A 130063-nucleotide genomic window follows, 5' to 3' on the forward strand; every position below is an offset into this window, starting at 1 on the left:
GAAGCCCGGAGAGGCCCCACAAAAAGATGGAAAAGGCAGAAGCTTAATCGCAAACTCAGGATACGGATAGCTCAGCTAGCACAGGAAGCTAAGGAGGAAGCGCAAAAGGTAAGCGACAGCAATTGGCGTCAGTTCAGTGACTCGCTTCAGGGCACGTTGACTACAAAGAAAGCATGGCGCATACTTCGGAGTATGACTGACCCGGGAGGAACAAGAACAGTCGCGAATCGCACACTAAAGCTGCTGGAAAACGAGTTTGAAGGTCGGGACACCTACGTGATAGACAAAATTAAACAGATATATGTAGGAACTGTTCCAACTGGGAAATCCACCAAACCCGTTTACGAATGTCAGGACCAACCGAAACTGGACGCCCCCATAACCTTTAATGAGATTTATGCAGCGGCACATTCCTTCAGGAAAAACTAGACCCCAGGGGTAGATCAGGCCACGAACGCGATGATTTGCAATCTAAGTGACGACACGCTAAAGAGCTTGACCAAATTCTGTAACGACATGATCTGGACAGAGGACGGCGTCTTTCCAAAAGAAGGGAAGGAAACCAAAGTTATTCTCATTCAGAAACCGGGCGAGACCCGTAATATCAACAGCCGTTGACCCATCTCCCTAACGTCGTGCACGGGGAAATTCTTTGAAAATGTTCTGCAGGTCCGGCTCTCGAACCACATAGAACTAAACAACATGTTCCCCTCCAACATGTTCGGTTTCCGACCCAACATGTCGGCGCAGGACGTTTTTCTACTACTAAAGTACCAGGTCCTGCACCCCACCAGAGGGTCAGACGATAAATTTGTACTGGCATTGGATATCAAAAAGGCCTTCGACATCATCTCCCACTACACTATGGAAGGCACTAGAAGCGATGAGCTGCGGAACACGAATTTATAAATACGTGCGCTCGTTCCTCAGTGACCGCACGGCCACAATCGGATTAGACTCCACGAGATCCGGTACCTTCAACTGTCTCGACAGAGGCACCCCTCAGGCAGCTATATATACTCCCTCCATTGTTATTTAATGTGGGATGAGAAAGCTAGTCCTGGAGCTAGATAAAAACTCAAATCTCGGCTCAACGATATATACCGATGACATCATGCTCTGGGCTCACAAGGGGTCCATGGGAACAAGCAAGAACCTCTTGAAAAGGCTATAGACGCCGTCGTGGAATACGCGAGGGCGGCGGACACGGCGTGCGCAGCCGAAAAATCGGAATTCATTCGGTTCGTGAGACACTCAGAATATTAGGGATGGGGATACAGCGGAACGCTGGAACATTTCGCACCCTTCAGAAACTAAACGGGGTCACAGGAAACGTGGCCAGAATGATACGGAGAGTGGTAAGAAGCAGAGACGGCCCAACTGATGAAGAGGCCATCAGGCTGGGGTGCTATAACGTAAAACTATTCCAAACTTTTCTATTCCAATTCTCCAATCAGCCCTCTGAGATTTGTCAAAAGCTTTTTTGGACCACCCCCACTTCACCTGTCTGTCACTCGACGTCACAAAATTCGCGATAGCTCCCCATCTGATATGACGTGTACACACTGATTATGCATGATTTGACTGAACAAAAAAAATGTTATTTCTGTTTCGACGCTTTTTCGCCATTAGCCCTCAGCTATTGGTCAAAAGTGTTTTGGGCTGCACCCACTTCATTTGTCAGCCACCTGACGTCAAAAAACCGAAAAAATTCACTGAGTCAAAGTGACATGTACGCGTTAAAGGTGCATTAATATGCCGAACAAAACTGAGTTTTCTTCTGAATAGCCCCAGGCTGCCCCGTTCCGAAAGGAATAAAAGATGGCTGCCGCCGACCGCTCAGGCACTGGCTATTCGCACCTGCCGAAAGCACAGGTTTATTTGCGTATCATAAAACGTTTTGCGTGGCCGCGTAACGTTTTAGAGCGCTTTCGGCATGTTTACGACCTCGGGCTGCCAAGTCTTCTTTGCTGAGGATCCATTTTAGCGTCATTCTTAATCTTCCGTTGCATGCCGCCCCGATTTTCGACCAGCCACCGCAAGTTAAATGAGGGAAAGCAGACCAATCGCAGACGCCGGCGCCAGGTGCTTATTTATTTATTTATTTATTTATTTATTTATTTATTTATTTATTCATTCATTCATTCATTCATTCATTCATTCATTCATTCATTCATTCAGAATACCCCTAAAGGCCCTATCGCAGGAGCGGACCTCGTACATAGGGGGGGAGGGGTGCAGTCACGCAGAAAAAAAAACGGGAACTGATAAACTGCAATCACAAAAAAATAATAATAATAATACAAGGCCAATAAGGTTGTCGTAGCACTAATAATAATCAGAAGTGCACAAAAAGAGAATATGAACCACAAGCACACAAAAATGGAGGGTAAAATGGTTCATAGAAAGCACACACGCCATTAATGTATAACAAATCAGAAAACAACACAACACGTGAACTTAAAAGGAAAAGGCCAATCATCGCAATAACAATAGGAACAATGACCATGAAAATATGCATGTTACACAGAAGCGAAAGCATTTTTAACACCATTTATAGTGTAAAACAAAGGGGGGAGACATGAAACATGAAAGGCTTACGCACTTTCATTCATGATTAGAAGTTTCTGAAACTCATTTATGTCGGCGTCGGTTGCCATGTCTGATGGCAAGTTATTCTACTCGGTTATTGTGCGCGGTATGAACGATGTGGCATAAGTTAGTGTGTGACACTTGAAGCGTTCGACTTTAAAAGAATGATCACAGCGGGTAAAGATGGCATTGGGTGGCCTAAAGAAGTCCTCGCGAAGTGATTCCTGATGGTAGAGCTTATGAAGAATTGATAAGTGAGCGATTTTACGGCAACATGATAACACTTGCAGTTCAGCACGATTCTGCAATGAAGAGACGCTAGTGTGACGTGAGAAATTCGAAAAAATTAAACGCACATCATGGTGCTGCAGGGCTTCGATGTTTTTTATAGTGTAGTCTTGATCGGGATCCCAAATGGCCGAGGCCTATTCTATTTTAGGACGGATTAAAGTGATATAAGCCAGTTTACGTAAGTGCGTTGGAGTGTGTTTCAAGTTACGTTTAAGAAACCCAAGTAAGCGGTTTGCTGAAGCAAGGGTGACATTAATATGGCAATGCCAGGACAGATCAGACTGAAATTTAACTCCAAGATATTTGTACGTGGTCGTAAGTTCCACTGAAGTATTATTTAGCAAGTAGGACGTTGGAATGCGAGAATCTTTTTTTAGTGAAAGACAACTTAGTTATTAAAGGATTTAGTGTCATTATCCACGTTGTGCACCACGAAGTTAAGGAGTGAATGTCAGATTGCAGAGATTGGCGGTCAGCTTCAGAAAAGATGTTACGCTAAATAACACAATCTTCAGCGAATAGCCGAACTCTAGATTTGACGGAGGAGGGTAAGTCATTAATATAAATTAAAAAAAGGAAATGGAGCAAACACACTTCCTTGAGGAACACCGGATGAGACTGGGACGAAAGGAGAGTTAAAGTTATTGACCCACATGAACTGTTGTCGACTGGAGAGGAAGGCTTGCACCCACGCCAGAACAAGTGGGTGAATATTAAGCTAAGTTTTAGTAAGAAAATTGAAATAAATATGGGTTTTTTCGTGCCAAAACTACTTTCTGATTATGAGGCACGCCGTAGTGGAGGACTCCGGAAATTTCGACCACTTGGGGTTCTTTAACGTGCACCTAAATCTAAGTACACGGGTGCTTTCGCATTTCGCCCCCATCGAAATGCGGTCGCCGTGGCCGGGATTCGATCCCGCGACCTCGTGCTCAGCAGCCCAACACCATAGCCATTGAGCAACCCGGCGGGTTAGGTTTTAGTAAGAACCGGTGGTGAAGAACCCCATCGAACGCTTTTGAGAAGTCAAGGAATATGGCGTCAATTTGGATGCCGGCGTCCAATGGTGAGTGTAAATCCTGAATAAATCCTGCAAGTTGTGTTTCGCATGAGAAGCCCTTGCAAAAACCGTGCTGGTATTTGAAGATGATATTGTGTTCCTTTAAATATGTAATTACTTGTGAGTGTAGAATGTGTTCCAAGAGGTTACAGATGGTACTAGAGTTACTCCTCTTCATCCGGTTATCGGCTGTCAGTGCAGTGGCTCGGCCCCATCAAATCCTTCTCCACTTGAGCGTGCTCCTCGCCTCTTGTCAGCCAATGAAATAAGACAAGCCGCTCAGCGTAGGCAATGCTGTTCGTTTTTTAAGCAAACAAAAGTGACATCCTATGAACGAGGAGAGCGTTTGATTGGTCTGTTCAGAAAACCCTGTGGGTGACCGCCCGATGCTTGCGTTGGCGGTTGCGCAAATTTGACGTCAGGATATTGGAATAAAAACAAATTGGAATAGTTCTACGTTATAGCACCCCTGGTTCACGCATTCGTAATTAGCCGCATCACATGCGCCTTTCCGTATCAGGCCTTGACAAACCAAGAGATCACAATGGCAAACACAATAAGAAGAAAAGCCTTCAAAGCCGCCCTTGGTTTTCCCGAATGCGCTAGCACAGAGAGATTCGAAGGACTGGGCCTGCACAATACTTTTTACGAGTACGCAGTTGCGACGTTATATGCTCAAAAAAAACGACTGTGTTCTTCAACTCAGGCAGGGAAGTATCGGCGAGGTTAGGCTTTCCCCATGAGACCCCAGTATTGTGATGAGGAAACGGTGCAGATAGACCGCAACGTTCGGTCGCACATCGCGGTGGTCACAATTCCCAAAAACATGCACCCCAAGTACCGTCCCGGACGATGCAGAGCAAGGGTGAACACCCTTCCCAAACATTTTGGCATGGGACCGGGAGTGTATTATACGGATGCCAGTCGAACCAGCTCAGACACCTTCAGTATACTCTACATGTCAGAAAAAACTAACAGCGACAGCCTTCAGAACCACGTCGGCATGCGTGGCAGACGCTGCAGCCATCGCCTTGGCCATTCAGGACGCCGAGCACCAAACCAATTCGGCTGTCAAATTATCCGGCTTACAAGCGGCTTGCCGCCTGTTTCTAAATGGAATGGCACCCCAATCAATAATCAAAATTTTAGGCAATCGACCAGAACGGCAACACACTATCACATGGTTTCCTACACACGAAGGACTGGCAGGAAACGCGAGGGCAGACCATATTGCTCTAGGAATAAACGTCCGAGCAAAGGCATGGCCCAGCGACGACCTTCCATGGAATTCCCGTGGCTTCCTCTTCCAGCAAAGGCAGGAGCAGAGACGTTTTCGACATCCTCACTCCAATTCAAACAGCCAACAGGAGAGGGACTGGCGTCGTATTCAGACGAATACGTACCCCAACCTACACCACCTACACAGAATACACCCCACGAGGTTCACTGACGAGTGCCCGTGGTGCACAAACGCACCCAAACTAAAACACATCACATGGGAGTGTTCCAGGAGGCCTCCGCACATAGACAGCCCCGTAATACACCAACATCCAGTAATGATGAATAAGCCGCGGGAGGCATAGCTTGCGAACGAGGGTCGGGAGAGCCGATTGGCTCTTCTGGACCAAGCCCAGCGAGCCACTCGTGCCAGTGGAGCCCTGGAATAGGGGCGCCAACCATCGTGCCTTAGTTTATTTATTTTAATAAAGTTTTTACTCAGTCACGCTGGAGGGGTAGTTGGTTTGAATCCGTGACAGAGTGTGTAATTGCGACTGAACGAGGACGTAGAAGGAAAAGATACGCAGAGACAGCGCTACTTTCAACTATAGATTTTATTTTTGCCCGCATAGATAAATACCTGCCGTACGAGCGCAAACATTCGGCGCGTCCACCTTGTGCCACTTACTCGTCTGCTTTCATAGTGAAAACTCGCACTAGCTCTGAGACGCCGTGTTGACTGCACTATCTGCGAGACTGGCCCATTTTTCCGAATATGTACCTCGTAGCAGCAGTTAATGTACGCAGAATTCGCATGACGTTGTGCCGACTTCATGATCGCCCGAGCTAATCATACTCTAATATTTCTTCACCGGAGTGCAAATTCAATCGTCGTTTTAATGTACACCACACGACGTATAGCCATACGCGCGCACATTCGCGTAACGTGTAGTCGCTGATGGCGTCACAATATGTCTTTATGTCGCTTGCGCTCATCCACTACCTATGCGGAAACCAACAGTCGTCATGTCGTAAGCTCGCGTGCCGAACGGCCGGCGTAGAAATCATGACGTTGCCGCCATGCGACCGTCTTCAACTTGGTCGTCGACGTGCTGCTGTCGTCACAGACACGCTCACGACGCACAATTCGTCAATATACAGGAACACGTTCTTCCACCTGGTGTCGTTTTGCGGAACCCAAAAATACGCTAGATTAGCCAGGCACTTGTAAAATGCTTCGCATAACATCGATTCTAACAGTACGTGGGAGCTGCAAAAAAAAAAATCTGTCGGTAATGTACACCATTTAGTGTCTCACTGGTGGATCCGCACAACAGTAACAAGGTGTTATCGACATGTCGCACTGAGTAGAAAGACACAAAGGGCAACAAATCACGGAGAACTTTATCTTCGCGTGGGCCTGAATCTGCTTTGTCGAAACAAAAAAAAACGACGCAAAACATATTTTTAGGAATGCACCACAAGTAGCGATGTTCGAGACCCCAGAACTATTCACTACCATTGCGAGTTCTACATCGACGAGGCACACTGGAGTTCGAAAGCCGCTTACCTTCTGTGGCAAGCCGTTGTGAGCGGCTTCGGAGAATTTTGCGTCGAGGCCAATTCTGTACCGTAACGCGTATACAGAATTTGCACCCGCGCCAGACTGCCTGTCGTTCTCTGTTGGGGTTCAAGTTGATTGAAAGCACTTTCTTCCGAGGGTACGTTAGAACAGAACAAATGACTGTCAATAAACATAAGGCATTTGTAACGGGGTGGAAGATCTCTGTCAACGTTTTGTGTGTATTGATGTCTAGTCATTATTAAAAGTTTATTTGGAATTTGCACGAGCAATATTCATGTAAGAAACTGTCCAAGCCGCTCGCTTGAAGCCTTAAAAGGTAGTGCGCAGCACCAGGGCTCAACATAGCATACATTAATCATGACAATGTAGCTATGTATTTGTATGATTTCGGTGCAAAAGAAGCCGCTACAAAAAGGACTAGGGGTGTATGAATGATCGAAACTTTCGAATAAAAATTACAATAATGCATTATTCGATTTGGGGTTCGAATCCAACAGTCACACTTCGTAAGTGCCAATAGCTTTAGAATACTTTTTGAATATTTCAGAACGTCAACTGCACCCAATTAGCATAAAATTGGAGCAAAAATACGGTAAATTTTTACCCCCGCGGTCATGATGTAAACATAAAACAAAGAACTTGCGTAGTCGAGTAGGCTACGTCACTACGTCGCACTATTCAATTCGCATTAGATTCGGTGTCAAATATCATTATTCGCACCCCTCTAAAAAAGACACAAGAAATTTGTTGCCACCCTCTCAACCAGCAGTTGGAAAATTATCCGACATCCAACACCTGAGGTTCTGTTCCTCTGTTTCGTTCTGGAAGAGCGTTCTCTGAAAAGGGCATTCTTGCGTCATGATAACCAATTCCCGCTCTAGCGCCGGCACGTTCGAAGCGCACACGGCGGAACGAAGTAGAAGAAGGAAGAAGCTATGGCGGATGGTGCCAATCCACGCCCGGTGACAACGACGCTGACGGGACCCAGCGTTCCTGAAGCCGTCGGCACGACGCACGTGCCTTCCTCAACGCCACCTGCTACTTCCCGGCGAGTGATCTTCGTGGCCTGTGGCATACTGGTGTCTCTGGTCGTCGCTGCGGCAATTATCTTCACCCTCACGTACGTGAATGAGCACCGAAGAAACAACATGCAGCCTTCCGACGCAGAGTTCTGCTGTCCAGACGACGCCCGTGAAATTTTCATGTACGTCAACAGAAGCATAAGCCCGTGCAAAGATTTCTTCGCTTACGTCTGCTCAAGCGATATCAGTGAGGCGCTTTCAGTGGAAACCGCCGTGCGAGCCCAGCTCCGGGAAGCCATGATCACGGGTGTGATGCCGGGGAACGTGGCAATGCGCGAGGCCGGACGCTTCCTCAACGCCTACTACCAGACGTGCGTACACGCCCTTCTGGAGCACGAGTCGTTCGCCTCATCCCTGGCAAGAGCTTTATTGCGACGAACGGCCGGCCTTCTGAGAAAACCAGACTCCCGAAACGCTATGCTGTTCAACGCAGTCACGTCGCTGAGGTATTCTCTTTCATCAGTCCTCCGCATCGGCTACTATGAAGCGAGAACATTGTATTTAGCAACGTCACTCGTATGTCCTGTCGACCGTCGCTTCTTGGACGACCTCGTAACTACGGTGCAGGTTATAACTAGCAATATGGAGGAGTCCACGACAACAAAGCAGGTAATCGAAATGGCCGCACCGCTGTGCCACAAGTTTAATGGTAGATTTTCGTCGAAAACCTATGACGTCAGCAACAGCAGCGAAGCCTTCAGCCACGAGGTTTGGAACATCAAGGGCATGGGGGCAGCTGCAGAGGCATATGGTCTCGCGTTGCATGAAGTGGAAGTTATCGAGGTTCGAGGCGCCAAAATTATTCATCGCCTTTACGAGTTCTTCAACGACGACGCACATCCGAGCTCGAAAGCCGCTTATCTTCTGTGGCACGCCGTTGTGAGCGGCCTCAGAACATTCGACGTCGAGACCGGCGCTGTCTCATCACGCCTCTTCGGAATCTGCACTAACAGCATAATGAAACTGAGTGGACTATGGGGCTTGTTTCAGGCGGAACTCCTAACCAGCGTCGAGAAAGACGTCCAAGTAAGAATTATATTTTCCACCATAAAAGATGCCGCCTACGAACAATTCAAAAATAGTTCTTTTTTCGAACCCGAGGACACCGATGAATTGAAGAGGGTCCTCAAGAACGTGAGCCTACTGCCACCTCTGTTTATGAACAAAGCCTCAATACCGGTTCCAATTGCTACTTCAGACTTCACAGAGAACCTGCTGAGTGGCCGTGGTTATAACCTAGATTTAAGCAGAGCACGTTTGTCGATCTTGTCCGCAAAGAAAATGCTCAACTACCGACAAGTAAAGATCGTGGAAGAACGATATGTTCTCCTGATGGCTAATATATATAATTTCATCCGTACCGACTCTTCCATGTCGAAATTGCCGAACATGGCGGTTCTAGGACGGTTAATGGCCGAGAGCCTATGGGTCATGACTTTCTACAACACAAACTTGAAACCAACAACACAAGCAAACATCAAGAAATTCAAACGCTGCTTCGCGAAAACGTACCTTCACGACACCATAGATAATACCGTTGCTGTAAAGCCGCTTTTCAGTGCGCTCGGGTTGTCTACTGTTCTCAGGGCATTGAACTCGACCAACTGGCACACCGTCAAGACCGCCTGGGGTTTGTCGGAACTCTCTCATGCGCAATTTTTTTACATATTTAGCACTCACCACCGCTGTCCAAAGGTCTCATCCACAGCCGCGAGTACACAGATCAACGTCCCGCTGATGTATAACGAAGACTTCGCAAAGGCATACAAGTGCTCAAGCGATTCCCCGATGGTGAAAACACACCGATGTCTGATTCATGGCGTGTCTCCCACGTGAAAATTGGTGCCCGAGGTTTTGACGCTCAGGAGACTGTTTCGCATTTTGTGATCATATTTTGTCGCCTCGTTTACACCGGAAGTAAATCTTTTTACACGGTGACAATGCTCATTTTTGTTTAAGGCAGAGTTTGCTTGCTTACATCTCTTGGAGTGAGAGGCGTAACGTAAACTATAATTTTACTGGGAATCATAGGTGGGCAACATACGCTTGAAACTTACCGAGAGCTCTTTCCGATGCAGGCACATTTTCTAGTGCCTTTGGAACACAAACGCTATATTACCTGTCTTTCTGCTTCCTGTCTTCTGTAAAAAAAAACGTACGAATGCTGTAACGCGGCCTTGTTCACCAAATATGGCCATCTCAGTAACCACTTAGTGCTCGTTATTGTCAACGCTACTGGCGCCATAATTGAAAATACACCTTCGAATACAACGTGAGCTAAGATTTTCCATGCCATGTTTTGATTTGCTGCATCCAGCTAATGGGCCGGTTTGCTCGATTTGCAGCAAAACCACTCGTGTGCCTAGGAATTGGCTGCTGGCTAGAAAATTCTATGTGGTAGATATTAATTTGAAGCCCCCCGCCCCCTCTCCTACAGGGTATATGCATAGAGTTCCTTGCTTCGGAGCGACAAAGCTAACAACTTTATTAGATATTATGCTACCCGGTCATGTCAAGTGCTTGTTTGCAAGTTACACATGATGTATAATACGTAAACATAGAACAAGTTCAAGGCTTGTTTGGGTTAGTGTAATTTGTCATAAGCTATGTTGGCATTAGTTAACACTCACGCTAAAATGTTATTAATGCCAACGCTTCATCAGGAGAATCAAAGTGCTTATCTGGGCGAGTGGAAGTTGCGAATCCATGGTAGCTAGCATCGAAAAATATCCACACAAATGCAAGAAATGTGAACTACATCATTGTTTTTGTCCACGTGAGAATTCTTTGCAACGACACGTATTCTTATTTCAAAGCATGTCAGTAAACGAGCTTGTCTTGAGGGATAGCAGATTGCGATTAAATAAGATGTGGCGGTATCAGTGTGACTGTTCATAAATGCGAACTTTTTATTGAATTCAAAAGCCCTAGTTGACCTCCTTATTGGTTTTCGTTGCGGTAAGCAGGTAAGAAAGAGTCTGTGTCCGGATAACCATACAGCTGTAACATCAAGATTCTTACGGCGAATCTGCACTGACCCTTTTCGCGGAGTAGTTTGTTCTAAAGAAACGAAATAGCGCTTTCGGCGGCGCGCCGCACGGCGTTTGATTTAGGCACCAATGCACTCCTGGAAGCCCATTGGTTCAGCGAGAGCAGGGGAAAAGTAAAAACGTCCGCAGCAGCGATTAGTAAGAGTCGATTGAACGATTGGTGGAAGTAGGGAAACGACAAAGAACGGAGACGTACAAAAACAAAGTTCACAATAGGGGCTAAGAAAATTTGATTATGGGAATTCATCGTGCGTTTCATTTCTCTTTTTCTTTATCTACGTGGGGCATTAGGCAGTATAACAGCAAGAGCTTGGTGGAAGAACTGACCTCCCCGTTCCAAAGGGGACGCTCATAACATCCATCCATCCGCACGTAACCTAAGCGACAGCGCACGAATACGAAACCACTACCGCTTGCATCTTGCTCCTGTGTGATCAGCAGTCAGAAATACAACTGAGTTTTCGCTAACGCACTGTGCTCCAGTCTTTTGGATTGAAGACGTGTGCAGTAGTTGGTTGCAAGAGTAGTGACGGGCATACTAAAGAATGAAATGAATCTGTGTGGCCAAGTTCGCGAGCAGCTGCTGCAACTGTCCCTACGTGTTACCGACACTTTGAAATGTACGGCTTTCCTCGAGGATACAGAAATTTGCTCATCCACCACTGTTGTATCGCTAACCTTTGAAGAAAGGGCTTCGGCACCGGAATATCGACAAGTCCGAGTAGTGCTTGTTAAACAGCGACAAAGGAAGTGTAGTACCGCTTCCTGCCATAGTAAGTTTCGCCCGCAGTATCTGTACACAACTACCCCAACTGGCCCGGAAACTTACGCCCACTCTATCGCCAACGTGTCAAGAATAAGTGAATGGACGCACACTTGAATATATGTGCACTATATAGAAGAAGAAGAAACTTTATTAAAAAATAGCCCGGCAGTTCTTGCTGTGGTGGCCTCAGGTGACGGCTCGAAGTCCTTGGACTCGAGCGGCATTGTGCACTATATACGCACAATAAATTGACTACACTGATAGCGCATGAATGGTAGAAGCTCAATCGTGGCGTTCCACAAGAGTAAGCGAGTTACTAGCCATCTTTGCTACAAGGTATTACAATGTACAAAATAGCTACGTTCCAAGCCTTCTGCGCAGCAGTAACAAATTTATCGGAAGTGAGCCCACCCGCGAGCGTTTAGGCAGAAAATATTCACATAGTGACCTCAGGGAGAGACATTACTGAGCCAGAAACGTGACAAGCCACTGCTTCAAAATATTTTCGAAGTAAAAACGATGAGCAAACACACTATTCCTTATTCAATTTATGAACGGTAAGTATGGTTAGCTTGGAATACATATTTAGCCCCGCTTTTAGAACAAGCAGCATATACGCTGCTCGCGTCATTTGGACACTTTAATCAGCTCCGAAAGCTCTTCTGCACGTTCTCTGAAAGCTGTGGCCAAAGCATCGTGTCGTTCAACCGGTCACCGCCTACGACGTCTCCCGAAACAGAGGTTTGCCAAGCCGCACCGGTGTCGTACGCATACATTGTAAACGCATAGGCAATTGAGGCAAGCAATGAACGCGTCACCACGTGATCAAACATGCAGAGCCCACGGGATGCCCGCGAAAAGGGCCAATATGGCAAGCCGATTCCTCCGTCCGTCTGTCACCTGTACGCCGAAAACTCTCCCGGCGGAACCCCATGCGCATGCGCGAAAAAAAAGAAAGAGAAAGAGAGGCGCGCGACTGGCTGCACCAGTTGTGGCGTAGTTGCTCTCCGTCGTAGTGTTCCTTTATATGCTCCCGGGAGCATATACAGGAACACTACTCCGTCGCAGCCGCGCGCGCGCGCAGCGGACTTTTCTTTTTTTTTTTGTGGCTTCCAATGACGTAGGCCACGTGTCATACATACTCCTGAGGAGCGGGCTGCTTCCGATCACCCACGCCGCGAGCAGAACCAGGTACGAGCTCATCCACGCCGTGCCGATGCTGTAGCCTGGGGACAAAAACAGGCCCGTGCAACCGAGCGCAAGCAGCAACTGCGTACCGAGGATGCGACAGCGTACCAAGCCGTGGTTCAATGAAATGTCCGGATTAACCCAGTGATAAACACCGGGACGCACGTTTCAACTTCGCTGGTTAACTGTCTATACGGAGTGCTTGGGCGGTGATATTTCTTTTTTTCTTTGTAACGTCACGGCTGCTTGTAACATCACGAAAGAAGCATCGGAAACAAAAATCTGAAAAAAAAAGACTCTCCATCCCGGCACTGCGAAAGCGAATGTCCACAGAAGCTGCTGGAAACCACCAATACAAACACTGAGTGGCTATGCAATGCTTTATTAAGTCCAAAGCCTTATTAGTCAGCCTCATTAGTCAGTCGACCTTACGCGAAAACGCACCGGTGAAACGAAAGGTGCAAAAAGGCTACGAACTGTCGACGTTTGGTGGGAGACGTACATTGTGAACAAGGCTTCCGTACGGAAGCCGAAACGTATTGGCTTTTAATAAGTTTTACTTAGTTGGTGTAGGTCTTTCTTTGTCACACCTCATTCTTCTAGGCCTTCATAAACATGAATTCTGGACATTAGATCAGTTTCCTTTTTTCGCCGCCACGTGGCGTGTGGACGTTAATGAACTGAAATTCGCCCCATGACCTATGCCATGACGCCAACTAACAAAAATACAATAAAACGAAACACACCCTGAGATTGTTGCTTCACCTTGGTACTTGGGAGCGAGTGCGCCTATGTAAAAGCCTCATCTCGAAGACGACCAGCTACGGCTTCGCGGTAGCTAAATATTATGGGGTTTTACATGCCAAAACCACTTTCTGATTATGAGGCACGCCGTAGTGCAGGACTCCGGACATTTCGACCACCTGGGGTTCTTTAACGTGCACCTAAATCTAATCACACGGGCGTTTTCGCCCCCATCGAAATGTGGCCGCCGTAGCCGGGATTCGATACCGCGACCTCGTGCTCAACAGCCCAACACCATAGCCACTGAGCAACCATGGCGGGTGGCTTCGCGCTAGCTACTGCTCCCGCGAAGCTTGCGCTGGATTTTCTTGTTGATTGTCTTTTCTCACTATTTGTGCACCACTGCGGCCGCGAGCTTGCTTACAGTCAGCGTTATGTGTCATGGGTTTCCTATAGAACCGGCATGACGCATTAATAGGAACCTATAACTTGGGCCTATCTCCTAGGCCGGCTGCTCAAATACATGTAAAACGCAACAATATTTTTATGAGAAAACCGCTTGACCGATTTGAATGAAAATAGTTGCCCTTAAGAGAGAAAGTTACTAAATCACAGTGATTGCAGCAAACATAATTTTGATTCATGCCATGGAATTGTTTACAGAATTGCCGAGAATCTGTAAATCTGAAAAAAAAGTATAGAAGTATGAAGTTTACAAATCCGTAACTCAACATCAAAAACAAACATCGAATTTCTATAAACAGTATCCGTTGGAGCATCTAAATTAGACAATTACGATGTGTGTATCTACGACTTATGTGAATTCATCACGATGTTTGAAAAGGTTTTGCAAATGTCATATTCAGAAGTTAGAGCGTATATTTCAGGGTGGCGTATGATACCATTTTTTGCCCGCTTTAGATGAAACATCAGGTGCAGCTTACAGAATTGCGAAACCGTTTTTATTTGCTGAGGTACAGAGTTGCATACTTCAAGTCGTGTTTCTTGAAATTTCGCAGTCTTTAAGAATTTATGAAAAAAAAAGAAGGTGCCCGCCTAAACAAAAAAAACTTTCTGAAATCCTTACATTTTAACTGTTTTTTTTCTAACGTTCAACATAACTAATCAATTTCAGTGCAGTGGTTACTCAGAAAGATTGCGAATTTTTCATGTAGGAGCCCCCAAGCTGAAGCTTCCATTTAAGTTCGAGTTAGAATAATGTATTTGTTGGTAGGATATGTTTGTAGGACAGCTTGGGAAGGAAGAAGAGCAAAGGAAGGGAGAAGGCAGGGATGATAACCAAAAGGGCATCTGATAGGCTAAAAATCACTAAATGTTTACTTCTGGAATTCTTTAACGGTAAGATTAAATAATTTAGTAGGTGGTACTGCCGTGTGCACCAGAAACTCTCAAAGCGCTACTCTACAAGGCGTCTTACAGACGTCCTGTTCTTGTCTCATTATTCTTAATATACGGCTGAAATATTATCAAGATATAACTTCACAATCTAAAAAAACGCACAGCTTTTGTGCGACCTTACAGAACCAGCAAAATTTCCAGCGAAGCTGATTCTGTCGAGCAGTTGCAGTAGGAATATTATTTGCCTGTAATATCAACACACCGCTTAAAACTTAGCGCGCACATGATTTTGCAAAGTATGCACGCTTGAACCCCATTTCCTCCACAATGAAAGCCAGTGTCACGTCCCGTTATTCAAAGACGCCTTAAAACATGCGTATAGCGCTTGCATAAAGCCGTCAATAACCGACAATACTTAAATTTGTACACACATCTGACGTATCCCGCACCATTTCTAAAAAATATGAAGTCATTGCATAGTTCAGCTGACCAAGTACAATGGAGACGCCTCACGTGAAGTCAGTCGGTCGACAGCTTCACCGCCCATCCCTGACCAAATTAGTGATTTAACGCACCAGCAATGTTCCGACTAAGTGCCCTTAATACGTATGTTGTTAGAAGGGACTAACCTCTCGTTGTAGCCAGTTGAAACTTTTTCATATTGCGCAGATATTTTGAAATGTACTTTTTAAAAATATTTTGCCTATTCAGCTACGTTTATGCATTGCTGTGAAGTTCCGAAGGGAAATGTCCAGACTTCCTTGATGGTCCGGGCCCAAGTTTTGTTTGTTTGTGTGTGTGTGTGTGTGTGTGTGTGTGTGTGTGTGTGTGTGTGTGTGTGTGTGTGTGTGTGTGCGTGTGCGTGTGCGTGTGCGTGTGTGTGTGTGCGTGTGTGTGTTATAATGTTTGAACATATGATCAAACATAATTACCTCAAGCGGAAACTCAAGGGCGAATCCTCTAGAAGAACAATAATATTCAAGTGCGGGCTCAAAGAGGTACACATGCAATATTTTTGGGGCACATGAACATATTGACACATGAGCATTTGCATGTTCCGCGGATGAAGTGATTTCACCGCAACGCGTGCAAGCTTCGTTTTTATTGCACTGCACGTGCGCACTATGTCTGGGGATTCAGATCTTAGCGTATTCGATTAGACAGAAAGCAAGATTTTGGAGATTTCATTGTTTTTCTTTTGCTTGCTTTGTTTTTCTTTTGTTTTAAATGCGTAAGCATTTCTATGCTTACCCTACGAGAGAAAACCGTCCATCCCTCCATCCGTCCTTAGCTAGACAGTCCGCTTTTGAGATAGAGCCCGAAGCGGCGAGCTAATTCAACTTCGCGCCAACGCCCACGGAGCGGCGAGAACACAGCGCTCATGGTGGTTTCAGCACAGGCCGCAATCTGCCACTTTCGCACATCGCTTTCAAGATACGAGCCCGCGCGTCTCTAACGCTAAGCAAGCGGCGAGAACACAGCTCGCGAAGCAATCAGTAGTCGGCACTCTTTGTCGACATCGCAGTTCACCTCCAAGGCGATAGGGGCTCTTGCATTGCCCAGGGGGCGCTGCGAAAAAGGTGCTAAAAAGCGCCTTTTGTGCTAAAATGGGTCGTACCAAGCTCGGTCGTCTGCTTCGGAAAGCACGTTTACAATATGGACCCGCCACTTTCGGTTGTGTTGTTTCACGGCCTGCAGCGAATATCGGGCGCCGAAGATTTTTTCAGGGGTGGCACGCTGCGTAAAGGCAAGAAATTATTAGGCAAGAAATTAGGTTTGCACGCTAGCTGCTAGATTCAGGCGCACAAACGCGTGGAAATGCTTGCTATAAATGAACCCACAGCAGCAATAAGCAGGCATCATGTGTACGGAACTGCTCGAGCACACGACGGTACGCGCCGCGATGTACGAACTGCTCGAGCGCACGATCGTACGCGCCGCGACGGCAGCGGTCTTTCGACATGCCGCGAAACGGCGCGCCTCCTGCAATCTTTCTTGACTGCATGCCGCTAAACAAGTAGGTATGCCTGCGTTGTAGTAGCGGTCATCTGTCCCTTTTAATAACTGGTAATAACTGATGCAATGCATATGAGCTCGCACGTACTACGTGCGAATCGCGCTGCAGCGCGAGCTCGTGCGCTGCTCGCTTGATGTAGGTTTTAATGACAGCGCTCGAACATCGATGTGATGCAATCAATACTGCCTTGCTGCGCTGCCTCAACGTGCTGGCTTGAGATCAAGGATGAGCACATTTAACTCTCTTAACCTGTGCTGCTCGTAGCGGAGTAGTGAATTGTCACCGAATGAGCCCGACCATTTGTGCTCATTTGCACACACCTGGTCACTTCACCACTTCGCATCGGTCGAATTGTTAATTGTCGCTGTGGCCGGGTCTCGAATCGTGAATTACCAGCCATGCCTGCTGCTAAGTCGGTCTGCTGTCAGGACTGTAGGTGCAAAAGACCGAACTTTAGAACGCAGATAATCAAGCAAGCTTCAAGACAGGCGAAGCAGTCAGCATGGCGCGAAGTTTCGCTTACTCAGCGCGACGAACTGCAGCTATGCAGCGCGCCCGACGCTCCACTTAGTGAGGCCTTGAAAGAAAACGGTAGAATCTGATGTTGGGATTCAGCCCTTCTTGTTCATGGCAGCCCACGACGCAGAAGTAATGACGGTGACGCCTTTTCGAGGCTGGGCTAGGTCTCTCCGGATCGGCGTCACCCATTCCTTCTGCTCCTAGCATTACGTCCCACGGCACACGGAGAGTCCGTTTCTCGCAGCATGGTCGGCGTGGTCTGTGAGAAATGACGAGCCTTTTCGCACTCGCAACAGGGCAGAAAAAAGTGCGAATCGACGCAAAACTCGGCCTAGAAACGTGCTTCGCCACAGCCACGGTTCAATACGACCCAAGCTGGTACGACCCAGATGTCGTTTCCCGCGCCGCCACCAGGCGCCGCTCATCATCATCATCATCATCAGCCTAGTTACGCCCACTGCAGGGCAAATGCCTCTCCCATACTTCTCCAACTACCCCGGTCATGTACTAATTGTGGCCATGTTGTCCCTGCAAACGTCTTAATGTCATCCGCCCACCTAACTTTCTGCCGCCCCCTGCTACGCTTCCCTTCCCTTGGAATCCAGTTCGTAACCCTTAGTGACCATCGGTTATCTTCCCTCCTCATTACATGTCCGGCCCATGCCCATTTCTTTTTCTTCATTTCAACTAAGATGTCGTTTACCCGCGTTTGTTGCCTCACCCAATCTGCTCTTTTCTTATCCCTTAACGTTACACCCATCGTTCTTCTTTCCATAGCTCGTTGCGTCATCCTCAATTTCAGCAGAACCCTTTTCGTAAGCCTCCAGGTTTCTGCCGCATATGTGAGTACTGGTAACACACAGCTGTTATACACTTTCCTTTTGAGGGATAGTGGCAACCTGCTGTTCATGATTTGAGAATGCCTGCCCAACGCACCCCAACCCATTCTTATTCTTCGGGCTATTTCAGTCTCATGATCCGGATCCGTGGTCACTACCTGCCCTAAGTAGATGTATTCCCTTACCACTTCCAGTGCTTCACTACCTATCGTAAACTGCTGTTCTCTTCCGAGACTGTTAAACAATACTTTAGTTTTCTGCAGATTAATTTTCAGACCCACCCTTCTGCTTTGCCTCTCCAGGTCAGTGAGCATGCATTGCAATTGGCCTCCTGAGTTACTAAGCAAGGCAATATCGTCAGCGAATCGCAAGTTGCTAAGGTATTCTCCATCAACTTTTATCCCCAATTCTTCCCACTCCAGGCCTCTGAATACCTCCTGTAAACATGCTGTGAATAGCATTGGAGATATCGTATCTCCCTGTCTGACGCCTTTCTTTATAGGGATTTTGTTCCTTTCTTTGTGGAGGACTACGGTGGCTGTGGAGCCGCTATAGATATCTTCCAGTATTTTTACATATGGCTCATCTACACCCTGATTCGGTAATGCCTCCATGACTGCTGAGGTTTCGACAGAATCAAATGCTTTCTCGTAATCAATGAAAGCTATATATAAGGGTTGGTTATATTCCGCACATTTCTCTATCACCTGATTGATAGTGTGAATATGATCTATTGTTGAGTAGCCTTTACGGAATCATGCCTGGTCCTTTGCTTGACAGAAGTCTAAGGTGTTCCTGATTCTATTTGCGATTACCTTAGTAAATAGTTTGTAGGCAACGGACAGTAAGCTGATCGGTCTATAATTTTTCAAGTCTTTGGCGTCCCCTTTCTTATGGATAAGGATTACGTTAGCGTTCTTCCAAGATTCCGGTACGCTCGAGGTTATGAGGCATTGCGTATACAGGGTGCCCAGTTTCTCTAGAACAATCTGACCACCATCCTTCAGCAAATCTGCTGTTACCTGATCCTCCCCAGCTGCCTTCCCCCTTTGCATAGCTCCTAAGGCTTTCTTTACTTCTTCTGGCGTTACCTGTGGGATTTAGAATTCATCTAGGCTATTTTCTCTTCCACTATCGTCGTGGGTGCCACTGGTACTGTATAAATCTCTATAGAACTCCTCAGCCAGTTGAACTATCTCATCCATATTAGTAACGATATTGCCGGCTTTGTCTCTTAACGCACACATCTGATTCTTGCCTATTCCTAGTTTCTTCTTCACTGTTTTTAGGCTTCCTCCGTTCCTGAGAGCCTGTTCAATTGTATCCATATTATAGTTCCTGATGTCCGCTGTCTTACGCTTGTTGATTAACTTAGAAAGTTCTGCCAGTTCTATTCTAGCTGTAGGTTTAGAGGCTTTCATACATTGGCGTTTCTTGATCAGATCTTTCGTCTCCTGCGATAGCTTACTGGTTTCCTGTCTAACGGCGTTACCACCGACTTCTATTGCGCACTCCTTAATGATGCCCATGAGGTTGTCGTTCATTGCTTCAACACTAAGGTCCTCTTCCTGAGTTAAAGCCGAATACCTGTTCTGTAGCTTGATCCGGAATTCCTCTAGTTTCCCTCTCACCGCTAACTCATTGATTGGCTTCTTGTGTACCAGTTTTTTCCGTTCCCTCCTCAAGTCCAGGCTAATTCGAGTTCTTACCATCCTATGGTCACTGCAGCGTACCTTGCCGAGCACGTCTACGTCTTGTATGATGCCAGGGTTCGCGCAGAGTATGAAGTCGATTTCATTTCTAGTCTCACCATTCGGGCTCCTCCACGTCCACTTTCGACTAACCCGCTTGCGGAAAAAGGTATTCATTATCCGCATATTATTCTGTTCTGCAGACTCTACTAATAATTCTCCTCTGCTATTCCTAGAGCCTATGCCATATTCCCCCACTGACTTGTCTCCGGCCTGCTTCTTGCCTACCCTGGCATTGAAGTCGCCATCAGTATAGTGTATTTTGTTTTGACTTTACCCATCGCCGTTTCTACGTCTTCATAAAAGCTTTCGACTTCCTGGTCATCATGACTGCATGTAGGAGCATAGACTTGTACCACCTTCAATTTGTACCTCTTATTAAGTTTCACAACAAGACCTGCCACCCTCTCGTTAATGCTATAGAATTCCTGTATGTTACCAGCTATTTCCTTATTAATCAGGAATCCGACTCCTAGTTCTCGTCTCTCCGCAAGTCCCGGTAACATAATACATGCCCGCTTTTTAGCACTGTATATGCTTCTTTTGTCCTCCTAACCTCACTGAGCCCTATTATATCCCATTTACTACCCTCTAATTCCTCCAATAACACTGCTAGACTCGCCTCACCAGATAGCGTTCTAACGTTAAAAGTTGCCAGGTTCAGATTCCAATGGCGGCCTGTCCGCTACTATACCTCAAACTCCAGCGCAAGACGCCCCCACCGCGCCTGAGTACGTTTGGTCACTGTTCAGGAAATGTTCATGTGTGAGAGCAAAAACTATCACCAGCAATGGCTCGTGCCACTGCTCGAGCATTCGTCGTCGTCTTCTTCCACAGCTGGCTCCGTTGCCGCTCATCATGCCAGCGCTCCCTGGCGTACTCTGCGAAGGCGCTGACGGCGCTGGCCCAATGACTGGCCCACTGCCAGTGGGTGCGGCGATTTCGGTCTCAAGTTCTTTGCCTCAGTATATCGCGAAATGAAAACACGAATGTGTATAACGGATGTGTAACGAAGGTATAACACGGATGAACCCTTATGTACAAAAATTAATGTATGTCCGTACACTCTAAAAACAGTTGCACCCTTTGGGGTGTTTTTTTTTTTGTCCCACAACAATAATCGTCATCTGTCTTGCCCGCGTTTCCTTTCTTTAACGCTGCGAGCCCGGTACTTCCCAGTCACGAACGGCATGCGCGTTATCAGTGTGACGCAGCATTCTCGACAGGAAAGTAGCGAGCGCCGAGTTTTCAAGAAAGGAAACGCAAGCAACGCAGATGACGATTATTGTTGTGGGACAAATATACACCCCAAAGGGTGCAAACAGTTTTTAGAGTGTAGCTTTCGTTACGGTAACCACAGATTAAGACAATAAGTGTGTTCGTGCCTTTGTTCAAAATTCTGTGTCAAATCCTTGTCGTGTGCTACAAGCTCTGCCGGTCATTCACCTTCACAGAGTGGAATGTCTCATGATTTTTGTTTTTCAGTACATCCCTTGTACGTTTTTATTATGTATAATCTATTCTTTGGGCACAGATACACTCTTAAAACGGTTGCACGGTGTATATTTGTCCCACAACAATAATCGTCATCTGCCTTGCTTGCGTTTCCTTTCCTGAAAACTCGGCGCTCGCTACTTTCCTGTCGAGAATGCTGCGTCACACTGATAAGGCGCATGCCGTGCGTGATGACGATTATTGTTGTGGGACAAGATACGCCCCAAAGGGTGTAAATTTTTCTAAGAGTGTACTGCAATTTTTTTAAACGTACAAAAACAAAATAATGATATATCACTAACAGAGCATGCCCGATTTGTATCACATTTTACAATATTCTCATATATCCGACAAAGCTTCTGCTAGCCATGGGTCCTTAATTACCAATGGCACCGTTGTCGATGGTAAAGACACCGCAAGGTGAAAGCATAAAAGCTCAAGAACAATTTTTCCTGCGGAGTATGGGCCGAAAGAAATAGTAATGAGGCAACCTTGGCACAACAGCATAACGGCAATGGCGCCGTCCTTGTAGTCGGAGAAATTATGTAGCCGGCTTGTCTCCACGGTCGCAGACATAGTTGTGCGACCAGTACAGCAAAATTATGCCCCGTCAGCTTCTAGTCAACGTAGAAATTCATTTCTAGTCGATCATGGAAGAATCGAAAAGCCAAACCGGAATGCTCGAGCCGGGATGTGTCGAGTTGGCCCTCGCGTCGAGCGGCGATACGTTCCTCGTTACTCGAGGTTCGGTCGTGGCTGTTCACACGCTATCGCTCAGACTGGACGATGCGCTTCGATTGGGCGAAAACACTGCCGACACCGTCGCATGTTCAGCGACTGGGACCAGCCCCGATTCAGTCGTCAGGGCACAGATTTCGGCCGCAGTGGACGAGCGGCTGTTCTGGAGTATGATTGTAGAACTTTCTAGATCTCAAAATTATCGTACTCTTTGCCTTAACAAATTTCGGAGCGAATGCCAAAAGTGCCGTTGGACGAAACGTTTAAGAAGTTACCCGGTGACTGTGAGTGTTGTTGTGCTGCTTGTACCGTGGAACCCTGTGATGGACATGTCTTGGTGGGTACTTTTTGTATAACCCAAGGAGCGCTGTTTAATAGATTTCGTTTCATAACGTTTCGTTTCTCTAGCTTACATTTAATTTAGGCTAGTGATGCATGTAGAGTAGTTGATGCATGTAAAGGGGATAAACCTAAAAGCGGGCAATGCAATCTGTGTTGGAGATCATTTTCTTAACAAACTTTCTTCGGTGACCTTGTTACAGTGCGATCTAACCAGTGATTATCTTAGATTAATCAGAAACTCGCAATGTACATTGCCTCAAATATTGCACTAGGTATGGTAAGATCAGCAGCATTCCATAGTCTTTTTTTTTTTTCCCCTTTCTCCAACTAGAGCCGACGAAACCAGCCGTCCGATTTCCTTCTCAACTTACTTTTTTCGTTGCCAATTTTTTTCGAGGCTGATAAATATCTACTTAGTACTGGTTGTTAATATGTTGATGAATAAGGGTGGCACTGAATCAGTACAATTATTGCTGATTTGCCAGCATATTGTTCGGAAAGCTTCACAACATTTATCGCTCAGAAGATTAAGGATACATACAAAGTTGAAGCAATGGTGCATGGCATACCGTATATTTGCAGTTCATGTCACAGCCAGGAAGTCTATAAAAAGATAGTAGATGGAAGAAATGATTGGTGGGTATCAGAGTAGGCATCATACTTGTAAACATGATAGCTGAAGTAGATGATACACTAAAATAACTTGTAGCTGGGCTAGTTGGTAACCCATCTTCATAACTGCGTAATAGCACAAGAAAACACACACATACAGGCATGTTCTGAACTCTCTGTCTCCCACACGTACACAAAACAGCCATTAAAGGCCTCACTTTTCACATGAGGACGTGAGAAATGGGGTTTCTTTCTTGGGTGTTTGTCTGTGTGTGTGTTTTCCTGTGCTCTTAAGCTGTCACCAAAATTTTAAAAATTCTGGCCGAACCAATTTCACAATGACTGCTGGAGTTAATGTGATTAGCATTTAGCGACACATTGCATTGCTGAAGACATTTTTTTTACAATCTATTGTTGGGAAAGTAGGCTAAGAATGCTAATCGCATTATTACACCCACATGCCACAGCACTGCCGTGGGCCACAGAGCCTATGCCTTTGGATCCCACAAAGAAACTTTCACTAAATGCAGCCTCCTAACTGCAGCCAGGTTTGTTCTCACTGGCACTGTAGAATTGGGGTTCAGCATATCTAATTGATTGAACTACAGCGTGATTGTACAGGCGTCTTTTTCAGGTTTCATTCTCAGCAAAAAAGTGTGCGTTCTCACTTTTATCTGTCAGACATGTAAATGGGCACCTGTGAAGTGTACTTGCAGCAAGTCGATAAATACTAGAAATAAAAGAATTATAGAGATACTAAAGTGGGGTAAGAATTCTATCACATTAATGATGCAGTGTGTTTGTGTCTGTATTTTCAGCAATCCAGTAGCCATATTCAAAGTATAGTTTGTTGTCAAGGCATGGCAATGGTTTAACTGCAAGGGCAGCAAAGAAAATTTTTTTTTACAGATAACAAGCAGCACAAAAACCACTTCAAATCCCCGCTTAAGTACATAAGATGTGCACTTGTCTTCCTGACCAAGGAACATTAGTCTAAATTCCTAGAAAAGCATATGCATACCTTCATGAAAGGTTCCTGGTTTGGTTAAACTTACCAGTACATGCGTGTATATATATCAAGACAGACGGCGAGGGCCGGACTTGATAGCCAACCATGGTTGTCTTGGAGACACAAGAAGACCTGCATGCAGTCTTTAGCCACGCCTGGTCTAGGTCAAGCACTTTGTTTGTTTGTTTGTTTGTTTGTTTGTTTGTTTGTTTGTTTGTTTTGAGCCCTTTAGTACCATCATAAAATGGCCACTTATTTTCACTAATCCACATCTGTTCACTCAGTTCAATGCATAATGGTTTTTGGCAGCCGACGGTTCAACACATGCTGCAGGTATATTTGGCTGTGTAACATGTTACACAGCGTGCTAAGAGTATTACATTCATTATGCAACAATCTGTGAGATTGTCATTGACAGCAGTTAGCGGGATGTCTTCGGTTGCCTCATTTCCACAGTTACCGAAATACGGAGGAGTGCCTTATATCTCGTAATTATTATGGCTCTCTGAAGGAAAGCATTAGTGCTCCCATGGCTGTTCTACATTGACCATCTTCCTAAATAATTAGAATGAGACAAGGTCTCAGGTTTCATTGATTATTTTTAGCTGGTCATTTGTGTGTTGTCTTTTCAGGGAAGCCAAGATCATCCATCTAGTGGTACAACAGCTTGAACTAGAAAACACAATGGCTTGGTTGTCAACCCTTGGTGGAGCTTTCTCTGCACTCGGTGATTACTGCTCCCGATTTGTAAGTTTTGTTTTGCTTGTAACTGTACATTTTATTGCAGGCACGGTGACCTTTACAAGAGTAACTCAGCAAACTCGCCTGCCTTTTTCAAACCGGCAAGTGTCTTGTGGTCTGCATTTCAGTCATGCAAATGAATATGTACATTCTTTTAATCTGGGTATGAGAGAGTCGGGAAAAGCTATTTGTTGTGCCTAGAAAGGATTCAACACGGCTTTTACGTGCCGTTGTACCTTGATATAGCTGACATAGAGAGAATGAAGCAAATCTAATATGTGCGTTGCTAATACTGAAATGTAACTGATATGTACTTATAGCAGGTATTGGATATAGTGAAGATACTTTCAGGCAGGATGTGACATCGTTAGTAATGAAGTTAAACCATACTTACCATTTTAGCGTGCATGCAATGTCCTAGCAAGATGACAGAAAAACGCAGCGCTCTCAACTGTAGCATTAAGCTTTTGTCCTGCCCGCAAAAGTCAGTTCATTCTGATTGCATCAGTTGAAGTCCTAAAGGGCCCCTCACCAGGCCAAATAACAAATTTCTCTTATACACAAGAATTTTTCAAATTGGTTTATTAATAGCCGAGATAAAAATATTTCTGTGCCGCGAACCCATGATTTCAGGAGGCCACTGCCAAGAGAGACACTCTCTCCACTTGCCCTGTCTAGCGTCCACGAGCGAAATTCCTTCCTGCATTCTCCTATGCCGGAGCACGAGGATTGCGGGACGCATACGTCACGGGCCCCGCCTTCATTTTTTGTTTTCCTCCCTTTTTTTCTGCGTGGCGTGCTTCCACTGACAGTGTCGAGCGCAGGCTGTTGCATTTGTCTCGTCTCGCGCAGCACACGATTTTGTGCGCTATGCACAAGAACACATGACTGGCCGTATAAGTCAGTGCTACACGAACACTGAGGCAGACGCAAGCCGATCACGGAGCATGATCGCGCTGGAACACGGTACAAAATGACAGTTACGTTGTCAGCATGTGCAACTACATGATGTGGAAACAAGCAGAAAGCAAACTAAAAGAAAAACACGCATACATTCGGTTCGTGTGTTTTATTTTTTTATCTAAACTTTAATTAATCTATTGAAGCAACAGGCTACACTAATAACAGATGTTGCCTTGACTAATTCTTGAAATTACCTGCCACTATGAGCAATGTCACAGCGCCGCCATGTACGTGGGAGCACTTGTGTGATCTGTATCGACGCTCTGGTTGGGAGCGCGGCACCTGCCAGGAGAAGCGCAAACGGCGTTCGGTTTAAAATTTAGGCCTTTCTGCGGCGCTTAACAATGTAATACTGAGCAGACACAATCGTTAGCATGCATTGTATGCACGGCGCTTGTAAGCTCAAAGTGGCCAGACCTGGTGAGGGGCCCCTTAAGAACAGTAGTGGTCTGTGATGCATTCCACTTCTCAGCATAGCAAATGCCCCCTGGAAACTGCCCTTCCTTCAACTGGGATCACTTCTGTTCTGACCACAGCATCATAGTAAGCAGGGGTAAATTGAAGCAGTGCAACGGAGTGAATACAGAAATTGTACATAACAGGACTACTTTCGTTCCATCATGCTGCTTCACTTTACCTTCAACGTGAACCAACTTGCCCAAATCACGTTGTACCAGTGTGTGTCCCAGCAGCTGTTGTTTTGACGTTGTCTTGAGGGACCATGACAAGGTTGTCCAACTATTCTCAGTTTAGTTTTAACTGACAGTAAGGTGACCAGTATGGTTAAACAAACAAAAAACTGGGCTGTACACATTTTAACGCGAGGTCTTAATTCCGGTCACTAACCGTGACCGGAATTTCGTAGTGGCTTGTGTGACATACATAAGTGCGGGGCTACTGCGGGGTTGAGTGCAGAAAAACATGGTGACGTTGCAATACACAAAAGCATGGCCTTCAGCATAGGCTCTTGTTACTCTGAGAGAGCCATCATTGGGGGTCATCCCTTGGTCTTCCGTCTCTGCCTGTGCAGTGCAGGGTCAACCGTCATTCTCTTTTCCAGAAACTACCATCGCCCAGATATTCATAGTGCACTTTTCCTTTTTCCAAATCATACTTCCAGCCATCCTTTTCAATTGTTATAGTTTACGGCGACTTCATGGATCAACAAAATCTTTTGATCAGTCCTTCTTACCAAACAATATTAAAAGAAGGAATCGACTGCCCGAGTCTGTTGTCAATGAGCAAAGCCCCACAAAGTCCAAAGACATCGTTACAGCCCATTTCATTCCATAACTGTTGCGTACAAGCCTGCTCCTTGCTTTGCAGCTTGTTTTATGCACCAATATTTTTTTTATCCATTGCTATATACAGTGGAATCTTGATAATCGAAAATCAGTTAAACAAAACTGGCTCTTAAATGGAATGCCATCCTCATGGTTGGTTTGTTTTGTATTCATGCAATTGTATTCAGCCTTGTCTCTCAGTAAATGGAACTCCTGATAAACGGAACCAATTTCCCTGGTCCCTTTAGGTTCCGTTTAAGGAGAGTCCACTGTAGTATATTCGATACAATGTTATGGTACATTGTGGTATAGTATTGTAGTTTATTATGGCATACAGTCGACTTCCTTTAACTTTACCCTGACAGGACCAATGAAACTGGTCGAATTATCCGGTGGGTCGAATGAAACAAAAGACAAAAAAGAAAAAAAACACCGGAACACGCCGTTAATTCACTTGGCAGTAGTACTCCTTAAAATTAGCTTCGCCACAATACAGCTATGTTATGCGGTAAAGCATACCAAGCAGGGGAAAGGTGCCACTGTTACAGGACGTATCACGTGTTCCTTAATTTACACATGCACCATCTCTAGTCACAGTACGAGCAGTGTGACGCCTAATAACTTTGCTGGCAGGCCTTCCAAGTTTTGGATAGACCCCTGTTCTTTTGTTCGCCTTAAGCGTGCCTTCGACTTTCGGAGTTTTTCATCTTACTGCCTTCGTTTTCACTAGCTTTCTCAAGACACAGATGGCTTTTCTTCACTCCTCAGTGCACAGCGCTTGTGCGCACGTATAATTAAGGAGTGCATACCAGGCCCCGTTGGCAGTCTCAAACGAGGGCTCGAGTTGGCACAGAAACATCAGAAGCAGCTCTGAATGGCTGCCAGCATGCGCCTAGGTGCTCTCACTGTGGCACATGCACGCGTGTGCAATTAAGGAACGAACGCATTCTGTGTCCCGTGACACGTTTCGATGTGCTTTATCACATAACACGCTGTATTGCGGCATAGCTTACCAGTCAAGTTCGAATTATCCAGTGGGGGCTATCTTGAGATCGGAATAACGAAAGTTTGGGCCCATAAAATTGTATGGACACCTATCGGGACCCTCAATAGGGGTCAGATTCCCCGAAAAGCCTAATTGGAGTCAAAATAATGGAAGTCCACTTTATTATATTTTTGTAGTATTATGTGCAATACTATGCACATTGCAATGGGTCTTGAAGGGTAAATAAGTTATTATTATGAGGGTCTGGACACTACCCATTGTCCACACGAAACGCACTTCATTCTGTCGCTCAATACTGTTGCCAGATCGCTGTATGATTTAACTGCGATATAAAATAATTGCAGATACAAATTTCCTATTGGACCAAAAGAACTTTAGAGGTCCCTGAAATGGTTTGTCAAATTTTGTGAATGCATGGGGTACAGCTACTATAAAACATCCACATCACAGTTTCAGTGAAGCGTCTCATATTGAGAGAGCTACGTATGATTACAAGTTACCCTCCTCCCTAAACATGCCTTTCCTCCTCAACTTGTTCTCCAAGCCATTGGGGCTAAGCTCCATTTTCACTGGCGCCATGATGGGACATTGCAACATCTGCTTCCAGTTGCCTTGAAGCCAGCGCATGAGGCTTCTCCAACCTCTCTGCTAGCCGCTTGGCTGTCAATCTCCAGCAAGAGCTATTTAAACAGCATGCATTGTGAGCGTTCTGCCACAGCACCGAGCGTGTCTGACATTCCGATAAATGCAGGCGAGCTGGGTGTTTTGACGGTTGGGTGGAGGTGTAAACTTGAGCAGCCTGCATAGTGCAGCCACTTAGTGGCACAGAGCTCAACCAACCAAGCAGAGAACTAATATTGCTGTAACAACCAAGTGGAAAGCACTTTAAACATTTATAAAACTGATGTGTTCACCATTATGCTGTGGCCAAAACTTTACGCCTGTAGCAAAGTAGAATACACTTGGTTACTGCTATATTAGCTCTGTGTTCGTCAGGTTGAGCTCTGCACCACTAGGTGGATGCACCCTGCAGGCCACTTAAGTTTGTGCAATCACCCATCTGGCAAAACGCCCAGTCCACCTGCATTTACTGGAATACCAGACATGCTAAAGCTCTCTCTTGGGGTAGTAATTCCCCCACGTAAAGCGATGGCTGCGAATGCATAGATCCTGGCACTGATCAAGTATCGACAGCCTGATGTGCTGCAGCCACTCTGCTTGCCTGTTGCCTTGCAGACGGACACAATGTCGCAACTTGACATCTTGCCAATTACTAGATTTGGAGCCGGCAATGAAACAAGGGCAAGTCATAGTCCTCGCAGAAAGAAACCTCGAGACCAACACTGACTGTGCAACTTGTGTCAGCGCGGAGCATGTTGTAACACAAGCAGAGGACACTTTCTGTGTGCCAGAAGTGCTTCAGTGTACGGACAAATCGTCATTGTGTATTCTCTTTCTGTTACTTCTTTACAGAAAGAAGCTGACCATAAGGTTGAAAAATTATTGACGACACAACGTGGTCACATTCAGATAGCTTTCCGGGTAGATGTCACGCGTTCCCACTACATAGATGATAAAAAACTCCGTGAGTGGTGTAGGCTGCAATCGATAGCAATGCACATCTTTAAAATCTTATAATAAATTACACGCTTTATGCAAAACGCTTAAATGTGTCACTTAATGATCATAAGGACTTACCCTAATGACTCAGTACCCTTCTACAACATCGTCAAAATTAATTCAGGGCGCTTTCGAATTTTGCTGCCTTTCTGTGGGAAGCTTACAGTCTAAAATGCAATGCACATTTGAGACTAAATTTCTTGATACCTGAGCTCTCATTATTGTTTTCTTTGTCTTCATGTTTTGCTGGCACTGTTCATCTGCTACCTGAGTCACATGTTAAAACAAGTACAATGCCTTTCAAGGAATATATTCTCAAGGGATTGTTAAAAAGGGCCTCATATGACGAATATAATGAGAATGCAATGTTTAATTTCTCCCTCAACTCATGTGTTCCCCTCGGCTGGGGCAGAACCTATAGCAGTGCCTCGCTCCTTTCTTTCATTCTCTTCTTCCCGCTGTACACACGAGGTAGCGTTTTGAGGTGGTCCACTGATAAAGCTGCTCATGAGCGACAAAAGAGCCGGGGCAGTGCAGGCAAGAGGCATCGGACTGCTGTGACTTCCCCATTTCATAGAAAATCTGGAAGGGCCTGCATTCCTGCTTGAACTCGTGCGTGCAGTTTATTTGTGAGCAAAAGTCACTGCTAAGTGGTTGGCGTCCATGGCAGCTGCCACCTGACATCAACTGGCAGTTCGACAAATGATGTTGTAGGGCCCTTTCTTTGAAAAGTATGGGAGACTATCTTGACGTCCCTCCGTCTGAGCTCTGTATGCTAAGTACAACTACAAAACTTGCCCAAGACATTCACAGCTCCATGCTCTAACCACAGATTGTGTTTACTCACCCTAGTCATGAGCGAGCTGAGAGCCCCTTTGAAGGGCGGCTCACCATGTTTGGGGATTGCAAGCAGGTAAGCGTGCTTTGTAGATTACACACTGATGATTGTGTCTGCAAAGTATGGAACCATTGCATGGTAGTACAAGAGCGGAAATTTCAAACGAACGTCTATGCACCCTTCCTCTCAAAAGAGCCCCGATACTTGTTGAAGAATCAGAGTTGCGGCGCACAAAAACGCATCAGCGTCAGATGCACTGTCTGCAGCTTCACCAATTATGGCACGTGACATTAGTAAATCATCCAACTCAGAATGTGCAAAACTGCCACTGAAAGTGTGCAGAGCAGCAAAAAAAAGGAAAAGAAGAAGAAAGAAAATGAAGTGGGGGATCATGTGACATAAAGCATTTACTGGCCATGTTTGCCGTGATCATGGCTGTTTTGCTAAATTAGGTAACATAGAGAAGGAAAAGTGATAGCCTGAAAAGTGCTTGCCTGAACATGTATGTGGCCATTTCTCCAGTGTAGCATTGCTTTGCTTCAGTGTATGGAATTTTGCTGACCTTCGGTTGAGACACGTATAAGAGAGCACTCCTCACTAGTGTCTCATTCGTATTCAGTTTGAACCAGAACCAACCAGCCCAGCTTGTTACTCCTCCTATTTGCACAGGTGTAGTATTTAGTAGCCTACATTGCTTGATGAGTAGTTTTGGTACAGCACTTGCCTCGTTGCTCCAAAATTAACTGGGACTATACGGTTCCTTTAGCCATAGTATACCAAGAAAGCTAATTTCTTATTAGAGGAAAGAAGTGGCAGTGCCATCAGTGTTCCATCAGTGCCATCAGTGTACCATCAGTTTCATCAGTGTTCAGTTCCAGTGTTGCTGGAGGATTAAATGCATGCCGTGGAAGCAACGGGACGTGACACTTCTTACTCTGTGCTGGCAACGGATGATGGCAACTGTCGTCACTCAGGAAATGTACTTTCGTGCTGGCCTGATACAAGCAAGGCGCTGCGCTTGGATTTTCGTATCAAACATGCTACCACATGCCGCAATCTGTGTAGTAGACTTGAGCGTGAACAAACCCAGATCAGCCAGTAAGAGCATAAAATTTATTTCTATGTGCTTGAGTGATGAGAAATAGGAAGTGTGTTCAGAAAATGTAACGCCACATTGGATGCCACGAGCCAGCACGGCTGAACTGAAAGCAGTCAGGAAAAAAATTAAAAGTGACTGAAGATGAAAAGTTCAAATGCATTTTCAACATTCCTTTATTATATAGTGACAAGGAGTTGAAGTACAATTGTATGAGAGTTGGCCTAGGCATATTTCATAAAAACATGCAGTGAGCAATGTGTCAGCTTTTCTCTGTAACCTTCTATCAGAATGAATATGAATTTTTGAGCTGCCATCTTTAAACGTGCCCTTATGACACTGCATCTCAAGTGGCTTGTGGATAACCCCACTATGTGCTCGTTGCCTAAATAAAGACATTGGTTGAGAGTGTAGTGCTCTGTCCTGTCACCTCCTTCTTTTATTCTGAATTTCTTTTGCTACTTCATGTATGTTCACCAACTAGACCAGCAAAGCATTCTGCTAGACTATGGCATAAGGGTCAGCAATGCATGCCTGCCAACTCTCCAGAGTTTTCTATAAGGTGTATGAATTCAGGCTTGTTTTACAGAAGTTATGTGAAATTTTACAAAATAAATTTTCTCTCAGAAAAAGTCTCGCTCGTCAGTCCCCGAGCCTTTTGTTTAAGGTTGGAAGTTTCACGTTTGGTGAAAGCATGCAAGAACGGTACTTCTTTCATGCAAGTAAATAGAGACAAGTTCCTGAAGCTGGCAGAATTAAGAACAATAAGTCACTGAAAAAAAATCACTATGGTCTGAAAATAAAGTGTTGTGTGTCACTATTTGCCGTTCCAAGTTTTCTCTTGCTTGTGTGCTGCGTCCAGAGGTAGATCATCATTAATAGAGTGCGTATGTATCCCTCAAAAGGCATGTACTCATGGCAAGCTTTTAAAAAATGCATGATATTGCCTCCTTTGTGTCCTGTTTGTGGATTTCACAAATTCTAAAGTTCACTGGTTGGCAATGGCATTTCTATATTTTGAAGTTTGAACGAATGAATTTTGTATTGGTACTGCGTTCCATTGACTGCAACATTGGTGCAGGCGGAGGCGGCGGGGCTGGTGTCGGTGAAGCAGCTGAAGCTGGCTCTGCGCTTTGGTGACCCGGTGACCGTGTGCCGGTGTCACATCTACTTGGCAATGAGTTTGCTGCAGAGGGGCTACTTCCGCTCATGCCGCAGGATACTCAGGTGAGGCTTGGGATAACCCATCATAGAAGGGTTGACGGGATGAAGCAGCTTAGCTGTGCAATCACACCTAGGGCGGTATTTTCGGGCCATCACCTTCAGCGACGCGATCCCTTCTACGAAATTTAATGTGACTCGGCACGAGCTTTCGATCTTCACACAGTGCGAGGAACACTGTTGACTGTACGCTTCAACATGTCTGGTACGACTGTGTACTCCTCTTCTGTGGCATTGCTTACTATTGCTTTTTTTCTCAAGCTGTTTGCTGCACGTTGCCAGTGAAGCTTCTGTAGAAATTCCTATTATGCTCCAGGTTCAGTTGACTGTCTTTCGTTAATAGCTGTTCCTAAAATTTCACCCTTACGTCATGCTGCCTTTCTTGTCATATCATATTGCTTCCTTCTGTAGCAGCAGTGCAGTAGTTGCGGCCTCTGTATTTGTCATTGTGGTAGTAGACACCTTCAGGCTTGATCTGTGCAGGTAGGCATTCATGATGCCCTACATCTGTGGCGCCTGCTGACATAGCCAGAATAGACGTGGTTTTTGTTTGAGTCCACTGCCTCTTTGTCCGTACTGCACTTCTTCCAAGACCCCATAACTTACTGACCCTGAACTTCTTTTTTTCTTTGCGTAATGTGACCCACCTTCTTTTTAGTTGCACCACATCGCTGAAACTATGAATCATTGTGCTATACAAAGTATGTGCTTGCCCTCGCTTTGGATGCCGGCTGCGACTCTTGCTCAACTTGATAACCAGCCACTGTCACAATTATTCTGGGCTCTCAGCAGGACTGTAAACCCTGTTTTGGAGCTATCTGCCCTTACACCACTCCTTAAGAAGCATGGGTCTGGAATCCAACCTTTGTGTAGTCATGCTCAATGTCTGCTTTGTCTGTTGCCTTGGTACATTTGTCACTGCCGTATTTACTTGCAAAATGATTGCACTTGCGTAATGATCGCACCCATGAATGTTGTCCTCAAAATTTGCTTTTTTTTCTTTCCCACGTAATGATCGCACCCTGATCGCAGCAATAAGTCGTCTGCCAAGTCTAGGTAATGGTGTTGGCGTTTACCATCTGTGGAATGCTGTCGAATGCTACGCAAACGACTCAAGACATAACAAGTGGTCTGCACCCACCAAACAGATTCTTAAGCAAATGCACCATTTCATTCCTTTCATCACTTCCATGGAAAAAAAAAAGCTACAACGAAACTTGCCTTGGCTTTGTTATTTGTAGGCTTTATAACGGTTGTGGTCAAAACAACAACAAAAAAGGCACCTTTCGATTCGTCTCGTCTGCACTCGTGGGCACAAAAAAAATTGCGAGCAGCAACGATAGTAGCCACGTTTACACTATTGTACCCTATTCATACGGCGACACTTGTAACATAGCTAAGATATTCGCCCACTCTTAGCGGAAACATGCCGTATTAGGATAGTAGTGAAGACAAACGCCTCAATTTTTGCAGCATGCCTCACATGTGTTTCTATGTCACTGGCAGATAAGTGCGCCTATCTCTGTTTCTGTCCCCTCAAAGTGGACATAGCTACATTATTGCCGCAAACTTGCTGATATTAACAATATTATTCATTACTGATATGGAAGAAACAGTTTCAATGCACGTAATGTACTCACGAGAAGAAAAAAAATTGCGTTTGCCTTGCTCTGCTGGTCGCCATTTCTGCCTTGGTGTCCCGCACTGTTATAGTGGCAGCCGCCTGTTTGTTGATCTGTTGTCATCCCACAGCAAACACAGGATGAAAATTTTTTTTTCTTTTCCCGGAAAATTTAACCTGCATAATGATCGCACCGCTGAATTTGCGTAAATTTTTTTGACAAGAAAGTACAATCATTATGCAAGTAAATACGGTAATTATGCTGCTCATTTAACGGTGATCGCCGTTCTGCCAGTCACAGACCAATTTTCATGTTAGTGCCCTCCTTCGAATGTTGCATTGGTTAGTCTCTCTGTCATCTCAAATTGACACCGAGCATAAAAAAATTCTTGTCTCAACGCAGTGTTTGAACTCCCTTGTTTTTGGTTTTGAGACAGGTGTTCTAACCGCTTCAGTTTCATCAAAATCACAAAATAGCAGGAGCTTGTAATACAGCTCATTGCACATGCAACAAGGTACTTAAATGTGTCACTTGGCACTTTCTTGATGGAGTACTTGTGGTCCGTTCTGCATGACAGTGGAAAGGCAGATGTGATAAAACACATCACTTTGTGCATGCTTTGTGAGGGTCAAGAGCATGAAAAAATTGCAAGCACTTGAGTGCTATGTGCGACAGCGAAAACATACCTTGCTATGTACATGCAGCCAAGTTCCTCCTGTGATTAAGACTAAATCAGAAACACTCATCCGACGTAACATCAGTGAATGAGCAGTTTCCATGGATCGTGATTTGGCATCAACAGAATGTAAATGACGAACTCATTTTGAAGTGCCACTATACAAGCAGAGGAAGCATGGGCTTGCCTCAGCTTTCACCGTTAGATTCTCTTCACTTCCAAAAGCAGAATGTGTCATAGGCACAGGCTTGTATTTTGCTTGCTTGCTGTTTCCCTACCTACAGCGCAAAGCAGCTTGGCTATTGATCTTTTCCATGAGAACTCTCTGGGCATTGGCATAATGCCCACTGGACTGTTGTCAACCTGCTCAAAAAGCACTGCAGAAGTGGCAGCACGAGTGCTTGTACTGGCACAGTGTACTTCACTGCTGTGTAGAGCGTGCGAGCGGCCTACTTCGGTGTGTGCAGGCAACAACTGCTGGGTTCAAAAGAGCGCACTCAGGAACATGTTCAGCCTAATAAATATTCAGAACTGTGTGGATTTCATTTTCCAAGTGGTGACATTGGTAAGCCCCTCCGTATACAGTTGCTGACCGATAATCTGGACATGTTTGGTAATTCGAACAGCTTAACGCCAATGGCCTCATAGACCTAATGTGTAAGGACGACCGATATTTCGGACAGCTGCTAGCTCAACATTCAGTTATCCGCACACTGTCCGTGGACTCTGGCGCCACTATCTCCTCTGGCAACCTCGACAAGACATCAAGTATGGCCTCAGAGATTGCGCGTTAGACGGTAATCCCTGAGGCCTTGCCTTGGTCCCATAGAGTTTCTCACTGCATTACGTAGAGGGAAATCTGGCGCTGCTGGACTGTGGTATGCATGGGAATGCCGGTATGTTGTGACTTCGGATTGTCATCGTTCTCGGGACACCTTGAAGACGCGCTTGGCAAGCACTGTTCTGTCTGTCAGAATGATTCATTTTCTACTAAAATGGCACGTAAAAAGCTGTTTTGGTTTTATTATTATGCAAAAACATGTTTTGTTTAACTAAAAGAACTTGTTATTGCGTGTACGATTATATGTTACGTAAAACGTATCAGCGGGCCGCTAAAGTTGGAGGACAGACGACAAGGTTCACGCTCACTTTGAAAGTTTGTCGTCTGTTCTTGCTTTTTTTCGCTTGGTCATGCATTGTAGGTGAGTAAAGATGTAATGTGCGTGAATGGAAACGCTTTATGAAGATTTTACTTTGAGAACGCATTATTTGTGTAGCCATATCCATGTTTTAGCAGAGCCTCTTACAACACCAGCCAACACGAGCCTCGCAGACACATATACCGTCATTCCCATGACGGCACGGTGCCCCCTTAAGAAACTCCCATAGACGGTGGCGCCAGATTTCCCTCTAGATGTTATAGTGAGAAACTCTATGCTTGGTCCCGACACTATGCCTCAGAGATTTTACTGCTAATGCCAATCAAGGAGGCTTTGCCTGAATCATAGCTTGCACCAACACTGCGATCGTCACATCCTATTCTGGCAACCCTGCGCATGGCCTGCACTCGTCATTCTGTTTGTCGAGTTTGCCTTTCGGTCAGCGTTCCGCTATTCTGTGCTTCTTTGTTTGGTTTGCGTTCAAAACAGCGCCCTGCTAGCTCCAAGAAATAAAGTGATCTTTTTTGGATACATTAGTTTTTTTTAGACATTCGATAGTTCAGACTTATTTACGTTCCTCTTAGAGTCAGAATTATTGCTCGTCAACTGTAACCAAACATGCGCTCGGCCAAGTGACATGCCAATTGGCATGACGAATTCTGCAAGCAATCAGCCCGTGCGCGATTCCAGTGTGCCGCAGCACAGTGACGCAGCGTCTCCATGCTACACATACACCTAGCAGAACATTAGCGCTTACCATCATTATCGCTCATTAAAAGCAACGTACAGAGATCTACATGTCTGTCAGGCCATGCATGCTCCCGGGCACCCTGTCTTCCACACAGTGACCACTGCCAGGTGTTGCCCTGAAACCCGTCGCTCACACGCAACAGTCAAGCAAGCAAGTGATCTCTCCCATTGAAAGAAATAAATGTTTCTAAGGTTGATCTCCTCTGCCTTTTCTGAAGTAAAACCTTTCCCCATTTCCCCTTTTATCAATGCAGGCGACAGTACCATTTTGCCACATCCAAGGAGGGTCTGCGGGATCTGAAACTGATGAAGATGTGCCAGTCTGTGTGGATCCGCATGCGCTACCTGAAATCACTGAAAGACAGGAAACCACAGCCCGAAACTGCTGCACCATAAATGGGCACGGGCACACGTCATGCAATAAATTATTTTATATTTTTGTTCATGCTGTTGCGCTGCTCGTGCAGCCTCGTCTGTCTTTATTTCTTTCTGAATGAGCCATTTATTGTGGTCTCTAAATTTGACAAGACACTCTATCAGTGCTGCCATGTCATCACATCTAGTCGTGTGGTTTGTACGTGTGCAGTGTCTTCTGAAAGATTTGCTTCACCAGATAGTTGTTAGTTACTATGTTTTAATTAGTATCAAGCTGCAGTACATAAGAATCATGTATTGTGTTTTCTCTCTAGCTTCATGCTACTGTCATGTGGGTGACAATCCTATCCCTTGTAAAGAACTCTGCACCTTGTGGAACTCTGCAGAAATGATTTGCCATATTTCATGGCACCATGCTTTCAGGCGGTCAGTTTATTCGCCTTCACTCTTTGATCTGCTAGCCTCCTCCTTAGCTGAGATGGTAGAGTGACTGCCCCAGAAAGTCATTGATCATGGATCCGACCCCCCAGACCACGCAAACCTTTCTTCAACTGTGAAGCTTTCTTTCTAAGAAACTCGTACTGGGTTTCATTGTAGCTTCATGCTACTGACTTATGAATAATTTTTTAATGTCATGTACTATTACGTTCAGTGTGAGTTGCAACAAGGGAGCCCGCTACTAAAGGTGCAAAATGACCGTGTGGGCTGTACCGACACATGCAAAAAATTTGGTAGAACCCAGCTTACGATGACTGTGGACAGTATAATGCGACAGTCAGCAGTGAATCAATATAGCGACATAACATATTGCCATCATCGAACCAAGTTATGTATAAGGCATGTAATGTAGCGGGACTCCTCTTTTGTGCTTCCATAAGAACACTCGGCGACATCTAGCGCTGCCGCCACAAAGTCTGTGCGTGATGTCCGAAATTCATGGAGTGCCAGTGCATGGCGAACGCTGAGTAACGTGTCATGCGGCAAATGGGCTCCTCTGTCGCGCTTCTTTCTCAACATGCTGTACCATCTAGTGGTACTGCCAAGAAGTCCGCTCTTGGCCTCTGAGATGAGAAATGTGTGGCGCACTGGTGCCTGTGAACGCTGAAAATTGTTCCCTCGCTCACCGTACAATCAGCAGCACACACTCTGCGACCCAAGTTGGCAAGAGATTCATTGAAGAGCAGCTCATACGCAGTGCATTCATAGTGGAGCTAGCTAAAGCGTTTGCAAGAAAATCGTACTTTGAAAAAGTGGAACACACCCATTGCATTAGTGGTGCAGCCTGTTCACGTGTCGAGTTGGTGTCCTTGAGGAACCCTTGTGACGTGGGTGTAGTTCATGTTTCTAATTTGAAGGAAAAGGAAAACGAAGTGCGAGAGAGTGTACTTGTGATGAGTGAGTAACTTCTGCTTTTTCGAAATAAACGCTAGGAAGACATTCATTCTCTCTGGTCCGAGGGCCTTGTTCGTCCCCTACAATGAAGCCTGCTCCTTTAATAGGAAGGTTTTAGTCTTTATACTGGCGCCGAAACCTGGGATCAAACCAGGGACCTTTAGACATCTTCCGACCCGAGATGCGCTGCATCTTTTTGAATGTCAGAATTTGTGCGGTTCACAAGACTACTAAGCTTGGGCAGCTTCGAACAAAAAGACTAAATATGATAATTTGCTGTGTTGGCTCAAGTATGTTCTTTGCATTTTGTTATGTAAAGTGCTAAATGTACATTGTGTTGCCCAACACAAAAACGGGCCATCTACGTTCACATCTCTTCACAGTGGCAATGTACATTTACAGACAATTGTAACTGTCATTTCCACCTGCAGAAGAAGAGGGTGAAAACAAAAATAATAATAAGGGTACACACTTGCAAACACACTGTCTTCTGCTGGACTTGCACTGCTGCACCCAGGGTGTATCAGACCTATAACACCACAGTAGGTGTGGTTGTTATCTTGGTGTCACTTTGTAATGCTTGTTGCCTCCTCACTTACAAGCGAAGACCTGACAGATAGACTTGTTTCCTGCAGTACCATGTGTTCATCAGGCAGTGCTTTTCTGCTCTCTAATATATTTCTTGCACACGTTTGGTGCTGATAGGAATGTGTGGCAATAAGTTCGGTAATGAGATGGTCAGTACTCGTTGGGGTCTGTTGGGATATGCTTCTTGGTGCAGTATCATTCGCAAGGTCACTTTGAATGCGAAGTCTCTTGCTCTCCACTCAAAAGAAATGCTGACCATCTTCCCTATTCCATGGCTTGCCTTGCATTGCTACTTGGCAGGCTGCAATGTCTGATGATTTTTGTGCCTTGGTCATGCTTATTGATGTATTATTTGGTCCCACTTGTTCCACACGTTGGAGTGTCTTCTCTTCTGCTCGTTTTGGCAATGTCCAACTTCATTCCATTTGTCGTTCACCTTAATGGAGCCATAAATTGCTTTAAAAGGTGTTGCACCATAAGGAAAGTCGAGAAATGACTGTGAACACCTGACACCCAAGCTGTCAAGTAGCATGTTCTTTTCCATGGAGCAGCTTGTGCGAAGCATACAAACGTCCTTGCACACCCTTTGACATAAGGGCCTGTCACTGTTTATGGGATCTTGAAAAGCCCATTCAAAAATGCTTTGATCGTGAGGTGACTTTTATTCCTCATCACAGGTTACTTCCTTTTGGATAACCTTCCACATCTGATCTGTACCAATCATCAGGCTAATACCTTCATCCTGTGGAACTTGGGGCAAGCAAATGCATCAGCAACTGTTTGATTGTGGTTCTTAAATGCATTAATAAAGTCATTGTCTGACGGAGCCTTGATAATGTAATTGCAGATTAGGGAGATGGACTTCCACAGCTTCAATCTCATGAAGAGCATCGTCAAACTGACCTTGATCAGTGACCCTCTCTAGCCTTTGCCGTGCACATTGAATTCCACTTCCATGGCCAAAGATGTTAATTGCCATCTCGACCTCTCCAACTGCTTCAAGGTTTAGGTTCTTTGATACATTCTACTTAATAAAGGTACCCTGTCTGCCATTATCCAAACTGCCTCTGGCATAGTCGGAAGGGTGTGCTCCCTCTACACGCACCCTAAATGTTTACAAAAGTACAGTGTTGTCTTTATCTTTCCCATTAATTTGGCCTAATGCGATGAAACACTGCTGACCACATTCTCTTCTTTGCTTGAAATAGCTTGCTTGCGCGTGGAGAAGGCATGTCTTGCTTGACAATGCGAGTAGCTCGCCTTCCGACAACAGTCCTTAGCTCAATGAACCTTTGTGGTACATCTGAAGCAGCTTCCAGTCGCCCTGAAAAGATGCTTCTTCCGTTCGATGTCACTGGATGCATAACAGTCAATTGCTTCGTGGCTCTTCTCACAGAAAAGGCACATCAATTTCTCGGCCAATGCAATGCTAAGAGCTGCTGCTGATGCTGTAGAAAGGGAGACAAGGCTTTCAGAGTGGGTTCAATTCTGCTCAGCATCGGAGAAATTTAAGGAATCTTTTTCGTCATCGTAAAGTGGCACATTCCCAATGGTGCATATCTAGCTACCCAAGCTGGCAACAAAGATGTTCATTGGAGAGCAGCACACATCTCCTGGCACATGCCCAGTGAGCCACGTTGGCATCAAACAGGGTCATTGAAGACAATTGCAGAGTGAGCAGCACATGCCCAGTGCTCTAAGTCGGTGTCGAAGAGTTTCTTCGAACACTGGTACCTACCCAGTTCCGCATGTACAGCGACCCATGTCGGCAATGAATGAGGTTTGTTAAAGAGCGGCACATATGTACACATTGCCACATACTCAGTGACCCAAGTTGGTCCAATGGTTGGTTTCAAACCCTGTTCCCTTGGCACAGCAGCCCAATGTGCTACCCATTCGACCATGGACCACCCAGTGACCAAGGTAGGTGGGAAAATACATACATACATACATACATACATACATACATACATACATACATACATACATACATACATACATACATACATACATACATACATACATACATACATACATACATACATACATACATACATACATACATACATCGGACCCGAAAAGTGTGCAAAGTGCCCTAAGGATGCGAATTTCACATTGAAATTGAACTGAGTGCTGTTCCGATTACTGGTAGCACTACATTACATGAAAAAATTGCACCTGTCGTTTAAAAGCGATGCTTTCAGCACCTCTTGCCCCCACTTGACGAGTGCTGGCTGCTGCTGTCTTGCCAAGTATGCAACTTGGGTTACTGGCTCTGTGCAACTGGACATGTGGCATGTCTATGTGAACATTCTTTGCCAATCCTGCAGAATGCCACTAGGGAGGTGCATAAAAACAAGCAGAAGAGTTGTTAGCAGAAAATTGATGTATAGTCTACTGCTACAGAGAAGTAAAGAAGTTGGCAGCAGAAGCAGCCGAGTGTGGAGAAGAAAATTGTAAGAGAACAAAACTGGACTAATACAAGTGCATTGAGCTACACAGAAGTAAAGAAGTAAAAGTGAAGTGAGGAAATTTCAGTAAACATCAAATAAAGCTTTGCTTATTACTGATTCCCACATGTACATAGCATCCACCAATTTCTTTCTTGTGAAAGAAAAACGGTAGGTGCATACTGTATTGAAACTTATTTTGAACATTATATTACATCAGCTGTTTCAATGAAGAATTTCAGTGATTCTTAAAACTGGGCAGAATATGTAAACACATCATATTTTGGCACCATTATACTTGCACTAGAAGTTAAGGAGTTTTGTGATACTGAATGACTCTTTAATAATGAGGATTTACAGACAAAGCAAACCACTTTGGGACAACGTGTTAATATCTTGGCATTGTATATTTCCGTCCAGTTTTACAGCCATCAAATAAAAAAGTCACAGTTTTGCCAAAAAGGCGAAGTGTCGATTGCGATAGCACAGTAGTAGAGAGTTATACGAAGTTGATAGTAGCATTATAGGCCGTATAAACTTGTAGACATTCGCTTACTAACTTAAAAAGCATGCATGGTGTCACATGCGCACAGGCAAACGTAAATACATGTGTGTCAAAAATCGTTGTCAAAACGCTGGCGTGAGGAAGACTGGCAACAATAGCAAGCGAATTGTCGTGCTGCCTCTCACTTCAACGAGAACTATAGGCAGCGGAAACAGTGCACACGAAGCTATGAGCCCCTGGCGCTCTTAGACCTTTCTCTATGCCTAGACCTTGTATTCATTGCAGATCGCTGTTATGGTAGAACCCGCACGGCCATGCCGGAGTAGAACGACTCCCCGTCCCCCCGGTGCCTTGTGTGCAACGGAAGATGGCATGCTTTGTCCTCACTTTCTACCACTTTTCTCCCTTGCAGGCGTGTGATTGAGCCACCATTATTGGCTCAACCCTCGTGCGCTTACACTCGAACGTTCAGCATACGGCGTGTGGCGATGATGTGATGAGCCCTTCGACTAAATTTATATTGCACGTACCGTATGCGACGCTGACGGCAGAAATGCACCTGGAGTGTCCATATAATTGCTATAGCAATAAAATTAATATCTTCTGTTGGGAGCCTGTCTTTTTATGGTAGTAAGGCTTCCTTGGATATCAGAAAAGAACGATTTGAAAATCTCTGCAGGCCTATAACGAGCACCAAAAAAAGGCTTTGAAAATGGTGTTTCAAGTGTATAGCATTCGCAAAATAGTGTAGACTGCAAAAGATTAACTAACATTCTTTCAGCTTTTTTTTTCATTTCTTTTTAACGCTGCGCTCCTGGTACTTCCCGCGGTCACAATCGAATGGCATGTTTGCATCACCATGACATGTATTGTTTCTGACAGGAGAGCATGTGAATGCATCATGTTAAATTGTGATTTATATTTGGGAGCAAGACAAGTCTACTGCAGTGCGGTTTGCTTTAACTCGCCTTGACAGTGACAGCACCAACAATACTAGCTAATGAACTAGTAACGTTGGAAAGAAAGACAGCTTAGACACTAAATCGCTCAGAAACACCGCAGAAGGTTGTCTCCATCTACTATGTAGTACTGTAGCGTACATGTGTAGCATATGATATGGCTGTTCGTTCAGTCATAGAGAATGAAATGGTGTAGTCAAGGGGACTTTTGATTGGGATCCCCAATTGCAATTGGCTCCTTTGCGCAAGTGGTGCAATACCGTGGCTAGTAGGAAGACAATAGGATTCGGTGATTAGCGTGAGCAATATCAAAAGGAAGCATTGGTGACAAGATTTTCATGGTGCCGTATTTGCTAAAGTTTGAATAAAACAAGTTAAGTTGCATTATATTTTTCTTTAATAAGAAAGGTGGCATGTTTTTGAGAGAAAATTACGTAGCAATGAAAAATCTTATTGCAGGCATAACAGCAGCGACAGAAAACACACACAAAAGAAGGAACACCGACAGACATACATGGACAATAATGTTCCGTCTTTTGTGTGCGTTTTTTTGGCGCAGCTGTTATGCCTGCAATAAGTGACCTACTGACCGAAGGTCTCGTGTTACTGAATGAAAGATCTAAACATTGCGGGATATTATTTTAGGAAAAAAAAATCAGTTGATTTAAAACAAACTACATTTGAGGTTTTAGTTTGCTATCATCATCATGACGAATAGGCGGGTGAATAGAAAGCTGACAATCCAAGACTGTTCCCGTGGCAAACTTTGTTTTACCGCTTTTTATGTTGCCGTTTTAACGATTTTACGCTGTGTAATCAAGCGCAAATGCCGTATATAATCGCCTTACTTCACATAGGAGGTTGCGAAGAGATTGCATAAATAGCAGGGACGTCCGCTATGGTGCAGTTGTTTGTAAAATTGTGAGTACTTCGTGCTTATTATTACGCTCAATCGGGAAAAGAAGTTGTTTCTCACGATTGTATCTCGATGTTCTGGCCGCTATAAAGAGCGCCAAAAATTGCGCGCACTGTTTGCATTTGCCTTATCATGTACGACATACGTTCGGTTTCACGCAGCCTTGTCTGCAACCGGTCCCAGCGATCGCGTACAAAATAATACGTGCGGACACATTCAGACAGAGATTTTAGCGCATATCACAGTGTACTACCTTTTTACAAAATACAGTACGGAGTATACTGCAAACACGACCCGTTTGTACGACGCGATTATTTTGAGTACCCCCGTTTTGACTCTTGCTCGAACTTTATAACGGTGTCGCACGTCCGCTTTCGATTGCGATCAAACCCGATCCGGATGAAAATGATCGACCTCCTCCGCGCAGCTTGCTCAAAGGAACCAATCGCGACCGAGAAATTCGATCCCGATCGGGCTTGATAGCAATCAAAAGTGCGCCGTGTGACACCCGTGTTATAGACCCGGGCAGCTGGACAAGCGATTGATTGTGATAACAGCACGTGTTTCGCTGCACCCTAGACTTGGTTTAACCCATAATGCCCAAGCACAGTTGCACATCAAGAAAAATTATAACAACTTACACACCTTTACTTCTGGCGATGGAGGGTACATTCGTGGAAAAAAGAAATGGTTAAGAAAACCCAGCAAAATGTTATATGAGTAGAAGCCGAATTATTACGCAAATAATTGGTAATAGGCTTGCTGAGCTACTCACAACTAAAAACTCCCTCCAGCATACCAAAAATGCTACTATAAATTATGCATTGAGTTTGCCATGCTTAATTCAGAATTTTTAGGTATGAAACTCAGTATTGCAAAATTATACATTGAGCATTAAAAATCACTGCCCTGTTTTTTTTTGTTGTTGTTGTTTCCTACCCTTCTTTGTGTGTGTCAGCTGTTGTGCTTAAAGAAATCCTTCACGATAACATCGACTAATTATCTTAATAAAACTTCTTCCTGCGGCAAGTTGGCGCGATTTGGAAAACACCATTTATGGCGCTAAAAGACATGTGCAAAGGAGAAACACACAGAGCGCCAAAGACATGGGCCCTTGTGTGTGTCTTTTTAGCACCCTAAAATCATGTTTTCCAAATAGAGTAGTGAGATCACCTCGCCATCTTGCTGCATTGCAGGGTTAAGATGTTCATCAAAGTGAACACTTTCCTGCACTAATTTTCCTGACCTTCTGGAAAGACTTGGAAATAATTTTGTCAAAGGTGAAGTTCACTGGAACAACAAAGGTGCATCCTTGGCCTTTCCAGTTAACATGATCTACAACTGAAGGCCTTCGTGAAGTTTTGTTCCAAGTGGTGACGTAAGCACCAAATGACTCAATTGCTCTGGGAATGTGCCACACTATCAAATGCACAATGACCTGTGTCTTTCCATTGTCTGTGCCCCTATCTTTTGTTCTTATCATTGCTGCATAGAACCTTACCTGGAACGTAGGGATGAGTGCAAAATGCAATTGCACAATGTCAAAGAGTTTATTCAGACAACGTATGGTACAGTTGCCTAGGAATTGTATATTTCCATCCAGTTGTATAGGCAACAAATAAAAAAGCCACAGTTCAATTCGCCAAAAAGGCGAAGTATCGATTGCGATAGCACAGTAGTATACAGTTATATGAAGTTGATAGTAGCATTATAGGCCATATAAACTCGTAAACATTCGTTGATAATGATAATGCGGTACCCTTCTTCATTGTCCATGTAGGCCAGGAGCATCTGGCGCTGCTAACAAGACGAGCATTCCAGAATGGCGCATTGTTGAGCTCCAGGGAGACTTGATGACAAATGATGAAGGGAGTGCTGGCCAATACATTGGTGACCTTCATTACACCAAATCGGTACGATATGTTCAGTAATATCTGTTGGTTGACTAGTCAATCCATATTGGTGAAATAATCAATAATGCAAGCCTAGACCAAGCCGTGAAAGGAGAGAAACCCACAGGACAGGCACTACTTGTAAACTAAACTATGTTTGACCAGACACACACACACAAACAGAATGCTCTATGCTCATAGTGACAAAATGGCCAGGTATATAACATCACTACTGTGTCAGAACACCTATTCACAGTATGCAAAAAGGTGAGGCATGAGTTGAGTTGATAGTCGGCGTTTGTGTTGTCCACGTCTCGTCTCTTGTGTCCTGTCTGCACGCCTCACCTTTTTGCATAATGGTTCCTTACCAACTAGCTCAGCTTTATGTCATTCTATTCACAGTATTTTTGTTGAAAAAGTAAAAGTTTTCATTGGTGTGCAGTATAAGAGAAATGTTGGTGCAACTGTGATCACTAATGTTAGTTTATTTACATGCAATCATGTCACCACCCATACTAAAAATTTGAATCATAGAAAGAATGGTCTTACATGTGCAGGATAAGCAATTTGTTACTAAATGGGAGTTGGCTTGTTCTTGACCGTCAACTCATGATTGCAATCTCACACATTAATGAGAACATCTGGCCGATATAGACCCTTCCGCATGTGAGTGGGATTTCAAAAACTAGGTTGACAAAACACGATAGCATAGGGCCTCAGGATGTTTTTTCACCACACAAGGCTTTTTGAATGGATCTGAAATGCATGAGCACAGCTAGACCAAGTATGGGATGTGTTTTCTTATATTGAGGACGATGATTTAATCTTTTGCAATTTCACAGAATAGTATTTATTTGGGTTGAAAGTATGGGCTATGCTGTACTGCAGAGAAGATTGCCGTTGAGGCCATTATTTCTGTTCAGAAGAGACGGCCCCCACTGCTGAGTGTGAAGGCGCATAATAAATTTCGAATTGCTGCAGCTGTACTTTGACTTTGGTGGAATGCAAAAACATTCACATACATTGAGGTGGTCTGGCGCCAAGTGTAGGTTTGTGGCAGAGGACTCCACCAGTTATCATTGTTAACATGAGGAAGCTAAAAAGTTGCTGCAGAGCCGATGTCACAATGACTGACAACAGTAATGCATCAGCATTCAATCAATATGGCGACACAGTGTGTTGCAACCATCTAAACGAGCTATGTATGAGGGGTGTAGTGCAGCATTGACTTAGAAACACTCAGCACCAACTAGCGCCGCTGCCTCGAAGCCTGCGCGTGGCCTTTGAAATGCATGGGGCACCGGTGCTCGCAAAAGAGTGAAAAATGAAGACGTGTATTCAAGAGTGGCACACGCCTCCTGACACATGGTGGCCCAAGTAGGCATCAAAGAGGTTCACTGAAGAGCAGTTCAGACCGAGTGTCACATATGCAGTGCTCCAAGTCGGCGTGAAAGAATTGCTTCGAACAGCGGTACCTACCCAGTCTCGCATCTTACAGTTACCCATGTGGGCATGAAAGAGGTTGCTTGAGGATCAGCACTTATGTCTATCCCAAGTTAGTCCATTGGTTGTTTTCGAACTAATGGTTGTTTTATCAGCTGCCCGGTATGCTAACTAATCGACCATGGACCCAGTGACCCAAATAGGGAGAACGGGTAGATACGAGGGGGTGCTGAAATGTTCCTGGCTTTGCACAGAAAAATTAGCGTCCAAGTTTTGGAAGTACACATATATTCAACATATTCCTCCCTCAGACTGATGCACTTGTTACTCCGTTGCTTCAGCTTTTCTAGTCAATTTAAGAAAATCCCTGTGATAGGTCATCAAACAAGCTCTCAGCAGCATGTTTGACATCAACAATGTCGTCAAAAAGGCAACTTTTTAGGAGTTTCTTCAAGTTCGGAAACAGGTAGTAGCCAGGAGGCGCCAGGTCAGGTGAATAGGAGGACGATGGACCAATTGGAAATGCAGCGTTTTCATTTTGGCAGCCACAACGTTGGACGCGTGTGAAGGTGCATTGTGCTGCAACAAAAGGATTCCTTTGGCCAACTTTCTCCGGTGTTTCGTCTTTACTGCCTCCTTCAACTGCTCCAGGAGGCTGGTGTAGTACTCTCTGGTTATACTAAAGGGCTGAGGCAGGTAGTCTGCCTAAAGAACACCGTCTTTGTCCCAGAAAAAGGACGCAATGACTTTTTTGGCCGCTTTCTGGGTGCGGAACTTTTTCGGTTGCAGGAACCCATTGTGACGCTATTCCTTTGACTGTTCCTTGGTTTCTGGGTCATAAATATGGAGCTAGGTTTCATCCTCGGTCACTGACCTATCCAAAAAATCCTTTGTATCATCAAAATGGGCCAAAACAATGCTGGATGCCTCAACTCATGCCTCTTTCTATTCACTGTTCAAACATTTTGGCACCCACTTTGCTGAAGGCTTGTGCATGTGTAGGATATTGGTAGTAATGAAACAAACACACTCCCAGCACATGTCAAGTAACTGGGCTATCTTGTTGGCGGAAATTCGCCTATCCTAGAGAATAAGCTTATGGACATTACCGCCTGTTGCCGGATTTGTTGAGGTTGTGGGCCGCCTACTGTGGGGTTCACCTTCAATATTAAAATGCTCAGTCTTGAAATGAAGAACCAAGGTTTTTACTGTGCTGTAAGAGGACACTTTTCCCCTGATGTTTCCGACATCTCAGTGCGAATTTCCTTTGCAGATGTTCCCAAAAAAAGCAAAAAGTCCATGATGCCCTGTAACTCCACGGAGGTGAAACTAGCTCCTGCCTCTGCCATCTCATGTTCTATCTGAAATTAAGATAGTTGTGAAAATAAGACACATCTCATATTTTCATCATTGCTTAACCAGATATCAAGCTTTTAATGATACCAAGTTTATGCTGGCATATGGGGCAGAGACTTGGAGGGAGGAAGGAAGGAAGGAAAAACTTCATTGCTCTATTTACAGCTTTCAGCGGCTAACAGAGGTCTTCATGTTTTACTGAAGTCTCCGTCGTCTTGAGTGGTTGGCGCCCCTATTCCAGAGCACCACTGAGCCTGGCCACTTTGAGAGCGTGTTGGACCAATCCTTTTTGGACTGTGAGCACACTGACAAAGAAGCTTGACAACAAGTTAAGGACTGCGCAAAAAGCGATGGAACGAAGATTGCTAGGCATAACGTTAGGACACAGAAAGAGAGCGGTTTCGATCAGAGAGTAAATGGGCATAGACAATATTCTAATTGGAGTCTTTGCATCAAGTCCTCATTCGATAAAGTTGACAAAACTTGCTAAAGCATTTAAACTTCTTAATCTGTTCTGCAGCTGTATGCTTTTTATGATTCCGAAGATGTGAGAAATGTGGTGAAACTTTTCTATCGACAGATTTAATTGGTAGCTGAAAAGTTTGAGGGATTTTTTTCGTCATTGTAGAACGGCACTTTCCCAGTGGCACGTACCTAGTTACCCAAGTTGGCGAACAAAGATGTTCGTTAAGGAGTGGCACACACCTGCTCGCACATACCCAGTGGTCCAAGTTGGCATCAAAGAGGCTCATTGAAGATCAGCACAGACCGAGTGGCATTCACCAAGCGCTCGAAGTTGGTGTTTAACATCATGTTGAACAGTGGTACCTACCTCGTCTTGCGTGTTGCGGTGACCACTGTCGGCGTGAAAGAGGTTTGTTGAAAATCACCACTTATGGACATTGACACATACTCAGTTACCCAAGATAGTTGGATGCTTGGTTTAGAACCCTGTTACCTCAGCAGGGCAGCCTGATGCTCTACTCAATCGACCATGGACCGAAAAATGCATGGAGTGTCCTATGAATGATAATTCAATAAAAAAGAAAAGAAGCTCTCACAGAGCTGCTGGCTCGGAGTTTGCGGTGTCACCAGTCACCGACACCTGGGGGTAATGTAGTTACCCCTGAGGTGCTCCTTCGATATGCTGCCCTGAATCGAACCTCTGGCTAAGGCGTGCATGGTTGTTGGCTCGGAGTGCGCGGTCTCGCCAGTCACCGACACCGGGGGGTAATTTCATTACCCCTGAAATGCTCCTGTGCTATGTTGCCCAAAATCGCTTGTTGAGGTGTGTGTGGCTGTTGGTTGAGATTCCCACGTAGTTTTTCTTGCGGGCGCCTGGTGAACCACTGCGATGCCAACCTTGTCCAAACCCCTGTGTCTAGTCTCCAGTTGTGGGTTCTAGAGGTGTAGGATCTACGAGTCAATTTAGTGGTTTGCTTACAACCACAGCTGTGTGCAGTTCATTATAGCAGTCATTTATACATAATGCTACTCAGGCTCACTGCCAAAGCACTTGTCACCCAACCCCAGAAATTGGCTATATCACGAATGGTGCCTCTTCAAGTTCTGCAGCTCCTTCCTGCATGCTAGTTGTCTTCCCGAGAACCATGATCTACCACTGGAGTTGTGCGAGGGGACATGAGTTGCGTCCTGCACATTATTGTGAACTATGGCATAGAAAGAGACGAGCCGCATCCTCTGCCACTGCAGAAAACCAGGCAGTGACCTCAGGTACCGGATGTGCATACTCAGTGCTAGGACTGTGCTCAGATGCAATGTATCTGCCTTTGAGCATCTTGTTGAGCCTGGCTAGGCCACTGCTTGAATGAGCGCCTCTTTATACCAGGAAAGGTGACCACGATGCTGAGTAGAAATGGATTCGGTGGTGACCTGAGAACCTATGAGATAGAGTGTGGTGCCTTTTAATAAATGTATTTCTTAAGAAAGTCTTGAAAACGGAGTAATAATTCAAATGTCTGACAAATAATAATGTTTTTCATGTCCTAGACTAAAAAATGGCGGCAGAACCCATTTCATGATGACTCTCGGCAGTAATGTGTTGTCATTGAATCAGTATAGTGACACAACGTACTGCCACCGTCCTAACAAGTTATGTATGAGGCATGCACTGCAGAGGTACTCCTCTTTTGTGCTTCTTCGAGAACACTCGGCACCAACTAGTGCCTGTGCCACGAAGCCTTGAAGCACACATGCCTATGTAGCACCAAAGTAATAATTCTGTGTCATCACTTTTGTTTTCGTGCTGTTGGGTGGCAATATTGCTGTTGCACTAAATAATCATGAAAAGCATTACTGCACTTATATTCCATTCCAGTAATTAAATACATTTCTACATGAAATTGTAATTTTGTTATTTCACATGTTATTAACATAAGTTATGAGCTCATTATATATGCTATGGCTGAATTTCTCTAGTTTGATATCTTTTAGTTCTACACAGTGGATTCTCGTTAAGGTCAATGGAGACAGACTGAAAATTTGTTCACTTTATCGGACACCGATCTTAATAGAATTGACCCACAGCACACAGCATTTTCTTCCGGGTGAACCCAAATATTCACAGCATAAAAATATGAAGAAAACAACTTTAAAACCAATGAGCAGACACACAAAAAAAAACATTTATAGAATTTGCATGAAACAGGGTGCCTTATGCAATCTTACTTGAGCTGTTGAGTAGGTGCTGCTTGCCATCACTGTGTACATCTGTGTGCATTAAAAGAAAGAGACATCATTTCACCTAGCTTGCCTAAAAATTGTTCAGGGCTCTCGTGCTGAAAAAAAAAAAGAGAGAAAGCATCAAAGTTCTTGGGGCATTATCAGCTGCATCAATTGTTAAGCTGGTTCTTTTGGTTTCTGGACAATGTCCTGCAAAGGCAGCTACAGGATATAGCACACTATTGTTTCTGTGGTGTCAGCCCCATAGATTTCCATGTCATTGGCAATGCTTACACAGCTGTTTATTTTCGCAGAAACACCATTTGCTTCTTGTGTAGCTAGCTAAGTCGCCTCCTCCAAGTATACTGACGTGGGGCTCTTGCTAAGCCCATACCATACCTATTGGCCCAAACTATTAGACTACTTTGCCCACTGGGTTGAGTTAGAAGGTGTGACAATGATGGCATGACGGGAGTAGGATCACGAAGCTGGAATGACAACAGTGAAATGGCCACGACAGCATCACTATGGTGGTGTGACAATGAATGTGCGATCATGATGGCATGATGAGTGTCAGATGACAAAGCTGGAATGACGACAATGCAACAAACAGGGCATCAGGACCATAAACCCATATCTAGTGGCCCAAACTGTTAGACAACTTGGGTCGCTGGATCAGCGTGATGACGATGGCATGACGAGAGTAAGATCATGGAGCTGAAATGACGACACTGGAACGACTGCAACAGCATCAGGACCAGGAGCATTACCTAGTGGTGCTAGAAGATAGAGAACTTGGACCACTGGGTTGGCGTAATAGGATAGATAGATAGATGGTTAGATAGTTAAACAGACAGACAGAGAGATAGATATATAGATAGGCAGGCTGGAAACCACTAAAGTATGCAAAGAATGCTATTCGCATAAAAAAAAACTGTTCACATTGTGGAGTGGCATCAGTGAACTGAGAGAATTGAGCACAGCTGTTGGTGCTGTACAGCCAGAGGATCATGGGCCCCTTGAGTCTGAGTGCATGGACCAAAAGTTTAGGTCTATCTCAGAGGAGTCATTTGATGGATTTGAAAGTAATGTTGCAGAATAAAGGCCGTAAATGCATGTTAGATACAGCTTTTGAGTCAAGAAAAGCCTGTGCTTTTTTTTTTTTTGTCACGACTGTTCCACCATCAACTTTAATTTTGTCTGTGGCCGAGCAAAGGCCTTCACCCAACCATTCTTCTATTATCTTTGGCCCTAGAGGGGGCGCTTGCTCAGAATTTTACGGTAGGTGGCTGTGTTTAGATGTGCATTAATCTTGCACTATGGTGCAGTATCAGTTGGAGTAAACAATTGTAGATGCGTGTGAGCAACCTCTTCGTGAGAAGACAAAAACTGTAGTCAACTTTAGTCATTGACTCCTCTACTCCGAGTTGTCATCACCTGTGTATGTGGCACTCCTTGGTGGTGAAGCAGAGAGACATGGCACTCTTTCCCTTCCTCTTCCTAAGCTGTCTTTTATTTATTGCACACTGGCTTCATTTATGCTTTTTTACCTCGGTACTGGTTTATTTATAAGTTGGAGAGTGTGGCATCAGCCGACTGTTTTAACGAGTACTCAAGACTTTAGGCAGATTATTGTGTAGGTGCAGTATTCTTTGCTGCAGCATCAGCAGAGTGGCTTGCGACTTAAAAAGTTCTGGGATTCCAGCAACAGACACCGGTGACATATTCTTGGTTCATAGTGTGAAGGGGCGCAGACTAAGACTAGAAGCAGACAGGACGAGCGCTAGTGTTTCTAGTCTTTGTCTGTGTCTAGGATGTTGGGACGAAATGTTTTTCATTCTGGTTTTAGTTCTGTTCCACTGAAAAGCGTCATGTTCTGGTTCTCCTCCAGAAGAACAAAAAAAAAAACATTCGTACAGGTTCCTGACAGTTTTAGTTCACATGCGAAAAATTTCGGAGCAAAGTAACAACACAAGTGTAGTATCTATTTTTCTCACCAAGTGAATTATGAATTCTGAGATCGTGCTCAGTGCCTTGAGTCAAGAAGCTGAGCATTATCTCAGAATTCATGTCGTCGAGCAGCACGTCGTCGAGTGTACTCACCGTAATGTGAGATCGCTGTTCCAATAAAATTAACTTAAACATAAACAATCAATAAAGCTTCAGTAACAAAGCGTTGTACCCACAGAAAACGAAACGATAAGCTCTTCACCGCACAATCCCTGGGTTTTGCTATGATTCCAATCTGCTAGTGCACCAAGCGGCAGACTTCGATTAATGGAGCGCTCGACTGGCTATTGCTCCCACTACCCGTGCCTGAGATACGTGCTTGTGCGGACTCCCAAGATATGCGCTAATTCTGATGTTGCCTGACATCAGTTGTTTCGCAGTGTCAACCTTCCCCTTGAACTGAAAACCGTTCAAAAGTATTGTTTGCACTCCGAAACAAAATAATAAATAATGTTTCGGTTATATTTTCGTTCTGGTCAAAAATATCATTTTTTTTTCGTTTTTGTTCCATTTTGATACACTGCCCCTTGGTGCTGTAAACCAAGAATATGTTATCGTACCAACTTGCCCGACTGTCCATCCTTCTGCAGGCATCGGTGGCACTCGAGGGCATCCAAATTAAGGGGCTGGGCCCATAACAGCTATTACTATAATATGATTGTTTCAAAAGCCACGAGAGAAAGAGTAAAAAATCTACATATTATGCAGGATAGTAGATTCCCTGCTGCATGCAGCTCATATGTTTACGACAGCATTCTTACGAATTGCGAAAATTTTCTTGGCATGTCCAAAAACGGTAGCAGTGCTTTTGCTTAAAGGCATATTATTAGAGCTTTCCTGCAACTGTTACCGTGGAAGACGCCTGTGACAGTGGCGAAACCTTTTGAATACCATGCAAACGTTCTCTACGTTTATTTCAGGGCATTCCGATACTGCTTGTTGGCCACCACATCTTGTACGGCAAAGAGCAGGATGTGGAGAAACCCTTTCTCGTGATTGAAAAGTCTGCCGAAGAAGCAGAACCACAGAACACTACAAAGGAGTACCTTATCCGCGGTGTTGTCACAAAGAAGGTCATCTTTCGGTCTCGCCCCAAGCCCATTGTCAGCAACGTACCAACAAAAGTGTGAAGACAAACCGGCAAGCTGTCGATGAGGCGACATAACTGTGATGCAACACTGTCACTGCAGATTGGCCCTTGCGGCATTTTAGGTCTACATGCTGAATAACTGAAAAGGCAGGCTTATGTACTGAATCAGTCTAAAGAGATTGAGAAAAGGTAAATTTTACTGATATTGTGGCATTTGTTTTATGCTCTAATCGAATTTCTTGAAAAAATTGGCCGAGGTGTTCTTATCTCTCATTAAAAGTCTACAGGTTATAGCACCTTTTAAATTTTTATCTCTAGAAATAGGGCATTTTCCTCTGCTTTTTGCATGGGGCGAGGTCGCTGTCACGTGAATCACACTACTGTATATCTGCAAGTGCTTGTTTTGCAAATTTTACAGACTATAAAACTTATTGAATGTTGTACATATGTGGTGTGTGATTTGCTTGTTAATTTCTCAGCAATGGCAAGACCCACTGTGGTAAATCAGTGGCTATGGCAGCACGCTGCTGGGCTCAATGTTGCGGGTTCATTCCCGGCCACACTGGCCGGTTCCGATTCGGGCGAATTGCAGAGACACTCGAGCACCCTGGAGTGCACATTAAAGAACCCCAGAGGGTCAAAATCAATCCAGAGCCCTCCACTACGACGTCCCTCGTAACCCAATGTGCAGTTTGGAACATGAGGACTTGCAGTTTAATATTTGATGCTTTTAGCAATGACAGGTGTCAAATTTGAACTGCGTACATTTCACCCTGTTCAAGACAGAAGTTCCCAGGAGGATGGAGGCTTGAATGTGATCAACAGTAACTCTAAGAAAACATGTTGCTGGGCCAACGTTTCGACAAAAGAACTTTGTCTTTCTCAGGGCAGCAACTGTGTTAGTCCTGACGATGGCATGTCCCCTTGTCAGAACATTGGCTCCAGTGACATCGCTTGTCCAACCATTCTTAATCATTCCACCCTGTTTGGCACGCAGCAGTTCTATGGTTCACTACCTTTACGTGGAGGAGGTTTTATTCCTCTCGCTTCACTCGGCAGCCATCTTTGGCACTGATGCTGAGCACACGGTCATAATATCAAATCCTGCTAGCAGCGACCACATTATTGCACTTGAGGTAGAATGAACCTGTATAATACTGTCAGTGTCAAAAGTTAATGGCTCATCACGGCAGCTATGGCATTCTGCCACTGCGCACCAGGTCTCGGGTTCAATCCCCGGCTTTGCTGGCTGCACGTTGATTTGGGCAAAGTGCAGACGCACTCGGGCACTGATATTTAAGTGCACATTATACTGAGAGATACAGTTAATCAGTTTATATAAAGTATTCTCTCAAAACATTGAGTTCATGTAACTTTACGATAAGGTGTTCATTGCCATAAGAGAAAACAAGGGCCAAACTTCCGTTTTCCAGGTTTTGCGGCAATTGTGGGTTTCAGAAAAGCACTTTCTTGCATTTGGGTCGTTGTGACGCAGTAAATGTTCTCAGAGCTTGCCATGTTCAGACCTTGGCTCATTTAGAATGCAATGAAGTCCGTCTTTACCAATAAAAAGTTTGCTAGACCTGAACAGGTGCTGTCAAAATTCATAACATCGCAGTGAGCTAGTGCAGGAATTTAAAGAAGGCGTCACCACTTGCGTTTTGCTCTTTAGCATCTTTTCTAGCTTACCAGGCCTCCTCTCACAGTAAGAGTGGCCTTCGCATTGTAGAGGTGCCGTTCACTAATACAGCTCAAGTGCTTTTCCTCGTTAGCGTCCATTTAAAGAACCCCAAGTAGTCGAAACTAATGCGGAGCATTTCACTACAGTATCTCTCATTGTTCTAGTGTTGTTGCTTTATGGGTTGCAGGGAGCGAATAAAAGCTGAATATTTCTGAAGCCTGGAATTTTGATTATCAGCCTACAAGTGTATGCATGTGTGACCAACGTAGTGTTCTACGGTTTGACCGACTGCTGACTCAAAGTATTTAGAAATTCTGCATTTTCGTTGAAGGTGAACCCTGTAAACTTTTGGTGCCGACTGTCCTTGCAAATTTTTGTCTGTGGATAAAGCTTAAAAAATCTTTTTTTAAAACTCTGCCGGATCGGGACACTATAACAGAAATACAGCAACAAGAAACACACTGTGCGTGGGGCGATCACCTAACCACGTTCAGAGACCTCACCCAACACTACAGACTCGAAAGATGCACATTCCCGCCACCGCACGATAAATTGAACAGGAACGAGGCCGTAACTTTACGCTTGCTCCAGACACACACCTACCCTAGCCCCGCTATCTTACACCACTGCTATCCGCGTTTATATCCAACAGACGCGTGTAAAACTTGCGGACAGAGAGCAACGCTGCGACACATGCTCTGGGAATGTGCCGGAAATAACGGTAATCAAACCAGCTCCGTTCGCAACGCGTCCATAATTGCGACCGTTGCCAGAGTATGGGAAGGCTCGAGCTCGCTTCTTCCCGACTTTGTCCCGGATGCAGGAGCTGCCGGGGACCTTCTCCGTAGGCATCGCCGCCGCTGGGAGGCGGCTATCAAAGATTCAGAGCTGGCAGACCAGCTCTGGGCCATCCGGCAAGCCGAAGATGCCGCCCGAGTCCAAGGACTTCGAGCCGCCACCTGAGGCCACCACAGCAAGAACTGCTGGACTATTCTTTAATAAAGTTTCCTCATCTTGTCACTGAAGAGTGGTACATACGCAGTGGCATGCACCCTTTTACTCAAGTTGGCATCAAACAGGTTCATCGAAGAGTGGCACAGAGCTAGTGGCACATTCCCATTGCTCCAAGCTGGCGACAAAGGGGTTCATTCAACAGTGGCCCAGTGACCCAAGTTGGTCTGACGGTTGGTTCCGAGCCGTTCCATCAGTGCAGCAGCCCAATGCGCTACCCATTAGATCATGGACCATCACCCAGTCCAGCAACTCAAGTTGGTGGTAAAACAGTTAGAGACCGATAGACGGACACAGACAGCCCCCAGAAAGTTCGTGAGGTACCCTAGGAATGCTAGTGACATTAAAAAAACCCAGGTCATCAGAATCATTTTGGAGCTGTTTATTATAGCACTCCTTGTAGCCCACAGTGGAAGTTGCGATGCTATTAATCCCCATAAATGATTGAAGTTGCAGCTTTGGTTTTACTAAATCCAGATGTGCAACACAGAAATGAATTGTGTTGGCTTAGGGTACCCACCTCTACTTTGATGCATTCGTTTGGCACTCGCTCCAGCCTGCGCGGTCATCTGCTATGCTGCCATTAATAGTCCGGCCCAATGTAGCAACATAATAGGCCACCGAATGAGCTGGATCAAGTGCCAAAACGTCACGATGGACTGCTCGCATATGGACACCTTCTGCATCCCGATGTCATGACACATTCATTTCTTGGGAAACGAAACAAGCTGGTTTGTTTAGGGCACCCTGAGGTTTGCCAGTATCTTTTCTGGTGTATCAAGCCCAGGACCTTCACTTAATGCAAACCGAAAAAATTAAAAAAGGAAACATGAACAGTTGGAAATGTAATGTCAGTTTAAGGGAGGGGAAGATCTGATGTGGACGCTCACGATGCTCGGTGTCGGCAGGGGAGCCATCAGCACTTGAGTTGGTGTTCCCAGGCAGTCTCTCTTCCATGTACTCAATGAGCATGATGCAAGGTGCTTAGCTTCAATGTTTTGACGAAAACTTATATTTACTGTTTTCGCGGAGCAGTTTGTTCTATACAAACGCGATGGAGCTTTCGGCGGTGCGCCGCACGCTGCCTCAGCAACAGCGCACAGATATGAAGCCATTACCGCTTCAACTTTGCTTCTGTGTGATCAGCTGCAGGAAATAAAGCCGAGCTTTCACTAACGCACTGTGCTCCAATCATGACGGATTGAATCATGTGGATTGATGACGTGTGCAGTAGTTGGCTGCAAGAATAGTGACTGGCATGTTAAGGAATGGAATGAATCTGTGTAGCGAATTTTGTGGGCCATTGTTACAACTGTCCATACGTGTTACCGGCACATCGAGATGTAGGGCTTTCTTCGAGGATACAGAATTTTGCTCATCCGCCAGTGTTGTATCTCTGCCTTCAAAGAAAGTGCTTCAGCCCCGGAGTGCCGGCAAGAGCGAGTACCACTCATTAAACAATGACAAAGGGAGTAGCACCACTTCCTGTCATAGTATGTTTCGCGCACAGTATCTACACACATCTATCCCAACTGGCAAGGAATCTTGCGCCCACTCTATCATCAATGTGTCAATAAGTGAAAAAGGCACACACTTCAATATATGCGCACCATATATGCACAACAAATGATGGACTACACCGAGAGCGCATGAATGGTCGAAGCTGAATGCTTTGCGACGGTCCACAAGAGTAAGCGAGTTACTAGCAATAATACATCTTTGCTACAAGGTATTGCAATATAACACGGCTACATTTCAAGCCTTACGCGCAAGAACAAATCTATCAGAACTGAGCACACCTGTGAGCGATTAGGCGGAAATAATCAGATAGCGACCGCACCAAAGAAATTTACTTATATTCGAATGGTGCAACGCAACTGGGATGGAGACAAAGAAACACAAACAGCATCACAAGCGCCGACTGACAACTGGTTTTCTTTGCACCGAAACCGGCCTATTTATGGGCAAAAGGCTTGCCGTGTAACACCGCAGGTAACACAGGTATGGTCACACATGATCAACCAAAAACAAGATACCGCAAACAATTTAGAATGTATTGCTAAATCTACAGAAATAGCAAGAACAAGATATGTTTATCGTACGTAGTTTACTATTGCCACGTGTCATAATGCTTAGGGCTAAGGTGAAGTCACTATGCAGAAAAAATAATGACAAGGAAGGAACTTGTGCCCAAAACGATGTATCCACACACTTGGCTTGAGCAAAAAACAAAAAAAATCTTTAACAGGTGGTGAACCATTTAAGACCTAAACAAAACCTCCAGGAAACTCAATCTCCGCACCTTTCAAGAAAATGGAAGGCTTGCTCATGCAGTTGTCCACCAATCTTTATTATTATCTAATTATTGTTTTTTCTGCATAGCGACTTCGGACATCGCTGCCATGGCAGCGAGGCCCGAAAGGCAATTCTACCTGCCAAAGCAAGAGATATGTAATAAGGAAAGCATACTTACGTGAACGCTATTATGAAAGAAAACTTGGCCTCAGGTGTTGTTTTGTTGGATGTGTCAGTGTGCAGTCGACAGTGATCGCTTACAAAAGTGGGGCGCAAATGGCCTACATTGCACCCCCACTTCTGACAGCGGGTGGGCAAGCATGCCGTCCCTGCGCCCTCGGTAGATACGCCTATGTACAGAAAAAGTTCCAGTGAGCGATAAAGTTGGAGGTCAGACAAGGTCCTCGCTCACTGCACAAGTCTGCCTATCTGTTCTTGTTTTTCCTTTCTCGCTTGTTCACTGCAAGTGAGTAAACTTTATTGAAAGTTGTAGTATGGGTGAACGAAAACTTTTCTTAACGATCTTGAGGGACATCTGCAGGACTACATCACGTCTGGGTCACCAATTTGTGGGAGGCGGTGGGAAGAGGTAGCCACCATAGCCATGATTTATTTAGGCCGCCCAGCCATGTCGGCGCAGGATCTTGAGTGCGACCGGAGCTTGCAGCATGTTCTATTCTCGCGCTACCTGCTTGTGAGCAGTCTTCTGCTCTGGAGGTGATAGTTGTGCCGCTAAAGGGTCTACAGGGCCTTCTCCTAGTGAGAAGTAGGACTGAAATATGTGCAAAAGGCGTGCATTGTCTTGTGTGTTGCAACTCGGCAAGCAGAGTTGAGGCGTATTGGCCGGTTTTCGACGTGAGCCGAGAATTCATGCCGTTGAAGGGAACAACGCTGAAGACGGTGTTGTCGAACGGTAGGTATGCTACGGTGGCAGTGGCGTTGGTAGTGCTGGGTTCCGCAATCTGAAAGACATGTACTAGGCAGCATGGCAGCGTACGTTGTGAGCGAGACGCAGCCACAGTGGTGCCATAGAATAAAGAACATGATGCCGTAGTGCGAAATCACGACCTGCCGCAGGTTCTCGTAGATGCCCGGGCTTGCAAAAGTCAGAGCTCAGAAAGAAGACCGTGTGGCAGCTCGCGACTTGTGTGGATATAGTGCAACTGTTGGTCACTCACGTTGTTGACAGAAGTGATTCTCAAGATGAAGAAACCAGATGGTAGAGCTTCCCCTGGGCAAAACTTTGGAAGGCTCGCCTGATGCTGCTTGCGGTGAAATCCCGAATGCTGATAGCATCAGGGTTGTGGTGGTCGCTGAATAAATCGCCAAGATTGTGCTTGTCGCATCGCAGTGGTGCCATAGAATAAAGAACATGATGCCGTAGTGCGAAATCACGACCTGCCGCAGGTTCTCGTAGATGCCCGGGCTTGCAAAAGTCGGAGCTCAGAAAGAAGACCGTGTGGCAGCTCGCGACTTGTGTGGATATAGTGCAACTGTTGGTCACTCACGTTGTTGACAGAAGTGATTCTCAAGATGAAGAAACCAGATGGTAGAGCTTCCCCTGGGCAAAACTTGGGAAGGCTCGCCTGATGCTGCTTGCGGTGAAATCCCGAATGCTGATAGCATCAGGGTTGTGGTGGTCACTGAATAAATCGCCAAGATTGTGCTTGTCGCATCGCCATGCCTGCAAGAGTGAAATTTGCATCTGGTGGAGCCATCTGGGACAGCCTCTGAATTGGTGATGAGTGAGGTGCCCCCAAATGGAAAATGGGTAGCTTGCAGGAATGTCCAAGGGAGCAGAGCGGAAGGCCGTAGAATAGTTGAAAGCACTTGCGTTTGGCCCAGTGAGTTCCTTGAAGAGAGTCGTCATGCAGCTGCCTTTGAGCTGGGGAGGAGGCTCGTGGACCGAGCATAGGTAGCGCATGCTGATGATCAGCATGGGTGGGCGCAGGCGATGTGGAACGACAAGATGCAGAACAACGCTACGGTTCAAATGGTGAGAACTGTTGTGAGTGAGCTCTCGAGGCGACGTGGTGGGCAAGGACGACTACCCACAAGTCCTTGTAGAAGTCGGGGCCAGGAGGTGGCAGTCGGAGCCTGAAACCTTGTTGATACGGAAGTGGCTGTCCAGTTGGATGAACCACATGTCCGGCATGTCCACACAGAATTCCTGGACACCTTACAACCACAGGACATCTGCCGAACTGTGTGATGCAATGTCACTCAAGCCTTGGTAGGCTGGCATGGCTGGGCTCGGTCATCCAGGTCACCAATTTGTGGGAGGCGGCGCGAAGAGGTAGCCGCCGTAGCCACAGTTTATTTAGGCTGGCCAGTCATGCTGCTGCGGGATCTCAGGAGTGGCCAATACTGCGGCTTCTCAGGTACCGCATGCCAGCATGTTCGATTCTCACGCTATCTGCTCGTGAGCCGCCTTCTTCCTCCCCGGCTGTGGAGGCGATAGTCGCGCCGCCACAATCTTCTCTCAAGAAAGCTTCATCTATGCAGCCACAACCATGTTTTAGGCCAAGCCACACTCGGGACAAAGCCTCACATGGCCACATTACGGTATTCTCAAGACGGCACAGCATCCATTAAGAAATTTGCACAGACGTTGGCGCAACATTTTCCTATGCTATTGGGTCACTAATATCAGTGGGAGGTTAGCAAACACGACAAGTTGTGTAAAAGTAAAACTGAATGTTATTAACAGTAACAAACGCCTGTGCATGACCCAGTCTGCCACGCTGTCACCTTCAATCCCTGGCTAGAGTTGGCTACTACAAGCAGAAAGTGCGCAGGCTCTAACAAGGAAAGAGGTTTTTGTCCTTATGTGGCGATTTATATCAACAGCACTGTCAAGGTCCTGTATTGGTTGCCGTGCAAGCGAAGGTAGCGTAAAGCTTAGCATTGTCTCGTTTGCATTTTGTTTATTATCTACAACTGTTCACTGCTCAAATAGAGTCTCACTCGTTGTGCAAATGAAAGTTCCATGCAAGTAATGCAGACATGGTTTATAGGCACTTATAAACACCAAAACAGATTTTAAAAAAAGCTTTATTCATACAAAGGTACATGTCGTGTATGGCAGGCCGACTGGTGGCAACTGTATAAACCGTTCTTAACTTGCTAGCACTTGCCTAAAACATATTGTACAGGCTCCTTTGAACATACTGGTAAATAAATCAAGAACAAAGGGCTGGACATAAAAAAAGAGAGTATTGTAACACAGTAGTGCAAAAATACCACCACAACTGCTTTGGTGTGAAATGCATAGGGTCCCATAAAATATGCATGAACGATGCAAGGTGCATCATTACAGTGGCACATGGGAATGTGTTTAGCTTGTCAAATGGTCTTTGCTTAGTGACAGGTCAATATATTAATATTAACTCTCAGTAGTCTGTTGCAGCATGCACAAGTGCTTTAAGCAACCAAGCAGCCAGGTACAATACACGTTGACAAGTAAAACTAAACATTCGTTTTACACTCTTGTCACATAGGCAGTTTCAATTTCCATAGGAGTTTACTTGCACTAAACCTTTCAATTATGATTGAAACATGAAACGTGGCTGAGTATAGGAGGGAAGAAGCCAAGCAAGCTTGAACATGACTGTGCAACAACACCATATGTGCAGTGACTCGAGCATGATTGAAAGTATCTGTGCGACACAGGTCTACTTTAGCAGGGCCTCAGCTGCTCAATCAAAATGAAGTGGGTTCCAGCCAGTCCTATTGGATCAGGCTCTAACTGCGTTTGTTGTCGTTGTTGCCTCTGACAGTACAACCAGCTACGGTGGGGAAAGCCGAATCCCGCCTTCAGCAGTGCCCATTTCACAACTATGTCCAGACGGCACCTGCTTTAGATGGACACGTATGTGGCACATGCTATAGCATTGCGAATGGTTTTGGATAATTACGGTGCAGTTTTTACTTCATGGCATGTGAAATACCATGGCTACTTAAAAGAAGCCACCATATTGTACGGAGTGCCAGCAGCAGTTCATGCAGGCATTCTTGCCTCACCGTAACCCAGATATAGCTGCAAATTCTTGTACTGCTTTACCAGACAAGTCCTTCGATGCCACTGTGCGCTGCGCAGCAATGATGTGGTGAAGTCGACCTAAGTCTAACGAAGGGGACGACTCTGCGCATTGTAAACCAATTAGCCACCGCCAACTGCTTCTGAAGAAGTAGCTTGCCACAACTACTTTATTGGCAATTGTGGCAGAAATACATACGGTATGTGCGGCGGTAGAATGGAGGCATTTAAGACTGACGAAAAAACTACTGGTGGGGAAGGTTTCTAGGGAATATTGGGATATTGTTGGCACTTGAATTCTTATTTCAAGATCTAGCTGGTGCATTTGATTGCATAGGTTATTAGGCTTTCCCCTGCTCTGCCGAAACTGCTTGTGATGGGTAACTTAATCAGTTTAAAGCAGGGTATGAATTGTACTGCTGTTGGTGATGCAAGCATGCATGAAGCAACTCCCATGCGTAACAATCAGTTCCAGTAGCTTCCATCTAAAGAATAGGAACATGACCAATATTGGGTACTATCCTCATTATTCCCAAGGAACTGACAATGAACATGACAAAAAGTCACAAAGAGCAATGCGCTGGCACGTTTTGATGGCAAAGGGCGAATTTTGGCAATTTCTACAGCAGAGGCTGCATGAAACACCTCTTTCGTATGGCGTCACCCGGCATTTGTATTTCTGCTTTACGCTGTGTGACAAACATGGCGCCCTTCCTGATAAAACACATTTTGCGTGGCTACCAAGGTACAATAAAACTATGGCCATCGGTGCGCTAACGCAAGGCAACAATATGCTACTACCGACAGTATGTCAGAGAGGCTTTCCACATGGATGCTGCTTTCAGGAAGGTCCATTATAGTATTAGTCATTAGTGCATATAAAATCCTAGTGCCTCCATGTCATATCTTGTCCTGGCTAAAAGTGCCCTGCCAACAAAGTGAAGCATCAGATGTCTTCACATTTCAGCAATGATAGGCATTTCTACTGAGTAACCGTGGCAGAGATGACAGTGTACCAGTTGTGACACACTTATGCCAAACAGATGAATCACACTTCCGGTGGCCTTGTCGAAGAGAGGGATGTGATGAAAATGACACGCTGAAGAATTTGGAACAAACACAATTCGAACTTGCACAAGCCAGACATTGTAACGGAAAAGCCCCAGCTCTCTTTGCAGTATGAGAGGAAAAACATAAAAAAGAAGCCTAGAATGCATTCATGTTAAGCATCCCAAAGGCTGCATATATTGCTTTTAGAGAGGACAAACACCAGCACATTGCTAGAAGGTTGCTGGGAAGTTGCGACTATTCCTTTTAAAGAAGATAAATGCCAGCACTCGGTTAAACAACACAAGGAGGCTTTCATGCGAGTACTCGGTTATCTGCACAATAAGATGCTCAACTTCTTGAAACAGTAGCTTCATTCAGAAAGAAGAACAAGAGCAATCTAAAGAAAAAGAAACACAGTAACTGGCATATATAAAAGCAAATGACTTGAGCAGGGGACTTGCTTGTCATAGAATGTAACTGTGACACCAAAGCATCAACTAACAGTGCAGACAGGCTCACTAGACTTCTCAGAAGAAGAATTCTGACAACTCAATGTGCTCCAAACATAGGTCTGATGTGAGCTTCTTAGGAATCTCGCACTTGTTGCCAGTATATTGAAGAAAACTATAAAGCTGCTGTATGTTCTTTCATTCAACTCCGGTAGATGAAGAAAGGAAGGCTTTCTTCTTTTCCTTCCATTTTGTGTCATGTACAGTGCTGATCAAAAAACACAAATAAACATTAAAGCAAGTGCGTTAACAGGAGCCAACTTTCCACACTAAACCAAAATGGGTGCTAGCACGTCAAGTTTCTTCCACGTGAGCAACACCCGAAATTATTTGTAAAAAACAATTACACAGCGCTAATCATCTAAAAGCAATAATAAAAAAATGTCTATTGCTTGACTGAGACGTTAAAGATAGCAGGTGCGCTCAAACAATATTAGAAGCTTGTCAATAACACACATAGGCGTCGAGGACTTTACACTGCTTAGGTAGTACACCGTAACAGTTTAGAAGACATATGCACAAAGTCAGGTACATCACATTAAAAATTGAAACAACATGCACAACTCTACAGGAGAGGAAGGCAGATATTGCACGACAGTTTTGCAATGCTCAGAAGCAAGCAAACAAAAGAAAAACAAATGACACTTTTTTGGCATCGTACTCTGGCGCACACGAGACGAGATGGCCGAAGAGAGTCTCAGATCCTCATCAGTTTTTCGTCAGCGAGGCCCACAGTGACGGAATGCTGCCACTGAGCAACACGTAGGACAGTGCATATCCTCCAAAAAGCCCAGCAGTCAGGAAGCACAGCATGATGGCAATTTCCTGCACGCGAATAGCAGTAAAACAAGGAATTGGACAATGCCATAACTTACAGAGCATTGCCGGTGCCACGGTAAGGCCTACTTCGACTGGAACGAGGGAAGGCATTTCAGTGCAGACCTGTCAGCCTTCCAATTACCTCGATGGCGGGCAAGATGAGACCCAAGGGAAACCATCGGTGTTAGTCGGCACCCGGAGAAGTGTTACATAATTTTGGCTTTATTCCTACTGTCTGTCATGCCAGTGCATATGCACACAGCTGATCGGCAGGAATGCCAGCGCGTTTACGTGAGCATGCATGCAGCACTCGTGCCATCAGTGGAAGGCAGAACACCCTCCTGTCTCCGCCACCGATTCGACGGAGCGGTGCGTTGACCGAGCGTCCACTTTCGTTTTGTTGATTTTGCAGCCAAAGGGCACTGCACGTCTCCAAAGTTCCTTTAACTCTCTATATGCAAGCCATGCACGCTCCGGTGGTAGCAGAACAGCACAGCACCGGTGCCGGGAATGTGCCTCGAGTGGCTGTATAATTGATGAATATATGTTGAGATTCAGTGAGAAATACTAATAACCGTTTCATTGTTGAAGATGTTGACTGTTTGTTGAAATATTGATTGAGTAGGAACACTGAAAATGGGCACCCTGCTCTGTATGTTTAATTAGCTAGGATGATGTGCCACAAACAGAAATATTCATAATGTTTATTTGCAAAATATTTGTACCACGGCTGGCAAAATTTTGGTTGTTGTTACTTTTTTTTTTATGCAGTAGGCAACAGCACCTTAGGTAGGTTCAACTAATGGAGTGAGTGTGAAAAATCAGCCTTCAAGATGGCAATAGTATTTATATTCTCCTGAAATAATTTTTACCCCTAATCTGAACGCTAAACCAAAATTTGGAAAAATTTTGCCGCAATTATGAAAACAGGAAAATTTCCTAATCGCATGCTCTACCTCTGCTGCCCTCGCCTGTTTACCTTTTAACGACATAATACTGTCAAGGACCAAGAGTTGCCTGTTGTATGCATACGATGGCGTGCCCGACTAGTTCTTTGCTTGTAATCAAAACTGGAATATCAATTAACTGGTCCTTGCTCTCTAATCCACACTACTGTCTTATATTATTATGCCTGTCATCTTACATTTCATCAGTCATTGTGTGGGCAGCGTACTAAACTACTGATGTCGTTTAGGTACTGCAATCTGCTTCCACATCAGCACCAAGAACTTTGGTTTTGATACCACTGACACATAGCACACGTGAGCAGCTCTAGCTGCAAACTGGCTTCTGCAGAGCTGTTTTACTTAGATCACAGTGCTCTACTGGTATGATGTTCTACATTAAAGTTAGGCTTACTAGTTCAAATGTCTCACCTTGTACGTCTTGGACTTCGTCTTCTTGCTTTGCACGCGCTTCTTTGACTCCTTGATGTCAGACTTTGACTTCTTGTTCTCGTGTTTCCCTGTTATCAAGAAAACAGCAGCACTAGCTTAGTTGCTTCGTCAGACAGTGCTCGAATGATGCAGCTATCATGGTTATGCGGCAGCTGCGTTCTGGACACAGCGAGTACATTAAATTTTATTATATGCACTGCCCATTCAATTCATCATCTGAAAATAGTAGACATAAACAAAGCAGTGATGACACCACAGGTAGCTCATACTGTAAGAAATGGCACACGGTTGTCTTGTTCACTCGTAAGTCCACTTCTAAAACACATAAACGAAGCCCTCTTGCCATTTAACTTGCAGTAGGCATAGATACTGCAGAAAAAGAAAGAAGGGGCAATGACCAAAATAAAAACAAGAGCCATCTTGATGTTTTAGGGCTCATAAATGCATCTTGTGCACAATAAAAATTGGGAGTTTCGCATAAGAATGAAGCTATGACTGCAATAGTGAGGTTTGGCATTGCACTTCCACGTCTGGATGGTGTTCTAGCTTCACGTGGGTTTTAATAACATGAACATGACATATGCGAGTGCGCCAACATTTACAGCACTGTTAACAGCTTTAACACGCCATATATGGCCTGTGATAGCATCACACAGGCGCCACTACGCTGGCCGGAAAGAGCTGTGACAGTAAAATTACATCGCTCTTTTAGGTTTGAGCACTGCTATTGTTTTGCACTTTTAATATTTAATAGTCTGAGATTTAAGATAAAAGGCATGTGCTGTGAATGTTATGTTCGTGACATTTGTTTATTGGCGGCCATTCTCAAAATTCTCAGGAACAATTTAGTCAAGAACGTACGACTTAGTATGAGCAACCCTATTGATTGAATGGTGTAGCAATATAACCCACACATAGGGCATGGATGAGCATTTAGCATACATATACATAAATATAATAGAGCCCCACGACAATACCGATGCTAAAAATTCACTTCGAGTGCCCATATAATTGCTATCGCAATAAAAAAAGAACAGCATGTACAGAAGATACAGTATAGTACGTGCACTCATGAGAAAAAGTTCGGAGACCACAGATCGGCAATACAATCCAAATTTTTTTTTGTACCAGAGCTCTGCAACTGTGGAATAACTTCAACAAACTGCAGTGATGAAACACATACACGTAGGCTGCACCACTTGATTTCAGCCAGCATGCGCATGTTGCGAATTTTTTTTTTTTTTATTTCAGCACCATTCATCTCGAACCTTTTGCTCATGAGTGCACATACAATATACAGGTCTGAAGTGGTGCAAAAAGCATGGCTGAATAGCTGGTAGACCACCTCATGGCAGTTTATTGCTCGCACTGTTAACTCAATAGGTGCTGTGTTCCACCACTATCTGTATCAATAACAGATGTACACTCCCAATCAGTAGAGTGACCGGTATGCTCATGATTATGCAGTGTTTCCTTAGGCCTGCATTTTACCAGTGTTGTTTCATACCTGCCAACCTGTGAACCTTAAAATTCATAATATCCTGTGGATACAATGATGAGAGAGAGAGGAAGGGTAGCGGCTGTTGCAGGCTTCTTTTCTTCTATAAAGCTTGCTCTGAACACACGGCTTCTGAGGGATGCATACACACTTTATTAACTCTTTAGATGCAGAATGCAAGCAGCATCAAAGTTGGAACAGCAGAGACTGACAAGAAAAACATCGTTCGTTATGTCACAGTGAGTTTTTCAGCAAATTTGCTGTTGCTGATTTCACCAGCATCTGGAACATGTCTGCATAAGCTTGCTCAAAGAAAGTACCTCCTAGGGTCCTTTCACTATAAGAAGACCACCAAGAGAAAGTAGAAAACTGAGGATTAAAACACTTTTGTTAATGTAATTAATTATCCATAAAACTTGATGCAACATTCATAAAATCATAGACGAAGCCCAAATATGTAAAAGTTATGCAAAACTTGAGAACGTTGGCATGTATGCAGATTCACCAATGTAGGCAGGGTCATGGTTGCTAACGAAACCTCATAAATGACCATGGAAAGTTTGTTTCATTCAGTAAGGTTACTCAGCTATTTCCTTAGTGGGCCTGTAGAAATCCATCAATTTGATTGACAGTTATTCTGCATGTTGTCAATCATTCCCGTTGCAGTTATTCTACTAGCAGCACCATGGACTGATTGAAATGATGACTCAACTTAACTATTCGTCAAATTTTACCATTTCTGCCAGATTGGGGAGTCTGGAAAAATAATATTTTGACTGGAGCTACCATTAAAACTAGCCTACAGTGTTTCTAGCACTTCCTCAATAAAGCGATGCAAAATTTGAGCTTTAGTCGACTGGGCAACCTCATTTTTAAATGACAGTAGCAGTGAAGACACAGAAGCTTCTGTCGGGTTGTCTACTTTTCCAATTCAGTGCCTAGTCTGTTTTAATGTCTCAAATGACGGTAGGCGCTCATGAGTGCATGTTATTTTGATAATGGCTTTCAGCAACATCAAGTACAACTTTATTTTTCCCATCATGGGTTGCTTTTATCTATCAGCATTTTGACAGTTTATGTACAAATTATTACTAGCAATCCTTCCCGCCATTGCAATTTTCACTCACACAAGAGTACGCAGTCGATTCCAGACTGACCTTCGACTGCTCAACTATCAGTCTAATCTCTTACAATCTGAACACCGCTTGTGCAAGTGCCCTCATTCATTATGGTGCAATACTGTGCAACACTCTGAATTATTGTAGAGTACTGTACAAGCATTGAACAAAGCATGTGGAGGCTTCAGCACTGCTTGAACTTGCACTAGACCAGGCTGCTTGCATAGAAAAGCTGATCAGACTCAATAATCAAGTGTCAGGAGGCTTTGGCATGTTTCCTGACGTGACAGCCGTGGCTTCGCGAGTCCAAAGAATGCAGTAAAAAACAAACCAGCTGCCTACTGCAATAAAAGGTGGTGCTCTCCTGCATAGCACGGGCATCACTGTGGCTAGCATTGACTATAAAAAAATTGCACGATTTTTTTTTTTGCATGGTCTCATTTATAAGAGTTGGAAACTGGGAGCTAGGTGTACATTTTGTCCATTTCAGATTTTTTTTTACTCTCACCGCTTAAACGAAAAATAGTGGATTATGACTTTCATTCATGTTCCTTGAGGTGCTTCGTTGAAATGTCAAGTAAAAATTCTCAAAAACTGCCTGAGCAATTATTACTGCTTCATATCCATTCAAAACACCGGAGATCAGGCTCTCATATTACGCACCTGGGCATAAATTGCGACTACTGCGTCTTGAAATACAAAACGGCAGGACGTAAAAGCACCAGAAATGAGCACATTTCTAGGGTTAACGAAAAAGTTGAGCACACACATGGTGGTTATGTAAACTTCATGGAAGAGGTGTCAGCCACCCTAACTGCTGAAAGACTGCTGTGCTGTGTATGGTGAGGTTGTTTATATACACTCAGGTTGATTGGCCATTAGTGAGCCACTCAAAAGTCTGTTTTCGACACTTGGCCAAGTGAATTTCAAGGCCATCTGGTTAGCCTTACACACACTTCAGCATTAAATTACATAATAACCTTTAACCTGGAAGTACTGCATTGTGGACACAACTCTTATTCTTGCAAACCCTTATTCTTAGACTCTGGAGAATTCCACAGAGTGATGCGTACGCAGGGCGCATAGCAGGGTGTGCGAACAGCGGTTCTTGAAACTAAAATACATATAGAATAAAATATTTCTTGTATGATTTCCAGGCATTTGGCAACCTCCTTAAAAAAGTTTCTGAATACTACTATGACATTGTTTTTGCACACTGCCCACACTGGCTGTGTTTGTAAAACATCTAGAACACCTTACTGTGACAAAAAATGTCTGGATTTACCAGAGCAATAGGACAACTGAGTACTGCTGGTTTCTGTTCTGGCACGAGGCTAGGATGAAATAAAATTGAGGGGTTCAGCTTCCCAACGCAGCATGTGGGCTAAGAAAGATGGCACTTTGGGGGGCTTTGGACTAGTTTTGACCGCCTGATGTTTCTTAACGTGCACTTAAATACTAAATCTGAGCACAGGCGTTTTTTTCATCTTGCTTCTATCAGAATGCATCTGCAGTGGCCGGGAATCGAACACAGCCAGCTCAGCAACACAATGCCATAGTTGCTGAGCTGGTCTGTATAGCTGATAAGTGTATTTGCTAGCCAAACATTCTGTCTGGCCTGCAGAAGTAAAAAAAAAAACGAACTAGGCAAAGGAAGAAACTTGCACATATGTAAAAATTTGTATCATAATGTGTAGAAAAATTAAACTACGATACCACAGACATTTTGGACATTATGACAAATCAAATTTCATGTGCGAGTCTAAAACCATCTCTCAGCAGGCATACAAAACTACTCAAAAAAATAAGAGAAGAACTTTTCCATGAAGCCACTGGAAGGAGCCACTGTGTACGCATGTAGAACAGAAAAACCTGCGAGGCATAAGTATTACAATGCTGCTCAGAGCACCTGCGTTCCATGATAATCTTTAGGTCTCCTTACATTGCCTGACCAGCCGCATTTGCATTTTTCTCAGGATGTTCTGGTGACAGGCGCTCCCAACTACTTGTCACAACAGCAGAATAAAGAGGGACCAATTTCTGCCAGCCAGTCTAGTAGCAAGCCATCTTACTGCTCAGAGCGCTGTGTTATCCCACTTTTCCTCTTGTGCCAATGATTCGTGCTGCTCTCGCCGGTTTGCAGGTGAGACAGAGCTCCACAACACCAATTTTTTTAGCTGAAAAGCTGCAAAGCTCACTTTATTTTGTTGCCTAGAATGGGCAATGCAGAGGTTAACAATAGTAATAAAATCTGCATCCCAGCCACGCAATGACTGAACAGCTGGGAAAGTGACGGTGCATGATAACCTCGGGTGAAGCTGTTTGCTTAGGGAGCCTAGTGGAAGGCAGCAACATGAGGCTGAACAGTTGACTGCACTTCAGCAAAATGAAAGTGGTTGCATTCTGCACCATAACTGCACTGAATGAGTACTGCGTTACATGCATGTGCACTGTGGTACACCGCTGTCACTATTCAGCAGTGGTATAGCAGCTGATTATTGAAAATTTGCTTTTCAATCATTCCCATACTAATATAGATTCAACAGATGTTTTAAATATTGAATAATGACTGTTTGGTTTAAAAACGTTGCTGAATAGCAGGACATTCCACTGGTCATGCAGACAGTGTCTGTTGTGTCACCTAGCTGAGCAGTTCTGTATGCATTGAATATTAAATCATATATGCAAATGTCCATGAAGTACACTGCTGGGTTTCTTATACCTAGACTGTGAAAAGGTCAAACAATTTTCTAACCTAACATTTTGGAAAGAAGGGAGGTGTTAGTGGGGTTAGAAAAGTGCTACACTTTTTATTGCAACGTTACAATGGAAACATGGGAAACACAAACAGGCTGTTAGACAAAGACTGAATTTTAGCATACATTCTTACAATGCATCATTGCACACTTTTTCACAAGAAAAAGAAAATGAAAAAGATATTTGTTACTTGTTCACTGGATTCGCATCAAACAGAAATTAAAGATGCCACCATCTTTAATTTCTGTAGACCATGTAAGAAACCTAAATATTCTGAGCTAGGTGATTCTCAGAATACTTGCCTATAAATTTCCGGTACGTCTCAACCGGTGGCTGATTGAAGGAGTCCTTCCTAGCTCTTCCCATACCTGCAGGTCGAGTCTCTCAAAGCAGTAACAAAGACTGAAAAAAAAAAGAAATAAAATAATATGTGCGTGCTTGACATTAACGAATATCCATCGATGCGTGCCATTTAGATAATGTGGTACAAAACATGTTAATGCGCGGCAAGGTGCATTTTACATGCAGCCCTTCATATGCATGAACAATAACTCACTACGTGTCTCGCCTGGGAATCGCTGATCGCAAAACTAAACCAATTACTAAACCGAACGGCTAAGTTTCGAAAAGTAAGATAACAATGCTTAACCGCACAATACGTGAGAGCGATCTGTCAGATCGACAATATATTCGAGAGAGCGACACGTTGCCATATGATCAAAAGAAGAAGCAATCTTCGTTGATACGATTGTTAAGTTAGCAAACATCGCACTTTTACACAGCGCGCTTATAAGAAGTGGACCGAACAGTAGTTCTCGCTGCTTCGCCAAAAGTAAACACCTGTCTGAAGAAAGACAAACAACCGTTTATTCTTGCCCCTGGTACCCGGAAGGTGTGTCTGTACAGAGCACGTCTAAGGATTTCAATAGTAGAGAGATAGTTGCTACTTACTTGAGGACTCGTCGTTATCTTCTGCTGGTCGTTGCCGCGTCCAGTTATTCCACGTAGGACCTGCCCAACCGCCGGACACGTAATCAGAAGAGACGGCTGCGGGGTTCCGCGAGGATGTCTAAACGCCCAGCAACTCGCAACAAACCTAACAAGGCATTTTAAAATTGAGCGATGACATAAATAAAATCAGCAAAATCCCGCGCACCTGTTTGGAAACAATACAACTTTTAACACGCGCTAGACAGATGAAGGTCGCACAGTGCTGCTCCTGTTCAAGAGGGCGCTGGCTACAACTTCGCCGTTGGGAGCCTACATACGCGGGAAGTCCCGTATGTTGGCTCTCTACCATGTCACCAGGCCCCGTACACTCTCAAGTTCAACAAATGGCCACAGAAGGCGAAAAATCAATCGAGGCGCGTTTCAGCGTAAGCGCGCAAGTGGAGTTACCGTAATTTGGTCGAATACTTTAGTTTGTGCTTTCTCTGCTAGGGGCGCTAAACATGGTGAATTTTTTACTTTACACAAACCATTGACATAAACAATCGAGGTGTCTAAAGATGTTTTGTTACCTCAGGCAAATAGGCAGTTGATTTTTTTTAAATTTGATTGTTGAAGCTGCTTTTTAGTCATAGCGTCAAGGTTTTTGTACTTGATTAACCACCGACAGCCGACAGCCTATTGGCATCGATGTGTTTCCTGGCCGTTGGCGTTCGAATACTACGGCGGTAAAACATTTTCGAAAGCATGCTGGTTTCGTCTGCGAGTCATTACATAGACTTGCTGTAAAGAGGTCTACTCTTGGCAAAAAATAGTGCCTCATTTTGTTTAGGCGTTGATTATCATGATGAATGCGGCGGAGGTTGAGGGAGTACGCTTGAAGGTACGTTTTTATGCCGTTGATCTCCATAACACCGTAAATACGCAAAGCGATGTCACAGAACACCCGATCATTGTGTGTTCTCCGTCATCGCTTGTTTGCTGTACGCCTACTAATTCTTCATTTCTTCAAGTGTTGTATCCTCCTTTTGTCCTTGTTCTCTTGTGCTTCACTTACAGTATGTCGTTCCGTCAGCTGTAATGCGCATTTGCAAAACCAATACGTTTGATAAGACGCAGTGGTTGTCATAATTTCACTATACATGTATTAAGCTGGCACATATATGGTTCAGATACAGATGCCTGTATGCGGACTTGCACGACGTTGATGCGGAGATTAGGATAATTATGACAGAGGCAGCTGACGGCCGTAAGCTGTTGCATTCTTTCCGCCAAACTACCCGGCCTGGTAGTGCTGTAAAGATGCTGTATAAAAGTGACACGCGGTGACAGGGAAATTATTATACTTAGCAGCCGACCGTACGTTTTGTTGCTTAGGTCTTCTTTCTGGTGCGTTTGTGCTACCCTTATTAATGAGCCATTTCTTGCCTATGTTCTTGACTATGTAACCGCGTTTGTGTGGATGCGTAGACGTGTGCTTTTTGTTGTACTTGTAAAATGCAAATAAAATATTTTCAGGCTTACTCAATCTTTGGTGTCGTGTGCGTTTATTCCAGTGGAGGCCATCGTGCCACCTGGAAACCGCATTTTGTCAGTAGCCCTACACGAAATGCAACAGCTGGAGCGCGGCGGCACAACTCGGCGTAACGGCGGCGTAATAAACGAAAAACAGCTCGGGATGCCCTTAAAAGTCAATTCAGAGTGTGCCTTAACTCGATATGACTCAGCGCTACATGTATTCTGCGCCTCGATCGTGCTCCCGCCAGTTTGGTTGCTGTGTGGCAAACGTAGCGCCTACTTAATATAGGCGCTACGTTTGCTACACGGCAACTAAACTGGCGGGAGCACGATCGAGGCGCAGAAGCCAGAAACCCAGTAAAGCCATAGAACACCTGGTAAAGCGTGTGCAAAACCCCGTTTCCGGATGGATGGATGGATGGATGGATGGATGTTATGAGCGTCCCCTTTGGAACGGGGCGGTGGCTTGCGCCACCAAGCTCTTGCTACTATGCTGCCTAATATCCTACCTAGGTTAACCCATGAGAACAAAAAAACACACTATGAACTACCACGTCCAAATTTTCTGATACCCTATTGCGAACTGTGCTTTTGTACGTCTCCGTCCTTTGTCGTTTCCCTACTTTTCTTCCACCAATCCTCCAATCGCCTCTTACTGATGTCTATTGCGGACCTGTTTGCTTTTCCACTGCTCCCGCTGAACCCAAGGGCTTCAAGGAGGCCAGTGGTGCCTAAATCGACCGCTGGATAGATGTCTTCACATTCTAATAAAATATGCTCCGTCGTTTCCCTAGCTTTACCGCAGCAAGCACATGCTTCTTCTTCCTTCTTATATCTCGCTTTATACGTGCGTGTTCTAAGGCATCCCGATCTCGCTTCGAAAAGTAATGAGCTTCCCTTTGAGTTATCATAAATGGTTTCTTTCCTCATTTCGTTTTTTCCCCTTAAGTAGTTACTCATGGCAGGTTTCTTTTCCATTGCCGCCACCCATGAGATTAATTCAGCCTCTCTGACTTTCCGCTTGACCTTCTTTGTTGCTGTGTTGCCCACCCCACAGGCCGCATACTTGCTGGTAAGCTTCCTAGTTCTTTTCCTCCACTGTGAATCAATGTTTTGCCTGTACAGATACCTGAACACTCTCCCAGCCCATTTACTTTCCTCCATATTCCTCAGCCGTTCTTCATACTCAATTTTACTGCGAGCTTCCCTCACTTCAAAACTAGTCCAGCCCATATCCCCTTGCACAGCTTCATTTGTAGTCTTCCCGTGAGCGCCCAATGCGAGGCGACCCACTGACCTTTGGTTCCCGTCGAGTCCTGATTGTACCCCTGATTTAAAGCAAACAACCGCATTTGCAAAAGTAAGTCCTGGAACCATTACCCCTTTCCACATACCTCGGAGGACCTCGTACCTATTGTATCCCCATAGCGCTCTGTGCTTCATTATGGCTGCATTTCTCTTCCCCTTGACTGTTATGGTTTTTTCCTGTGTTTCCATATATCCGTTGCCTTCGTTTATCCATATACCAAGGTATTTATATTCTGTTACCCGAGGTATTTCTTGGCCCTGTATCTCCACTGTCTGTTCACTGTTTTCATTGAATACAATAACACCTGATTTTCTAACACTAAATTTCAAACCTAAATTGTTGCCTTCCTGTCCACAAATATTAGCCAGACGTTGCAAATCACTTTGGTTGTTTGCGAGCAACACAATGTCGTCTGCATAAAATAAACCTGGGAGTTGCTGCTCTATTACTGTACCTGCCTGTTTGTATGAGAGATTAAACCCGATATTACTTCCTTCTAGCGCCCTCTCCATCCTCACCATGTACATCATAAACAGCAGCGGGGATAAAGGGCACCCCTGCCTCAGTCCCTTGTTGATATGAACTTTCTCCGCGCTCCTCATCCCTTCCCATTCAACGCAAACAGTATTTTCTAGGTAAATCTCTCTCAAAAGCTGTATACAATCGTTACCTAAGCCTTCCCCTTCCAGAATATCCCACAAAATGCTGCGGTCTACGTTGTCGTATGCTCCTGTAATGTCCAAAAAGGCCACATACAACGGTCTGCTTTCTGCTTTTGATATTTCAATACACTGAGTAAGAACAAACAAGTTATCATCCAAACGCCTACCTATTCTAAAGCCATTCTGAAGCTCTCCCAAAATGTCATTATTTTCTGCCCATGCTTGAAGCTTTAATTTGATTGCCTGCATTGCTAGCCTGTATATTACCGATGTAATGGTCAACGGTCTATACGAGTGAATTCTGTCTTTCTCCCCCTTACCTTTATAAATTAAATTCATTCTACTTTGTCGCCAACTGTCTGGTATTCGTCTATCTTTTAAAGTTTTTTCAACTGCTTTCACGAGAGCTTCCTTACTTTTTGGTCCCAGTTCATTTATCAGCCTAACGGGAACCTCGTCTAGCCCTGTGGCTGTGCGCTTAGGTATTTTCTCTTCCGCTTTCTTCCAGTTTAAATTTGTAAGCACTAGCTCCTTTCCCCCTTGGGTCTCTTTCATGCTCTTTTTCTCTTCAAATACAACCTCGTCCTTGCCTTGGAAAGATTCGGCTGTTACTTTTTGGATGTAATTTATTGCTGCTTCTCCTTCCAGTCTGTTTTCATCTTCGTCTAGGATATGTTGTTGTATTGTTGTTGATTTTCTGCCTAATAATTTTATGTGATTCCAAAATATTCTAGGTGCGGCCTTCTTTTTCTCACGTATTTCTGACAACCAACTCTCACTTTCACCTTTTAATTTTGCTTGCACCAGTATTTGAACCATAGACTTTTTCTCCCGGTATATTTCCCATTTACCGGTTACTTCATCCTGTGGCAACTGCGCCTTCTTTGCCTGCCTGTGCTCTCGAGATGCTTTCTGTCTTTCGGCGATCGCTTCTCGTATCTCCTTGTTCCACCAGCTTTTCGGTTTCTTTTTTCCTTTCCAATGAACGTGTTGTTTCCCTTTCCGTATTTCTGTCGTTACTACACTTAGAAGCTCACCATATTCCCACTCCTTACTTGGCGACTTGCCAATTTCTTCCTCCACTCTAGTGACTATATTTGCTATTTGTTCAGCGTTCAAATTTGGGCTGGCCATTTTGCTTTCGTTGCTCTCTTTCCCAACTACATATCCCATTTTCAAAATGATGCGTTTATGGTCACTCCCTATGCTGCTAAACCCTTCCTCATCGATGACCATTTCTCTCAACTTATCCTGAATTCCTTCTGTCATCAGACAGTAATCAATGGTCGATTGCCGGTTTCCCACTTCCCACGTGATCTGTCCTTCACACTTAGGCCCTGTATTCACAATCACGAGGTTATGTTGCTCGCAAAGGTCTAGCATTAACTTCCCGTTATTGTCGGTATAGCCGTCTAAATCCTCTATGTGGGCATTCATGTCACCTAATAGGACTATCTCAGCACCATTCCCGAAACCCCTAATATCAGCGCTTATGCATTCTACTAATTCTTTATTCTTCTCTGTGCAATTTATTCCGGTCCACAAATACGTAACTCCAAGCCAAGTTTCTTTCCCACTCATTGTACCTGATAACCAAAGATGCTCTTGACATTGTGAATTTACTCTTTTCCATTTGGCTCCCTGATGGATGAGCATTCCGACTCCCCCTCCCTTTCTTTCCGACTTAGTTCTGTTGCACCCTTCCCATACATAATTCTCAATAAGTGGCGGCTCTTCTGAGTCTCTAAGGTGCGTTTCTGTAACCGCATATACCCCTATTTGTTCTCTATGTAACTGCTCCTCAATCTCTGCCCACTTTTCCTTTCTTCTGCCGCCCTGCATGTTTATGTAGCCTATTGCATGGCGAGCTCTTGTTCTTGCTTTCCTCCTTTTCCTCTTATCGACGGCGATGCTCTTCTGCTGTTCCCCTAGGGGACCTTCTTTATTACTACCTACTCTGACCTCCGGAGCGCCCGCGGGCCCCCTAAAAAAGCAACAGCGCGACCCCCAAGTCGCCAGCCCACTTCTCGTGCTAGCCTGTAATTGAAGTGGATCCCATCTCGTTTAAAACCACCACAACTTCTCACTTCCCTGTTTACTTCGACAACCTCGAAGCCTTTCTCTCGACTCATTTTCCATATTGCCTCATTGGCAGCCATTACGGCTCTTTGTACGTGACTGTCACGCACAGGCACCTCCGGCACCGTGCACACCACGATCTGCACCTGAGGGGATAGCTCGCGCAAGTCGTCCACCCCCTTCGCCAAGCGCTGGGCTAGTCCTGGCCCTTTCCTGTTCAGGACGTCATTTAGCCCACCTGCTACTACGACAAGGTTGCGCACGTGGGCATTTTCCGTGAGCTTTTCTTTTGCTCGCTCCATGACAGAACCCAGTGTCTGCCCTGGAAATGTCCCTACCGCCACTCTTTTGTCGCCTTTCACCCTCTCCACAATTGCTTTTGAGCACCCAGCCATGTTTGAGTCGCCAGCGATGATCACCCTTTCACTCTCTCCTACCTCTCCCTGCTTCCCGGCTTCCTGTGGCTGCAGCGTCGCCTCCCGCGGGGCGTGTTGCGCTGCTTCGCTATAACTACGCCGATTCACCGGCGGCGAGCTGACTACCGCTTGCCCTGCCACCCTGCCCCCGACTTCGCATGTAGGGTCTACCCTACTTTCTGTGCTTTTGCCTCCGGCTTGGTGTTCCGACCCATCATTCTCCGCTGCGCGCGTCTCAAGCGCATCGAGACGCCTATGCAGTTCTGCTCTCCTTTCCTTCTCTTCTCCAAGCTCGGCCACGGTTCTTACTAATTGCGCAGCCTGCACCGCTTCCACCTTGACCAACTCGGCGACTTTCGCCTGCAAAGCTAACCGCCTCTCCCGCTCCTGCTTCAGGTCTGCTTTCAGCTCCTCGAACTTGGCTGTCCAATTTCCTTCCAGTTTTTGGACTGCTTCCCTGACCTTTTCGCACAGCCTGCACGTAAAGCTAGACTCTTCCGCGTCTGCTAAGCTCTGGAAACTGGTCTCGTCGAGGGAGCACCAGCGCAGGCACTCGTCGCACTGCACTTGCTCCGCATCCCCCGCGGCCTTCCCTTTGTTTGGTTTCATCGCTAGGCCTACTTCCTCAGGCTCAACGAGCACGTCCGCCAAATCACTTCGAAGAGCTAGCTGAGATAGTTACATAGGCCTATCAAACAGGTCCCGCCTAGCACCCAGGCCCAACGAGGGAAACCGCCAGATCCAGACAAAGCCGGCACGTTTACCACGCTTACCACGAATTCAAAATTTGCGCCCCCGCTCCATGCAAAACAAAAGAAGAAAAAAAGACCACCTAGCCACGAACGAAGTCGCTAAAGCCTCGACACAGGAGCGTCCGCACGCCCAATTACTATTTAAATACAAAAAACAGCTAATAAAAACAGAAGCAAGCTCAAAGCATGCACAAAAACTTATGATTTCGTCGTCGCCACGGAGCTCCGAAACGCACGTCCTTCCGCCACAACGAGCGCCGCCTCACGCCGTTTCCTGTTGTACAGCGCCACCCGTGGTCACATACTTTAGTTCACAACGCCACCGCTACGCTTATTTCCGTAGCACTGTGGAAGGTACAGTTTCCCTTCTCTAAGTTTGTATAGGTGTTCTGTGATGTCACCACCCCGCCGCCGTTTTCGGTTTACACTGTAGTTTTCAGTAGCAGCAGCAGCAGCAGCAGCAGCTGTGGTTCTCGACTGAAACTAATGGTTCTTGTATTTTATTGGCTTATTTTTTAGAAGCAAGTTTTTGTGCATGGTGTAATCATTGCAGGGTGGCAGTTTTAAACCGTGCTAGTTGTAGGGAGGCTTGCGGATGTCGCTAGCCGGATAGCGAGATTGCCGTGGGGTGCCGTGGGGGTTTTGGGTATTTTGGCGGGCTTTTTATGCGAAGCATATTACGAGGGCTCAACCCAGCTCCTCAGGCGCGGCGGTGACCATGAAATCACGTGACACCGTGACGTCACGACAGAGGTGAACCGGCGCTCCAACTCCCGCCGTCGCTCGCGGCGTCGCGCCCCGCATCGGACGCGGTGCGCGTCGAGCAACGCAGCGTTCGGCGCGACAACGAAATGTGCGCCTGAGCAAGCGCCGCACGCCTGAGCCGACGTTATGCGAAGCATATTACGAGGGCTCAACCCAGCTCCTCAGGCGCGGCGGTGACCATGAAATCACGTGACACCGTGACGTCACGACAGAGGAGAACCGGCGCTCCAACTCCCGCCGTCGCTCGCGGCGTCGCGCCCCGCATCGGACGCGGTGCGCGTCGAGCAACGCAGCGTTCGGCGCGACAACGAAATGTGCGCCTGAGCAAGCGCCGCACGCCTGAGCCGACGCCGACGACACCGGCTTTTCTGCGACACGAGCTCCTTAACGCTGTCGCGTTAAAATAAAGGCTAGTATGCTTCGCATCCTGGGCTTAACCTTAGCTAAGCCACAGCCATTTTTTGCTAGGCGGTCGGGTGTAGGCTTGCTAATATCGACGAACGATTAATCGATTAAGGGTATCCCGCAAAACAATTAATCTTCATGGATGTCCGCTTTTCATTTATTTGGCCTAACCGATTAGACATGTTCGATTAATCGTTTTCTATAGTTTCACAAGGGTGGCGCGAAAATTTTGAAATCGTGCTAGAATGGCAGAGCGTGAGCAGTGACTGTACGGCTGTGGTAGAGCTACTGTCCACTGTTTTTGCGAATCCCGAGTGATGCAGAGCCGAACGCGTCCCCTCTCTTCCCCCACACCGCACACGCCGCCCGAAGCCGGAGGTATACCGGCAGTTTGAAATGTCCTCGCAATCCGCCTGTCTTTTTTTTTTCTTTCATTTTCTTGTGCTGTCCTCTGCCGCACGCTGCTAGAAGCTTTTTGGAAGAGTGCCGGTGCTTTCGCCGATTGATTTGTGTCGCCGCGCCGACGTTGGTTGCGCGTCAGTTGTGCATTTCGTGGATCGCGAATCTTTATTAATGGCTTCGCCGGCACGGAATGTCGTTCCTGGAAGCCACGAAGCACTCAATGACTACTGGGTGAGCAGTACTGAGTGCGCTGTTGTGCAAACAGTGTGGTCGATAAAGGCAGGCTGAGTTCCCTTGGCCGACACGGCTGCCTTGGAGTTTGTTGTCACTGATTTCTGCACCTGGGAGTTCGCTTTTTGTATTCTTTTTAAACATTATTTAGACATTTCGCATAGTGAAGAAGACTTCGAGGGCAGCCTTCCGCGCTGGATTTATCAAAGCGGTGCCCTTGTTTACATCGACAGCAGACACAGAACGTTGTTAGCGTCAAATATTCTGGAAAAGGTGCATCGCTTATATAAAATAATCTTAAAACGTAGCAAAACATACACATCTGTGTGCATGCATGTGTGCCGTGTTGTTCCACCCTAAGACGAGGCAACATGACTGGCCGCACCACTTAAACAACGGCAAATGTGATGCAAATAATATATTACGGGATGTTAATTTATTTCTGACTTTCGATTTTCTTTAACACCATTATTCTTACAGTCTGCAAGCGCCATAAACCATTATTAGAGAAAACTGTGCTCGCATAAATTGAGTGCTCTGTTGTTCTTTCGCGAAAACGCGGGTGCCATCACTGATACCGTTGGTATAACTGAGCGAGACGGTTTTTTATGTTGCTGCATACCGAATGCACCGTCTCTTGTTTCCTGTTTGACGCAGCGGTAAATAGCACGTCTCTGGAACTGAGAAATGTGTCAGCATAACAACACCTAATACAGACCCACCGAATGCGACAGGCAGCCTGCCGGTACGGCGACGTACAGATGTTGGTACACCGCTGTGTCTCCGCTTGCCGCTTATTGTGTACGCGCCGTGCGAAGTTAAGTGTTTATTTCGAATCGCTCGGGGAGAATTGAACTATAAAAGCAGTTTCCTTCGCCCTAACTGCTTACATTTCAGTTCAAGTCTGCCGGCAGCGGGTGCACGAACACGACGGCGCCAGGCTTAACCTTCGCTGAACAGGATCAACACTGGCTCAAACTACATGGGCACGGCTTGAGAGAGTTAAAGCTTGTGCATTTCAATTTGGTAGGCATATTGTGACTCACTTTGAGCACGATTAATTAAATATACAAGCGAAGGCGCTGTCGCTTAGCGTTGTCCTTTCGATGGTCGATCGCGCAGGGTTGGGTCGAACGATGGTCGGCACACTGATTTTCTCGGTGCTGTCGACAAGAAAGCCCTTCGCAGTGCGAGAACTCGCGCTCGTCGGTTGCGTCGGAGTCGGCCTGGTATGATAAATTTCTTTCAGTGATGCACTGTACTGAATAGTCGGTCAGTCGTTGATGTGAGCGTCTTGTCGGTCTTGTATCGACCCAGTGTTACTGCACCTTAATAGGTGAAATCAGGCAAGGGCTGTCACCACCAGCAAGTGAGGACTGACGCTGCAGAAAGACTTCATCAGCAACGTGATGTTTTTAAGTATCGTCCAAGTGTAACGCACAGGTTTTTCGTTAAATTTGCTAGCCATCAGTCAAAGGCGGCAACTACCTACCTGGCTCACGGTGCAGTCCGAACCACTCGGATGAAGCCCTGACCACATTCTGTTTTAAAGGGACACTAAAGGGAAACAATAAATCAGTTTAGACTAATAAATCATTGTATGAGAACCCTGCAGGCAGTCATTTCAAAAACAAATAGTTTGATTATTAGATGAGAAAATGAAGGTCCAAGTATCATTATTTGAATTTCGCGCTGAAACCCTAGCGCCGGTAGGTCAGCGTGACGTCAGGGATTCCAAAGTATGTTTTCGCATTTGGGCCACGTTGGCTGAATAAAGGTTCCCGAAACTTGCCATGTTTAATATTTGGTTCCTTTAGAACACAATGTAGTCAATCTGTACTGCTATATATAATTACTAGGCCCTAGAAGATGCCATCAAAATCCATGACGTCACAGCCCCCAGGTGCGGGAACTCAAGTAGGCGTCGCCACCCGTATTTCGTTCTTGCGCTTGTTCTGGCTTACCAAGCGTCTTATTGTTGTAAGAGTGGTGTTTTTGGTGTTGTAGAACGGTAATTTACTGATGTAGAAGAAATCATTTTTCACTTTAGTGTCCCTTTAAAGTGGAGTTGCAGTCTTACGCTACGTACGTTTGCGGCACCGCAACGACGTCGAGCTGCCAGTGGAGTTTTAAAGCGGTACATGGCCCAAGTGTTTCCAGCGGCGCACGTCCGAGCGCTTATTACTTTTTTTTTTTCGGGGGACTCTCCGGCGCGCGGCGACGGGCGCGACCCTTTCAAAACATCTTGTGACTAATCCGCTAGGGCAGGGCGCATGCGCCGTCGCGCCACAAAAAAAAAAAGGAAAAAAAATCGGATCCAACGCATGCTATAGCAACCCAGTCGTTGATCGTCGTGTCGCAGCATTCCCGTCGGTTTGGAGCGTGTATTTAATATAGCGATGGAGTTCATGTCGATTGCAGCAAATCTGTAGCTTTTTAGCATCTATTCTCGCATGCTGGTTGTGTGGCCAAAGAAAGAAATGGCGCTATAACGTAAAACTATTCCAAACTTTTCTATTCCAATTCTGCAATCAGCCCTCCGCGATTGGTCAAAAACTTTTTTCGACCACCCCCACTCCACCTGTCTGTCACGCGACGTCATGAAACCGCGATAGCTCCCCATTTGATATGACGTCTACACACTGATTTTGCATGATTTGACCGAACAAAAGAAAAATAGTTGTTTCTGATTCGACGCCTATTCGCGTTTAGCCCTCGGCTATTGGTCAAAAGCTTTTGGGCTGCACCTACTTCGCATGCCTGCCGCGCTACGTCACAAAACCGCTAATACTTCCCGCGTCAAAGTTACGTGTACGCGTTAAAGATGCATAAATATGCCGAACAAAAGTGAATTTTCTTCTGAATAGCCGCAGGCTTCCCCGTTCCGAAAGGAATAAAAGATGGCTGCTGCCGATCGCTCAGGCACTGGCTGCTGGCACCAGCCGGAAAGCATGGGTTTATTTGGATATTATGAAACTTGGTGCGGGCCGCGTAACGTTTTCGAGCACTTTCGGCACGTTTACGACCTCGTTCTTCCAACTCTTCTTTGCTGAAGATCCGTTTTACCGTCATTCTTAAGCTTCCGTTGCATGCTGCCGCGATTGTCGACGAGCCACTGTAAACTAAGTCAAGGAAAGTGGACCAATCATAGAGGCCGGCACCACCCTCTTCATCCGGTTATAAATTTTCAGTACAATGGCTCGGCCCGTCGAATCCCTTTCCACTTGAGCGTGCTTTTCACCTATTGCCAGCCAATGAGATAAGATATGCCCCACAGTGTAGCAAATGTTATTCATTTATTAAGCAAACAACACTGACGGCCTATGAACGAGGAGACCGATTGATTGGTCTGTTCAGACAACCCTGCGGATCACCGCCAGATGCTTACGTCGACGGTTACGCAAACTTGACGTCAGGAGATTGGAATAAAAACATATTGGAGTAGTTTTACGGTATAGAGCCCAAGGTGCCGGTTTCACCCAAACCCAGCCAATTGAAATAATGACGGATGCAGCGGGAATAAAAGTGGTGGACCGCTTGACAAGGTGACTACCACCTGTACATTAACTATACGGGCAGCGAAATGCGACGGACATGGCAAGCATATAATGATGAATGCATTGACGCTTTCTGAAGCATTGTCGCTTCAAGCCATTCATGAAAAAAAGAAAAGATCAGCCACTAAGCCTCTATATCGCAAAATAATCAAATATAAGCTTCTTCAACCGATTCAGCAGGTGATGCTGGTACTGTTAGATGCACAATTCACGTTGATGATGAAGATTTACTGGCATCTTCTTTAAAACGGGGCGGTGGCAAATAGTCAGCTAGCCTGCTTGAGTTAATCGGGTATCCTATACATGCCTTTGATTCTAGCATTTTTCTATACCTATCTTCAATATTCTCTCTCTTCCTCAAGACTTCTCTATATACCTTGTACGGCTACCTATGCCAGTAACAGATCCGGTCGAATGAATATGTTCTCCTTTTTTTTTTTTACGTCAATGCTCTAAAAGTCTCGACTACTGACCGGTGGATCTTTCCATCCACTTGAAATCCAAGTGAATCTGGAAGGTGCGTTTTACCTACGGGTCTCGCTAAGTTAATACCTTCGCATTTCATTAGGATGTGCCGAGTGGTTTCCGGATTTTCGCTGCAGCAGGTGCATGCCTCGTCTAGTTGCAAATATTTGATCCGGTATATTTTTGTCCTTATGCAAGCAGCTCGAACCTCAAACAGTAAGGCACTGCCCCCAGTGCTCGCCTACAGATTTGCCATTCTCATTTCCTTCTTACCATTTTTGCAACTATCCATGGTATTTTTAGTTTCTATTCTTTGCCTCCAATTAAGCGTCTTCTTTTTTCTCGCTTTCTTTTTGATGACTACTGGTTGTCTATTTACAGTTTCAACGACGTTGTACTTGCTTGACTAATTTTCTTGACAGTTTCCTCCTTTCTCGCGGACGACGCGCGCTGACAACAACCACGCTCCACGGACATTGCAAGCCCCTGTAGAGCGAGCCGTGGTAAACGAGACGGACACACGTCTTTTCGGTAACAAGGTCTAGTTTATTCTGTCAAAAGAGAGAATTGAGCGGGCGCGCGCAGCGCGCCGGAAGTGGCGAGGGCTTTAGAGAGCGAGAGGAGAAAAGAGCGAAAAGGAGCATAGAGAAGTGCGGTGCGCGGACCTAGTGCGAAAGGAAAGCAGTAAACACAGTAATAAGAAAAGGGACCTCGCGCACGACGTTCGGCACAGTGAGTCGGATCATGTGTCCGTGTGCCTGGTGTCCAACACTCGCGAAGGTCCGCTTACGGGAGGCCCGCGGGACGCCCCGCGGAGTTGTTTATGGCTGCGGGGGTGGTGCGCAGCTCCATCGCCGCGCCGCTACAGATTGCTCCCCCCTTAGAGAGGAAGTTGAAGCGACGAACGATGCTCACAATGCACAAGTGGCAGCCCAGTGAACGCGACGAAGAGGTGACGAACCGCGCACTTGCAAGGAGGAGTACGCATGTTCCGGGGAGGCGAGATAATTAAGCGCGGGTGCCTCGCTGAATGCTGGCTTGAGTCGCTCAAGCGCGATTTTATCTCGTGTCCCATTTACGTCGACGACGAAGTTAGAAGGAAAACGTTCTAAAACGGGGAATGGCCCGAGGTAGTGGGGCTGCAGCGAGCCGCGCACAGGGCTGTAACGCACAAAAACATGTGTGGCTGTCTGCAAGTCCGAAGTGATGTACACTGCACGGGGTTTGTTAAAACGCGTAGGCTGCGGACGGAGGTTTCGGAACACATCGCGAAGCTGGTCGACGTACTCGCTTGCTGTTAGAGAGGAGGTGAGGGTGTTTTCTTCGAAGAAGTCGGCTGGCAGGCGAAGCGAGGTGCCGTAAACAAGCTCCGCAGTAGCGCAGGAGAGGTCCTCTTTGAAGGCAGATCGAATTCCGAGAAGCGTGAGCGGAAGTCTGTCAACCCACTTGTTTGGGTAGCCGTGCGCTGTGAGTGCTGCCTTGAGATGGCGATGAAATCTCTCGACGAGGCCATTTGTTTGAGGGTGGTAGGAGGCAGTTCGCAAGCGTGCTGTTCCGAGAAGTTGAAGTAGCTCCGTGAAAAGGGACGATTCGAATTGCCGGCCTCGATCAGTGACAACTTTCGTTGGACAGCCAAATCGGGATACCCAAATGGAAACAAAAGCTGCGGCGACAGTAGCTGCAGACATGTCAGGGATAGGTGTCGCTTCGGGCCAGCGTGTAAAGCGGTCGACACATGTCAGAAGATAGCGATAGCCTTGGCATGGGGGTAGCGGGCCGACAATGTCGACGTGCACAACGGAGAAACGTTCGTCGGGTTGCAAGAAAGGCTTTGTGGGGGGCACAGGGTACCGCTGAACTTTCGCGCGCTGACAAGGTGCGCACGAGCGGACCCAGTCTCTGATATCTGCGTTCATGCCCGGCCAGACGAAGCGTGATGAGACAAGCTTTTGGGATGCGCGAATGCCTGGGTGTGCAAGAGTGTGATATGAGTCAAATATTTGCTTGCGGAAAGAGGTGGTTAGGTAAGGCCGAGGTGTGCCCGTGGAGGTGTCGCAAACAATTGGCACATCTTCAAAGGTAACTAATTCAAGCTGAAGAGATGTTGACGCGTCACGTAAGTGACGGAGCTCAGAATCACTAGCTTGTTCTGTAGCCAATTCTCGGAGGTTGAAAGGAAATGATGTTGAGCTAGAGCTCTTGGAGCGACTGCGCGTGATAGCATCCACGCGACTGAGAGCGTCAGCTGGTGAGTTGTCAACGCCGCTGACGTGGCGTATGTCAGTTGAAAACTCTGAGATGAAGGCGAGCTGGCGCACCTCGCGTGGAGTGTATAATGATTCAGAGCGGCCGATTGAGTAGGTGAGAGGCTTGTGGTCAGTGAAGATTGTGAAAGAGCGGCCTTCAAGTAGGTGTCGGAAATGCCTCACGGCGAGAAACATGGCGAGCAACTCACGGCCGAAAACACTGTAGCGTGTTTGTGCGGGGGTCATGCGTTTTGAGAAAAAGGCAAGGGGCTGCCACCCACCGTTTACTTTTTGTTGCAGTACCGCTCCGACCGCAGAGCTGGAGGCATCCGTCATGAGCGATAACGGATAGTTGGGGTTGGGATGAGCTAGCAGTGTGGCATCGGCCAAAGCGTGCTTGATAGAATTGAAAGCTTCATCTGTTGTGCTGTCCCAGGGCAGTGCGGTTGACGATTGTTTGCCGCAGAGCAAACGCTCGAGGGGTTCCAGCAGCATAGCACAGTTTCTAATGAATCGGCGGTAAAAGTTTACCAGGCCTAGAAACTGGCGCAGCTTAGTGATTGAAGCTGGCTTGGGGAACTCCATGATGGCTTGCACTTTGTGGGGAAGAGGGCGGATGCCGTTGTTATCCAAGCGATGGCCGAGAAAATCAAGTGATGGTACTCCGAACTCGCTCTTGGCAGTGTTGACGACGATACCATTTGCTGATAGGCGCTCAAAGAGCTGATGGAGATGTTGGAGGTGCTCTTCGTGGGATGAGCTTGCCACAAGCAAGTCGTCAACGTAGGCGAAAACGAACGGCAGACCACGTGTGACTGTGTCGATGAACCGCTGTGATGTCTGTGCGGCATTTCGGAGACCGAAAGGCATTCTCAAAAATTTAAAGAGGCCAAATGGGGTAGTAATTGCTGTTTTTGGAATGTCTTCTTGTGCGACAGGAATTTGGTGAAAGGCTCGCACCAGGTCAATTTTGGAAAATACTGTAGTGCCATCCAGTGCCGACGTGAAATCTTGGATGTTAGGCAGTGGGTACCGATCCGGAATGGTTTTTGCGTTCAGGGATCGGCAGTCCCCACACGGCCTCCAGTCACCTGATTTCTTGGGGACCAAATGGAGCGGAGACGCCCAGCTGCTGGACGATGGTCGTACGATTCCAAGTTCTAACATGTGTTCGAACTCTGCTTTGGCAATTTTGAGTTTGTCCGGGGCGAGTCGTCGTGGGCGAGCAAATACAGGTGGACCAGTTGTTATGATGTGATGACGTACATCATGTTGTACGGGCTTTGTCCAGTCTGGTGGTCGCGTGAAGTTGGGGAACTGTTGAAGGAGGCAAGCAAAAGGATCACCAGCAATTGTTGAGGTTAGGGCGACTATAGGCGAGTCAGAGGAAACGACGCCATGAACAGACAGCAAGGTAGCAGTGTCCAGCAGGCGTTGGCGTTTCACATCGACGAGCAGTCCGTGGTGGTCCAGGAAATCAGCGCCAATAAGAGCACGGCGAACATCAGCGACGAGGAAAACCCAACGGAACACGCGGCGCAGGCCAAGATACAGGGTGAGGGACCGCGACTTGTAAACAGGTATCCTGCTACCGTTGACAGCTTGAAGATAGGAGGTCGGTGGTGTAGTTCGGTCGGAACGTTGCGCGGGAATAATGCTGACCTCCGCCCCGGTGTCCACCAGGTATTGCTGGCCTGTGGTTCTGTCCATGACATGAAATAGGCGACTTTTGCTTTGGCCCTGACCGGTTGTCGCCATTAAAGGTCGGCCGGCTGGTTTCCCTGCCATGCACAAGGACGGAGGCAGTGGCGCGCCTCCTGCCCGAAGCGGCGGTGATAAAAGCATACCCGTGGTGGCGTTTGAGACCGGGAGCGTTCTTCTCTTGGACGCCGTGATCTACTCGAGCTGCGGTACCTTCCGTGACGAAGTGAAGTGCGATGACGCTCCGCAGCACAAACTAATTGTTCAAGGCGATTGCAGAGCACGTCGATGGGAGAATCGGCGGAGGATGATGTTTGCGGCGCTGAACTCGCAGTGGTGCTTGATGATGTTACGTTGCACACCGCTGGCGTCACCACCTCCATGACTTTGTCCGCTGGCCAGGCTGTTGAGGTCCATCACCGTGGCTGTAGCGAGTACCATCTGAACGTTTACTGGAAGGCGCTGCATGAACAGTTCCCGCAGGAGGCGGTCATCGCTTACTGTTGTGTTGTCGCTCATGAGCTGTCGCATACGGCGAAGGAGCTGGCTTGGCCGACGGTCTCCCAAGTCCTCTGCGGAGAGCAACTGTTGCATGCGGGCTCGCTGCGATGTTGTTGTGCGCTCGAGAAGGGCAGCCTTAAGATCGCTGTGTGGAGTGGCGGGAGGCGGTCCAGAAAGCAGGTCGGCAACTTCTTCTGCAGCAGTAGGCGACAGTGCCGAAACAACTAGATGGTACTTGCGTTGTTCCGTGCGAACGCCAGAGAGAATAAATTGCGATTCCGCTTGCAGAAACCAAACTGCAGGGTTGCGGTCCCAGTATGGTGGGAGTCGGATGGAAACCGCGGAGACGTCTTGTTGCTCGGTCGTTCCCGTAGGTTCAGTGTCTGGTTGCATCTCGTTGCTGTGCATGGCTCCACAATAACTTCGGCAGTGCCGCGAAGAAAACTACGGGTCACCACTTTGTAGAGCCGTGGTAAACGAGACGGACACACGTCTTTTCGGTAACAAGGTCTAGTTTATTCTGTCAAAAGAGAGAATTGAGCGGGCGCGCGCAGCGCGCCGGAAGTGGCGAGGGCTTTAGAGAGCGAGAGGAGAAAATAGGGAAAAGGAGCATAGAGAAGTGCGGTGCGCGGACCTAGTGCGAAAGGAAAGCAGTAAACACAGTAATAAGAAAAGGGACCTCGCGCACGACGTTCGGCACAGTGAGTCGGATCATGTGTCCGTGTGCCTGGTGTCCAACACTCGCGAAGGTCCGCTTACGGGAGGCCCGCGGGACGCCCCGCGGAGTTGTTTATGGCTGCGGGGGTGGTGCGCAGCTCCATCGCCGCGCCGCTACACCCCTAAACAGCTCCGCTGTTAAAAATCACGCAGTACGGTATTGAACCGCCGCCAGTATGACGCGAAGCGATAGGTGCGAGCGATTAAACTACTCTGCGACGGCTTCTAATGCTTTCGCAGTGATACGCTAGGGTTTTTAAAGATACCACGTGAATTCGCACGACTGTGTTTAAAAAATCGCTTTGGGAACAATGTTACGCCATGTGTGGTGATAGGCATCAATCGAAAGCTGATTCTCCGGACTACATAGGGTGTAGCAGCTATCACGGTAGCAACTGTAGTTTTATCACAGCGACTGTTTTTGTCTCGAAAATCGAGTACAAGTTTTCGTCGTTTCCATAGGCTGCAATTGCTGAATCTTTAACCGCTCTGAAAACAATATTCTAACTTTCAACGGCATAATCACTGCACATGCCTCGCGTGGATTGCCTTCTAGAACATGTCTTTCACCTGCCTTTTTCAATAATCGGCCTGCACATTTAGTTATTCGTGAAAAATCCGCTATTTCCATTGAAAATGAGCTAGCTTCGCGATGCGTCCGTTTGGGGCGCTAGTTGGTACGTGTCCAGAAAAGATGAATACTTAGTTTTCAAAACGCAGCAGCGCAAGGAGACTCTGCTAACGTGCATGAACTTTGCATGCAAATTGTGGCGTTTATAACGCAACAAAGCACAAAGTTTATGTTAATCCACCTAATGCTCATCATTTCCATGCTGGATGAGTGGCTGTACATGCAGCTGCAGTGATCACTATAGTGCAAGATAGCAGGACTCTCAGCGTAAGAAAGGTAGAATGTAAGAGGGAGGCACGATGGCAGGCAAGCAGCTTCGTTCCAAAAGTGATGCATATACCAAGAAGCTTCCATCCCAACAGTAAAATGAGTAGCGATAAGGGACTGTAGTTCGTTGCGGACAAAGTAGTATTTTATTGCTTAGACCTTGAAGTTTTGCGGCAAGAAAAATAAAAAAAAGTGATGGTTGGTGGGTGAATTCTGGACGAACGAATGACGAAGGGTGCAGTGGGAATGCCGTGCGGAGATGCAGCTGTTGGTTTCGAATGGCGCTACCGGGGGTAGGACGCATGGTCAGGAATGCGTGATGGGCCAGGGTTTCTCAAATGGTTTCTGCAAAAGAAAATCATATGCTGCATGTAAAACGACTTTGGCGAATGAACAAAGTAAAGGGCACTGTAATAGCCATTGGTGGGGCTTTGCAGCATGCTTTTCATCGCCCCTGAGATTGTTCATTTGAACTCAGCCATTTTGACGAAGCTGGGTGCGCCAGGCTGAAGTGTTTCAGGCTTCTTCGTGAATAAGATAATTATCTATTGCGCGAGATAAACAAGGAGGTGCTGAAAGATTGAAATCATGTTAGAATCAGTGTTCAAAAGCAAGATGGCGCATCAGCCTGGTGCTAGAGTGGCACAAGTCGTCTGGTCAAAGACAAGCATGTGTATTGAGAAAAGAAAGGTTGCTCGATCTCTTACAAAGTTAAAGTGCTTAACTCTGTACAGCGGCTTGTATAAGGCACGGTCGTACGTAACACTGATAAACCGCCATCCGGCGTCGCGTTGGACAAGTGCAACTCTGGTAGCTATCGAGAGGCAACACTTACACTTCTTGAGGACCGGGACGTACTGGTAGCCTCCGACTCCGTAACCGTAGCTCAAGCCGTATGGGGACACTCCATAGCCGTAGTAGGTCGGGTAGCTCGGGTAAGTCGGGTAGGTTACCACCTTGGTGGCGGCAGGCACGGCCACGGTGGTGTGCACGGGCGTGGTGGTGTAGGTCTTGGACACGGATACCGGCACGGAAGGCTGGGTCTCGTAGGTGTCGGTCACCTTGGCCTCCACCGCCGGAGTGTGCACCACGTACTTGACGGGTGCGGGCACGGTGTGGTACACCGGGGCGCGGTACACGCCGTACGGGGCGCGGTATGCGCCGTATGGCACGTAGCCCCCGTAGTGGTATCCGACGCCACCGTATGTCGGCACAACGTAGCCACCATAGGCGGCGCAGGCAACAGCCAAGAGGATGCAAGCACGGAACTGCAAGATTGTTGCGAGCGCCGCTCAGTGACTCTCGTCAAGACGAAGGCACACAAAGAAGGCTGTGCTCGTTCGTTCTGGTATATGCGGACGGCGCGGCACGGCACATATAAAGCAAGATAGACAAGTCAGGCACTGTACTCTGCATTACAGCTTTAGTCTAGCTGGCTGTTCTTTCTTGGTCGATATAGGATAACGCCGTGCGTTGCAGAAGTTCCCACGGACTGTGTCGTTTCGTGCGGATGTGACGTGCGCTAGCACAGGCGCAAATCTTCCTTCTCTGCTATAACTAATGCATGCTTTAAAGAAATGCGTGTTAACACAGTCAACGCCTCGCTACTGTTTGTCTTTGTGCCAGTGCCATTCTGTGAAAAGTGCGTGCCTTATAGACGACGATGAAGTTATTTTGGCAAAATGGGCCCAATGTGTATTTCTTCAAAAAGTCTACGAAAGGGCTTTATGAAAAAAAAAATTTCATATATGACTGCGAGAAATGGGAATAAAATGTACTAAATATACCCCAGATGTGGGTCTTCTAGAGCTTCGTTCGAGTGCGGAAGAAATGGCAAAGCACGGGAGGGCACGAATAAAATAGCGCAGCATGCTTTGTCCGCTGAGAACCTTGGCGACGCATTCTGGAACGCGTGTCACCGAAGCAATAAGTCTCTTATCGGTGGTGCTGGGGCAATTTGAACCGCATACACACATGCACACTCAATGCTTGAGAACTTTGCCCATAGAGATGCACCCCCAATAATTAGACTTCCTGGCACCGGCAGCCCGTATTCGGTGCAGGATCGGACCTGTGCAAACGAGAAGCGCTGATCTGGCCGTGGCCGCCATGCGAGGAGCACTGCAACCATTGAAGCACACAGGAGCAAGCACGTCGTGCCTTGAAAGTTGCGCAGTTAGACGCGAGGTCTGAGCGGGGAATTGTTTGAGCCCCCTAAACGGGAAGAAGCGAAACAGCGCACTGAGCACGCTCTATACTCACTCCGGTCATGATGAGTTTGTTGTACAGCTTCGGATCTGGAATCGGAACTGAGAATGGTCAGTGTCGGCCACTGGGACCTCCTTATATATGCCAACCCCTCGCATAAAGCTGGAAAGGTGGGGCACCCTGGCAATCGTTGTGTCAGTATACGCGCGCCCTTTCCGCGAGCCGGTTGTCCACAGGCCATGCCGCGATCGAGCCGGCTTCCTTCCGAGCTATTGGCATACAAAAAAAGTAAATCCGTTTGACTTTAGGTGTTTCAATAGGCTGTATTGATAAAAAGCTGTGCTTAGACGAGCACCGCCGTCATACGTGTCTAGGGAATGAGTGAGAAATTAAACGAACGCGAGCCCGCCTCGATCACTTGAGGCGGCGGAGGTCACGTACCCTAGAGAATGCGCATCTATACGCGCTACACCGACGGTTGAGGAGGGGTGGGGGCCAGAAAGGAATTCATGAGGCGTACGCGTGCCGGCTGTATGAAGGAGCGGTTGTAAATGGATGAGAAAGAAATCAGGTGAAAGGGTTGCTGCACTTGGACAAGCTATAAAGGAGATTTTATATTTTAGGAAATTGCGCAGCCTCTTCCTTTGTTTTATGAGGCTTTATTTGCTTGCCGTCCTACACAGTGAGTGTTTCTATATTTAGCGTTCTCAGCCTGTCGGCGGGTGGTGGATAGGCATTTCTTTTTCTCGTTAAATCCAGTTCTCGACGTCGCCCATTAAGTGCCGCTTTTATTAGAGTCGGTGGTCATGAAGACCGAAATTCGTGTACACGCTGTACCGGCCACACGACATAGTGACCGGTCGTCTGGAAAGGGTGAAAATGCACTTTCTGTATCAAGTCGGTTCCTCCTATCCTCTGCATGCTCGTCGCTGGCCATCAGCACAAGTACCACTTTCTCCCCGCAGGCCCTCCGGTTTCCTGATAGTATCTGCGCTGGCATTGCAAACCCTTTCCCACACTTCGGCCCTCATGCAGTACTTCCACGTTATACACATTGAACCCTGCAGCGCGGCCGATATTTCTGCCCAAAAAGGGCACCGCGTGCGACAGGTATCTTGAATTAAGCTTTCGTCTAGACCTATATATCTTCCTTGTTTTGCTTCGCTTTTTCGTACTGCGGTAAAGAAGCGCATATGTAAGCAGCGCCGGGTCGTCACAGTGCATTGGCGACTTCACACGGAGTTGCATAAGCTGCTGCGAAGGCGGCGGAAGGGTTTAAGGCTGGATTCAAGTGCTATTTATTCGTTGTTGCCTGTCTGGTTGAGCTCCATAGCACGTGGCGGTTCAACCAGCGTCTGACGTCGGGTCATCGCCAGGAGTCAAGGACAAGAGATGGCGGTCATGCCTTGCTCCCTTAGATTCGCGTGTAGTGGTCAGGAAAGGGCCGTTCACTAAACGGCTGTGCCTGGTGCGGACCAACATTCATGTTTGGTCTAGTAATCCAGATTATAGGCGCCGACTACGGGAGGGGGGGGGGGAGCTCCGGGGCCCGAGTCCCCTCCGGAGTTTTAAGGAGGGGAGGGCTGAGCTCCCCCTCTCCCGGCAATGCCGAAGCCTCACCCCCCCCCCCCCCCTCCTAACGTGTCATTGCCAGTGTTTTGTCACCCACATCATTTCAGGTTTCTTTTGACTTGCCTCGACTTGTTCACTTAAAATTTCATTGTGGCTAATAGCTTACTGCATCATTATTGGCGCAGGCATGCACGGATTTTAATTCATGCTTTGTTTTATTTCTGCAAATCCTGACAACAGGAGAACAAGCGCATTAGAAGTATCAGCGGCGGCTGTTTTATCCGTATTTTCTCACTTCAACATTGTTTCAAATTTCCCCTGTTAACGCCATGCACATACACTATTTAAATATGTACACAGGACAAAGTTTATTATATCTTTAAAGAAAAGGTGGCAGCCTAATAACAATTATTTCTAAAAGTATGTATATCTTGTTCCTAGAGAATGAATATGTTGCTGTTTGTTCACCTCGCTTCAAAATGCTTTGCCTGTTTTTTTTTTTTGACCCTGATAAATACCTGCAGACTTTAATGACCCCTTCGGCACAGTCTTTTATCAATGGCGTGTAAAATGGACATGAATGATATGTCTCAGTATCACTTCTCTTTCCAGTAAGCAAAGCTACAGCGTATTAAAAAGAAAACGTTTCTAATAATTTACAACATTTATTGCGGGTGGAAACGTCGTCGCTTGCATGCAGAGGTCATAAATATGTACAGGGTGTCCCAATTAACTATCATGCACCAATATTAAAAAAATCAATACGTTACTCAAAGAAAACCTAGTGCATATGGTTTCCAGTGCAATGGAGTAGCTGTCAGTATTTTTTTTGTTAATGATATTTAATTACCTAATTGTATTTAATTACCTAACTCGAGGCGTACTATCCCAAAATGTCAATGAGGCATTTGTAGGCACAGCCAAGGGACATCTAATTGCCGTATCTTTAACGGCGTACTAATTGCGTATGAATTTTTTTCGATTGGTAAATAAACACTGAGAAAATGGCAAATACCACGTGACTGTGGTCCCACCCAATTCATAAGGCAGCGCGCTCAGACAGGCTCCTTCTGAGTTAGCCAGAAGGAAATGAAGGAAATAAAGAAAAATCACCGCCCAAGCACTCCGTACAGTACTTAAGCAGGGAAGCTGAAACGTGTGGCCCCGTTGTTTATCACTGGGTTTATCTCGGCGGTTCATTAAACGACGGCTTGGTAGGCCACCGGATAGTTGCAGCTTGCGCTCGGCTGCACAAGTCTGTTATTGTGCTCGGGCTGCAGCATCGGGACGGAGTAGACAAGCTCATTCCCGGTTTTGCTCGCGGTGTTGCTGATTGAAAGCTGCCTACTCCTCGGGAGTGCGTATGACGCATGGCCTACCCATTTTTGAGCCGGATAGAAACTACTACGCGACCGCTCGACGGCGATGGAGAGCAACGACGTCACTACTGACGTAGTCAATCACGCGCCTCCTTTTAGCTTTTTTTCGTGCGTTCTCATGAGGTTGCGCCGGAGGAGTTTTCGGCGTACAGGCGACAGACGGATGGACAGACGAATCGGCTAGCGACATACAGCTCCGTTGTAAAGCATTTGCCGTTGCGACACAAAATAGAGCATCTATGGCTCAACAGCCAAGTCGGCATAACCTTAAGCGCCCTTTTATTTACACGCATTTTAGTGGGGAAGACAAACACAATTCACGCCAAGTTACTTTATTGCATTGCTTGCCTGGCATGCCGAAACCCGCTCGATGAATAACAGGGGTACATGGGAAATCCAACAAGCATACACACATATGTCCGAATAATGAACGTATAGTATCAGATTTCAAACAGCACTGTCCAACAGCGTAAGGCATATAAAAGTAACATCGATCATTTGTTACTTCTTTCAATGCCTGTACTGCAAAAAAAAAATAACCTGAAAACACAGCGGCTAGGAGCCAAATTAAAGCGAAAATGGGCTACACAAGGGCACAATGCCGATGCGAGCAAAGCAGAAATAAACATTTTACGACAAAGCAGCTGGAGAAGATTACAGTTTGCTACAGTGATCACAGCGGGAAAGCAATCAATGCAATAACACCTGCACCAGTAGTAATCTGAGAATGGACACATACATGAACAGAAATATTGGAGAAACCAAGCGACATTAGTAAAAAACCCCAAGCAAAACACTGAAAATTACGTGGCATGGTAAAATAACCTACAGAACAAAGACATGTCGTGAGCAACCTGCACTTAGCTGTGACAGCTAAAACCCAAGTTAACAAAAAGCGTGATTTGAATGAAAGCATCCCAGTGCTTCTTGGTTTTGGGTACCTTTTGTAGGTTGTCATGAAGAGCAAAAAGAAAATTTAACAGGAAAGCATCTTACAACTACTTTGAACACACACCTATGTAATGTTACGCAGAAAAGGCATCAATTTCCGTTGATATTCAATGTGTGGCATTGCAGTTGCGTAGAGTCCTTAACAAATGCACATTCCTCAACGAGTCAACACACAGCTTCTCGTACTTATGCCCTGCTGGTGTCTTCGCATAAAAAAAATGGGGTCACAAGTGCAGTCTAAGCTGATTGCAGAGCTATTCAAAGTTTGCGGCAGCACAGGGGTTGCTCGATGCCCCATTTAGCCGTTGTGCATGCTGTTGTCGAACGTAAATATTCAGTCTTGTTCTTACATACTTTTTGAGAAGCATGTTCTCTACCTTAGGCTTGTGCAAGTCGCAACATCCCAAGTGCGTTGTAGGGCATTAAAAATGCTAGAAAATGGTAATTTCTGCAAAAGATTTGAAGTTCTTTTCACAATTTATCAAAATACTCATTCCAACCTGGCTTGGCTGAATGAGGTTTGCAGAATTCTTGACATATTCCTCCAGGTGAAGGAGGGTGCTGTATTCGACAAAAGTACGGTCAATCAATACTTGTTCACAGCTCTTGCAACTTTCCATACACTTCATAATAGACTTGAGAAGAAAACCACCCATATAAGCCATGATGTCGTACTCCGCAGTTGTCATAACAATCACAAACATACTACTCCAAATCTTCAGACTGCTGGCTGGAGTCTTCTGCCAGCTTCTTCAGGCTTGGATCAAGCAGGTCAGGCAAATGACTACTGTCATCAATGTTGCAGCTAGAATACTTAGGCCTATGCAGAAACTGGCCAACACAAATGGCCTTCAGTGCGCATTTCACTTCGTACGCACTTGGTACAGGTTGCTTGAGCCTCACTACTGAGAAAACATTTTCAAGGCAATCCTGGATTAACCTAGCAGTGAGGAGGTACAAGTATCCGTGCTTTTCCAGGAGCTCCTCCGAAAGGTGCAGTATAATAGTTGTCGACTCCAAGAGACAGGCTTCAGATGGCTTCCAATGTGCAGTCACTCCCATGTTCATTCGACTGAACGTGGCACACGCAAGCTCCAAGGTTCTAACTTCTTCCTTGTGCATTGCGAGATCGAAATGGCTTAAAGCGACGATGGGATGTCGTGATGACATAAAGGTGTACCACTTAGTCACAGGTCAAAAAACCATGCAGTTGCTTGTTTTTCCGGCTTCAAGACGTTTTGCTTGATTGGATACCTAATGGCAGGAGGTGCTTCGCGGAACATTAGCACTGCGATGTTTACTTTCATTTTTGTGAAATGTCCGTTGCTGGCGTGGAAGTGCCACAGTTTATTAGCGATTTTGAGGTCATTGTTGCTATTGTATTCGAGAAAAGCCTTAACATGTTCAATGCTAACAGTTATTCCTGGGATGCCATGCTTGTTTGCTGTCTCTACCGCCAGGGTAACACTGCATGCACGAGGAAGCTGCTCACAAATATTTTTCGAAACGTGATCAGGATCGGCCATGAAATATAGCTACCTGCCATCCAAGTGGAGGTGTGCAACAGAGCACACAGTTTCATAATGTCTGGGGCTTGAAAGTCTGAGGAGGCGCCATACTGCCCTGTTCGCTCCTCCTATGTCACTTGTCACAACAGGCACTCTCAATGAAACCTCGAAATAGAGCTCAATTAAATGAAACACTAGCTTGTTCGAAATCCTTCCGTCATTTCAGCGACCAGTGAAGAGGTAAGCGATGACTTGCTTCCATCTTGTGTTTAAACCCCCAACTATAAACACAATGGCGACATTCGCAGTTGATTCCAGTGGAGTCGTACCTCCAAAAATGCAATCGAGGGAGGGATCATGTTCGCAGCCCTGGCTGATCTTCATTTCGTCCATGAAAAGCACACAGTCTTTCTCAATGTCTTCCATTGTTTGCGTTTTGCGTTTTAAAACTTCTAGCACCACAGTGAGGATGCCGGGCATGAAACGAATGTTCTGCGTCCTTCGAATCAAGGTCCTGTTTTAAGGCAGCGGATATGACAGAGACCTGAGAAATTCGTAGCCTGTCTACCGCATGCATGCTTGATTTGGAGAGATACTTGTATATCTTCTGCGACCGCTTGCAAATTCTGGTTTTTGATGCCAGAGCCTTTCTTTGATCTGCAGCAAGAAATGTCGATAATTTTAACGCATTTAGTTCTTGCTGAGCTAACTTCATTTTCTTGTTAAGACTCCGTACTTTTGACCTGGCTTGCTCATGCAATTGTAACCAATTTTTACACTTCCGTTTTAGGTCGCTATTTTTTCCCACAGCTCGGCATTTTTTCGGCGCGAGATCAACCATGTGGGAGTTGCGCCACCTCCAAACATGAAGGCAGCTGGCATGGTTGTTTGACTGCGTAGAGAAGCAGTGCTGTCTGCGTTATTTGCTACAATGTTGGGACGGAGATGTGGCAGAATGACTGCTGACACACCATCACGGCTGGACTCAGGAGTGCCGTCCGTGTCACTTGCTACATTGTTGGGAGGCAGATTTGGTCGAGAGGCGGCTGCTGACGCATGATGACACCTCAACTCGCCAGTATTGTTTGCACCATTCGCTGCCTTGTCGAGATGACATTGCGTTCAGGAATCTTTACGTCGCCAGGATGTAGAGGCAGCTGTGAAACGTCTCCAGATGTGCAAACACGTTTGGTGCGAGACGAATTTGCAGGTGTCAAGGCACAAGTGCGCTCCTTTCTGGATTTCCGGTGTTTTGGACTGGCTGAAAAAAATTAAGGACGCGAAAATCACTATAATGAAATGTTTTCCTATGCGTTCTTATTTAGGAAACTGCTTACATACCCATTTTCGCTTTGCAGAGTAAAAATTATAAGGAAAATGTTAGCAGTTTTCTTACATGAAACACACCACCCAAAGCATTTTATGGGCTGTTTCAGGTGCTTTATATAAAAAGGAAAATAAGAACACGATACCGATTTTGAGTTCAGATGTCTAGTTTTTTGGAAACATAAATTAGATTGACGAATGTCGAAGCGAAATGGAACTTTTTTTCTCTTCCAAGATAGATTATATGTGTACTTACCAGACTGTTCTGTTCAAAACTTGCATCTTCAAAGTTGCCTAGAATAAAAAAAAAGACAACATTAACAAAATTATTTGAAGACACAATAAGTTGTTTCAGTTGCTGGAAAACTTAATGTAATGAGGACCTCAATGAAAAATTTATTACCTCCTATTTCTTGCAATTAAATATTTAGGTCATGTGTTCTACATTTCCCAGTGAAGCACCAAACGATCGACAGAAATGTGTCTTCAACCATTGTAATATTATACGCGCGTCGAAATTACGAATTGCCATACACATATGAAGTTTTAAACAGTATGTGAAAGAAATCGCGTCCTACATCACCACGAAAGACACGCGAGTGCATAGTTATGTGCTCGCTGAACGAAACATATTTCGCCTAAATTACTTGGTGGTTCGTGCTTAAATCACTATAAGTGATCTTATCATTAAATCGCCTCAACTGGCCTTTAGGGCCAGGCTTGTTTGAACTACCTTTGACAAGTTCGGTTCATTGAAAAAAAAAAAGAATCCATGCAGATCTCTGCACAAGCGATCGCTAGCAAGGGAGGACGCTCGATCTCTCGTTTCTATTACCTAGTGGTATCAAAATTGATCATGACCTCTTACTAACTGATCACTACGGGAATTTTGATGTGGAACTTGGCGACAGAAACCTGCAATGGTCAAGTGAGCCATCATACGCACTTTGGTAGTCCATGACATCGGTTTCTATCTTTTGCAATCAAACCAGTCAATTACTTTTAATAACACGGTATAAGAAAGAATCATAATCATAAATTCCACCCCGTGCGGAATTTCAGGCCAAACAACACAGCGAATTTTTTTTCCTCATAGATCCAATAAATATGCAGCACACTACGTAGAAAACCGATTGCCGAACGTAGCTGAACGACGCGCAAAACTCTGAACTGCAGCGTATTCAAAGATTGAAATGCGGCTGCCAAGTTAGAACGTGTTCTACAATCAGGTTCAGTTATGAACCTTTATGTTGCATGCCTTCTTAACATGGCGTAATGGAACGCATAGCCTCCACTTGCGCGCACGCCATTTACAGCTCGGCTAGGGGCGGCCGCCGCGGGCAGCTATCAGTCCACGCTCACAAAAAACATACAAGTACATAGCACTTAAAAAAATGTAGAATATAGCACTAAGTACGCCGCACACACATGGTGAAGCGAAGCATAATACTCAAAGCGCAAGCACGAGAAGCAGCAGTGGGCTCCCAGCGGTCCCTTGTCACTGCACAAGCCAGTGCTTAGTTTGGTCAGGGCTAGCCGGAAAGCGATACGTTCGTGTGCCCTTCCTGCAGAGGTTCGTGCATTGCGGAACGCAACACCCGGGGATTTTCGGTGCTCACACAACTGTGAACGTGCTCACAGTGCTAGCATGGTGCCATTAAAGACGCCGCCCAGAGCGAAAATCGCCGTCACTCAACCACGGCAAGACGACAGTTTTATGCGCACGGCGACGGCATGCCGACTTGGGATCAAGATGGCGCAGCAACGTGTGCTCGCAACACTGATCAACGGCGGGCGGCGGCACAAGCAAAGTCTAAGGTTGACACCACTCTAAAAGACGGAGGTGCGCGACATGTAGGTTCCCTACTGGATGGATGGATGCATGTTATGAGCGTCGCCTTTGGAACGGGGCGGTTGGTTGCGCCACTAAGTTCTTGCTGTTATACTGCCTAATGTCCTACCTAGATTAAAAAAAAAGAAAAAGAAAGCGGATGGATGTATGGATGCTATGAGCGTCCCCTTTGGAATGGGGTGGTGGGTTTCGCCATCAAGCTCTTGCTATTATACTGCCTAATGTCCTACCTAGGTTACACAAGAAAAAAAAAAACACTATGAACTACCACAACGAAATTTTCTGATCCCCTATTGCGAACATTGCTTTTGTATGTCTCCATGTTTTGTCGTTTCCCTACTTTTCTTGCACCAATCCTCCAATCACCTCTTACTAATCCCTATTACGGACATGTTTGCTTTTCCGCTGTTTTTGCTGAACCCAAGGGCTTCAAGGAGGCCAGTTGTGCCTAAATCGACCGCTGGGCAGATGTCTTCACATTCTAATAAAACAAGCTCCATCGTTTCCTTAGCTTTACCGCAGCAAGCGCATGCTTCCTCTACCTTCTTATATCTCGCTTTATAGGTGCGTGTTCTAGGGCATCGCGATCTAGCTTCGAAAAGTAATGAGCTTCCCTTTGAGTTATCATAAATTGTTTCTTTCCCGATTTCGTTTTTCCCGCTTAAGTAGTTACTCATGGCAGGTTCCTTTTCCATTGCCACCACCCATGAGAATATTTCAGCCACTGTGACTTTCCGCTTGACGTTCTTTGTTGCTGGGTTGCCCACCTTACAGGCGGCATACTTGCTGGCAAGCTTCCTAGTTCTTTGTCACCACTGTGGAGGAAAACCGCTCCTATCCTCGGCGCGCCCTCCTGTGCTGAGCTTCGGAACATTCCAAGGCTCGACTTAAGACAGCTCCGCTGTTAAAATATTTAGTGTTAAAAGATGAATGTATCGCTCACAAAGTCGCTCGTTACTACGATGTGTTCGTGACTATAGTGCCACAGCGAAACTCGTGCAAAGGCAGACGCTGATCCCCGTTTTCTTAAACGAAAAAAAAGGAAAAAAAAATTTAGCAGACAGGACTTAACTCCAGTTGTTGTCTTAGTAATGCGAAGCAAGCGTGGTTTGGTAGAGAATTGGTATGAGATCAGATAAGCGTTCTGCAGCGAACGGTTGGTGTCCTCGCGACGTGTGTCTTTAGGTTTGTCTGTGTTTTCAGGGTATCCCAGCTAACTTTAGCAAGAGGTTAAATATATGCTAATGCCACGTAGCTGGACAGAACCAAAGTTATGTTTTTGCAATCGATTAAAGATACTCAGATTATCATTTATTTCTGGCTAATTAGATAATTAGTCTTATTTAAATAATCAACTTCTCAAATATTTTAATTAAATGAAAAGTGTCAATGAGACAATTGTAGAGCGATATTAAAATCTCCCGATACAGCTTTCTGTTGCACAATACGTGCTACATAAAGTTTTTTCGAGCACGAAAGAAGCCCACAAATGCACGCAAAATTGCCGCGCGATTGGCCCCTCGAGGCACTTAGCGTGTACTTGCGGGCGTCTTTTGCGCTCAGAAAAACACTTTTATGTAGTACCTATTGTACTGAGCAACAGAAAGCTGTATCTGGGGTTTTTCATGATGCTGCTCAATTTTCCCTATACATTTTTCATCGAAATATAATATTTGAGAAGATGATAAAAATATTAAGACTAATTATGTAATTAGGTGTAATGGAAAAAGTTAATGTGAGTATGTCCGAGCGACGCCAAACAGCATTACTTTGGTTGTGTCCAGCTATACCTGGCATTGTCATATTTTTAAACTCTTGCTAATGTTAGTTGGGTCACTCTGCGTATGCAAGTATATGGGCCCATATCCAGTGGCGCTACATTGTGCATCGGTAGAAATCCGCTGGAACCTAAGTTGAAGCAAGCACAATGTGCGTCTCTGGGTTGGACCATATTCCTAATTCACTGTAACCGCACTCCGTTTCAGGTAGCAGGTGCAACGCTGTGGATGCTGCGCAAGAAGTTCGGTCACCAAAATCTATCACTCCGCGCACTTCGTCTGCGCTTCTGTGCGCACTAGCGGCATTTGCTAGTAGGAGAATGTATGTGAGGTTACCCCCGCGACAATATGCTACTAAAAAAAAAAAACAGTCAATTAAAGAAATACAAGAAAGGGCAAATTGAACTAACGAAATATGTTAGCAGGTGTATGAGTACATGGTTGGTTTTGTTTCGAAGGACGAAATCGTTTTCTTTCCGAATTGAGCTTATATGAGGAAAAATTTCACTTAAATAGGCCAGAAACTCACCGAAACATTTCTACGCGCGAACAGAGCCACTGCAACAAATCTAACTTCCACAGCGTTGTACTTAATGTATGAAACGGAGCTTATATGGCGGGCCCGAACACGAGTGGACCGTCGCAGTATTACAAGCGAGGCCTCGAATCTAGAGGGAGGAGGTCCCGGGCCTCCCTTTGATGCAATGCAACTTCATTAGAGGCGCGAAGATACAATGGTTAATTATGCGATTCTGCGCACTTACAGGGCACAAAGCTTCTAATTAATCCGGGTAGAAGTCATGCTCGATGACTAACTAAATTGTGCTTTCCTTTCTTTTTTCTTTTGCGGGTTACATTCCTCAGGCCACAGTTTCTTCGGGATTGGCCCACAATAACGGCCAGATACACTTCAGAAACGGACTTGACTTGGACAAGATTGCTTCGCCTTAAACCGTCTACGGCTGCGACTACCCCTTTATCTGTTTGTTACGGTGAAGTAAGGTGCAAGACGACGTATGAATTTATATCTTTAGCAAAAAGTCGTTGCTTCTGCAGAGTTTTCTTGTTTTTAGTCTACCATGTTGGTGTGTCTACCACCCTGCAGAAGTCGGATTTCGCTGGTTCTACAGCGGTGGTTGTTTGAGGGATGTTTTGAAGAGTGTTTGACTTTGTTACGCATCTGGTGTAACGCAACTCCTCAAGTGACTAATCTTAAATAAGAATTTACAGTGGCGGAATCAATATTGAAACTCGACCACTGCAATTTCAAGTGGAATTGTCATGGTCTCTAAATGTAGCGACTAAATTACATGGAGAAACAAACACCAAGTCATTGTGTGACAAATGACAGAACCGGTAGCAGTGTTTTATCAATTCTAACGCATATTGTAACTACAAATAAATAAATAAATGTAATGAAAGTTTATTTTACTAAGGTCTTGTGGAAACTATTTTTAGACGGCAGCAAAGAAAGGAGGAGGAAAAGAGAGAAATGAAGCCGCGGAAGGAGAACGCGGTAACGCAAAGCTAAGGATGAAGAATAGGACGCAATGGTGAGTGTGGGCAGAAGTTGTAGCTTTGGGTTCACATACCGAAGTAATTGCTTGACAGTGTCATATCTTATCGCACATAATATCGAAGCTAGTAAGATATATGAATTATCTTACCGAAGCTAATTTTTCACCTGCCAGATTTGTTCCTCCTTCATCTTCTATAACTCCACTTTTTGCGTATAACATGTTTTTATTTCTAGTTTTTTCTTGAGCATAGGATCTTTATCTGTGACTAAATCCATATTTTATTTTTATTTTAAATTTATAAGACTAGTGAATCGGCTTGTCCTTTTCCGCTTCTGTTGACCACCCTATCAAAGGCTGTGGCAACCAAATACAACACTGAAGATGACGACGACTTGTAGAAAAGTGGGAAAGTAGGCTTCGTTAAGGCAAGCTATCCGGAAATCTCAAGTAAATTGTGACAATAACGAAGAAAAAAAGGCAATGATTGCTGGCCTTAGCCCGTTTATTCTCGTATTACAGCTCTAAAGCTATATTTCACAAGTTTCTTTTCGTAGCACTGCCTTAGCACTTTGAAACAACAATGCCCATTCGTGTGTGGAGCGGCATCTGGTTGCGGAATAGGTGAAATAACCACAATACCTTGTTCGATTCGTGACTTTTTATTCGTTTTCGGAACTATCTACGCGTCAAAAAAGTAAGAACGAGGACGACAACATCTTGTGTTGCCGTCAGCTGTGACATATTTGCCGTCGTACCGACGGGTCTTGTCAGGGTGTCATTAGGTCGTTTGCCAAGCTTGTTTTTTCTGAAAAGTAGAGAGCATTGTGAGTTAGCGGCGTTGAGAAAATTATTTATGAGGTCGTAGCGGCGCTGCAAAACTACTTACTACCTAATGGTAGATACAGTACTTGTAAAATGTTGTCATGCCATCTGTTTCACTGTGACCCACGATACACTTAAATCGCCTTCTTTTCCAGTTCTTCAGCGTAATGCACTTGGCTAAATGAATATACTCCGAGCTTTCTACCTTTGCTAAATAAACGAATGTTAATATTCGTCTGTTACTTTAAGTAAAAATGTTAGCTAACATAAGGTGTGCCTTCTGTCATGGTACAATTGGTAATACGGTTCATATTCCGCATTAACATTTTTTCGTGCATTGTCATCTCATATTTTGTTGCGCCACATTGAACGATAATATGACAAGTATAACTTTGATAACATTTCCAATACAATTAATCGATCAAATCAAACCAGTTCCTCAGTCACAAGTTTGTAGCTTTATTAATTTTTTTTTCTTAACTCGCCCCTACAGTCGCAGTACTCGTTCAAACTATACGTTTCCGCGAAGAACGGTGCTCATTTTCTTGTACTCATTTTCAGCATTCAGAAAAATTTTAAAGCCATGGAAAATTTCTGGCATTGATAGGTACTGTTCGTTCTTTTCGCTGGCGCCAAGTGAAATCCGATTGCATCCATCGCAGCCGATGAAACTGCAGATTGAAACAGTTGGCGCGTAGCGCGAACGTGGCTTTTGCTACACCATCGCAGTCATACTGTTCATTTCTCCCTGATTTCTTCCTAAGCAGTACACCTATGAAAAGTGAAAATTTGCAAGGGTGTTGATCTTGTAGCGGCAGCAGCATCGGCGTCGCACGAGAGTTGACGCAGACGCTCGCGTCTACACGAGGCTCGAGCGGCTGGCGCGTTCCGGCGCGGGCTAGCGTTCCGAAGATCATTAAAAAAAGAATGCTACGCTAAGCGACGGAGTGTTGGTTTTTCCTCTCCTGCGAGAGCCCGATACTTCGACGGTCTACGTGGTCGCTCGTCGCCACAGTTTGGTGAACCCGGACGTGATATTGCCATACGCTCCTGTGGTAGAGACGACCATGGACCAGACCGACGCTACGAGAGCTCAAGGCCAGAACCCTTCCGAGGAACGCGGTGAGCCCTCCTGTTCCGCCATCGCTGTCCGCCTCCCACAGTACTGGGACCAGCATCCTTCGGCGTGGTTTCTTCAGGCCGAAGCGCAATTTCAAGTCGCTGGTATCCGCTCTCAAGCCTCGAAGTTCCATTACGCCGTCGCAGCGCTCTCGCCCGCCGCCATTGATGAGGTAGCAGATTTGTTGAACTCCCCATTGTCTGCCGCCGCCTATGACGATCTCAAGGCAGCACTGCTACAGCGCACAGCAGCTTCACAGCGTTCTCGCATCCAGCAGCTTCTGTCCGCTGAAGAACTCGGCGACCGACGCCCTAGTCAACTTCTTCGCCGAATGAGCCAGCTGCTCGGAAACAACGCGAGATCCATCGACGACACGCTGTTGCGCGAACTGTTTTTGCAACGACTCCCGGCTAACGTGCAGATGGTCCTGGCGACAGCCTCTACCATGGACCTTACCGGACTTGCCGCTTTGGCCGACAAAGTCATGGAAGTAGCCACCCCAACCATCGCAGCCGCGTCACCGTCTCCGCGTGACAATACAACCGCTCTGCAAACTCTTCCCTGCTCTTCCGCAGTGCACTCTCCGCTCGACTCCTTGTGTGAGCGCCTGGAACGCATCATCAGTGGAGCGGAGCATCGCCGCACGTCTCGTCGCCCACGCAGCCGTAGTTCCAGCAGATCAAGACGCACGGGCACTCGCAATGAAGCCTCAACTACAACGCCTGGCGTTTGCTACTACCACCGCCGTTTTGGAAACGACGCTCGTCACTGTCGGCGTCCCTGCGCTTGGCAGGGAAACAGGCCGGCCGACCTCTAACGGCGACGAGTGGTCCGGCCCAGCACACAAGTCGCCTTTTCTACGTGACGGACAGAGTTACGGGACAACGATTCTTGGTCGACACAGGTGCTGACGTCAGCATTCTACCCGCCCAGCGCTCCGACCGAAAAGCGACTCCTGTGTCGTTTTTGCAAGCCGTCAACGGCACCAGGATTCCAGTTTTCTCGTCACGCTCCGTCATGCTAAACCTTGGCCTTCGACGAGCGTTCCGCTGGATTTTCCTGGTTGCAGACGTCCGTCATGCAGTCATTGGAGCAGACTTCTTGCATAACTACGGACTCCTTGTCGACATCCAACGACGCCGTCTCATCGACTCCGTGACCCAGCTATCCGTTCCCGGCGTCCCATCATCAGGCACATCGCCCATAGCGCCTATTTCTGCCATGTTGGACGAACCTTTCGCCGCACTCCTACGCGAGTTTCCCACTTTGACGCGCCTACCGGACTGGACGCAACCGGTGCAACATGACGTGTGTCATCACATCGTCACCTCCGGCCCACCGGTCTACTTCCGACTTTCTACTTTTAGCGGATAACCTATACGCTGCAGCATCGGATCGGTGCCTGGACAACTAGCGTGCCCACGCTCAGCGGATAACAACGCTATTAGTCGGTCGTATTCGCATATATCTCACCACTTCTTGAGCACGGTGGGGTATCCGAAGGCGTCCAGTCCGTAGCCGTAGTTGAGGCCGTATGGGGTAAGGCCGTACACGTAGCGCAGTTTCACCGGGTGGGCGTCGACTCTGTGGCTGTAGCTGACGCCGGTTGTGCGATAGCCGTACGGGGTAGCCACGTTGTGGACAGTCGGAGTGACCGGCACCGTGTGATGGACCGTTTGTAGAGCGGCCACTGGTGCGGCGTGCAGGGTCGTGACACCAGGGACGGTAGGGTAGCCGGCCACCGGTAGGCCGTAAGTGGGGACGTACACCGCAAGGGCGTTGCTCAGAAGAGCGGCGAAGAGGCACAGGACCTGCAGGAAAAGATGGCGTTGGCTTTCCGATAATTTTTCTTTTACCAAGGCGAACTGGGCACTGTAACTTTCCACGTGGTGATTCAAGTACTCCTTACGATCTTTGGCTTCCCTTACAGACGGTGATATTGTCTCGCTTATGCTTTTAATGGAGTCGCAGGCAGAGTACTCGGGATGCTAGTTTTTCAACTGATGGATTACTTTTAGCAGGTTTTTGTTAAGAGCGGAATTCTTACAACCACGCTCTTGATGTGTAAGACGTTGGTTGACGTGTTTGGCTGCGGGGCTAAGTAGTGACGGGTCGGTGCGGTGCTTGCTGACCTGAGTGCAAGCAGGTTTATCGTACTTCTATATATAAAGATGGCCAACGAGCTATCTGCTGTCAAAGTAATATAAAAACCGAGCACCCCATGGGTGGGCGCAATAGCTTCATATCTCCACCGCAGACAGTTTGCTAGAAGAAAAGGAAATAGTTCTGTAAGTTTATGCTTGCATTGTTCGAGGAAGGAGGCCTAGGGGCTTAATTTCAAATTGAAAGGATAGGGCTGTTTGCTTCGAAAGGAATAGCTTCATTTTTGATGAAAATTTAAAGCGAAAAATTAATTCCTGCAATCTGACCACATGGAGAATACGCAGAAATGAGCAGGGAGAATATCTCTGGCTATATTTCGATTGATAGCTTGCAACACGTAAGGCTCCTGAATGCCAGTCAACTAGACAATACTAAACGCATCTACTGAGTAAAGTTAATAGTTTTCATAATTAGTCACGACCGCAAGAAACATAGCAGGGGTTAGAAGTGAATGTTCTAGAATGTCAATTTTTAGGCTGAAAGCGTATCTACAGAGTATGGACACGAGCCAAATAGTGCGAAGGGTGAACGTCGAAAGCGCGAGACGAAAGCCAAATGGATAGCAACACTACTCACGGCAATCATGGTGTACTGTGTCGATCTTTCAGTTGGCTCGGAAGAACTGATGCCTGCACAGCGGTTCTCGGTGCAATTTTATACCCGACGCGATCAAACGCCACGGGACTGGTGCGTGTATTCACTGTTGTTTCGGCAGCTTGTTATCAACTGAGGATCGCACACACCCACAAAAAAAAAAAAGCAGGAGTTGACACGCGTTGGTCCACCTCTTTTGCATCTCGAAGCACGAACACACACGTGGTCTTGCTAACTGTCGCAACGACTCTAATAAACGACGACAACGCCTGTTAGAGGCGTTACGAGGGTAAGGGTCGTGGTTATTTCCAACGCCGCGATTCTCACAGTTGTAACCCAAACATAGTATCGGGCTCCCTGTTTTGCATATTCGCGGATGGGACTGCAAAAAAAGAAGGAAAGGAAGTGAAAGTAAGTTTTCGCGTATTTGACGAAGAAATAGGCAAAGACACGCTGATGTCCTCTCTTGTCGGGGAAGCTTTTTTGCCCTCTCACCTGTATGTCAAGACCGCGCGTCGCGTCGCCTTGAACTTTGCGTTTATTTATTTATTTATTTATTACAGAACCCACAGCGCCAGTGTGGCATTACAGTGGGGGGGGGGGGGTCATATAGTATATACAACAAACAGTACAAGTCATTTCATAATAAATGCTAAATAATTTACAGCACAACATATACATCCCGAGAAACACAACTTCAGTCAATAACAGAATATATCTTAATGAAGAAAAAGAAAGATACATCTTCCGACAGCATTGGCCCTTAGAGCACAACTTCATTCATCAAAAGAACATGTTATGACAAGGAAGAAAAAAATGCATCGTTAGACAGAATTGTTACAGATTCCTGCGGTAACCTGTTCCAGTTCGAAATCGTCCTGGGGAAAAAAGACATTCTTAGCATTTCGGTTTTGCATTTTATTTCTCTTACCTTATTCACATGATCTAGACGTAAAGATACATAATCAGGCCTAAGTATGTACTTGTCGCGTTCAATACCAGTTCTAGAATGAAATATGTTATGAAAGAACTTTAACCTGAGTGATTTTCTTCGTTCCTCTAATAGTTCCCAGCCAAGATTCTCTTTCGCACGTGATACGCTGAAATGCCTAGAGTAATTACGGAACACAAAACGCGCCGCTAAATTTTGCACTTGTTCTAACTTTTGTATGTCACCCTTTAGCCAAGGGTCCCATACAGTGCAAGCATAATCGAGGACAGATCTAACATTCGTTTGATACAGGAGTTGCTTAGTTTCCGTAGGAAAATGTTTTGCATTTCGTCGCAAGAAACCTAGTACCCTACACGCCTTGGCTGAAGCGTATTCAATATGTCGGTGCCATGACAGATTGGAGGTAAAAAAAACACCAAGATATTTGAACTCGGATACAGATGACAGCTGTTGAGTGCTTATTTTGTATTTATATTGATGAGGAATACGTTTTCTTGTAAAAGACAGGTGAACAGTTTTCTGCAAATTTATGCGCATGCCCCAATTTTTGCTCCAATCTGTAACCTTGTTCAGGTCCTCTTGTAAGGCAAGACAATCATTTTCATTATGAATAACTCTATACAATACACAATCATCTGCAAATAAACGTATAGAAGATGAAATATGAACACATATGTCATTCATGTAGATTAAAAATAGGAGAGGGCCCAGGACGGATCCCTGTGGCACTCCTGATGTTACCTCAATGTCATCCGAGTGTTCGCTGTTTAAAACTACTTTCTGGTGCCTTGAGCTTAAATATTCCTTAATCCAAGCAATAACTGATGTGTTTAAATTATAGCATGATAACTTCTCTACTAATAAATCGTGGGGAACAACATCAAAAGCTTTCTCAAAATCGAGAAAAACTGAATCAACAGAGCAGCCGTTATCTAATGCACTTGCTATATCATGTGTTAGTTCTGTTAGCTGGGTAACGCAGGAAAAACCTGTACGAAATCCGTGTTGCTGAGGACTTAGAAGGGAGTATCTGTTTAAGTGGTTTATAATGCTAGTAAAAAGGATATGTTCAAACACTTTGCAAACAATACATGTCAAAGATATGGGTCGATAATTGAATACACTGTTACGGGGTCCAGACTTGTGCACAGGGACAACATTTGCAGATTTCCAATCATCAGGTAAGGCACTTTCTCGTAATGATTTATCAAAAATAACGCGAAGATATTTTGAGACAGAGTGAGCACACGAGGATAGTAAGGCAACAGGTAAGCCATCAGGACCGCAAGCCTTACCAACGTCCAGCCGCTTTAGTACCAGTTCAATTCCCCTCTGATCAATCAAAATGTCTTCCATTGGTTCACCACCCATTTTGCCAAAATTCGTATTCATTTTGCTGCTGTTTCCACGTGCAGAGAACACCGAAGCAAAGAATGAGTTGATGCATTTTGCTTTAGCCAGATTTTCGTGAACAACGATGCCAGCATCGTCTAAGGGGGGAATTGATAAGTCGTCCTTTCTATTCATTTTGATAAGCTTCCAGAATACTTTAGGCTGGTTTTTAATTCGCGAGGGGAAAGAGCCGAAAAACTTTTCCTTGGCCTGTTTCACTGCAATTTTCATTTCTTTTGTAAGGTGATGCAATTTAACTTTTCTTGTGGCCGACTGGTTCATTTTGAAGCTAGCGTAAGCATTCTGCCTTCGCTTGGCGATTTTGCGTACTTCCTTCGTATACCATGGCTTACTTTTGCCACGCCGTGACGTCATCAACCACGATGGAACGTATCGTTCCCGCAATTCAAATATTTTGCTTTTAAATATGCGCCACAGTTCATGCACGTCATTAGATTCTGATAAGGTTTCAAAGACATCGTAATATACGTCTAGTGCTCGACATATGTCAAGTGTACGGGCTTTTTTGTAAGCATATATGCGTCGCTGGCCGCAGTTAACAATTTTGGCGTATGTGAGGTGCATGTTACAAACGACAGCGTTATGATCCCCTATTCCAGGTACTATTATCGTAGAGTGCACTACCGTAGGAAGGTTAGTGAATAGCAAATCTAATATATTATTTCCTCGAGTAGGCTCTAGCACCATTTGAGATAATGCGAAGGAGTGGCATATCCTTATCATTTCTTTACTCGACGCATTTCCTAAGTTACCTGTAATGCTTTGACGGGACCAATCAATTTCAGGTAAGTTAAAGTCACCACCTACGAATAAGATATCGGCGTCTATTGTCTCCAAGGTATCAGACAGGTCACTCAGTACTTTAACCGGGCTTCCAGGTGGGCGATAAAACGAACACAATGCAAGAGATTTCCCGTTCTGTAACCTAAGTTGAACCCATACTGACTAATTTTGGCCAACATCAACGTCCAGCTTCCGGGAGTCGACTGCCTCATGAATTAATATAAAAACGCCTCCTCCACGACGACCGCGATCCTTCCTATAACAGACGTAGCCTTCGGGAAATACTTCGGTATCACCTATATCGCCGTCCAGCCACGACTCGGTTCCAATTACTGCAGTTGGCTTCGCAATTTCCAGAAGACTGAAAAAGTCGTCGGTTTTGTTGCGAATACTTCTGCAGTTTACTACAAGTATTGTGAAAGCGGAGTACTGTGGCCGTGCCTGTCAGGCAGACCGTACAACCTGTTTGAGCGATTCATCATATACATACTTCGTCTTGTTTAAGTATAGTGTGTCGTACTTTAGGTTTACCTTATCGCCTTCTGTTCGGTGCTCCTTCGCGTACTCCCACAGCTGTTTCCTTTTTTTTCCGCACACCTTCCGAAAAATCTTCCGATATGCTAATTTTTGTTGCCTTCAACTTTTTTGCATTTGCCATTACAGCCTGCTTGTCTTTGAACGTGGTAAATTTGACGATTGTAGGTCGGTTTTTTCCGGACTGGTACCTTCCAAGGCGGTGGGCTCTTTCAATGTTTACAGCGTCACATTCCAATGTAGACCGACAGATTTCCAAAACGCGTTTTTCAGAAACTTGATACTTTTCATGTTCTTCGTTGTCTTGGACCCCATAGAAATTATCCTATTATCTATTATCCTATTATCCACAGAAAAAATGGCTGTGGCTTAGGTAAGGTTAAGCCCAGGATGCGAAGCATACTAGCCTTTATTTTAGTTGTTGAACCACTGTTTAGCCTGGTGAACTGCTGTTGCTTGGCTATATTTGGTTCGGCTAGACGAAGAAACAACTCATGCATTACTTCTTCGCCTTCAAGAATGGAACGCGACAGCGTTCCCGTCGACCCGCCAAGGGGTGTAAGACAATGGGCTACAGGGCAGCGACTACGCGCCCCGCATTGGACGCGGTGAGCGTCGAGCAAAGCAGCGTTCGGCGCGGCAACGAAATGTGCGCCTGAGCAAGAGACGCACGCCTTAGAAACAGCGCGTTTCTAAGGCAACACCGCATTCACTAGAGGCGCTTTTGTACCGCTTTGAAGCGTTGTACTCGTGGCTCAGTGGTAGCGTCTCCGTCCCACACTCCGGAGACCCTGGTTCGATTCCCACCCAGCCCGTCTTGCAAGAGTTGAGCCAAAGCCACTTCTCCTCTGTCGTGACGTCACGGTGTCACGTGATTTCATGGTCACCGCCGCGCCTGAGGAGCTGGGTTGAGCCCTCGTAATATGCTTCGCATAAAAACCTATTATCTCTCAATCGCCTGGTCAGTGGTCCTCGCCCGCGTATCTCTCCTCCATCTCCATGCTGCCCCAACGCGCCGTTGCCGAGGTCAACGTCGCCGTACCTTCAAACGACGTGTGCAGGTGTGCTTTCCATGTTGCGGTACACGTTTGTTTCGTCCGACTTTGCTTACGTATTTTCGGCGAGGTTGCTCAAGTGTTAAAATATGTCTTGCACAAAAAAAAAGGCAAACGCGTGACTGCTTTTTTTTCTTCTTTCTGCTAATTGATAGGAATGTGCGGCGAAATTCGCTGCGGTAGAAAGAAACACGTTACCCGAGGTCCGTGCACCTGTGCTGTACGTCGGAGTTACCATCCGACTCTCGAATGCCGTTGATTCAACAATGGGACAACTCTCGGGTTGTGATGGAATTATCGGAAGTTGTAAAGAAATCTCCTGTCTAAAAAAAACGCGTCTCATATTTATCGACTAGGAATATTTCACAGGGGCAGTCACAGCCCGTATTAAGGAGTCGGCACTGTACAAACGCTTCTTGGAAAGCCCCATGCACTTCAGTCATAAGATAAGGAATTTCAGAGCTGTAGCGAACAAGATAAAAGTTCACCCGAGAAGTTGCCGAGGCATGCAGCAGATGTCAGGTATATGGAACCATGCTCCGTCTGTACTGCTTTACAAGAATGAATCTGATTTTATTCTGAAACCTTTGGCGATAGCAGACTTTGTTAATCTGCGTTCTTTCATCTGATGTCAGAGTTATGCTGGTTATGTTGCCTTGTTTGCATCTCCCGGAACCGTGCGACCGTACCTTTGCATAAAGAAACAGTGCGTTGTCTTCATTAAACCTTATTTGTCAGTGCGCACAGATGTGGGCGTTCCTTTTCGTTTATCCTGTGTCTTGTGAGTGATTTGCAAATACACGCACTTCGCTGCTAGATCTGCGTTATTTGCTCGCGCGAAAGAGCATATCGGTGAGACGACGGGCGATTCGAACTCAAGCTGGCCTATACGATGAAGAGGGAAGGGCGTGCTGTAGCTTACATGGCGCTCCGCCCCGCCTGATGCAACAGCAAGATCGCTTTTGATCACTTCTTTTGTGAATACGTGCTTTCAAACAAGGAACTTCAGCCGCTATTCGCTACTTTTCTCGAACTTTTTTCTATGTCGCTGTCTATGGACTGCGAAATGTCGTATCATGTGGCTAACAAAAAGCATGCTGCTTTAGAATAATAGAACGAAACGAAGCATCTAAACACCGGAAACAAAAGAAGAAACGATATTAGTTTGCACTAGTTTTATATGTAAACGGTATGTTATAATGAATCCACATACCAAGCAGAAAAATATTATTGCAGGCACATACATATGATGCGCAATATGTAGAATCAGCGCATTAGCTGAGACTGGTGCACGTGCAGTGGCCGTCAAAAGTTTAGCCACCGCGGGATCCGAGAAAACTTGAATGCACGAGCAGTTTGTGATCTTAACGCCCCGTTATTCGCAACTGCTATATTGCATGCTGGAAATGCAAATTCTAGACTGCGTGCAAATACTGCGGAAATATTCAAGTTCTTTTCGTGTGTTCATGGTCTTGGAGCTTTCGACGCCGATTGTGCATTCACTCGCGCTCAAGTAGTTCGCACCAGAGCGAGCATGAAATCTCTCTGAAGCGCAGAGGTGGTTGTTGTTCTCGTGTGGGAATGAAACAGTAAACAACGCACCAATAGTATAGCACTATTCGTAGGGGAAGAACCATATATGTGCTCGGCGCCTCGTCCCGCCCATCGACTTGAAGAAAGCTTTAGCTCGGCGCCAACTCCCGTGCCCCCTGTTCAGATAAAATGTAAAACTAAAAAAGTGCTGTAATGCGACAACCGCGTGACCAATGTTATTAAAATTTTTGGAAATTGAGAAAGTACATTAAATTCTAGTGATTATAAGATTCCGAATGTCGATTCAGGACCTAGAACTGTTTTACAATGATTTCAAAAAGTTGGAAAGCTTAAAAAAAATTAAGTGCAGCTTTTACAAATCTCTAACCCTGCACCATGAAGAGACATCGTAATTTAAGCTGCATCCGTTAGGGCCTTTAAAGCAGACAACTTTGATTTACGAATTTACAGCTTACGCGAAATTGCTACAATGTTCACAAGGGTTTTGCAAACGTAATGTTGATAAATTAGTGTTATACTCTAGAAGAGTGTATACTACGTCAATTTTGACCACTTTATATACAATATGAGGTGTGGTTTACAGAATGGTCACATCGTTCTTTTATTGCTGGGTTACAGAGTTGTAAAGTCGATGGTTACGTTTTATAAAATTTCGCAATTTCTGCAACAGTTGAAAAAAACAATTACGGCGTAAATGAAAAGAAATGCTTCCTACAGCCACTGGATGCTGACACCTTGTTTCAAATGCATCAATCCTTATCAAAATTTGTGTAGTGATTGTCGTTAGAGACGATTTCTCCGTTCCCACGTATTGAGAGCTCCCGAGCTCACGTTTCCTCCCTGAGCATGTCATCACTGATAAAGATGATAACTGTCGCTCCAAGCTAACAAATGCCTTCGGATAGTCTCCGCCCAATATTTTGAAGCGGAGCTTTCTTTCCCTCTTTGTTCTCACTTTGTGGCTGCTGGCAGCGGTCTTGCACGATAAGACTTGTTTAGAGGCACACGGGTGACTAATATATAAGAGACAGCGTCGCTTGCGTTCTGCTACGCGTTCATATTTAACGCACTCTATTCGCCCTTTTCGCGGAGCAGTTTGATCAAGAGAAACAAGATGGCGCTTATGGCGACGCCCCGCACTTACCTCAGCGAAAGCGCACGAATGCAAAACCATTACCTCTTCTGCCATGCTTCTGTGCAATCAGCTGCCGGAAATGCAACTCGGTTTTCGCTAAGGCGCTGTGCTCCATTCATACCGCAAAATATGGAGCGATGGAGTGAAGACGTGTGCAGTAGTTGGATGCGAAAATTGTGACTGGCATATTAAGGAATGGATTGAATCTGTGTGTGCTAGTTCACTGACTGCTGCTACATAAGGACTACCTGTGATGCCGCCTCTTTTAGCTGCACGGCTTCCCTTGTGGATAAAAAAAAAAGTTCATTCATCTGCCAGCGTGGTAGCGCTATAACCTCCTAGGAAAGAACTTCAACCCCGGATCGTCTTCACGAGTCAGTACCGCTCGTTATGCGGCGACAAAGGGAGTAGAGCCGCTTCTTAATTGTCATATAGTAAGTTTCTCGCGCGCTACGTGCACACACCAACCCCAACTCACACGCAAACTTACGCCCTCTCTATCGCCAACGTGTCAAGAATAATGAGCGGGCACACACTTGAATCAATGCGTCGAAGCATGGGTGACGGCGGCTATAGCGACATCACACTAACGTTCGAAGCTGAACCGGCTGAACGCTTCGTAACGGTCCACACAGTAAGCGAGTGAGTAGCGTTAATACGTATTTGTTACAAGCTATTGCACCGTATATAACAGCTAGGCTATACTAGCTCTGTGCCTAGCAAAAACAAATCTATCGCAACTGAGCACGCCTACGAGCGACCAGGCAGAAAGTAGACCACCCGGTGAACTTTACTGAGTCAGAAACTTGACAAGTCGCTGCTTAAATGTATTTGCTGAGTAAAGAACGAAGAGCTATACACACTGATACTGATTCAGTTCATAAGCAGAGAGTTAAGATAGCTTGGCATACATTTTTAGCCCCGCTTTTATTACAGGCATCGTATGCTCTGCTCTCGCCGTTTGGACAACGCGTATAGCTCAGAAAGCACTTACATGTCCTTTGAAGCGGCAGCAAAAGCCTCGCGTGCCGTCCGCCCAGTCACCGTCTAAGATATCCGCCGAAACATAGGTTTGCAGAGCTGCACCGGCAAGCAAAGGCAACGGAGGCACTTGAGGCAAGCAAATGGACGCGGCACTCCGTGATAAAACATGGCAATAACCACGGGATCACCTTGAAAAGAATCTACAGTGTTGAAGAGAAGTGTGCTGATTTAACGTTTTCAGCGAATCTATTTAGTGCGATCGGAAGCGTGCGGAAACGTAACGTGTGATTTCACTGGGTCCTGGGAGAGCTATATTATTCACCGAGTTTATATTTAGAAGAATTGAGGGGCCTGCAAAGGGCTATGTGATGGCAACACATTGCAGTTTTTGGATTAAGTTAGGGTTAAATGAAAACTCGTTCTACGCTTGTCTAGGGGCGTTATATGAAACGCATACAAGCTTTCCCCACTACCCTTGGAAAACCAATTGCGTGAGCATATTACAGCGACGCTGTATGTACCTCTACCATCCAAGGAAATTTTCATGTCGTTGTTGGCGTGGCACGCAAAAAACTCCCCGTACGTGGGCCGATCCCGGATATAGGGCAATGCCGGGCCGACCCGCGGCAGAGGTGAAGCATGCGTTAAGCACCCCCCATACGTGGGCCGATCCCGAAGATAGTGCAATGCTGGGCCAACCCGCGGCTGAGTTGAAACATGCGTTAAGCACTCCCCACACGTGGGCCGATCCCGAAGATAGTGCAATGCTAGGCCGACCCGCGGCTGAGTTGAAACAGGCGTTAAGCACTCCCCACACGTGGGCCGATGCCGAAGATAGTGCAATAGTGGGCTGACCCGCGGTTACAGTGTCTAGAATAGGGAAGTCTGCATACCGCGCCGCCGCGTCTGAAGCCCTTCCACGACGCGTCGGAAAGACAGGTCCAGGTGGCGCTGGCGGCCGCTTACACGTCCGATTAAATTACATCCAAAAAGTAACAGCCAAATTGTTCCAAGGCAATGACGAGGTTGTATTTGAAGAAAAAAAGAGCATGACAGAGACTCAAGTGGAAAAGAAGCTGGTGCTGACAAATTTCGACTGGAAGAAAGCGGAACAGAAAATTCCTAAGCGCACATCCACAGGGCTAGATGAGGTTCCCGTTAGGCTGATTAATGAACTATGACCAAAAATTAAGGAAGCTCTGGTGAAAGCAGTGGACAAAACTTTAAAAGATAGACGAATACCTGAGAGTTGGCGACAAAGTAGAATGAATTTAATTTATAAAGGTAAGGGAGAGAAACATAGAATTCACTCGTACAGACCGTTGACCATAACATCGCTAATATACAGGCTACCAATGCAGGCAATCAAATTAAAGCTTTAAGCATGGGTAGACAATAGTGGCATTTTGGGAGAGCTTCAGAATGGCTTCAGAATAGGTAGGCGCTTGGATGATAACTTGTTTGTTCTTACTCAGTGTATTGAAATATCAAAAGTAGAAAGCAGACCGTTGTAGGTGGCCTTTTTAGACATTACAGGAGCCTATGACAACGCAGATCGCAATATTTTGTGGGATATTATGGAAGGGGAAGGTTTAGGTGTCGATTGTCTACAGATTTTGAGAGAGATTTACCGATAAAATACCATTTGCGTTGAATGGGAAGGGATGAGGAGTGAGGAGAAAGTTCATATCAAGAAGTGACAGGCAGGGGTTCCCTTTATCTCCGCTGCTGTTTACGACGTACATGATGAAGATGGAGATGGCGCTAGAAGGAAGTAATATCGGGTTTAATCTCTCATACAGACAGGCGGGTACAGTAGTATGGCAGTAGCTCCCAGGTTTATATTATGCGGACGACATTGTGTTGCTAGCCAACAAGCAAAGTGATTTGCAACGTCTGGCTAATATCTGTGAACAGGAAGGCAACAGTTTAGGTTTGAAATTTAGTGTTAGAAAATCAGGTGTTATGGTATTCAATGAAAACAGTGAACAGACAGTGGAGGTACAGGGCCAGGAAATACCTCGGGTAACAGAATATAAATACCTTGTTGTATGGATACACGAAGGCAATAGATATATGGAAACACAGAAAAAACAATAACAGTGAAGGGGAAGAGAAATTCAGCCATAATGACGCACAGAGCGCTATGGGGATACAATAGGTACGAGGTCCTCCGAGGTACGTGAAAAGGTGTAATGGTTCCAGGACATACTTTTGGAAATGCGGTTCTTAATTGCTTTAAACAAGGGGTATAATCAGGACTAGACGGGAACCAACGTTCAGTGGGTCGACTCCAAATAAACCCATTCTTCATTCGTAACAAATCGGTCAGCTGCTGGGTACTGGCCACCCTGGACAACCCAGTCCTAAAGACCTTCGATGATGCAGACGCCGCGCTGGACTACAATCAGCGAACAAACATGGCCGACGCCTAAGCAGGCCGGTCAATGAACGCCATCAAAGAAGGCATCGTTTAGGCCAGCCAGAGACCAAGGCGTCCTAGCTACTGGACGTTGGGACCACGTATATTCTCAGCTAAAACAGATGAAGACGTGAATCACTGGCTGAGAAACTACGAAAGAGTAAACCGCCATAACGGGTGGAGTACGTCAGTGCAGCTTGTGAACGTTGTATTTTTTCTCGCCAGTACCGCTCTACTTTGGTTTGACGATCATGAATGCGTACTGACCACTTGGTAAACTTTTCTCCAGGAATTGAAAGCGTGCTTTGGCGACCCCAATTCCAAAAAAGAAGAAAGCGGAACACACGCTTTTGCGCAGAGCTGAATTACCTAGCGAAACGTCTACAACGTATATTGAAGAAATATTGAAGCTATGCGGAATTGTGAACGCGAATAAGTCGGATGGAGACAAAGCAGGACATCTATTAAAAGGCATCGCTGAAGACTTTTATAATTTTAATGGCGATTGAAATCCTGAACACTCCTTACGAACTGAGGCAACAATGTCGCGCGTTTGAAGCTCTGAAGACCCGAAGGATCACAGTTCGGGTGCTTGGGCAACTTCACCACAGTTGGAAGTATGTACGTCGCTGCCGGCGATGACATCGCCTCGATCGTTCGTCGAGTGGTTCAAGAAGAGGTAGTACGACTTCAGGCAGTATACGCTGGCTATCAGTGCGCGTTTGACGAGTGCATTCCCGAACCACCAGCCTGGTCGCGAGTACATCGCATCGAGCACCGACTGCCTTCTGAAGAACCACACCAGCTAGTTTCCCGCCGCAGCTGGGAAACTAGTTGGTGGGGCTGATGGAGATGCGGTCGCGGGACGGTCAGACTCGCCAATACCTTCGTCTGTTGTTGCGCTTAAGAACAAGGTGTGCCCGCGTATAGACGGTGTGAATACTACTGCTCTTGTCGATACAGGTGCCGCTATTTCTGTTATGAGCCTTCGCTTCAAGATGACTTAGGACAGCAAGTTATGTTCGCGTGGGATCGCAGAGAAACATCGTGGAGTTGGCGGAGAAATGTTGCTCCCTGTTGGCGTTTGTTCGGTTTTGGTTACGATCGGAGAACAGAGCTTTAGAGCCGAGTTCACTGTATCGGTCCGCGCAACTCATGATGCTATTTTAGGCATAGATTTCCTGCCTGAATTCAGCGCTAGACTTGACTGTGGGACTCGAGAGGTTTTAGTAAGGAGCACGTTGCCAATCGCCATACTTGATTTGCAGACCGATCAAGCTGACTTGTTTTCGCTGTCTCAAGATGTGTTACTGCCTAGTCGGACATCCATGTTTGTTCCCGTGAGTTCTTATCGTGTCCGGATGGGATCATGCAGCGCTCTTGTCGAGCCAGCTCATAACAACGCGTTTAAGAAGAATGTGTTGGTCCGTCGATCTATTGTTCAAACCATCGACGGGCGTGCTTTCTTGTGGACAGTGAACGCTTCTACGGAGCCTGTTACCCAGCCAGTCAGACTTAAATCGGCAACATTTGAGGAGGAAGCCACAGCTGATGTACGAACGTTTGCAGGGTCTTCAGATATAAGTCGACCGTAGCCCAGTTATTCGGATCACTTGCGAGGTATGATAAATAAGTCATTGTCCTCTTCCGAGCAGGACGTACTCCAACAAGTGCTCGCGTGCTGCACGTCAGTATTTGATTTTACTCAACGCGAGCGTTCTCGGATGTTGCCGGAATGCCGCATGCAACCACCGCATCAACACAGTGCAAGTGACCCCGATACGTCAGAAACCCTGTCGGATATCACCCACGGAAAGAAAAGTGATCGCCGAACAGGTTGACGACATGCTGCAGAAAGGAAGGCGTTATTCAGGAGTCTTGCAGTCCTTGGGCAGCTCCTGTTATACTAGTGAAATAGAAAGACAGCTCGTGCAGATATTGTGCTGACTACCACCACCTGAATGCCGTCACAAATAAAGACGTGTAATCCTTACCATGCATTGACGAGGCTGTTGACTGCCTTCACACCGCACCGTACTTTCCTTCGGTTGACCTCCGGTCCGGCTACTGTCGGATACCGATGCACTCATTGACATAGAAAAGACCGCTTTTGTTGCGCTTGACGGACTCTATGAGTTTAAGGTCATGCCGTTTGGCTTATGTAATGCCCCAGGAACCATGCGATTTTTAGACTCCATCCTCCATGGTCTCAAATGGATATTTGTAAGTGTTATTTAGATGACGTCATTATATTCGGCCGAACTTTCCACAAGCACAACCAGTGGTTCGGCGTTGTTTTGGACTGCATCGAACAGGTTGGTCTAGTTTTAAACTCTAAGTGTCAACAACTACGGTAAAAGACCAGATGCCCAAAAGATTTCTGCTGTTTGCAACTTTAAGCAGCCGAATACAGTGAAAGACCACAGAAGTTGCCTGGACGTTTGTTCTTATTTTTGCAGGTTTAATAAAGACTTCGCCCAGCTTGCTTGTACACTGACTGACCTGCTCCGCAAGGACACTTCTTGCATATGGCCCGCTCAGTGCGAGACTGCTTTCCAGCAGTTGAAGTTTTTGTTCACCTCTGGGCCACTTCTTCGCCATTTCTATGCGGAGGCGTTCACCGAACTGCATGCTGGTGCAAGTGGTGTGGGCATTAGCGCTGTGCTCGTCCAGTTTCATGATGGACGCCAATACGTCGTTGCATACGCAAGGCATACTTTGACGAAAGTAGAGAGCGATTATACAGTCACGAAACTGGAATGTCTTGCTGTTGTTTTCACCTTCCACAAGTTCAGGTCTTATTTTTATGGCCACCATTTCAAGATTGTCCGCGACCATCATTCTCTCTGCTAGCTCGTTGGAATGCGTGACCAAGCTGGGCGGTTGATTCGGGGGGGCTTGCGCCTTCAAGAATACGACTTTTCGGTTCCTTATAAGAGCGATTGGGGCCACACAGGTGCCGACTGCTTATCTCGTCTTCCCACTCAGAGCGAGGGTACTGATGATGAAGATTTTGACGACGACTTAACTAATCTCATCGGCGCCTACTGACTTTGGTGTCTTCAAGAACGAACCACAGAGGGAGCCTTAACTAAAGCCGATTATTGATGCGACCCGCAGATCTGAATGGGTTACGCCATTTGTGATTCGTGACAGCCTGCTTTACCACAAGAATTATTCAAACAACGGCACTCCACTGCTGCTTGTCGTCCCAAAATGTCTACGTCTTGCTGTACTTCGGGCCATGCACGACGACCTTACATGAAACCAAACGACCGCCTACAGCTCCTGCATGAACTCTGCAGCCGCTTAGGCCGCCGACTTCACCTTTTGAGAAAGTGGGTATAGATTTACTGGGTCATTTCCCCAAGTCTTCCACTGCCTGCCGCTGGATAATTGTGTGCGTAGATTATTGAGCACGCTATATTGAAACACATGGCACTTGTCTCAGCTACAGCATCCGATGTTTCGGGGTTTCTTCTGCATTCGATTATCCTCTGCCATGGAGCTCCTCGTGTGGTGATAAGTGATCGCGGTCGGCAGTTCACCGCTGACGTCGTGGAAGAATTGCTACGCTTTTGTGGAACTCCATAATGTCATTCCACGCCTTACCATCCGAAAACCAATGGTCTAATTGAGCGCACCAATCGTACCCTCGTCGACATGCTTTCAATGTATGTCTCAGCGGATCATACGAACGGGGTGCCGTATTACCGTTCATCAAATATTCTTTCACCACAGCCAAGCATGAAGTCATAGGATACGCACCTTTCTTTCTCCTCTACGCTCGCCATCCTCAACGTTTTCTCGGCACAGTACTTCCTTTTTCGCCTAACGACGATGATTCTGTCATGCAGATATTGCTAAGGCTCGTTACGACGCACAACATCTGCCCGTCAGATTCGCCACCAGTGACTTCGTGTGGCTGTGGACACCGGTGTGGACACCCAGAACAGCTTCATCGAACAGCGGTAACCTACGCAGTCTCGCATCTTACAGTTTCACCGTGAAAGAGGTTTGTTGAAGATGGGTACGTATGTATTTCGAATCCTGTTGCCTCTGGACGCACGATACGCTACCCAATACAAAAATAGATAGATAGATACGAAGATAGGTAGATAGATAGATAGACAGATAGATAGATATCACGCTAACAATTAAAAAAATATCTCGTTGCTGGCTCGGAGTTCGCGGTGTCGCCAGTCACCGACATCTAAGGTAATTTTGTTACCTTTGAGATGCTCCTGCGCTAAGCTGTCCTGAATCGAACCTCTCGCTCGCTAAGGCGTGCGTGGCTATTGGTTCAGAGTGTGCGGTGTGGCCAGTCACCGACAACCAAGGTAATTTCGCTAACCCTTGGGATGCTCCCGAGTTATGCTGCCCTGAATCGAACCACTCGCTAAGGCGTGCGTGGCTATTGGTTCAGAGTGTGCGGTGTGGCCAGTCACCGACAACCAAGGTAATTTTGCTAACCCTTGGGATGCTCCCGAGTTATGCTGCCCTGAATCGAACCACTCGCTAAGGCATGCGTGGCTGTTGGCTCGGAGTGCGCGGTGTCGCCAGTCACCGACACCTTGGGGTAATGTCGTTACCCCTAGGGTGCTCCTGCGCTATGTCGCCCCAAATCTGTAGTCGAGATGTGCGTGGCTCTTGGTTGAGATTCTTACGTAGCTTTTCGTGCAGATGCGTGGCATATTCACTGTGATGCCAACCTGGTCCAAACCCCGGCCACTAATTTGCAGTAGCGGGTTTTAAAGGCGTCAGACGTACTCGTCATTTCAATAGCTTGCCTAAGACCACAGCTGTATGTAGTTAGTTATAGCAGCTACTTATACATATTGCTACTAGCGTATATACAGCGCCAAGCACTTCGGCTTACCCAACCCCAAACATTGACTATATCGCGAACGGTGCCTCTTCAAGTTTTGTAGCTCCTTCCTACATGCTAGCCTTCTTCCGCAAAACCATACTCTACCACTGGAGCTGTGTTGGGGGACATGAGTTGCGTCTTGGACATTATTGTCAACTGTGGCATTGAAAGAGACCAGTTGCTGCCTCTCCCACTGCGGAAAACCAGGCAGTGACCTCAGATACCGGATGTCTGTGCTGAGGTGCAACATATCTGCCTTTGAACATCGTGTCGACCCCGGGTAGGCACTGCTTGAACGAGCGTCTCTTTATGCTAGGAAAGGCGACCACTATGCTGAGTAAAGGTTGACTCGGTGGCGACCTGAGGACATATCAGACAGAGTGTGGTGCCTTTCAATACATGTATTCTTTAGGAAAGTTTTAAAATTGACTAATAATTCACACTTACGATGGACTAATACAACGTTTTCTCTGTCATGTAGCAAAAAATGGCCACAGAACTCGTCTCACAATGACTGTCGGCGGTAATGTGTTAGCATTGAGTCAATATAGTGACACAACGTATTGCCGCCGTCTTAACGAGTTATGTACGAGGCGCGAGCTGCAGATGGACTCCTCTTTCGCGATTCTGTGAGCAATCTCAGCACCAACTGGTTTTCGCCACCACGAAAGCCTGCGCGTGGATTCCCAAATGACGGGCGCGTCAGTGCGTGCGGACACAGAAACGCGTCATGCAGGAACCGGGTTCCTCTCTCACGCTTTTGTCTGGACACGCTGCGCCATCTGGTGACAACAGCGAGAAGTGCACGCGTGGCCTCTGAGACGAGAAGCGTGGTGCGCCGGTGTGTGCCAACGCTGAAAATTTTCTCCTTGCTTGCCGCGCACCAATTGGCACAAACTCAGTGGTACAGGTTGACTAGAGCTTCATTTAAGAGCGGCATATAAGGAGTGTGTTCATGACGCAGCTCACCAAAGCATATTACGTGACAGTCGCTCTACGAAAATCGGCACATAGCCAGTGCATTTGTGGCACGGCCTGCAAATACGTTCGGTTTGTCCTTGAGAAACCCTTCTGACATGGGTTCGATTCCGCTCAGCATCGGAGAAATGTAATACCGACACTGTCTATAGTTCACTGCAAACAAAATCATTTCTTCGTATAACATTCTGCCTTTAATAGTAGTATTTATGCCTCGAAAACAACACTTCATTTACACATATCCATGTTTCATGAGACAGTCAGACCAATAATGCTTCGTTTTACGTGGAAGTTGACAGAAGTTGAGCTTGTTTCGAAGTTTCAGGGCAAACCAACGGCGATAGAATGACAGTTGCATCGGCCTGTAGCACATGCCTAGCTAAATTACAGCCTCTGCACTTGGTTTGAGTATCTGTGGAAATCATTTAAATGTTACTTGAATTCCCAAAATTATCATAAATAGCTGAAAGGAGACTTACATTATTTGATAACAGAATACTTCTGTTATCCTAGTACCGCCGATAACGCTAACACTGACACTATTTTATTTGTGCATGCAGTATTGTCGTAATACAAGTGTTCCCAACAGTCGAAAGGCATGCAACACTAAAGTAACAGGTTTCGAAAGCGGTCTTAGCGGAAAAGAACGTCTACGTGAACAAGGTTATTGCATAGACAAGCCTTAGCGAACAGCCATGAAACAGAAACCGTAAGCAGCCTACATGCATTCTTACATGTAGGTTGGCTAGAAGCGACCGGCGAGGAGCTGCCTGCCCAAGATGTAAGGCACCCCTGTTCGCAATCACCGAACGCAGAATACGAGGACTTGTGTTGCTGCGACATCACTACGAATGCCAGCGGGCACACTTGTCCATTTTGGCAGCGAGACACGTGAGGGGGAACGCTGAAAATGAGTGTTACGACAACCAGTTGCGTCGGCCTCAGCCAAAAGCCTGGCTATATTAAAGCAGCTGAACCTTGAGTAGGCCTGTGGAAGTCATTTAAAGGTTCCTTGAACGCTCAAAAATATCAGCTATCAAAACTGTCCAAGCTACTGTTCCAGACGGTGATACTTTTTCGTTTTGTGCCTACCCAATGCTTAGGTAACATACAGGGCCAGCAAGGTTTGAGAGGTTTGCTTTATGAAAGGAACTGTACTACTGATGACATACCTTTGTTGCCATTAGGACATTTATGCATTATTTGTTTTACTATCCGTAGTAAAACTATCAGAGCTATAACTATCAGAACTACAATAGTGTAGCGTGTGATTTTACTGCAGAGACATCGTGCATCTTTCACTGTCTCGTTCCGCTGCCGCGCCCTGCATGCTCGCTTAATGCGCGCAGCTAGTAAGAGAAATTAGTTGGTTTATTGATTTATTATGGATTGGACATATGGACAAGTACAATATGTTGACGGCTTCGGCACAAAATTAGGCTGTTAAATGTACCAAGACCTCGTGTCGCAGAAAAGCCGGCGTCGGCGTCCCGTGTCGACCGATCTGCCAGCGAAAAATAATTCCTAATCACGTATACCCAACCACGCAGGCCCTTCGTGTAGCGCAATGATTTTACTGAACTAATTGAATATCCCAAAGCAAAATGCGCAAGAAAAGTCGTAAAATACGGCGCACACACAACCTTCAGATATGATAGCGTCGGAGTGTAATTTGAATATACGAGAAAACATAACTTCTTTACGGGCGGAAACTGAAACACAAACTCCTTTTCCGGCGTTTCCACCACTTATAGAGCGGCGTGCCCGGTACCATGCAACACCATACAGATGGAGCTCGCCTACGCGCATCTGCGACCCACGCAAGAGATCACGTTTCTGCCAGGAAGCTCGCCCTTCACGCATAGTGTTCGCTGTCAGGGTTTTCCGGTAAACATTGCGGTCACATAAGCTGGAGTCACCGGGATGCGTGAGAAGCAGTCAGGGATCTTTGAAT

At 45.8% G+C, this 130063-nt stretch overlaps 3 protein-coding genes across 4 annotated transcripts; 1 reads left to right on the forward strand and 2 right to left on the reverse strand.

The window, feature by feature from the left end:
* Positions 1 to 21987: 21987 nt before the first annotated feature.
* Positions 21988 to 55333, forward strand: LOC135910967 (uncharacterized). Of its 2 annotated transcripts, XM_065443042.2 has the most exons (5): positions 21988 to 22630; positions 24889 to 25003; positions 32885 to 33030; positions 46198 to 46330; positions 54721 to 55333. In XM_065443042.2, exons 1-5 carry the CDS (start codon positions 22206 to 22208, stop codon positions 54928 to 54930), a joined length of 1029 nt encoding a protein of 342 aa, XP_065299114.1. In that variant the 5' UTR covers positions 21988 to 22205; the 3' UTR covers positions 54931 to 55333. The 2 variants fall into 2 exon arrangements, with proteins under 2 accessions (XP_065299114.1, XP_065299113.1); XM_065443041.2 differs by lacking the exons at positions 46198 to 46330; positions 54721 to 55333 and adding an exon at positions 37487 to 37675 and having other exon boundaries at positions 22008 to 22630.
* A 7580-nt stretch (positions 55334 to 62913) lies between these two features.
* On the reverse strand, positions 62914 to 74274 carry LOC135910966 (triple QxxK/R motif-containing protein-like). The gene is made up of 4 exons (XM_065443040.2): positions 74016 to 74274; positions 73367 to 73466; positions 67671 to 67759; positions 62914 to 66300 (listed from the first exon to the last, which is right to left on the reverse strand). Exons 2-4 carry the CDS (start codon positions 73428 to 73430, stop codon positions 66184 to 66186), a joined length of 270 nt encoding a protein of 89 aa, XP_065299112.1. The 5' UTR covers positions 73431 to 73466; positions 74016 to 74274; the 3' UTR covers positions 62914 to 66183.
* A 33108-nt stretch (positions 74275 to 107382) lies between these two features.
* Positions 107383 to 111548, reverse strand: LOC135910937 (uncharacterized). The gene is made up of 3 exons (XM_065443009.1): positions 111412 to 111548; positions 110146 to 110483; positions 107383 to 107535 (listed from the first exon to the last, which is right to left on the reverse strand). Coding segments are annotated over exons 1-3 (348 nt in total). The 5' UTR covers positions 111421 to 111548; the 3' UTR covers positions 107383 to 107534.
* Positions 111549 to 130063: the final 18515 nt, after the last annotated feature.

This window comes from Dermacentor albipictus, chromosome 2, assembly GCF_038994185.2.
Source record: "Dermacentor albipictus isolate Rhodes 1998 colony chromosome 2, USDA_Dalb.pri_finalv2, whole genome shotgun sequence".
NCBI lineage: Eukaryota > Metazoa > Arthropoda > Arachnida > Ixodida > Ixodidae > Dermacentor > Dermacentor albipictus.

Excerpts from the sequence above, each read along its gene's own strand:
- LOC135910967 (XM_065443042.2), top strand. The coding sequence starts at position 22,206 with ATGGAAGAATCGAAAAGCCAAACCGGAATGCTCGAGCCGGGATGTGTC. Across the intron at positions 33,031-46,197 it reads TCATGCCGCAGGATACTCAG|GCCAGGAGCATCTGGCGCTG; the intron begins GTGAGGCTTGGG and ends TTGTCCATGTAG. Across the intron at positions 46,331-54,720 it reads ACCTTCATTACACCAAATCG|GGCATTCCGATACTGCTTGT; the intron begins GTACGATATGTT and ends CGTTTATTTCAG.
- LOC135910966 (XM_065443040.2), bottom strand. The coding sequence starts at position 73,430 with ATGGGAAGAGCTAGGAAGGACTCCTTCAATCAGCCACCGGTTGAGACG. Across the intron at positions 67,760-73,366 it reads GACGTACCGGAAATTTATAG|GGAAACACGAGAACAAGAAG; the intron begins GCAAGTATTCTG and ends TCTTGATAACAG. Across the intron at positions 66,301-67,670 it reads CGAAGTCCAAGACGTACAAG|GAAATTGCCATCATGCTGTG; the intron begins GTGAGACATTTG and ends ATTCGCGTGCAG.